The sequence below is a fragment of the Cupressus sempervirens genome, chromosome 2 (genome assembly GCF_028749045.1).
Source record: "Cupressus sempervirens isolate cs-2001-9-10 chromosome 2, ASM2874904v1, whole genome shotgun sequence".
Lineage (NCBI taxonomy): Eukaryota > Viridiplantae > Streptophyta > Pinopsida > Cupressales > Cupressaceae > Cupressus > Cupressus sempervirens.
The window spans coordinates 534,166,582-534,310,760 of NC_143119.1; the positions used below are offsets into that span (position 1 = coordinate 534,166,582).

A 144,179-nucleotide genomic window follows, 5' to 3' on the forward strand; every position below is an offset into this window, starting at 1 on the left:
CAGTTGCTCATTGTTACCTAGTTCTATTTTATGTGCAGTGAATTCTATTGTCCATGTGTTGTGACCAGTTAGAAGTGTTTGTTCACTTATTATGAAAGGTAGGTGCAACGTCAGTTTCTCTTAGTAGTAGTTCTTATGATCAATATGGGGATTGTATCTAACATAGTGTATGATCTGTGGCTTCTGTCTTTTTTTGATATTTGTTCCATTGTTATAGTAAAATGCACAATACTTAGCTAGAGATAGTTTTTCCAATTCATTTGGTTGTTGTATGTATTTGTCTATTATAGAAGCACACATTATGTTTTCTAAGTTTTCCTCTTCCTGTGCTAATAGCTTTGGGCTTTTCAACACGAAGACTTTACTCTCAAACAGGGCAGTGTTAATGAAGACAATTTTATGTGAGGACTTGCGTAGGGGCAATGACAAAGCAATTTGGACAGCTTGTTTGCTAGACACCTGTTGGTAGTTGAGCAATGCATTTCCAAGTTTTCATATAAATTGAATCTGTTTGTCATATGAAAATGCAATGGACATTGTCTTGTCTTATTTCGTCATGTATGAACAACATTAAGATGCAACAACATATGCATCTAGTATGAATTGGGTGTCCATGGCATACCATAGAGGTGGCACAAGTTTTGCAAATGAATTTGTCCAAATGTCTTTTGGCTCTCTTTTTAGCAGCACAGTTCTCTTTGTTAGTGTAGATTGAAGCATTGTAATGTACTCATGTTCATTGAAGTTGAAGTGACGTAAGAAGTTGTCGAATGTAGTTTCTTTTGCAAAGTGCATATTTTCTAAATCTTTGCAAAAGCTTTTCACTTTCTCCTTCATTGCAATGTCGATTATCTTCAAAGGTTCGAGGACTATTTTTGTTCTCATCAGGGGGAAGCAGGAAATTGAAGCAATAACTTGAGGTTCAATATGTTTTGCAACTCCTTTTGTGATGATGAGTTTGCATTTTTAGCAAGTTCTCATGAAGCAGTGAGGAATAAGATGAAATGTACGTGTCTATAAACTATTCAATGTCATTGTTTTTGCAAGTTCCATATATTGGAGCATCTTTTATCCACAACATGGAGTGAACATGTTCATTTCCATAGTTCTGGAATTTAGTTACAAAATAGTAGTCTTGCACTTTTCCAAATAGCTTGTCATTTGCTAGTATCATTTTGTGAAAAACATTGATTCTATGGTTGAAGTAGCAACTACAAACAATAGGGTTTTGCCTAATTTTGAAATCTATGTCCTTATCTTCAATTGCTTCATTGTGTTTGCTTTGTTATGCAATATATATATGGTCTAATGCTTTGCATATTGGTTGTCAATAGTGTTCAACACTAGTCAATGTAGCAAAGAATGTTGGAGGTCCCAGTTGTTGTATCATTGCAAATATATCCTTTCTAGTGTTTTCCAAGTAGTTGGGGGATGTACGAATGCTTTTGAGTGATCTTAATCCCAAGGGTGATCGTACTATCTTCTCCAAATTCATTGGGCCATGTACATCCTTTGCCATAAGTTTTCTGCCTTTGAGTTTTGCTTTCCTTAGGCAAACCCAAGCTAGGGATGATATTTGTTGTATCATGATCTTGATAGGCTTAAAGAAGATGTTAGTGATATGTGTTGCAAAGTAATTATCCCGATGCATTAGCTCCCATTTTGCAATTTTTTGGTAGGATAATTTGTTAGATATGTCACTTGGACAAGGATGTCCAAAGAATGAAGTTGGGAAGTTCATCTCTTCTAAGTATGTGTCTTGGAAAATACCAAGAGGTTTGATCCCTTCAGAAGGTACAATTTTAGTAACAGTTGTCTCAAGGTCTTTAATTGAATGTGAGTCATTAAACCAATGTATAAGTGATTCAGCTATTGGATCTTCATCAGTGTTTGATGTGGCATTGTCCATGTTTTCTTTGGTTTGAATGTCTAAGTTCATTTCGTGGGCCTTGGCTACAAGCAACATGTCCCATTTATTATTTATGACAACTTACTCCTTTGCACGTATAGTGGGGTGGTTGCTAAACTTGCAAGTGCATTCATTATAGAAGCAGGTCAAACATTTCTTTGAGCATATGTGTTGTCGTATTTTAGCTTTCTCTTTAGTTTCACTGCTATGATTTTTGTTTCAATAATTTCTCAAGGCAATGTTGCTTGTACTTTGTCAAAATCTATAGGTACATTGATGATTGTTCCATTTAGCCCATATTGTGATCTCTTAAAGCCTAATTGCCTTATTTGTGGAAAAGCTATCCGTAAAGACACAAGTCTTTCTTCCAACAAATTTAGCATTTTGACTACATTTATGCAAGGATTCTGTCTTTTGTTCCAATGCACAACAAAGTAAGGCACTTTGCCAAATGATATTGTTGTGAGACATTGCTTGCAAATCAATTGTCCTAGTTCAATTTTCTTTACATTGGTAGCAATGGGTAGCATGAAAAAATAGTTCATGACATCTTGGTCAATGTGACAGATGCTCTTGCCAAAGTGTAGCATTTCGTAGATGGTACATGCTTGTGTTGGTGTGTCATTTATTGTGCCATGCTACGCATAAATTAATTCTTTGGCTCTATTTTTGTTAGTGCGTATTCATTTGGCTTTTCGGTGTTGGTATTGTTTTGTTGGAATGTTACTTTTGTCACATATTACAGCTTTCATAGAACGCAAAGAGCAATGGATTTTTGGGTTTGTAGTCATTGTAGTAGATGTTGCAGTATCTAATGATTCTATGACAACTAGACTTGTTGTTTGCATTTGCTAGAGCAGTGTAACTAGAATTCAAGTTTTCTTGACTACACTCATTGACTTGGGAGGTTGACATTGTGTCCATGCAGTTTGTGTGTGGACTGTCAAGTTTAAGGTACTCGTTGGTTAACTATTTCAAACTTAACTAACTCGAGATTTAGTTTTGCAATAAGGCATGTACGTGTCAACTTGTAAAAGTGTACCAAAAATTGAAATAGTAATGTTGAGTTTTAGCGCTTCAATACCATAAATGTAATTACTACGCTTCACAAATTAGATGTAGTGGTCAATAACTTACCATGTATCATGAAAAAGTAATAGCTTTGCTACCTCTTTCATTTGATCTTCACGCTGTGTCATCCTAATTTGGTAACCATATATTGTGACAATGAAAAGAAATTAGATAATTGAAATTGTAGAACTCGAACATAGAAGAATCAACCAGAAATGGCTTATGTACTTGACAAGACTAAATGATAATAACAATCAATAACATAGTATATGTCATACCTTAAAGTGACTATCTTTTTTTTTAAAGTATAAATATTTAAAATATAATTATGTGTCATAAGTAAAAAGAACTTCTATGTAAAGTCTTTAGTATTTTGTAGATACAATTTCTATTAAAAATTAAGAATATCTAAATTATTTAATCAAAGAGTCGTGTGCAAAGAGGATGATATCAGAGTCAATGAATGAATCATATTTGATCATAATTAGAAAAAAATAGCTTTGAAAGAAAACCACAATTGAAGATCACCAGGCAAATGAAGTTTCATAATTTTTGACGATCAAAGCATTTTCATAATACAAATTATTAGACTTTAAAGTATTGAAAGAAGTGGTTGTATATCAGTAAACTTTATTGATTTGGGGTCAGACCTAGAGGCCTTCAATTTACAGGAGACTATAACAAGCATACATGTTCAAAACTTTTCATATATCTAGGACCAATGATAATCAAGGGAAGCTTGTGCAACAACAATCAGATTTACATTGTTTCTATGACAAACAATAATATCAAGGCAACATAGTAGTATGCTATTGATACAAAATGTTTTATATTTTCTGCCTGTTAGTTCTATATGTGCTCAGCTAGATTTTGAAAGGAGTAAAACATACATTGAATGATTATATCTATAGTGGATAGATACAGTAACAATTTAGAGACATAAAATCTATCTGAGTTGTGATCTGTATTCGAAAAAGTATAGACAAGGTTTGTTGGCCGAATATTTTAGTGTAGGTTTACTACTGTTTAACTTTGCAATTGTTGTATGCTAGTGCAAAATTTTGGACATGCACAGTATCCCCAACTGATAACCCTTCAACCCTCCATCTCTTTGGCAACATTATGAAATTTGATGTGTGGAGTGAAATCAAGAAATCGTGAATGAATGTTGTCACTGTTTCAAAAGCTAGTGTTGGTAGAAGATAATGAAGTGGTCGATGTTTCTTTTCTCAAAAGGACAATGATATTATAAATAGTGACATTTGTAACATGAAGGACATTATGCAAAAAATGCGTAATACTAAACACAAGGATAGTGTTAAGTATTGAATGTGAAGTCTTGCTAAAAGGTGCCTTGCATTATCCTTTTGCACTTCCAACAGCTTTTCAAAGCTTTTAAAGTATGACATAAAGACTAATAGAATACTTGACACCATAGAATAACTTAGAAAATCCAATTCAAGCTCACGCCTAATAGCCTTAAAAAATTTGAAGGAAACTTGATCTGGCTAGCAAGTTAGCACTGGTTCTTAGTCGGAGTTGTTGCAATTGTAACATTTATGTTGTTTTCAACCTTGTCAAACTTACTTGTAGTGTAGGTGTGGCCTAATTCATAGAATTCAAAGACAGATCACAAACTTCGCCCTCTTGCAAATGATCTCACCCATGTACCCTCTATTCAAAGACAAACTCATAGACTTTTATCCACTTGCAAATGATTCCATTCCATTCCACCGAGGATATGTAAGGAGTTCCACTTCCCTTTTAATCAGAGGGATAGTTTAGCTTTGAGAATTTTTAAGTGTTCATAAGTTTGAGATAATAATCAATTAGGTAGGCTAAATTCCCCACAAGGGGAAATAGATTATTGGTTTCTATATGTACAATTAAGTTCGATGTCAATGAGGGGAAAGAGGAACTTTAAGTTATTAACTAGTAGATGTTTTTCTCAAATCCAAACATAGGGTAATTGTGGGCTTTAGGCCTCACCAACTTACAAATTTAAAACAATATTTTTTATATGGAATTTTTGGTATAGATTATGGGGCCACAGATGATCTTGTTATTTAAAACAAATATCACAGCCAAACAAAATCTCAACTACTTAGAATAGGTTTTATAATTTTAGTATATAAATGTTCCCTATTAGCGTAGGCTAGGAATTTTATACAGAAAACTAAAACTGAGAAACAATTATAATAATGTAGTTTGTTTTAGGCCATCAAGTCAAACTTTCCAATTAGAGAAATAACAACTCTACTATGGAGAAACAATAGCAAAGTGTCTTTGAGGAGTTCTAATTTTGTTTGGCCAGCACCACCATGCACTGGGATGGAGGAGCTGTGAGAGGTAAACTACAGTGACTAAATCTTCTGTTGTCTTCATATAAGAAATATCTTAAAGAGAAGGATGATGCTAGGAGACCTACTTGGCAAAGACCAATAATACTATAGGCCTTTATGTATGTAGGCCCTAATGAAACATAAGGGCTTCCCCAAGCTTTTTTGTGCATTTATAGGAAAAGAGATATTAATTGGAAGAGTACAAAATGTATTTGTATGGGTGAAATCAAATCTTATGGAGTCTCAGTCAAACTTTGTATCATAATTTGCCCTCTTGCTCTTTGCGCTTGGAAATACAAAGTTGTTTTGATGAAGTGTAAATAGATAAAAAGAGGGAAAACAAATTTTACAATAAATGGGCTCCTTATCCCATGGAGAACTTCATAATCAATAATAACCCCACTCCATTATAGCTATACCTAGCTCTATCATAATGTCATTTCACCACGTACCCAACCATCCTAAATGGTCTGCATAAGAAAGTTATGAATTCCATTGTAGTATAAATGGGCACCATAATGAGTTTTCAAAATGTAACTAATCCTCTTATCTTTCCTTACCACTTTGATTGTTGGAGACACACGTCTCAAAATCTATCGGAATCGATAATCGATTTAACATCGATGGCTCCCAAATGAGAGGAAAAAGCTAAAATCAATGATCGATGGAGACAATGTTCCCAACACATAGATGGGATGTGACGAATGGTTAAGTAGAGCACACGACCCCTGCTTCTTTCTAGAAGCCAACGAATATCCTACTCACTTGTATACGCCCCTTCCTATCCTTCTTCAAAACCCCCAATTCGATTTCCATCTCTATATATATGCTCTAAATTGTTTATTCTCACCGCTGCAAAGCTACCATGTACATATTCACCTTTGAATGATTCTAATAAACAACTAAATAGGTGCATAGGTGAGTGCTGGTGAGAAGGGGATGACAGTTGTTTCACTTGTACCCAACGCACTAGGGTTGTAGGACAATAGTGTCATGGTTCAGATTTACCAATAACAGAGCAAGAGATTCATTTGTAGGGCACATGTACTTGCAAAGGAATTGAAGGAACAGTGCAAATAAACAATTGTAGATGATCTACAACTGGCAAAGAAGAAATGTAATTGATATCCTTTTTAGAAATTAGGGCAAGATTTCCAACTCACATCTGTCTTTGTCTTCGTCTCGAAGCGTCGCTCTCTCCACTTGTCCCTTTCGCTGAAAATAATTCTGAAACCCTCCTCATCAATGTCTGAAAAACTTTCGTGTCATAGAATAATTATGAAAATTCGATGTCAATCTAATGCAATAAATTCATCATCACAGCCTTGTGACAACTATAGTGGATAATAAATGCAAACAAATGAAAACTTATCACCTTCTTAATTTTGTACCTTTTTTCACAAATTTTTAAAATATTACCCCTACCAAAAATCCATCTGACCAATAAGAAATTAGAATTTTAATGAAAAAAAATAAATTATTTAATATTTGCATATTGAAAAAAATTAGATCCTTAACTTTGGTCTCAATATTAGATCCTTAACTTTGGTCTAATTTGAAGTTAAAGTGTGCCATCACTGGAAACATTAGTTCACTGTGTTGCATACGGCGAAGGCAGGGACTAATAAAAATCCGTTATTATTATTATTATTATTATTTTGTGCCGACCTTTTTAAAGACTCTGTCGTTAATTGAGACGTCACTACATCCTTTCTTTCGCAACTATCGGTGCAGCCGATACCTCCAATATTTTTCCGGAGGGCTTTCTTTTTGAACCCTGGCTCTGCCCGTGCCAAGGATTAGGCAGATTCGGCTTTTGATTTTTCCTCTCTCGGATTAGGGAATAGTATTGAAGGTTTGGAACTTGTTTTTTAGATTTTTTATTCATTTATTTGTTTGTTTTTAAATTTTTTATTGTATGTTCGATACTCTGCAACGGGGAAGGGTAGAATGAAATCGGGAATTTATCCGGGTGGATGGCGATTAAGAGCGTGCGAGGTAGGGAGATTAATTTTGAATTGCAGATTTTTTTTTTTTTTTTTTTGTTAAGCTAGACAAGATGAAAATGTTCTGGAAAAAGAGGTTTAAGAAAACTGGCTTGACGGGAAATGGATGTTTTGGAGCATGTTTGCTTTAAAGTAGATGTGATTAAGCGTCCAATAGTTTGAATATTAGAACATCTTTGTTGAAAGAGTTTGTAAGCGAGGCTTTGAAATTAGAGATCTTATGATATGGCGATATTGGTTTTTGAATTAAAGGACGTTTTCTGATGCTGTGAGTTTACTTATTTATGTTTTCTTTTAAACTGACTGTAGTTGTTTTCTAAGAGAACAGTGAATACAAATTATTGGGGATTATTGGGGATAATTTCACGCCAGGTTAATTTTCTTTAAGAACTTTAAGCTTGCACGGTTTGTAATTTGTGCAAAGGAAGATTTTTTTTGGATGCAAACTCTGTAAAATATTGGAATCTCTCTTTTCACAGCAAGTTATGGTTTAATTTTATTTTGTATGCAGTGATTGGAATTATCAGCTCATTGAATTCACCTTTTATGAAACTTAACACAAAATCTGCTATACTGTTATATGTCAACTATGACTGAATGATGAAGCTTAAAATCTTTGTAAATTTTTGTTATGTGTTTACAAACCTTCTTGTAGATCTTAAGTATATATTTTAGTGTCAAATTGGTGGATGTTTGGAATATTTGTCCAGCCTAGCTACTTCCCATTGTTCATTTATTCTAGTGAACTTGTAGCCGAGTCTATTTTATTAATTAGTTCATTAAATGGTTTGATACCAAGGTGGAGAAATGTTGAAGTTTCATAGGTTTGTGGACTGGTGCCTTGGGGAAGGCTTCTGCTGGCATGTAAACTCTGCAGTATTTTAAGTTTTAAGCTTCTTTTAATCTAATAATATAAGACAAATCTTTTTGTTAGATTTTGTACTAGAATTTGTCAAATTCAAAATTTACTAAAATGCAGCACAAATAAACAAGAAACACAAGAGACTTATACTACAATAATAGATAGTTTCTACCATCTCTATTTAGTATCTAATAGGTATCTATTGTAATCTTTTGTAAATATTAGAATGTTTCTTATATTTAGTTTTTTGTTTCTAGAATAGAATGTTTCTATTCTTTACGATTGTTTCTTAAGGAAACATCGTTTAGTCTCTTGTATAAATTGATCTCTTGATCACTGTAAATAACAAACACATATTTTCCAATTACTTTGTAGTATGGTATCAGAGCCAATACTCTAATTGTTTTTGAAAATAATTGTATTTTCTTGGTTGAAATTATGTGCCTTTTATTTTTGAAATTATTTACATGCATATTTGCTTCCAACTCTCTCTATAATCTGACTAGGGTTTCTATTTTGAGAGATTTGAATCCGCTGACTTCTAGTTCGGTTGTGCAACCCATTTTTGTCCAGATCCATCTGTTTTTCTACACATTTCCACCAAATTTTGTGGTTTTTTTGCAGCAGGGCCATTTTTGTTCAAAACCCTAATTTTCTGTACCGGGTCAATTTTTTAAACATATTTTTGGTGGTCTTTTTGAGATCTCAACCGGGTGGTTAGTTATTTTTGGGTGCCTCGATTTTTGTGCCTCAATTTTTGAGTCAACCGATCCAAAAACTAACAACATAATTTTTTGGGTCTCTGCTTTTTAAGGGTTGCATGTGCTTGCATGTGCTGCTATACCATGCAAAGTCTTCTGTTTTGCCTCCCTTAAAAATTGTAGTGGGTTTTCATAATTGTTTTTCTCTATAAAAAAAAATTCTGATGGGTTTTATTGTTTTTCCCTAATTTTTTTTTTCTTATGGGTTTTTTCTAAATTTTCCCTAAAAAGTTTCTGATTCTGTAATTTGCAAAGTTGTGTGGGATTCCTTTGGTGGGTTTGTAATTTTTTCCTCAAAAATTATTTGTTCGGTTTTACCATTGTTCCTAAAAAAAGTGAAACTTTGTATTGTCAGGTTTTGATTATGTTTTCACCTCAAAAATCCTGTTGGGTTTTGATTGATTTTTCACCTCAAAAATCATATTGGGTTTTGATTGATTTTTCACCCCAAAACTTGTGTTCATTTTTTTGGTTCTCCTAAAAATCATGGCTTTTTGCGGTTTGTTTTAGAGCATTATGCTCATTTGCAAAGTTTTGGAGCGTTATCCAAAGTATCATCAACAATCCTCTCAACACACATCCTTTGCTCCAGATTCGAAAGGCTCTTGGAAAAAGAACATTAAATGCAATTATTGCCACAAGTTTGGTCTCATGATTGGTTGAATTTTGGAAGCACTTACCTGCCCTATCTAAGTAATCATGCAACCCACAATGAACAATGCGAAACCCCTTTGAGCAGATAGAATTTCCCTTCTACTTTTTGATAGCTTCATGCTCTGGATAGATTAACCATTGATGGAGGGTATTACGATAATAGATAGTTCTATTATCTCTGTTTAGTATCTAATGGTTATCTATTGTAATCTTTTATAAATATTAGAATGTTTCTAATATTTAGTTTTCTGTTTTTAGAATAGAATGTTTCTATTCTTTATGATTGTTTCTTAAGGAAACATCGTTCAATCTCTTGCATAAATTGATCTCTCGATCATTGTTAATATCACACAAATATTTCCCAATTACTTCATAATAACTTATCCTAGGAAAGCCCTCCTATTTGAGGGAAAAGCTTAGCCATGCCAGAAGATAGAGCCCTTATTTAGATTTGCATAGACAGTTACTAGAGACTACTTGTAATGTCCCCTTTTCAGGTCGGTCAAGATTGATACTTATAATGTTCACAATACTCATATCAATAATCACATGATATTATTTTGTCGTGAATTCTGGATGAAGGATATCGATGTTATCCAAGTTGCCTAGACACAATCAATGGACTCCCTTAAAGTTTACAGGTCCAAGACTGCTTCATGAAGATTTACGGAATGCTGACCCCTACCCTCTATTGAGATAAGATCCATTAGATTGGATTTATACAAGCCTCTCCTTGGTAACATTATACGCTTTGATCAAAAAGAAAAATAATAGTAATCTTGGGAATTAAATTATTAATCTTCGTTTTACTAATTATAATACCATTAGAAATCAACGTTATTAATAACCAATATATACATCTTTTATGTGTAAATATGATTTATATTTCATAAATGATCATAACTTGACTCTTTATTTTATATATTCAATAATAACAATATAATTATTCACCTTTATATGAAATAACCATAGTTATACCACCCTAGGGGACTAGGGGATGGGGAACGAGAGACAAGTTTCTAGGATGGGGGGCCTTAATTGGGGGATGACAGGGGGACGACGATAGGGGACTAGGGGGGTTGTATATACTATACATATGGTACTTAAAATGCTAGTTATAACAAGATGTATTACAATACAAGATATGAAGATGTAAAAGAATTAATACTTGAACATTGCATTGAATTGGAAAATGAAACATTGAATATAAATAGTCAACCCGACAAATAGTTAACATTGGGACATCCCCCCATCCTCGGTGGAGGTGGGGGAATTAGGTGGTTCCGCTGGGGATGGGGGAATGGAGTCCCCAAGCCCTTGATGCGTGGGGCAAAAAGGGAGGGAATGCGTTCCCGTGTTACTATGGAAATAATAGAATACTTAATTTAATATAGAAATACAATAACAAAATACATCCATACCTTGGTTTTTACCTATTATTTCTTCATTTTATCTTCCTTTTTTTTTTAAATGTATGGCTGACTTTTATATTCACAAGAGCATTGATCCTTTATGGATTCTCCAAAAAACATTTTTAATGCCTTTCTTCCATATAAATTCCCACGTGGCTATCTTCATCAGCCTTTACATGTCTTTTATTCCTACCTCTTTGATCTCCTTTAATATGAGGCAGGAATATAGTTTGAAACCTAAGTTACCAATTCAAATGTGGATCTGGAAGTGGATACGAGATGTGGGAAATTTTTATATTTTTTGGGTACAATATGCATTTGGAAATGTGTGTATATATATACATACATATATATTTTAGAAACTTATAAATACAAGAACTAAGAGTTAGAAACTTAGAAATATACAAACATGCATCATTTGATAGTATCATAATACATATGATACTTCACAATTGGTCAAGATTCAAGATATTTCATATGTCAATTAAATAGTTTAAACTTCTAATGAAAACTTCATAGGCACAAATATTCATGTTCTAGACTACATGTTTAGACTACAAAATAAAAAATTGAGTTCATGATTCAATGTCATTGTTCACTAATCAAAATCATGAGGATTCTCCGAAAAATCTAGATCCTCCTAATCTTCATCCACCGCAACGTTAATATAACTTAAATCGAGAAAGGTTCCACTTGTGCTATAATACATATGATACTTCACCATTGGTCAAGATTCAAGATATTTCATATGTCAATTAAATAGTTTAAACTTCTAATGAAAACTTCCTAGGCACAAATATTCATGTTCTAGACTCCATGTTTAGACTACAAAATAAAAAATTGAGTTCATGATTCAATGTCATTGTTCACTAATCAGAATCATGAGGATTCTCTGAAAAATCTGGATCCTCCTAATCTCCATCCATCGCAAGGTTAATATAACTTGAACCGAGAAAGGTTCCACTTGTGCTAGATGCAAACAAAATGAGAACATAAAACCAACTGCAAACAAAATGGAAATTAAATGATGGTTGAAAGGCCTCTATTAGGGACATTTTAGGGTTTGTGTAACATACCATTTTTACTATGCTGAAAACAAAGAACATAACCTAAAACTATAACCAAATATCATAACGGAATGACACAAGTAATTTAGAAACAAAACATGAAAATTACATTAAATAACGACTACATCTGTTTCATATGAAAAGCAATTGAATTAATTTCCATAACTGAATTCTACGGTTGTAATTAATTTAACTATATTTACATCTATACATTTCAAAGTAAAAATAAAGGTATACGTAAGTAAAAGATTTAGAATTCATACATGAACCCATATAATGTCGACAAGTTATTCAAGCCTTGGCATCTGGTGAAGAGGAGAAACATTGACATAGGATTAACCTCCCAACTGCGGAGCTTAACATATCCCCACACAATCTTTTAGGAGAAAGGCCCTTCCTACCCCAGGTTAGGCTTGGGGTTGTTGGTAATATGGCTAAGTTGGACAAGTTGATGTAATGATTAGGTTGTCATTTGTGGCAACATATATCTCAGCAAAAGAAGGCACAATGTACAGATAAGTATTTCTCAGTTAGACATAGAAAATTGTCTAAGTATCAGACAGTTTCATTGACAGCACAGGATCGATTTTGATGTGTGCAATCAATAGAGGTAATATTAGCACATGCACAGTTAGGTACAAACAGTATAGAGCTTGAGGATTACATGTTTAAGCTCGCAAGTCAGTATGAGCAATACAAAGCGAGATATGAGGTAATTATTAGACAAACAATGTACAAGAAAGAATAGAGCATATCAGTAAATGGCGAATTACAGGTTAAGGAATTATTTTGGTTACAAAATAATTGCTTAACTAATTAAGGGATGACATCCTAGATGCTAACCCTAAGGCAACAAGAATTAGTTTCGTGTTTTACCAAGCGTGTGGAAGCTTGAATGCTAATTGGGCAAGTTTTTATGAAATGTAAAGATATAAAGGAAAGATCGTATTATGTGAAGTGTGTGCAAGTTGTACATGATATGCAAACTATATGATGTGAATTCTAATGTATGATCAAAGGTATGTGAAGAGCAGCGAAAGTAAGATAAGATATTGAAGATATCGACTGTATAATTGCATGTTTGGGCAGTGGGCTCATCTTGCATGCATTGTAATTGTTATACCAACTCTTAATAGGGTTGAGGCTTTTAACAAGGCCTAGTCCTCTACCAAGGACTGAGACACTATGTGTATTTAATAGACTCCTAATAGGGTCAACATCCTTAATAGGATATTTTTGTTTAGTGAATCATTTTGTGGGTACCATCACCACTGGGGTTTTCCCTTGGCCAAGGTTTCCTTAGTTAACAAAATATGGTGTTATGAGTTCTATTTGTGTATGGTTATTATTACTGTTCAACATTATTAGTTTACTTTCATATGCATGTTATAAAGTAATTAACAATATTTAGTTGTGGACAAAAGTTCATAAAATATTGATTCATTCCCCCCTTAGTATTACCTATTTCTAACAGGGGCACCATAGTCTTGCCATCCTAAGCATATCGGTGTGAGTGTCGGCTAAGCAGCATACAAGGCTGAGGAATTCCTCTGTCAACATTCCCTCTGTTAGCATGCACTTCTAACCTCTAGTGATCATATGTGACAAGCATGCCTTTAACCTTCCTTTACCGAGGATTTAGATGGGCATTAATCAACTTGATCACCACCACTTGACAACCGATTATATTCTGGACAATTATGAGCTTACTTCATCTTAAGCAATTTCTTTCTTGTTATGTTCATATGATAAAAGATATTGATTAATATTTTTTGTTTCTTGCAATATATCTTTCCTCTTCACCCATTTATACTTGGCTCTATCGCCTTGGGTGCATCCTTGGAGATTGCTGGTATGTATCAAGCTTCATAGAAATTAGAAAGAATACGTAAGGTTGTTATAGCCGGCCTCATACAGAGAAAGAATATTATGCATTATCAATTATTGAGAATTTCTTCCTCAAGGGATTATAGCAGTTCCATTTGTACAGGAAATACTCGAAATGCATAGATGTGAACTTATCATTTATAAAGAAAGAGTAGGACCGATGCTTCTTAGATATAAAATCGAGCATATGAACCTAATGCTATGTCAAACATATAGAAAAGAGCAGAACCAATGCTTCTCAAATATGAAGTCGAGCATGTGAACATGAGACTGTGTCATTTGTAAGTGACATGAAATAAGAAGGGAGTTTTTGCAATGTAAAAAGGCATAGCATAAAATGAGAGTAGCATGCGAAATGTTCATGACCTGAGAATGGTTAACAAATGCAATTGCTAAAGTGATCCTACTGTGCACGCTTATGACTTCTGTGTGTTTGGCATAACACTACAGAGTGTTGTGGTACTACGCTTCAAGTCTTAGGCGGAATAATGAGAAAAATACTTGATTTGGAGAAAAATGACTGAACAAGAATGAGAGAAGATCATGCGATCGAATGATCCTTCAATTGCGGGGAAGGGAGATATAGTCTCTTGCTTGGTTACAAAAAGAAGCTCGATATTGGTTACAAGAACTCCAATATCAATTTAAAAAAGCATGTGTTGATAGGAAAGGTGGCAACACTCACCGTTTGGAGTCATATTAAAACATAAAGATTATATTTTACCATGATTTAAATCAAATGTATTTACATATATTTATATAGGTTCATATATAAATATAGTGTCATCATGTTATTGAATTCTATCTATATTTGTACCTACATATATACATATATCTATATGCGTGTGTAATTTTTGAGAGTATGCATAACTATCATTATATTCTCTCTAGATATGCACACACATATGTATACATACATACATACATATACATAGGTGCGATTCTTGGATATAACTAGAGTATCATGGTGGTATCATATATATATATATATATGTATATGTATATACATATATGTAAAATTTATAATGTCGATCACTTCCAGTCTCAAAATAAGAGAGAGAGGTAATAGTTCTTTTCATGATATTAAATGTTTAATATTCTCCTTGCCCTTTTTGCAAAAGTTGACCAAATAGCTCATGAATTGTCCAAGGTATACTCGGTTGCCTAGTCGAGAAATCCTCCATCAAGATAGTTAGAGTCCATACCTAAGGGTTTGACGATGGACTAAATTTGGTGCCTCATTCCTTGAATCCCGTTTAGCAATGCTTTCCCCCCTTCATCTGCTCTTGCAACCAAAAATGCATATTCCACAATAATAACATGTTTCTCCATTTAAATTAAGATATCAAGAAAACAAAATAATTGATAACTGTCACAACGACTAACCACCAATAAGCTTTATACTAAAATATAGGCATTCATTTTTAGTTGAAATAACAGTTATCAACTCACAAGTTATCTATACATTAATCAAATCAGTTAATTAGAACTTTCATTTCACAAGATCATGATATCCAAGAGTTTCTAACTAACCATTACGGCTATAATATTATTTTTTAAAAAAGATAAAAAAATTTGGGATGTAACATTTTGGTACAAAAAATATAATAAAATGTTCAAATAAGCATATCTTAAATGGTTTTTAAGTGAAATTTGCATTTTTTTGACCTTTTCTGTACGGATGTTGATAGAAGCTCCCAGGTGCCTTGTGGGTGTCACCATGATGCCACTCACAGGCACTTGGATGCTTGAAACAACCATCTTCTCGCATTTGGGTTCCTATGAGTGGTATTCGGGTGGCACCCACAAGGTTTCTGTCTATATCCATGCTTTCGTACGTATCTGCTTCCAGCTCCAGAGATTTCCAACAAGTATCGGTATATAAGTTTAAAACTAATATTTTATAATGCCCTTTTTTATTATTTCTTTTATATTTTCACTCCTTATTTATCCATTTATTACCCTTCAACAAAATAGTGTTCGTACCCCTTTAAGGGGTTGGCCTTTGGCCATGTCAATCAACGAGGCTGTTGGGAGACTTATATTTTATTTTTTGTTAAAATGTTTTAGGGTTTAGTTTTAGTTAACTAATATTTAGTTATCAACCGATTTGTATTTAGTTATTAATTAATTATTTTATATTTAGTTATTTGATTAGTTGATATGAATTAATATCTTTTATATAATTATTTGATTTATTATTAATGTTTAATTATGATTGACACACACACACACACAAATATATTTCCTTTATATGTTTTAATCAATTAGTTTTAAATGCTTATTATAATTAGGGCCATCACAATCTCTTGGTCGATCAGTTAGTTATATATTGTGTCTTACAAGTTCTATTATATAATATATTCATGAATAGATTGACGGGGTGCATATTCCCATTACTATGATTTAATATTAAATTTCATTATTAGAGGGGGTATTTCATTGCTTCTTATGATGTCTTCAATATAGAGTGATCACTCAATGATCAATATCAAACAATCAACAGAGTGTTGTTGTAAGCCTGCATGGGTAGATGAGTTGGCTTGACGTTGTGGGTAGTCCCCCACCCCATGGTCTCAGGTTAAATTCTCTCTCAGATTTAATATGTGAGAAATCTTGTTGTCGGCTGATCTCACCCACGCGGGAGTAGTCTTAGCCTAGCTCGCACTGATTGTTGGCTGTCATTGGGCTAGGTCGTAGGGAGACCCCCTTGTAAAAAAACAAACACAAAAAAATAGCTCGCACTGACTGTTGGCTGTCATTGGGCTAGGTCGTAGGGAGATCCCCTTGTAAAAAAACAAACACGAAAAAATAGAGTGTTGCTGTAAGAATCACGATACATAGATATGAATAATCAAGTCACAATTGCTAATACACAGCATAAAATACTTCATACAGCTGTTCTTAACTCATGATGCAATAGACAGTTAATGATTATGCACAAATTTCATACACAAAACTGAATATAGTTCACATAGTTAACATGTGGTGTCAATGTCAACAATTAACAACAACCTCGTACACTGTTTTTAATGAATATATATTAACTTTGATTGTTGTTGAAGAAGAAATCAATTAAACATCCGGGAGAGGCAAAACATAGAGCTTTTGATGTTACAAACTTTCATCATCGCCAGAATTTGACTCGACATCAAGAAGAGTAATGAGCTTTTAAACGACAGTGAAGTCCAAAACAAAATGTCACATGAAAATCGTTTTGAGCAGCAAAAACATTAAGCAAAATCAAATCGTTGTGGCTAGAGTGTGTGGCATAATATAGTCAGCACAATCATAAGTGGCATACAAAGAAGAAATTACCATGAAGAGAGGCCGGAGGTCAAGAAGTCTTCAAACGAAAAAGAGCTGAAGTAACACAACAAATAGAACTCTGCAAACTGGAAATGAACGAACCTAGGAAGAACAGAATGTTTTACTTGCTCAAAGGGTCTTTGCAACTTCATAGCCAAAACAAGGAATAAAGGAATCACACAAAGATTTTGAGATACTCGACTAGGCACACTTAGGTTCTTGCAGCTATATACTTTAACACTCCTCCTTAGCAAGAGAGAGCTCTTCAATTTTTCATCTCATGGCAAGTGCACGTAGTTGCAAACAAAATCTCATCATAGTTTTCCTCAATAAAATTGTTATATTAGGATAACAGTATTCACCATAGCTACTCTTAGAGGGTGAAATAAAAACAACAAATTAAGTCATGGAGTCACACGCATGACTTCTATCATGGCTACTCCAAGAGGGTGGATCCACCATAGCTTCTCTTAGAGGATGGAACAAAGGGTTTCACCTCAAACTTTCTTGCAAGGAAGAACTCATAATAAGGCATTGCACAACAAACTTCTCTTGTAGAGAAGATCTCATGAACAAAGGATTGATCTCAAACTTCTCTCATAGAGAGGAACTCATTACCGACGGATTGTACCATGAGCTTTTCTCATAGAGGAGAACTCATTAATATATGAAAATAACCATGAAGCTGAGACTCTTCCAGCAAGAGCATAATTCTCCACTACCTAAGTTATCTTGGTAGTAACAAAACTTCATGCTTGGTAGCGGTTTGGTGAGAATGTCTGCAACCTGCTACTCTGTAATAATGTACTTGAGCTCAATCGCTTCCCTTTAAACGAAGTCCCTTAAATAATGGTATTTAATTTCCATATGTTTGGTTATGTCATAAAAAGTTGGATTAACCAAAAGCTTCACATAACTTTGGTTATCACACGTAATCACTATAGGTTTGAAAGGCTACCCAAACAATCCTGCAAGCACTTTTTGAAGGCCAAATAACCCAACAAACAATTTTCAAAGCGACACAACTTCTCTTGCAGCCACACACGCTGCAACATATTTTGCTTCAGCTGTACTTTGAGCAAAGCAAGATTGTTTATTGTTGCAGCAGGAAATCATAGTTGAACCTAGGCTGAAATAACATCCTGAAGGACCCTTCTTGTCAGGCACACACCCTACCCAACCTGACTCAGAGAACCCGTGCAAGTTCTGCACTACACTTGAAAAATATTTTAAGCCATATCCTACTGTACCACGGCCATATCTCAAAATGTGTTTGGCTGCCACAAGATGAATTTGCCTTGGTTCACCCATAAACTAACTCAAGGTATTAATTGCATAACATACGTTAGGCCTTGTGTTAACCAAATACTTTAAAGAGCCAATTAACTGCCTGCACATAGTAGGATCAACTAAATTTGAAAAAGGTTGCATCGTCATTTAGATTTGCTTCCATAGGAGTCACCTTAGATTTACACTTTTAACATGCTAAATCTCTTCAAAATATCAATTGGTTATTTTCGTGGACTCTAAATAATTTCATTTGATTTTTGCCATACTTCAAACCCAAGGAAATAATGCAACAAACCAAGATCTTTTATTGTAAATTTTGAAGCTAATCATTTACCTTAGACAATGAGATCGTCATTACCACCAGGAAACAAATCATCAACATAAAGCACAAGAATCAACACTTTGTCATCATTTAACATGAAGTATAAGTTTTTCATTCTTTTGAAAACTCAAACTTAGATGATAGTGATCAATTCTGTCATACCAAGAACAAGGAGCTTGCTCAAGGCCATATGGCGTCCTTTTCAACTTACATACAAGACCCTATATCATGAATCACAAAGCCTTTTGGCCGCTAGGTGTACACTTTCTCTTCAGTTACTCCATTTAAAAAGGCAATTTTTACATACACTTGATGAAGTTTCCATCCCTTTACTCCTGCAATAGCTATGATGGTTTTGATGGAAGTGTCACAGGCCATAGTTACAGAAATCTCTTCATAGTCTATGCCTTCCTTTTGTGAAAAACCTTTAGCTACAAATTTGGCTTTATATTTTTCAATGCTTACATCAGTTGCATGATAATCATTTAGATGAAACAATTGATTTACCATTTGGTCTTGGAACAATGTCCCACACATCATTTTTAATGATGAATTGATACTCCATCTTGACATCCTTCCACGCTTATTGATTTGAAGTTTCTTCAACACTGGAAAGCTGAGAGGCTATAATATAGCTCATCAAAGCTACACAACCAACAAACTTATGAGGCATTTTACTCTCCCTTAAAGTGCCACGAGGGGCTGCATATTGTTCAGCTTCTTTCATAATATTCCTAGCCCATACAGGCCTTTTCTTGTTGGCTGAAGTATCACTGGGACCTGTTGAAGAATCTATAGCTGTTGATCCTCGAAACTTGTATTCTCCCTTTGAATTTCTAAAGGTGGATTCAGATCAGCCATATCTAAATCTTGAGGATGCTCTAGTGTTCTCTGTCAGATTCCATTTTAAATTCTTTGGATTTCTTACAAGCTACATCTTCATCAAAAGAAACATCCTGCTGATTTTAATTTGCTTTTGACCTGGAATGTAGATTAATATGCTTTTGAAGATTCACTGTAACCAACAAAGATACCTCTCTTTCTTGGTGGTTCTTACTTTGTTCTTTTCTCCTTAGGAACACAAATATAAATAGGGCATCCAAAGATTCTAAAATAACTAATATCATGTTTGATACTTGTAAAGGCTTCTTCTGGAATCATGTTGTTAAGAATCTGGCGAGGACTACGACTTTAAATGTGAACTGCTTGTCTTGTAAGCCTCTACTCATAGAATAGTTTGAAGACCTTGATCATTAATCATAGCCTTTGCTGTCTAAATTGCTGTCCTATTCATTCTTTCAGCTACACCATTTTGTTGAGAATAGTAAGGGACACACAACTCCCTCTTAATCCAAACTTCAACACAAAAGTTATGAAAGATGCCGGAGACATATGCTCTGCCATTAAAAGACATTAGTATCTTGATCTTTTTGTTAGATAAATTTTCAACAAGTGCTTTAAATTCTTTGAAACGAAACAAGACTTCATCAGATTCTTAAGAAAGTAAATCTGACATGAAGGTAACATAACACCAAAAACCACTAAGAGTAGCAACTGACATAGGACCACATAAATCAGAATGTATTAGCTCTAGGATTTCTTTTTCTCTACTTTTACTACCATGAACAGTATTCTTAATGTTCTCACCTAGAGCGCATCCCTTGCAAACTCCTTAATGGTTTTGGTTCAACTTCGGAAGACTAACCACAACCTTCTCCATAGAAAATAGGGCTATAAAATTCAAATGACCAAATCTGTTGTGCCAAAGTTCACTTGAATTTGAAGTGTCCTGAGCTAAAGCTTGAATAGGCCAAGCTGAAAGCTTGTAAAGATTGTCATGACGAACTTCAACCTCACAAGCTGATTGAATGTTGTTCTTCCATGCAAGAACTTGTCCATCAGCAAAGGCAACATGATAGCATTTGTCTTCTAATGGTGATATAGAAATCAGATTCCTCTTAATGCCAGGAACACACAGGATATCATGCAAGTGTAGAGGACTTCTAGAATCCATTTGGAAAGATGTAGAAACTAGCACCCTTTACAAAATAATTTGCATCATCACCAATTGTGACTTGAAGATGTGAATTCTTTTCTTTCAAGTTGAAGAGGTGCTCTCGGTAACCTGTAATATGACGAGATGCTCTACTGTCAATCAACCATGTATCACTGTTTGTAGGAATATTGCCAGAGAGTGTAGAAATAAATAAGAATTCTTCAAAGTCTTCACTTGACTCACTTTGACGAGAAGAATTTTCTATATTTGCAGCAGCTACTTGAGGCTTTGGTCTAGAGGTGCAATCTCTGGCAAAGTGTCCATATTTGTCGCATCTGAAGCATGGGATCCTAAAATGATCTCTTTTTTTTTCCAGAGTTTTTCTTGGAATCAAGAGCTGGCGCAGAGTTCCTTTGTCTGAATCTTTTAAAATTTCCCTTCTTCTCTTTTCCTTTTGAGGCGTGAGCTGCAAGTACACAATCATCTTCATGATGACTTTATGTCCATTTCCTCTAGCTTCTAATCTGCATTCTTCTTGAATGTAATCAGTCCTTAGCCTGTCAAATATTGGAATCTCATCTTTCTCATTGACACTTTGAATGAAGGATTCTCAAGAGTCGGGAAGTCCATTCATGGCAAGCATAACTAAATCTTTATCTGCAAAAGATTCTCCAATTGCACTGAGCTGTTTCTGAACTCTATAATCTTCATAAAATTCAACTCTAGCCATTTTCACATGCAACAGTTGTCATCTCAGGGCTAGAGGTCTACTGGTATTCCTGAATTTATACAGGTGCTTGAGAGTCTGAAACATTGCATTGGCTGATTCTAGTTTTGAGATAACGGAAACCAAATGATCCTTAACTGTATCGATCATAATCTTCATAGCTATGATCTTATTATTTTTTCCATTGCGTTCTTTTAGCTTCTTCAGATGGCTCCGTAGTATTAGAATTAACACAGTCTAGGTTATTCTCTTCAAGTGGAATCAGAATCCTAGGCTTCCATGAAGGGAAATTCGAAGAGCCATCTGATCAATCTTCAACTTTTGAACCATTCACCATTGTCATACGCTGAAAAATGAACGACTGAAAGAGAATCAAATAACACATATAACTTATACTTTTGGCTCTGGATCGAATTTCTTAGACCTGCTTTGTTACCATGTTAGATTTTGTACCAGAATGTATCAAGGTCAAAATTTAGTAAATGCAGCACACAAATAAACATGAAACACGAGATTTATCCTGGGAAAGCCCTCCTACTCTAGGGAAAAACTGAGCTAAGCCAAAAGATAGAGCCTTTATTCAGATTTGCACAAAGAGTTACAAAAGAGTATGCTCCTTATGATGTCTTCAATATGGATTGATCATTTAATGATCAATATCAAACAATCAACAGAGTGTTTCTGTAAAAACCTTGATACATAGACAGGAATAAACAAGTTGCAACTGTTGATACACAGAGCATAGAAGACTTCATACAGCTTCTCATACATGGAGCACACAAAAACAAACGATGCAATAGAGACCTGATGATTACACACAAAATTCATACACAGCTGAATAGAGTTCACATGGTTACCGTATGGAGCCAATAATAATTAATGGCAACCTCCATTTACCATTTCTAATTAATATATATCAACTCCGTCCACTGCTGAAGAAGCAAAAACATGGCATCCGAGAAAGAGAAAACATAGCACCCGAAAAGGCTTCGATGTTACAAACTTTCATCACTGCCAAGAATTTGAAGTGACATCAAGAGAAGTGATGAGACTTCATTTAACAACGGTGAAGTCCAAAATAAAACAGCACACGTGAAGACCATTCGAGCAGCAGGAACATTAAACAGAGTCAAATCATCCGGCTAGAGTGCTTGGCATAGCATTGTCAGCACAGCGAGAAGCCACATAGGAAGATGGCATCACAATGAAGAGGGGTCCAACGTCAAAAAGTGTTTGAACATAAAAGAGCTGAAACAGCATGACAAACAGAACTCTACAAACTGGAAATGAACGGACCAAGGAAGAAGAAATGTTTTACAAGCTCAGAGTGTCTCTGCAACTCGATAGCCAAAACAAAGAATAACAGAATCACAAAGATTTCTGAGATGTTCGATCAGGTATGCTCAGGTAGTAAAGATCTTTCTCACAGCTATATCAATTAGATATTGGCCATTTTTTTGTGGATTGATATGAATGCCACCTTTTTTGGATCAATAAGGGGCCAGAGCATAGAAGAGTTTCAAAAAAGCCAAATAGCGGCTGTCATATCAATCCATAGAAATATCACCAACATGTGTTTGACATAAGATTGTCTTATATGATGTTAAAACACAGCTTAAAATATATAAGTAAGATATACAGAAAAAGCAAAAAAGGATTAGGGCAATATCATCCTGGGATAAATCCATTTTCCCCTCTCAAAATTAGTTCGCTTTCAGCAAAATTGCTAGTAAACTACCTACAATCACCAGTTTTTCTGTTTGCATAACATTAACATAAACTGGTTATATATTATCCTGCTAATGTCTTTTAAATCACTATACAAAATATACAGATTACCAAATTTTCAAAATCAATGGGAATCAGAAGATACTCTTGCTCCGTCAATGTCCATGTCTGGTAGGGTTCTTGCCTCTTGCAATCCTTGAGCTGCCCCAGTAGTTGATGATGCTTGCTTCAGCATGGTATTGTTGGTAACCTCCACCAATTGAGGATATAGATTCAATTCTCCTGCCAGTTTCTTCATGGTCTTTGTCTCCCTTTTCCTCTGTCTCGAAGGAGCTATCACTTCCAGTACCCTCAAGCTTCTCATCATGCTTGAACTTCAACACCCAATCCTTTGTTTCAATTAAACTGTCACCAATTATCTCCGCTATCTTCCCAAGAAACTCCATTGTGTTCATCACTTTTTTAAGGAAATCTAAACTTCATTGGATGACAATCCCTCAAAATCTGGTCCTTGTATTCCCAATGAGAGAGTATATGACAACTTATGCTGTGGCATTCACGGGTTGGAGGGGATATGGAGGATCAACCACAAGATATCACATGTTCTATTTGTTTGGGATCTCATGTTAGAGATATAGTGTGGAGTGGCTTCTTCTATATGGAGTATTGCATGGTATTGTCCTAGCTTAAGAGTTATACTTAAGAGTATAATGCATATTAGAGCATCCTAGCCCTCAATAGTTTGTGTTTTGTTTGCAATCCAACCTCTTTGGGACATTCAACAATCAATTTTTTGATTTGAGCTTTAGATGTGCAATGAAAAATGAGAATCACGGTGAGGTCAGTATATGTGGTTTGTGTGTCTTGTGCTTGAAACGAGTTATAGGTTTTTCAAGATGACTTCAAACTTGAGGGCTAAAAACCTATCAGAATAAAGAAGTTCAAAAAAACCTCAGAAACCCTATGGAATTATGCAACATATATTCTAGAAATACCTAGGTATGTCCATATGTGTGTACATGGATGTACCTGGGAAAATCTGGGATTAATAAACCATTCCCTGTCCAGTTCTGCAGGCTATTGTTTTTGATTTTGGCTGGGTATTTAAGGGATTAACTGGACATACTTTGCCAATTAAATGATTAAAAAAGTACTCTTTATGATTTCCATTCCAGCTCTGTGATGTTTTGTACCAAATTCTAGGGGCTTTAGGTTGCAATTTGGTATGGTAATGTTTTTATTGTATAGCATATTTCTGTTATTATACGTTTGGCTTCTAAGAAACAAGCATGACCATTAATTGAAGAACACAAGAGACACTGATATGTTGAGGTGGTAGTCGTCCTAAGCTACCTGCTATAGGAGAATAAATTTATTTAAGTTGGATGAATAATGAGCTATTCACCCCTCGTATGTAAGTAGAGATGTACTACACCCAACCGATTACTTAATATATGTTGGCCTTAAGAAATGCAAGATCTCCTTCCATGATACTATACTTTCATGAGGTAATATGGAACAGATATAAATAATCCTAAATTGCAAGGAAGAGGTGAAAACATTATATTTCTAACAGTAGCACCCATCTCACATAGGAAGTTAATAGATTGAAGCAGTTATCAAGACTGAAATCTTGTGCTGCAACGAGTTCCGAACTTTGTTTACTGCGATCATCTTGCAGTGATGTTTTAGTTTTATTGTAGATTGTCTGTAACTGGTCTGTGTGTTTATGTCTATTTTGCCGGTTTGGATTCGGGTTTGAAGGACCGGTTCATCAGCACTGCAGAATTTCAAAATGGGATTTGGGTTCATTTGTGTTCATTAGTACAAAAACATGTAAAAATTACAAATATATATATATATATATATATATATATATATATATATATATATATATATATATATATATATATATATATATATATATATATATATATATATATATATATATATAATCTACAGCCTAGAAGCATGGAGTAAGATTACAATGTCACATAGTATCACGTAAACAACAAAAAGACCATAAACTTGTAATCATACAACATATCAACATTCAAAACATAAAATAAAATTATTGAGTTCAAGTATCAGTCTCAACTTTCAGCAATTGAAACTTTATACAAATATTCAATCATCGAATGAATTATCTAAATCTTCTTGTTCATCATCAATGGCATTAATTGATTCACTAACAGTACCAATGCCAATGGGATCAATTGCATCAATAATGTTCCTGATTCCCAGTTTTCCTGTTAGCAAGGGTTAGCGACAAATCATTTTACCAGTTCTGTTTGTTTTTTGCCATCTGAATTGTGTTAAAGTCTTGTAATGAATTGAAAGTCAGGTCCAATTTAATTTGTGTTCACTGTATTTTTAATAATTTGTTTAAGATCTTCATACGTTGTGGTTGGTGGTTATAATTTGTCCATGAACACTGCCTCCAATCAAACTTATTCATTCCATTACAAAATTTATATGGTGGTTTGGTAAATTTTTATAGAAGAGAAAAAGTAAAAATTAGACCAGCCTATACAAAGGAATGGGCTAGGGGGCCTAATGGTAGAGTGATGAGATATTGTTCGACGGGCTAAGTATATTTAATTTAACATAATCCCAACGGGCTAATTATATGGCAAATGTAATGAGATATAGTTTGATGGTATTATGAAACAATTGAATTACAATAAATAAGGTGAGACTGCTGCTTTATTTTGTTTGGTTTGGTCTTGGTGCACCTGGTTCTGCCTGGGTTTGACTTGGGTTTGACCTTGGTTCGGCCTGGATGAATCAGCCTGCCTGGGGATGGACCCTGTCCAAACACACAGATGAACCGTTCAAGCTGAACCAATACCCAGGCCCTGGACCTGCAAATCCTGCAGTGGGGATGGACCCTGACCAAACACACAGACGAACCGTTCGAACTGAACCAATACCCAGGACCTGGACCTGCAAACCCTCAAGCATAGGTTTATATAGCTCAGTACAAAGCTGTATGTAGCCAAATCTACATTGCTAGGTTATGCCCTTTTTTATGACTATATGATAGATCAGATCCATTTACAACTGTAAATATTTGATGATGCCTTTCCAGAGAAACTGTGAAATATGAATTAACCTATAGATGCAAGTCATTCTGTAGAACTACCAAACCAACACCTAAATATTTCATCAAATCCAAAATTAAAAAATGGTTGCGAAACTGGATGTCATTTGTGTCAAAATAGTGAGGTGTCCATAATTTTTTGAGGACCTAAAGCACAAACTTCTGATAGTTTATTATAGCTCAACATAATTGGGAACTACTCTTTGATGTAATTTTAAGCGTTCAAATATGCAACAAATTTCTTCTATTATTGTTTCATAAGTTTATAGGGAAAATAGCAATTGAGAAATTATTGCAGACGTGTTTTGTAGGAAACACATAAAATTTATAAATTTTGACTTAGTTATTTCTCTCTACAACAGATTGGAATTCGAGTTGTCATCTTCTAAGACAAGGATCGGACAAGCATGTGTCATTCTCTATCCCTATGGTGGACCAAAGACTCTCATGCCCTCTTCTTATAAAAAATAATAAATTGAAAGGTTCCGTAAAACACCCAAAGCAGATACTTAACAATGGCTCAAGCCAGGATCTTAAAGATTGCTTTACAGAATTTCCAACAGAATTACCATTAATGGATTCAATTTCGAATTGTTCATATCGGCCTCTTCCATCTGTACATTGTAATGGGGTTAGCAACGTGGCCAGTAATTTGGGTGGAAACATGTCTGCGTCAACTCCTTTTTGTGATAGAAGAGACAGGCAATTTGAACATTTTGAAGGTTTTTCTCTGCTGGAAAGTGCTAATTCATGGCCAGAGTCCAGGTACATGGATGCTTTGGATGGCTGTATTTACAATGATGTTTTACTATATTCAAGATCAAAAGGCTCCTCTGATATGATCCACAAAAGCCATTTCTCATCCCACTTACAAATTGAGGCCATCAATCAAGCGTTAGAGGTGAGACTTATTTTTATAGAGTTCACATTTAATGTTTTATGATTTATCTTCTCTGCTTTGTTTTGCTTCAATTCTTTAATGAAATCTGCAGTGCTGTCTTTGATTTTCTGTGTGTTCAGTAAACTATTTTAGTATATTTATTACTAATGATATTTTTCACATACATGCATGTGTAGAAAGGAGAAGCTTTTCAGGCTGTTTTTCGTGTTAATATGCACAATCGCCTTGAGGTATTGTATTTTCATTTCTTTCACAAAACATTGCTATTCTATAACAGAACTTTTTTTTTGATCGGTAACCAGGTAATTTTTATTAATAAGAAATGGAATACATTGGTTATGTTGTAATTTCTTCAAATAACCACTAGAAGCTCGCTTCATAAAAAAGGCAAAGTGTAACAACTGGTTTTTCCACTAACTAAATTTATCAGTTATCTATCAGATTTAACTTCCTATTCTCAAGACATGGAAATCAAGAAAAACTGCTTGAAAATCTGAGAGTTAATTCTAACAAGTTTAACAATGTCAATTTAATTAATATAATTAACTGAAAATAAATCTAAATTAATGAAAATAAACATCTAACTAGATTTTTCAGATAATATTTTTCCTTTAAGTAAAATAAACTTACAATTTTGAAATGAAAATTACTATACTTTCAGATGAGAAGAAACTTACTTTTTAGTTGAAAATCTATCTGATTGGTTGTTCAAGCTCTGACTTTGGTGAGAGGAGAAGCATTATGATAGGCTTAATCTCCCAACCGCGTACCTTTTTACTTATCCCCACAAGTTCTAAGTTAATAGAACGGCCCTCCCTACTCCGAGGTCGGGCACGAGACGTTCATTGATCCAGCCATTGGAGTATTCAGGTGGGTTGAGGTCCCAATAGCTATTCAGAAGAATAACTGAAGCATTAGGACAACAACACGATCAATTTGCTGTGGCAAGTATGCCTTTTAATCACCCTGGCCAAGGATTTCATGATGTGGGTTTTTAACCCGATCTCCACCACTCAAGCTTGACAACTAACTTCGAAAGTGGATTTTGCATGAGCTAAAGTTATTAGATTATTTGAAATTGCTTAGTTACCGATTCTTTTTATACTTGTTTTCTTAAACAGGTTCATCTACACCTCCTCACCATTAACAGGCCATCAGGCCGGTGCATCTTTGGTGCCTGAACCATTCACAAGATTCTAGCTTTGCAGCCTATAGGTTTCTTCTATATTTGGAATTTGACTTATCTCAGATTTGGGATCATTAATCTATAAATCAGAAGAATACTTTTTAGGAAAAATCTACAGAGTTTTTAATGTATATATGGTGATGGAATAATCTTACTTTCAAGAGATTCTACATTATGGCAGTTAGTTAATCTTGATAAGTTTATATTAAACCAGTACATCATTCAAAGTCAGCTATTTCTTATGAATTAGACATAAGTACAGATACAAGTGTATATACATTTCAACTCGTTTTGTTAATGATTGGAGAACATATTGATTATCTGCTGACTCAGCTTAATAAAATAAGGAAAATGTAAAGATGTTTCCTTACGTGATTCAATGCTTACAGAATTGTGGACATGATTATTTGCTTCCAAACGACTAGTATTTCAAGGATAAGTCTGAGGAAATACGACTCTACTTACAAGTTCACAAAATGGAAAGAAAATAAGCAATTTTTTTGAAAGGAAACAGTATCTCCTTACGTGACTTTCTGCCCTGCGGATAAGTTATTAATACTTGCTAACGCCTCTTGCTGCTTCCACGGGAACAATGACTTGCGAGTCAAAGATGTATAGCTCAGGAAACAAGGCGGATAAACTTCCTCTGATGTATGAACTCGGGTTGTAGAATCATAAGAGTTCTGAGACTATGGCAGAGCAAGGAACAGACGAAAATCTTTTGGTGTGTGTTCGAAAACGACAAGGCAAACATATTAAAAGATATTGAAATGGCTTTTCAGCTTCTGCCATTACAAGACTCATGCGTGTTGAATTCCATCGATTGGAAAAATGAAACGTTGGAAGAAAGGTGAAAAAGTTTTATTAATATTATTTAATGTTATACTATTGTCTTGGTTAGATTATAATTAAGTATTTACAGGGTGACATTATTGTATTATAAATCTTAATATAATAGTGCCACTTTGCAAATATTTATTTGTGATTTTAATCAAGAAAGTGATATAATATTAAATGATATTATTATTTAATAAATAGAGGTAAGAATTTTATTTTATTTTAATAATTGTATTGTTTTTAAAAATATTTTAGCTCATGCAATTTTCCACTTAGAAATTTATTGTCAAGCCCTAACAATCTTGCCATGGCGACTTTTTAGATCAAACCTGATATTCCTGATAACTAGGTCATATGATTATCCCATTTTCGGATGACCTCGTTTCGTAATGCTTCCCCTCCTTCGATCTTTATCCTGTAACCATTTTCAACAATATTCTTGCCTAAATATCAATTCAAGATTCATAGTTTGTTAAGCAAAATCATCAAATGATCATTAGGAAATCTCATTACATAACGGTTAAAATTAGCTAATTCTATTTCACATGAACACAACGTATAGATTTAACTGACTAGTTTCATTTAATAATCAAATCAATGCAACAACTATAACTAACTAATTCAATTTCACATGAACATGATCAAACTGATACAACGGCCAAAATTAATTGATTCAATTTCACATGAACATGAAAACTAAATAACGTCTGGAACTAACATGATATATCAACGGCTATAAACAACTTAAAATTTTAGGGCAAAAATTTGGGATGTAGCATACCCACCCCCTTAGGTTTTTCATCGTCCACGATGAAATAATATCAGAAAATTAAAATAAAGGAATGAAATATTCAGTTTCCAGTTTCTGTAAATAGGTAGGGGTATTTTTGAAAAATATCATGATAATCTTCCCATGTAGCATTATCTTCTGAATACTGGTCCCACTGGACCTTGCACTATGTTACCTCTCAATTCCGTAAGCGCAGCTTATGTACCTCGAGTATTCTGAGCGGTTTTGCCTCTACCACCCCTGGCTCTCGTACCTGCAACAATTTCCAATCAATCATGTGCTCATGATGACTAACAAACTTTTTAAGGTAAGACACATGGAAAACGTTATGCATCCTGGCAAAGGCAGGAGGTAAAGCAATCCTGTAGGCCACTGGGTTAACAACCTCCAGAACTTCAAAAGGTCCTACGTATCTGGGGGCCAACTTAGCATTCCTCCCAAACTTAATTGTACTCTTCTGAGGCTTGACTCTCAATAACACTTTGTCTCCTATTGAAAATTCTTTGGGTAACCTTTTTGCATCAACATAACTTTTTTGCCTATTGTTTGCTACTTTCAATTTTTGGCGGATCTAAAATACTTATTCTTCCATCTCTTGTAGCATTTTTGGCCTAACAATGACCTTTTCCTCTAATCGATTCTAGCTTATTGGGGTTCTGCATTTACGACCATACAAGGCTTCAAAGGGAGCTATTTTGATCGAAGATTGGTATGATTTATTATATGCAAATTCAACCAAAGGTAAGTATGTTTCCCATTGATACTGTTGATCCATGCAATAAACCCTTAGAAGGTCCTCTAGTACTTGATTCACTCATTCTGTCTGATCATTTGTCTCAGGATGATAAGCTGAACTTATATTCAATTTAGTACCCATGGCTGAAAATAGTGTTTGCCAAAATCTAGAAGTTATCCTTGTGTCTCGATCTGAAATGGTTTTCTCTGGAACCCCATGTAATCTAAATATTTCTTTTATGAATTTATGGGCTATCTTAGGTGCTCCATTGGATAAATTCCCTGGAATAAAATGTGCAACCTTGGTTAATCTATCAACCACGACCAAAATAGTGTTATGTCGATTCTTAGTCATAGGCAATCCCTGTAAAAAATCCATAGATATTACTTGCCATTTCCATTTAGGTACCTCATTTGGGTGCAACAATCCTGTTGGGTGTCTATGTTTCGCCTTTACTCTTCGACATTCTAAACAACTTGCTACAAATTCAATTATGTCTCTTTTCATTCTCTTCCAAAAGTATAAAGGTTTTATGTCAGATAACATTTTTGTTACCCTTGGATGTCCTGAATATGGAGCTGAATGATACTCTCCTAAAATCAATCTTTGCAACTCAGGTTGAATTGCTATGTAAATTTTGTGGTGATATCTTAACAGTCCATCATCTTCTAAATTAAAATCTGAATATTTGGGGTCTTGCAAATCTCTAATAAGGGCCATGCTGACTTCTTCATAAAATTCATCACGCTCTAAATGTTGTAAGATTTGATCCCTCAATTGAAATTTTATTATAGTTATTGCTGAAATATGTCTTCTTCAGCTTAAAGCATCAGCCACCTTATTCTCTTTCCCTTTAATGTAGCTTATGTCAAACTCATAATCTGCCAGAAATTCTAACCATCTCCGCTCCCTTGCATTCAAATTTTGTTGAGTAAAAATATATTTTAAGCTTTGATGATTGGATCGGAGCTCAAAGGGTTTTCCAAATAGGTAATGTGTCCACATTTGTAAAGCATGTACTATGGCTGCTAATTCCAAGTCATGAAATGCATAATTTTGCTCGTAATTTTTCAACTTCCTAGATTCATAGGCAATGACTTGTTCTTCTTTCATTAACACGCCCCCTAATCCTTCACCTAAAGCATCAGTGATTACTACAAATGGTTTTTGTGGATCAAGTACCCTTAAAATAGGTGCAGTATTCAATTTTTCTTTCAGAAACTCAAAAGTTGATTGACATTTTTCTGTCCAAACAAATTTCTTCCCCTTTCTCTGAAGTGATGTGATTGGATAGGCTATTTTTGAGAAGTTCCTGACAAATTTCCTGTAAAATCCAGCTAACCCCATGAAACTCTTGACTTAAGATACATTTCTAAGTATGGGCCAGTCCTTAATTGCTTTAATCTTAGATGGATCTACTGCTATGCCTTGCGCTGAAATTATATGCCCTAAATACTGTATTTCTTTCTGGTAAAAAGGCACACTTCGATAATTTTCCATATAACTTATGTTCTCTAAGTCTTTGTTATACTATCTCTAAATGTCTTTGATGTTTTTTTTCATTTTTAGAGTATATTAGAATATCATCTATAAATACTAACACAAATTTGTCCAAACAATTGTGAAATATATTGTTCATTAGGTTCATGAAGGCTACTGGGGCATTAGTTAACCCAAATGGTAACACTGTGAACTCATAATGTCCATAAATAGTTCTGAAAGCGGTTTTGTGTATATCTTCTTCCTTAATTCGCAGTTGGTGATAACCTGATCTTAAGTCAATTTTTGAAAACACAGTTGCACCCTTCATTTGATCAAAGAGATCATCTATCCTAGGTAATGGGTATCGATTTTTGATAGTGACTTTATTAAGCATTCTGTAGTCTATGCACAGTCTCATGGTTCCATCCTTCTTTCTTACAAATAACACAGGGGCTCCCCATGGTGAGACGTTAGTGTTGATGCGAGTTTTGTGTCACTACATAACATATTAGTAATTGGATGCTTGATACAGAATATCAAATGCACAATTCCTCTCTTGAAAAGTTATCTCTCATGGGACATGAGTATAACTCCAATGTTCCTTACACCGTTGGATACTCGCTCAGTTTTATCAATGTGATTTGCTGGTAATCACATAGGCGGCCTTACGTTTTCTTGTTTGAGAAAAATTTGGATCTTGGTGAGAAAATGGAGATGGTGGTTCGGTGTGAATGCTAGATGATGTTGATGGTGCGATGATGGCAATGTAGGGTGAATGGCGATGGAAGGTGAGAATGCCGATGTTTTGGTTTACTTCTCTAACTAACCTCTTCTAAGCATGAAATTTGGCTGCTCAACTACTCCTACTCCTAAGAATGGAAGGTTAGCAGATGGACGGGGATCGAATCTAATGAAGGCTAACCAGCGGCCCTACCTCCATAGATGCAACGCTTCAAAGGAAAGTAAACTAGATCACCACACAAAGCCTCCCAACCAGCCGCTAGGATGCTAGTGGCCTAGTGTTGACCCCTATCAAACATCTACCAAAGCTACCATGCAACAATCCATTTTATTTTACTCTTACTCTAACAACTTGAAATGAAATTGCTTCAACTTGAAAAGAAAATTTAACTATGTGGAAGTAGAAAACATGCAATAACACCCAATGTTCTTAGTCAACATGCAATGAAAAAGAGAGCACTTTGGTATTATTTTCGCAACAATTTCTCCAACCCCCCCCCCCCTTTTACAAATGAGAGCCAATGGCCTTATATAGAGGTCCAAAATACAATGGACGGTAGAGATCAAAACAAGATCGACGATCCAGATTGGATCCCAAAACTCTAATTAGGGTTGCCACCCCATCGGCCAATGAGAAGATGCCACCTCATCAATGGACCAATGAAAAAAGTGCAAAAGTGGCAACCAATGAGAAGGCACCAAAATGGTGGCCAATCAGAAACAAACACTTGTCCTATTCTAGAAGAAAGAGAAAGTTGCCACTTGGGCTTACATAAGATGATCTTCTAATATAATTCTTCCTTTTTCTTTTGTTCTTTTAGCTAAGGCAATGAACTTAGCTAGCCTTTCGTTAACTTCTTCCATAGGAGGACAAGGTGTGTGCTTCGCTCGGAGTTCTGCTGACTTTGCTACGCTGTTTGCTGCTTGTAGTATCCTTTCGTGATCCTTCTCATATTCCTTTGCAAACCCAATAAAAGCATTGAGTGAGGAAAGGGTGTTCAGATGTTTCCTTTTGACGGCAGCCTTTCCTAACTCATCCAATCTCGATCCAAATCCTGTCTCACTGACATCCTCCTCTCTAATACCCTCAAAATCAAGCGCCACCCCAACGTCGCTCATCATGGTCGAAATGGAAGTGTCGACGCTTGGGCCGTGTTGTGCAATCTCATCATGAATTTCTTCAAGTGTTCTGAATCTGGTAGTCAATGCGACATACCAAGATTCAACTATGCTCAATCCTCTCTCATCAACCAACCGGGCTCTTTCCAAATATGCCTCCGGTAGCCTAATGAACGCCTGCAGCCTAGGAATAACCAAATCCTTGATGGGAAGAAAATTCTTCCATTCCTCTTCAAATAATCTGAATTTGTTTCTAATAGTCACCAATGACTGGAATGTTGAGATGAAGGAGGGCAAGAAATTTCGCCCATCTTGGATTGTATCATAGATCCAACCCCTTACTTCATGTAACTGAGCTGATACCTCTTCTGAATTGCTCCCGCTGTCTTGAGGAAGGGCTGCCTGATGCAGCTGTTGGATTGGCTGGCAATCTCTCCAATATTTGTTTTCGGCCTCCAACTTTACTATCCTTTCGTTTGCCTTCCTCAATCTTTCTCTGATTGATGCTATGCCTTCCTGAACCTCCTCACATTCCATGTCATCTGTATTTCTTCCCAAATTATGTTCTACTATTTCGTACTCCTGGGCTGCAATCTCATCCACTGCCTTATTGACTGTTGGTATAGCAATCTGAACCCTTCGGTGACCATCACTGTCGCTTCTGATTACCCTTGCCACCGTATTTGCCATCTGTTTTTGGTTCTCGCTATCATCCTTTTCTATTAGTCCTTGGATATCATCAACTGCGTGAGCCATTACCACCTCGCCTCTCGGCATAAGCATTTGCCTTAACCATAGTGGTGCAGTGCATCTCCCCAAATCCGGATTCGGTTCGACCAACAAAGCATCACCAACGGCCTTAGACGCCTGACTTATCTCTTCAATATCAATCGGCACATCTTCTTCTCTACTAGTTTCTGCCATATTTCCTTGCTGGTTCTCCGAGAGAGGGGAGTACTCCGTACTTTCACTGTAGCCACTTGATTCCGAATCAGAGCTCACCTCCACTGTGGCCCCTTTATCACTCGAATTGACCTCTTGGCTTCTAGCCTTAGTTATACTCTCCCTTGACGGCGCTGCCCGCTGTCTCTTGGCTGGAGGTTCCGAACGTTCTTGGCTTTTCTCTACCTCCAAAGCCCTCTTCTTGCTATTTCTAACTGCCTCCGATTGCCGGCCACTTCTTTTACCCTTCTGTCCGATTGATTCTACTAGACCTTCCTTCGGTTTCATCATCTCATAAGTAAGGAGAACCTTTTGTCTTTGTAGCTTTCTCAACTTGGCATTATACCACGACTCGGTATGCAAATCTATTGTCCTTGTGACTGCCTCCAAGGAAGGATCCTGATGATCGTCCCAATCCACTGGATTCAACTCTGTTCCAACTACTGTCTCATAGTCTTCTCTCAACACACTACGATCATCCTCCAATTGATCGGGAATATCAAGGCCTCTCCATCTGATATCTCTCATCATGTTCACCGACAATCTCGAGAAAGCTAGCTTTCTCACGTGAAAATCATCCTTTGCATTGGCCCAAAAGTCCTCTATAGTGGGAACATGCTTAAATTCGCTTCCATGAGATGCCTTGATAAGACCAACAGGGTCGAATCCTTGCCTTGCTCTGTACCATCCTAGATGATACCACTCCAATTCCTTTTCCGCAGCCTCAAAGGCGGCCCGATTTGGGCAACTATCATTGCCAATTATAATTGAGAAGGAAACGCCTATTTTCCCCTCATTCCTCATTACTCTATCATAGTGCTCAAGCTGCCTAGCCAATTCCATCAAAACTACCTTGTCGGGCGGGTATCTTGGAAGCCTCTTGGGACAAACTGTACTTCCTGCCACTCTAATGTATGTGAATTGCGGGAATTGGATGAACCAACTCCCAAACTTCTTAATCCTTGCTTCTGCTTCCGATGAAAGTCTCTTAGCAGGCGCCCCTTGTAATACCCTTACTGTCTTCATGGCGAATGCATCGCAAAACATCTTGTAATCCTTGTTATTGTGCAAATGAAGCTGCGGATAGCATTCATGCACCAAATATTGCCCCGGCCCATTACCAATCTCTCCTAAGGCCCTAAGTCCCAGACTCTCATACAATCTAGCAATTAAGTAAAACAGATAGGATCCCATGTAGAATTGCCTTTGGTTTTGAACTGTTCTAAGTTGCAACTCTAAATTTTCACTTATGATCCTAGCCCAATCAAATTTTCCTTTTCCCTTTTCAATTTCATCAATGAAGAAGTACATCCAGTTTTCGAATTGCATAGCTTGAGCTAGGCCCATGATCCGGCTGAGAAGAACAATGAGATCGCCATATTCCGGCTTGAAATCTGCCACTGTAAGCCTCGTTGATTTGTTAACTCCTTTCCTTCCTTCGTGTATCCAATTCCGCTTTAGATGTGAGAAGTAGGCCTCTTGGTTACCTTGAAATGATTTGGCCGCCTGATCCACCATTACAACTGTCATGCCCTTGCTCTGGGGAATATTAAATGTCTCTTCAATTGCTTGTTCGCCAATGTTGGCCAACACTCTCTTCCCTTCGCCAAAAATGATGGATTTACTGTCTAGATCAAATCTGGATGCACACTCCATAATCAATTCCGGACAAGGCAAAGTAGGAGGAAAAGCTGCTGCATGTACAATTCCGCTCTTGTATATCCTCTTTGCCAAGGGGGATTGTCCTTCCTTTAGTCTGTCCCTCATCCGTATCATGTCCACTGTAGCGATATTAGTATCGGTTATTTTCTTCATTTTCGAGAAGAAGGAAGTTTTGGGCGTCATATCCTCTTTGTCTTTCTTAGCGTTTGCCCGCTTGGGATTCTTACTTGCACTATCATCCTCCATGCTCGTCGCCCTATTACGGGATGGTAGAGTGGTGGACCAAAAGGCAAGAAGAACCAAGTAGTGCAATTCTTAGAAAAGAGCGAAAGAATGGATGTCAGCTTAAGCACTCCTTGCAACTCTAGATGATGACTTTCACCTTAACTAATAATCTTACAGCAACTTTTCGGAACCCGGGATATGACATCAAAGAATTACAAATCCCTTTGCAAATTAGAAGACAAAGCCTCTAAGCTTATCCAACACTTGCCTTCTATGCAAAAATCAAACTTTCATATGTATCTCTTCTCCCAACAAAATTGCCCAAATCTGATATAAAAAATTGCAGCCCCTCTAGAAAATCAGAATTTTGTCTTCCACAAAATTCGGCCCCCACAAAATTCGGCTAAGCATGAAAAAAAATCTGCCCTTCCACAAAATTCGCCCAAGCAAAGAAGGAGCAAAATCTGTAAAATCTGCCACCTAGGGCACAAATCGCAGCCCACAAAGTGGAGCAAAAATCCCCAAAAACGCAAAAAATCTGGCCCTTAGACAAATCGCCCAACAATGGCAATGGAGAAATTGCCCAAAAATCGCCAAAAAACTGCCTTCCACCAATTTCGGCCAAGTCTGGAAATCTGCCCTTGCTTCAAATTCGCCCAAGCATGAGGAGCAAATGAATTGATGAAAATGAAATGGGAGGGGACTCCCTTTATAGCAGCTTTCACCTTCCTCCCAGGCTGGCCGACTTGGTCCTATAGAGGAAAAAAAAACCAAAATTAAAGCTAAGTTAGTGGCCCACTTTAAATACTTTGCCAAAATTTTAATTTTCTAAAATGAAAACTGCACTTTTAATTTACTAATTAACCACAAATTGCAAAACGAAATTGAATGGTGCCTTGGGGATGCTAAAAATTTCTATTTAATGATGGTTTGCTAATTAATACATCCTTGAAGTTGAATTTTGGCTAACCAAAAGCCATTTCTTAATATTAATTTACCAATTTCATTAAATACCAAAAGCTTTCAAGGCAAATTTAATCTATTAAAGCCAATTTTTGCAATTTTCCTCTAAATCGATTTTGCTAAATAATTAAAATTTTATGACAAAAAAATAAAATTGCCTCTAGAGTAAAAATCGATTTTGCAATTTAACTTCATCTTACAAAATTAAATTCTATTTCACCAAAAAAAATAAGATTTTCCAAGAACCTAAGTCTAACGAAAAATTTCCTTATTTGAAAATCATTCAAATTTACAATTAAATCCAAAATTTCAAAAGAAATCGTCTAAGTACAAAATTCACAATCTTATCCTGCCAAGTTGAAATCAATTTTGAACTTATTTGGCCTAAGGATAGAACTGATAGCTCTGGAAAATCAAGTTGAAACCGGGTGAAAAATACATCTAACCTTCTCCACTGGCCCTAAAGGCGATTAAAAAGGGGGTCCCCAAGATTTTGGGGCGATGTGTGAAAACCTCACAACAGTTAGGTCGAATCATCTTCTTATCTGACATGTCCTGCAATTGAATCTGCAATTCCATTAACTCTGTGGTGGTCATCCTATAAGGGGCTTTGGATATAGGTTCTGCTCCCGGTATTAAGTCTATGGTAAAATCAAATTTCCGAGAAGGGGGTAAACCAGGAAGTTCCTTAGGAAATACATCTTGATAGTTCTTCAAGTAAGGATATTTTTCTTCGAATGATCCTTTTAATTTATGCTTGATTTCCCCATCTTCGTAAATATAATCATCCCCATAAGTGGTTTCTCTTGTATCCTCAACCTTTATTGCGAATATTTCACAGCCTTTCCTTCCGTGTTTCTTAAGTTGCATTGCTGAAATCTGTTGGACTCTAATTTCATGTTTGATTCCTGATATACTTGTGGGTCTATCTTTGTCATTCACACAATTGACGATTTTGGCAAGGCAATCTACTTTAGCCTTATGTTGACTAAGCCAGTTTATTCCAATGATAATATCATGGGACCCCAATGGAGCTACATTTAAATTCAATTCTGTAGAGAAGTTTGGGAAATCAACCTGGGCTTCAAACAGGCATTGCCCTACCTTGGCCCTTGATTGATTTGCATATTCAACCATCCATGGGTTTGCTATAAAATCAGTTCTTTTTGGAAATCTACTTAACAGTCTAGGTGATATAAAGCATTCAGTTGCTCCGGTATCGATGAGTATAGTTATAGGGTTTCCATAAGTCTTATCCGGTGTCTCGATGGGACCTAACTGTTGCTGCGCCTGTTTGTTATCCAAGGTTGCGTGTATTCTTTGCTGAAATACTTGCTGTTGTTGTGGCAGAGGTGTGCGTTGTGATTGATTGAGATTAGGACACTGTCTTCTATAGTGGTTCCCTTTGCAAATATAACAACCCCCGGTGGTCCTCTTCCTTCATTATTTTTGTCACTTTTGACCACATGAAAATTTCCTTGAATGTTTTTGTTTCCGCTGCTTTTGTTTTCAGATATATTATTCTTAAAATCCCTAAATTGTTTTCTTGGTGGTCTAGATTCAGTACCCTCGTAATTCCAATTGGTCTTTCTCTTACTGTCTCGAATAGAATCATCCTTTTTAATCTTATGCTCTTGTCGAACAACTTTTTCCAAGGCTTCTTCCATGGTTCGTGGTGCAAGGACATCTACGGCTCCCCCTATCTTGTTATTCAATCCTATAATAAACTTTCTTACTTTTAGGTTGATGTCTTGTTGATAGGGTGGTACGTATTTAAGTAGCTTGGTAAATTTCTTCCAGTACCTATGAACTGACAAATCCCCTTGTTTCAAATTCTGAAATTCCATGAGTTTTTGATTAAAGAAAGTTTGAGGCAGCCATTGTGTTCTAAATATGTCTACAAATTTTTCCCATGTAATGTCAGTGGATTTAATATTCAGCTTCACCTTGGTGTTTCCCCACCAAGCTGCTGCTTCTCTAGTGAATTGATATATACCCCAAACTGCCTTTGAGGTTTCTGAAAAGTTTCGGATCTCGAAGTATTGTTCCATCTCTGTCAGCCATGCCTCGGCGTCTTCTCCTGACTCAGTACCGGAGAACTTAGGGGGATTAATTTTTTTAATATCTGTTGCTAAGTCAGCCACAATTTCCTTTTTCGTTTGCTTATCATCTTGTATTGGGGAGGAAGTTTTATCATGACTTGAGACTTCTGTCTCGGCGTTGGGTATGTCTTGCATTTCCTCACGATGTTGCCCCATTTGGGCTGCCATCTCACTCATTCTTTTCTCCATAGTTTCCAGTTTTAGTTGTGTTTCTTGTAGAATTTGAAGTAGTAATTCATTAGAAGATTGATGATTCTCATGCACTATCTCTCGATTTTCTGCATTCTCATTGTTACTCATGTATTTTAGGTTTTCACCTGTTGGTTTACACAATTAAAATTTATAGTTTTAGTTTTTCATTGCTCAAAGAAAATTTTTCATTTCTAAAATTTCCCATTATTTGCCAATAGCAAGATTTACAACTAAGCAAATTTTGATTCACAAAAGTTATATCCATTGCTCAGTGTTCAACAAAGCAATCTTTTATTACAAGGATAGATTCATTGCTCGACAAAGCAAAATTTTCGTTTCCATTGCTCAACAAAGCAAAATTTTCATTTCCATTGCTCATCAAAGCAAATTTTTTTCTTTATTTACAAAATTCCCCTATTGAGGTAGTTTTACATCCATAGAATATATATATATATATATATATATATATATATATATATATATATATATATATATATATATATATATATATATATATATATATATATATATATATATATATATATATATGTTTTATTTTATTTTTGCTTTTCAGCTTCTGGTTCTGCCTGGTACATGTCTCGTACTATCCACGATCTATGAAAATGGAGGAAGGAATTGTTCTGCTGAGCGTTCCACTCTAAAATTAGTGTATTCTTGTATGCTGCCTTCTTGGCAGTGGTCCAACAAATTCTTTCCTTCTTCATACGTTGAATGACTTGACTCAGTGTTTCATCATCTTGAGGCTCGGAACAGCATGAATAATTGTACTTAGTCATGTTCTTGATGAGGTAAGGAAAAATAGGATGACGTGTTATCTTGCGAGGTTTTCTTCGTATTAGCATCCTGTATTATATATTTTTCAGTTTTTAGTAAATTTTAGGAAGGTGATGTGCCCTAGGTTCAGTGTTGAACCCAACGCTCTGATACCATATGTAACAACTGGTTTTTCCACTAACTAAATTCATCAGATATCTATCAGATTTAACTTCCTATTCTCAAGACATGAAAAATCAAGAAAAACTGTTTGAAAATCTGAGAGTTAATTCTAACAAGTTTAACAATGTCAATTTAATTAATATAATTAACTGAAAATAAATCTAAATTAATGAAAATAAACATCTAACTAGATTTTTCAGATAATATTTTTCCTTTAAGTGAAATAAACTTACAATTTTGAAATGAAAATTACTATACTTTTAGATGAGAAGAAACTTACTTTTTAGTTGAAAATCTTTCTGATTGGTTGTTCATGCTTTGACTTTGGTGAGAGGAGAAGCATTAGCATAGGCTTAACCTCCCAGCCGTGGACCTTTTTAGTTATCCTCACAAGTTCTAAGTTAATAGAAAGGCCCTCCCTACGGTCGGGCACGGGATGTTCATTGATTCAGCCATTAGAGTATTCAGGTGGGTTGAGGTCCCAACAACTATTCAGAAGAATAACTGAAGCATCAGGACAACAACACGATCAATTTACTATGACAAGTATGCCTTTTAATCACCCTGGCCAAGGATTTCATGATGTGGGTTTTTAACCCAATCTCCACCACTCAAGCTTAACAACTAACTTTGAAAGTGGATTTTGCATGAGCTAAAGTTATTAGATTATTTGAAATTGCTTAGTTACCGATTCTTTTTATACTTGTTTTCTTAAATAGGTTCATCTACACCTTACCATTAACAGGTCATCAGGCCGGTGCATCTTTGGTGCCTGAACCATTAATTTCAACATGCATGTACTCATAAGATTCTAGCTTTGCAGCCTATAGGTTTCTTCTATATTTGGAATTTGACTTATCTCAGATTTGGGATCATTAATCTATAAATCAGAAGAATACTTTTTAGGAAAAATCTACAGAGTTTTTAATGTATATATGGTGATGGAATAATCTTACTTTCAAGAGATTCTACATTATGGCAATTAGTTAATCCTGATAAGTTTATATTAAACTAGTACATCATTCAAAGTCAGCTATTTCTTATGAATTAGACATAAGTACAGATACAAGTGTATATACATTTCAACTCGTTTTGTTAATGATTGGAGAACATATTGATTATCTGCCGACTCAGCTTACTAAAATAAGGAAAATGTAAAAATGTTTTCTTACGTGATTCAATGCTCATAGAATCGTGAACATGATTACTTGCTTCCAAACGACTAGTATTTCAAGGATAAGTCTAAGGAAATACGACTCTACTTACAAGTTCACAAAATGGAAAGAAAATAAGCAATTTTTTTGAAAGGAAACAATATCTCCTTACGTGACTTTCAGCCTTGCGGATAAGTTATTAATATTGGCTAATGCCTCTTGTTGCTTCCACGGGAACAATGACTTGCGAGTTAGAGATTTATGGCTCAGGAAACAAGGTGGATAAACTTCCTCTGATGTATGAACTCGGGTTGCAAAATCATAAGAGTTTTGAGACTATGGCAGAGCAAGGAACAGACGGAAATCTTTTGGTGTGTGTCTGAAAACGACAAGGCAAACATATTAAAAGATATTGAAATGGCTTTTCAGCTTTTGCCGTTACAAGACTCATGCGTTTTGAATTCCATCGATTGGAAAAATGAAACGTTGGAACAAAGGTGAAAAAGTTTTATTAATATTATTTAATGTTATACTATTGTCTTGGTTAGATTATAATTAAGTATTTATAAGGTGGCATTATTGTATTATAAATGTGATTTTAATCAAGAGAGTGATATAATATTAAATGATATTATTATTTAATAAATAGAGGTAAGAATTTTATTTTATTTTAGTAATTGTATTGTTTTTTTAAAAATTTTTAGCTCATGCAATTTTCCACTTAGAAATTTATTGTCAAGCCCTAACAATCTTGCCATGGCGACTTTTTAGATCAAACTTGATATTCCTGATAACTAGGTCATATGATTATCCCATTTTCGGACCTTGTTTCGTAATGCTTCCCCTCCTTCTCCGGTCTTTATCTTGTAACCATTTTCAACAATATTCTTGCCAAAATATCAATTCAAGATTCATAATTTGTTAAGCAAAATCATCAAATGATCGTTAGGAAATCTCATTACATAACGGTTAAAATTAACTAATTCCATTTCACATGAACACAACGTATAGATTTAATTGACTAGTTTCATTTAATAATCAAATCGATGCAATGGCTATAATTACCTGAACATGATCAAACTGATACAACGGCTAAAATTAACTGATTCAATTTCACATGAACATGAAAACTAAATAACGTCTGGAACTAACATGATATATCAACGGCTATAAACAACTTAAAATTTTAGGGCAAAAATTTGGGATGTAACACAAAGGCATAACATAAAAGAATCTAAATTCTTTTTTTCCCCAGGGGCATAGATCCCTAATCCCACCTCTTCTACCCATTTTTTTTCCACATTTGACACCTTGTGCGCTAAGTTACCAATTCAAATTCAAGTTCAAGGAACTGGTTCGCTGGTACGACAAAATCTTGAAATGGGATGTGTGGGGGTTTGTTAGTACAAAAATAGGTTATATATATATATATGCAGCCTAGAAAAATGAATTAAGATTACAATGCTAACATTGTATCATAGAAACAACAAAAACACAATAAACTGGTAATCTTACCATCATATCCATTATCAACACCAAACTATTAAAATAATATTGAGTTCAAGTATCATTGTATAGACTTTCAACAATTAGAAGTTTATGCTAAGTTTCAATCATCTAATGGATTATCTAAAATTTCCTTTTCTTCTTCATCAAAGGCATTAGTTGGTTTACAAACATTGTCAATGTTATTGGGATGAATTGCACTAATAATATTATTGTTTTCCAAGTTGTACAACACTTATTACTTTTTCATTGTACAAAGAGCTCGTGTGTTTGTAATTAACATCCTACTTGTAAAATGTTATAAAAGTAGCTTGCAACTTCCTTCACCTATCGAAGATGTTATTTAACGTTTCAAATATGATTCATTACTATATAGAGCTTCCAAATATTCGAACAGGGGTCATTGTCAACAATTGGATATAAAAATTCCACTGGAAGAAATCTTGAGGGCTAGTTTAATTTGATGTATTGTACATGGTTTGCACTCGATCTACCTAGGTCTGCCTTGGTTTGACCTAGGTTCGACTTGGAGGAACCAACCTACTTGGGTTTTGTTGGTTAACAGTTTGTCCTCCTATTAGATTTTATAAACTGACTCTTTGATACCCAATGTTTTGGAGAGACAAAAGGATGTTTACCAACAAATGGGTCAATGTATGTATTCTATCATTGCCTTTTGAATTATTAGGTACAACTCCCTATGATTTGCAATGATATGCAATGAATATGTTTTTTTATGAGATTAGAAGTTTTGACATTATAAGCTCTTAACCTAAGAGCAGTTAAGGATAACCAAATTGCTTATAAGCACAAACAATTCAGACAAGATGGATTTGAATAACCTATCACATCCAATGGAATGACTGTAGTAGGTTATCTTGAGATTTCTAACTCTTCTATTCTAAAAGTAGATTAACCATCTAAATTCAGAAAAGGAATGAAGAGATATGCACATGAGGGTAAATGGAATTGCTTTCACTATCAGCCTTGAATGAAATGGAATCCAACCAATAACTAATAGATTCATACACATTTATCTTTCATTTTCCAATGAAACTATCTAATATGTTATGAAATCAGCAAGAATAGAAGCAGAACCATACATGAAAAGAGTAAATGGAATCACCTATATTGTAAACATCAAAGTGAAATGGAATCCACCTGATTATCACAGGATCACATATAATTGTCCTTCAACTCTTAATGTAGAACTAATCTATGCATGGGCAACAAAACATGACAAGCAAATAGGGTAAATGGAATTACAAACCAATTCACCATCAAGTTTGCCGACCTTTGTATTGTCAAATCAGGTTACATTTATGGTTTGCTGTTATCCTTCAGTCTAATAGAGCAACAGTCACAAAATAGAAAAGGAAATAAAATATGAAATTATTCAGTGATATAAACACGTGGTATCTTCTCAATCAATAGTTCTAAATCCATGGTGTTCTTGAAAACACGCGATGACTATTCAACTTCATGCAATCTCATAAAATCTTGTAGAAAATCGTTAATTCTTCATATTTTGCTATTTTGCGCCAAACCTATGTATTTCATATTCCAATGGTTATGGTTTTTTTGAACTCTAGCTATCGATCTTAAAATAAATGAACGCGATTAAAACATTATAGCCTTCCTTTATAACTTCTTCCGCAGGTCCCTCCCTGTACACGTGTCTTTCTGTCGTTATGTCTCTACAATTATTTTCCTTGCAACTTTTTATAGCGACATAACAATGAGTGTTGTTCTCCCTTTTGATCCTACGACGACAATAAAAGATATTAAGTCTCTGTTTTCTTTACGATGTGGGTCCACTTTCCAACTAGGTATACCGTGGCGAACAGTTGGCACTACTTTATTACTTGGAGGATTTGACATTAACCTAGTTTTTCTTCGTGAAATGTGATGGCCCATAGGACACATGTTTTTCCGTCGTTATGTCGCTACGATTATAACATGTTCATCTTTCCATAATGATATAGCGACGACCGTAGATGTTCTTTTGATCTGACGGTGAACGAGATGCATCATCAATACTCATATTTCCATCATTAAAACATCATCCGTTGATCTGGCCTTTATCGATGATGTGGATTTGGTTTTCTAAACCATTTGACTTGTCAACTGACCAATGGCAAGCATTCTTTCGTTCATTTGACTTTTCTCTACCACGTAGCTTATTATGATCGCATTTGAACTGTTCATGTACTGAATTGACGACGCATATTTGCTTAACTTCATATTTTGACTTTAGGAGGGTTTTGAATGTTTTCTTCTACATGAATTGCTTCTTCTGCTCATCGATCTTAATCATCTGTAATGTCTTCTATGGAAACCACAGCATAACATCGAATCTTTGTCTTCATCATGGTTAGGAACAAATCAATAGAAGATCCAAACCTTCTTCTCATCGGGATGATGCATATCAAGCCCTCCAAACCCTAATCACCTAGCTTTGGATTGATGCATTGCTCACATGATTTCCTGCATTAGGTTAGCTCAAAGGAATGATGAGAAGAAAGGCCATCCTATAGGTAGTCTAGACTAAAACTCAAGACATTGACGCTTGACTTGACTCAAAACCCTAGAGCAAAAGATATGAACAGGGTTGAATCCAAGTGGAGCCCAAAAGGGAACTAGGACCAGGATCAAGAATTGGTTTGAAATTCGCCTGGTTTGAAGGGCCAAGGGGAGAATTGGGTAACTAAGCTTGTGCAACCTATTATTGCACCACCTCAAACCTACTAGGATTTCCACTTCCAAACCCCCACTTGTAAGTGGGATCTTTTGTCATACAATGACTATGATTACATTGAGGGGCTCTGGGAGTGGAGAACAAAATTGAGAACTTAGACAACTAATTCTATCACTGTTATAATAATCATTGATCAATGATAAAGTATAATGCTACCAGTATCCAAATTCGAATTTGAGTGTTCGAAATTTGGAACCTCTTCCAAAGTTTTAACTTGAACAGGGAAGAGGAAGATGTAATATGCAATTTATGAGTAATATTGAACCATGATGATGTTCAAAGGATCATAAATTCATCATAGTTGTCAGATAAGTATTAGTTTAGGATTCCACATGGGAATGCAACTTTGTACTCATTTATGGATTCATTGCATACATCTTGTCATTGAATTTTCCAAAAAATGTTCAAATCAAATTTAAGCAATTTTTTAAGCTGTGAAGTTTTTGTCAGGCCACTTTTGGGCTTGCAGAGTTTTTTGGAGCCTGAGTTTTGAACTGTGATAACCTTTTCTTATTGTATTGAGAAGGCTTCATTGCCATCCAAACCCAAATCTTCTATTGCTTGGATTTGGTTTCTAGGTAGTGCTTTCCACTTCATAAACCTGGAAACAGTGCTAAAAAAGCCAGTGGAACAATTATCTCTTATATTAATGTATATGTAATTGTGTTAGATTTTACAATCAGAATTTTGAACACAAATTATAATGGGAAAGATCTTGCTTATTTGCACCAAGGAATGGTTTTTTATGCCTCATAAATTAAACAACATATATTCATTTTTCAAGTATAAACTTGAGTAAGAATTACCATAAAGAAAGATTATTTTTAACCCCATTAATGACATAGGACTGTCCCAGAGGAAATCCAAGCTGACGCAACAGATCCAGTCTCTAATTTGAATGCTTTCTATTGCTCTAAAATGGATTCAGAAATGTATTCTGGAGGATTTGCTGGAGTTGTTTCTTGATTCATTTGTGTGGTAGTTTTTGCATTAACATTTCTGGTCATGCTCAGTGATCCATTATCAGGATGAATGACTGCTATTCATCAATGATTTATCATGCTCTATATATTCATCCTAATCATGGATCATCGAGCATGATTTAAAATGTTTATGCAAAAATAACCACACAATCAAATCCAGTAACAGCTCTAACAAATCTATTGGATTGTGGAAACATTATGTCTTCAATATCTTGGAGGATTTCAAGTTTGAATAAAAAAAGGTATCCTCAATACAAAATCATAGTTGCCAATTCGGGTTTGGGTTTAGATATGGGTTTGAAGAATCAGTTTTGCAGTACAACAAAATTTTGAAATGGGATTTGGGTTTGTTAGTACAAAAATATGTAAAAATTATATACATAGTCCCCCAATAGATTAAAATTAAAATTATATTATTAAATAATATAGAGAAGGTTTTATTTATTAAAATTAAATATGCAATGTTTAATTTAAAATTTATATATATGTATATACACACACACACACACATTTATTTAAATGAAAAGATATTAAATTGGTAAATTTAAAACAATATTAAAAGCATTATAATTGTGCTTTTATCATCATCTGAAATCCTTATTTCTCTTATAAATTATTATAGATAAATTTAAAACAATTGTAATAGGCTTAATATCATATGATATTATGACCTTTTACCAATATGGTGATAAATAAATCCATTATAACATTCATATAATATTATGACATTTATGAATATGGCAGTGAATAAAGTCCAACGACCGAGGTGATTAATCCTCAATGGCAATTAATGACGATAACTCCTTGGGAGGGATTGCCCATTTTGCAATAAGTGAGGTGATTGCCCAGTGCAGGAGAAGGAACATTTTTCACAGGTGTACATACACAAAATTTTTCATAGGCATTGGGTGAGATGTAGAAGGTGTAGTAAAGCTGTGGGTGGCTGATTAGCATGTGGCCATGATAGTAGGGGGTAGCCATCTGTATGGATGAAGAATTGGATACCCAAATCCTAATTCTCTCCCTGCAAGGCCAATCATCAGAAAAGTGGTATACTATGAATCAAACCAACAGGGTACCCAGACTTGGTTGACCCAACCCTGGTCTGATAATAAACTGCTGAACCGGTAAAATCCGGTAACATAGCTTGAGTATATTAATTTTTAAGATATCATTGTACAAACTCCAACGTTTTCGTGCCAGCCTCTTCCTTCTTATTATGTTGACTAATTAACAATGAAGGAAGAAATGAAATATCAGGTATCCTAAGAGTCAAATACATAGAAGTTTCTAATGATTTGCACTCCTATGATGCCTATATTCCAAGATATTGTTCAGAGGCTTTAGATGCTATTGTAAAGATATCTTCCTTAACCCTGGTAATTCTAGATTAAAGCACTTCCACGGATGATCCTCAAAAGGGTTTCCTACTCTCATAATTTACACAAGAGATGCTTAGTTCACGAGTCAATGTATTTTGATTCAGGCAATCAAAACTTTAGTTAAATATGGGTTAGCAGAATGCTCTGTGTTATGCAAGAAGATTCTAATAATATTACATAAGGCAATAACAATGGGATCCAATAGGCTTCAGAAGTCTATAATGCAAAGTGGCTATTTAGATGTAAACAGTAATACATTATTTCAATATTTTTTACATGAAATTAATTATAGATCTTTCATTATAATAATTAGTAATCACAAGCTGGTAGTTGAGTATATAGGTGCTTCTCTCCCACTGTTTCATATTTTGCATGGGTGCTTATTTTCCTCAACCTATCAAAGGTTTCAGTTAATTGTCCTGATGCATTTTGAGGAAGAGTACCATACCATTTACACAGTTTAAGGAGTTTTAATGGGGGCACACATCTGCCTAGTTCTTTTGTGCTTTAACTGCTTGTTTACCATTTGCTGGTGGCTTCTTCTCACTATTGGCAAAGCAAAACCAATGCGAACTTGTCAAATCTTCATGAAATGTTGTGGACAGGTCATATCTTTCTAGGTCAAGTCTAATGCTTGTATATCAGGTTTCTTTGTCTCAAATTTACATGCTTAAAGTTAAGCACTACTTCCGTACCTGTAGGTGTGTAGTGCAGATCTAATATTACCTATTGCAGCATCCAGTTCTCATCTGTGGGGTGTGTAGTGATATTTTCATTTCCAGTATAGTACTATTGGATGAGTTTCATTTCTTTTACTGCATTGGAATTTTGGCTGCCTAAAAAATGTGAGAAATTTTGTGTATCTGTTGTACAGCAATATGCATGGCTCTTTTTTACAAGTAGAGTAGAGGGTTATCTCCTCTTTGCTGAACAACAATCCTGTTGAATACAGACATGTCCATCAAGTTGTTGAACCTGTAACTTTAGATGCAGAATACTTCATTGTTTAATGCCTTTGTTTTAATTTCTCCGCATCCAATAAATTGTCATTAATTCAATTTACTCTGACTTTTTGGTGCCATTTAATACTCATAGAATGCTAAGTTGTTGGTGGTTATGATTTAGGTTGGTTTCCTGAAATATTTGTTTTGAGGTTTCACAATTGGGTTCAAATCATTTTTTGATATTTATGTATAATAGTTTAGCAGTTTCATCTTACACTTTGTCCGTTTGCAGGGCTATTGCACTTTAAAAGGTGTGTCAACTGATGTTCTCATTAGTGGACTAGGTGCACAAAATAGAGCTGTAAGTTCTCGTCAGTTTTTCAATAATGGCATTACATTCTTTTTCTGGCATTTTGCTTGTAATTCTTGGTTGATAAATTGACAGAACATGCAACAGTACCTGTACTTTTAGTTGCTCTTTTTAAATTCCTTTACTTCTATTTTCCTATGTTGCCGTACACTTTCCGAAGCACAGAGCAGCTGTTAGATAAATGCAACTATTCATCAGACATCTCTTTTATAATGACTATAATACCTCAAATAATAGCAGAACTTCTAAGGATTAAATTGGCAAACCAAAAGATATGGGCTTTTTAAAATTAATCCCAACCTGATTTTTACCTGTGTTAGCAAAACGATTGATAGGGATAAATTAGCAAACCCAAAGATTTTTTATGTTCAAATAATATGAATGTGATTTTCACCACTATTAACAAAACTCTTTCCTTGAAATACCTAACCTGTTTTTTGTCTGTAGAAAGATAAAGAACATTTTGTTGATCATCTTCCTATTCCTGTGGGTTCACTTTATTTATTAACATGTTATCATTTTGTCGCATCCTTTGAAAATCTTAAAGAAAGCTTTCAATAATAGAATCTAGTGGGCATACTACATTTTTTCCAAGAATCTTTCTGATCTACAAATGATTCTCAAAATACAAAAATCGACTTCTGATGAAAAAAACCTGAAATGACAAATTAAGGATCAGTCATTCTTTCTTATTTCCAAAACAATATAAGTTTAGACCTCCATATTCTTGGTTAGGTTGATAGAAGCCAATGTGAACAAACCTTTCTGACAAGAGTTTTGAATAAATAACCTCATAACAATCAAATATAATTGCAAGAGTATCCTGGAAAACTGCTTGAATTTGGCTATACATAAAGGTTTATACAGTTTTTCTAAAATTCACTTGCATGCTTGTAACATTGTGTACAACTTCAAATGCTAATCAAGTATGAACTTGAGGTTACAACAGGTCAATTTATTTATTTTCACAGTCAATTACAGATTGGAAAGATGCTTCCTAGAAGGAATAGTATGCCAATTTGGTTTTACATTGAGAGCCTTATTTTTGCATCTGTATGCCACAAACTGAGGGAGTAGGACACATTTCTTAGGCAACTACAGTCACCAGCTATGGAAAGGATTATATTTTTCTACTTCTGATAGATAAATTGTATTTTTCATCCATGTGCTGTGCGGTGTGACACTTCCATTGTGGCTTTTGTTTTCCTTGGTAATCCTGGGTGACCCAGAGACTCAACCTCTGGCCCCTCTGGAGTGAGTTAAATCAAGACTAGTCCCTGTGGGCAATGGATACAGGCTAACAGACCATAAGCACCTGCCACCAGGTCAACTGAGGTCATAAATTAAACACAAGACATTGCATACCTAGAACAGATGCCTTACATCCCTCTTGGGCTAAACTTTCATATATGTTTGGTTAATTTTATCATGCATACTTAGGCTCCCTACATTACGAATTCTGTGAGGCACTAATTAAGCTGAGAGGCCTTCTACAGTGACATCAGAATTGGTTGTAAACAAATTGCTTTTTGGAAAAAAATTGATGTGCATATAGCCTACATCGGTAACAATTGCATGCCATTACAGTCGCATGTTGCAACACGTGTTGTCCACGCACCCGTAGATACATTTGGGAATGATAGTGAAATCTAAGATAACCAAAATAAAGAATCTTTTATATTTTGAAAGGTGAGTTGACAAATGTTGCATTTGCATTGCTAGAGCGACGGAAGTGGATGAGCAGCATCTTGAAGAAACGGAAACTGGAATGTGTACTCTGCCTCTTCTTGCACTTTTTTGTACAATCCGGTCAGACCTTAATCAAGCAATCGTATAAATCCTCTCCATATTTGCACCATAATAGTCTTCAACGTTTTTCCTTCTCCTACTCTTTCCTCCATGCGACATTTCTTCACTGGGTAGTGCTAATTTTTATAGTCAAACAAAAGAAACAAAGCATAGAAAAAGAGGCAGCCATTTTAATTTTGAAAACAATTTCTTTGTGGTCATTTCTTCTACTCATTTCTCTCATTCCAGGCAATTGCAAAATCCCAATTGAATTTACAGGTTACATGCATTGATTGCTTCTCTGCCCATTAATACACACTTCTTCCACTTAAATTTGGGGTCTTTAGATTCATCAAATCATAAGGGAGTGGTTTCCTTGGTGGAGAAAAGAATTGCCATGATTTTTCTTTTCCTTTCGTTTGTGCTTTTTCATTTTTGTATGTTTGGAGAATGACATCATTTATGGGAAATGTAGAAATCTAGACAACCATGAATGTGAACAAGATGCAACATTTGTACTGGTCTCAGAACTTTAATATTGGAAGTGCTTGGATGCCCTCTATAATGTGAAGAAATATAATGATCGCAAACCTTTGTAGTTTGAATGTGTGGCCAGGCTAATGGTTTTACTGAGAAAGATGCGTGTACATGAATTATACAAGGGTTTTACATTCTTTTATTAGAATTACATATTTTTCAGATATAGAAAAGCCTACATAGTCTAATAATAATGTGTGCATCAATCTCAATCATTATGATTTCATGACATGCCAATTATAAAAAAGTTAAATCCCATCGAATCATATAAAGAAAGTTATTGTAAATTAAAAGAATATTCAGTGATATGGTTTGATGCAAGACAAGGAGTTTCCATCGAAATTCATTGTAGTAGGAATTTATCTAGTTCTAGGCTATGTTTAGTTAGATAGCTTTTTAAATTCTTTCCTAAATTAAAAATAATTATTTGATGAATTAGAAATCAAGTATTCACTGAACTGAAAGATTTTCACTGGAGTGATTTGACAACAGTTAAAAATAAATTTTTTCTTTCATGATCATTCTTATGTTTGTCATTTATATATTTATTAGTTCCTGCCAAGGCAGGAATACTTATGCATTCATGTCAATCTAAATATGACATTAACAATAACCAGTCAAATCCAAGAATTTAAAAGATTATATGAGATTTCAAATGTTAATGTCTTTTTCTAATTTTTTATTATTTTATAAATCATATTTTTCATCCATTTTATTGGTCTAGACTATTTTTGGTGGGGGAGAAAATCAATTTTCTTCAACAAAAAAATACAAATATTTTCTAGTAACTTCATCTTGCATTAATGAATGCATTAATTATAACTTTATCTTTTTCACATTTGTGACAAGTTGATAAGATTATATTTTTTCAATCATTTTATCTTCCACCTCACACAACACGTCTAATCAATATCAATTATCACAATCTATTAAATATTTTTAATTTCTTATTTTAAATATATTTATTATTAATTTTACATTGATGTTTATTTTTGACTATTTGATATAACTTGTTCCTAAAACTTCATGTAATGCATAAGTTCAAATTATACTTCTATATATATATAACTAATAAATATGTCTTTTTAATATAATTTCAATATGTTATATCTTTATATTTGAATTTCTAATTTTTTAAAAACTTTGTTTTTTTAATAAAAGTAGTTAAATTATTACTATTATTTTACTTTTATGAAAATAAATTGAACAATATTATTTTTTAATTATATTTTATAATAGTGTTTGTAATATGTATAATTGATAAGTGTTACAATTTTTAAATTATATTATTTATTATTATTAATATTTTTTATTTAAACAATTTATCATTTAGTTTAAATACATTTAAAACTTAAATATATATTTTAATATTAAATTAATAATTATATTTTATATAAAAAAAACATACTAAAGAAATAACCACAAAAATATAAATTATTATTACGTTTTTATAAACTATGTATTAAAATTAAATAGTTATATTTAGTTTCTTATTTATTACATCACATTTATTCATCAACATCAAATTTATATGTATTACATCTATTTATTATTTACAAATGTACATATTAAATTATATAGAATATTATTTCATAATTAAAAATTACTTAATTTTATGAAAATTTTGGAAATACAAAACATTAAATAGTAAACCTTCTCTAATTGTGTAAAATTAAACAATCAGTTTTACTTATTAAATATTTTTATATTTCAATACATATCATTTTTTCTTATAGAAATGTGAGTTTTAATATAAAAATTAAATTCTTAGTTTCATTAATTAAAATATAATATATTTTAATTCTTTATTATAACCATGATTTTATTTTGATTATTTATTTTATTAAAAAAAAATTATATTTAATTCTCTCTCTCACACACACAACTTATGTTGGTATCACTCTATTTTACTATTTTATCTCTCTTCCTCTTCCTCTATATTATCTCTCTTTTTTTCCTCTACATATATGTTTATGTTGTTATTGTTGTATACTGCTATTTATCTCTATTTATATCCTTATCCTAGTTTTTGTCTAGTGCTAATGATTAAAAATAGTGTGAGTTCCATTTGATAATCAAAATGAGAATAATACATAGTTGGGGGAGTTATTCCAACTACTTATGGTTGTCTAGTAGCATGCTTGGTATGCTTAAACATATAATGTGATACTCCAAATGCTTCATCACTTCTTCAAGTTCTATAATTCAAATATTGGTATGGATATCTTTCCTCATTGCACATAATTTAAGTTGTCGATGTAGAAGGTGCAAATTTGTCTAAAGCATATGTATTGATCGTAGTATGATATTAAGTACTTAGTGCCATATTGGGGACTTTGGCCTCTTATTCTTGAGCTTAAATGCCCAAAAATATAATAATATAGCACGAGAACTTAACAACAAAATATGAGCCATCCTATCAGATCACAAGCGCATTTCTAAGACGAGAATTTAACAACAAAATATGAGCAATCCTATCAAATCACAAGTACATTTCTAGGCAAAAATTAATGCATTCATAATGTTACTTTAGATTCTCACTCATCTACACCTCTACAACCATTATGCATTAGGCAGGAACTATGACGCATTGTGTCTCTTGTTAAATTTTATATTTGTGATATTGTTTGGTTTGAAAATAATTTGATTATTTGTCTTTTCTGTAATATTTTCTATTTTCTACAAAATTTGATGAATTATTTATATTTATGAATGTTGGCTATTTTAAAATTTGATTGTCTTAACTTATGTTACATGATATTTTATTTAAAATATATCCAAGGCAAGAGGCTTTCTACAATGACATCAAACTTCAATATAAACATTTATCTTTTTTGAAAAATTATGACTTACATTTAGATATTTTAAAACATTTAACTAGGAGGAGTCTGCAAAAAGGAGAATGTGAAAGGCCAAGCAAATTATCTTGACTGTAACATACATGCGGATAAGCTAGAGATATCTTTTTGGAAAAACCTATTAGACAAGGATATCTCTCGGCTTATTTCATATCTATAAAAATAAAATATAAGCTATTTGTAATATATTTTGATATGTTTGTAGCCAGTCATGATGTAAACATCTGTAAAACTAAGCACAGTTCTTATTTGTTTTGGCAAACTACTATGCTGCACAGCATGTTGCCCTTATTTTGTATTGACTTTAAAATATGAGCATAATTTCATGCAATTTACATCTGTGAAAATAATTCTGCTGATTTCTTGCTCATATACTTTGTTGGAATATTTGAACTGCTCTTAACCAGACCAAATACCATCCTTAGACATCAATTTTTTTTTGGCAATTTGGTAATTGTATAGTGGTGCAATGATGGAGATGAACTTGAGGAAAATATATTTTATTAAGTGAAATAATTCTCTTACATTTTTCTTTTCTGTCTCAGGTGGAAGGTGATGTGGTGGCCATTGTATTGGATCCAGTATCTTCCTGGCCAAAACTGAAAGGTGCTCAAATTAAGCAACAAATGAGGAACTCAGATACTAAGGATGATAACATAATCACAGCAGAAAGTGAAGGTACTTCAAAAGCTCAATGCATGCCGGAACATTTGTGTAAAAATAATTGCAATGGTCAGGCTTCCAATATCAATTCACTAGGAGATTTTCTTAATAGTTTGGATCTTGAGGATAATGGGTTTTCTGTTGATAAAACAACAAACAATTTTTTTGGTAATGGTATTTCATGTCACATTGGCGAGCAGCATTTGACAAACTGTGATTTATCTGAAAATGGGTTTTGGGACGAACATAATCATGAGATGACAAAGGCCTTAACAAATGTTGCTATGATTGTGAATTCACTTCCTGGTAGGCGACCGACAGGCAGGGTGATAGGAATAATAGAAAAATCACTCCGTCGTGATGCAGTTATTAGTTTTCTTGAAGTAAAACAGTGTATTGCATATAAGGAAGGACAGAAGTGGAGCTGTTCCAGGGATGAGCAAAACCAACAAAAGAATGGGAAAGGATTGGCTTCACATACTGAGGAAGGATATATCAAGCTATTACCAACAGATGCCCGATTCCCAAAAATGACTGTCCAATTGAGTAGTTTGCCAGATAATCTGAAGAGGAGGTTGCATGAAGGTGACCTTACACTTGAAAGTGAGCTTGTTGCTGCTTCTATAGATTTATGGAGAGCAGATTGTTTCCTTCCACAAGCTGTTGTTAAACATAGTTTGGGCCAAAGTGGAGAAATAGAAGCACAAACTGCAGCAATACTATTTGAATACGACATTCACACTTCTAATTTCCCTCCGGAGTCTCTCTCCTGTCTACCAAAGGTTCCATGGAAAATACCTAAACAGGAGTTCCAAGTTAGGAGAGACTTGAGAAATCTCTGTATATTTTCAATTGATCCCCCCAATTCAAGAGATATTGATGATGCCTTGTCAATTGAAGATATAGGCAATGATATAAAGAGAGTTGGAGTTCACATTGCAGATGTTTCCTATTTTATCCATCCAGATACAATGTTGGACAGAGAAGCACAAGGTCGTTCTACAAGTGTCTATCTCACCCAGTGTTGTTTTCCGATGCTGCCTCAGTTACTTCGTGAAGATCTATGTTCATTGAATCCAGGAACTGATAGGCTTGCTTTTTCAGTTATGTGGGACATGGATTCCTCAGGTGAAGTTCTGGATCACTGGATTGGGCGCACAGTAATTCGGTCATGCTGCAAGTTGTCATATCAACATGCACAGGAGATTATAGAAGGCATATTTCAATGCCAGCATACAACTAGCAATGTAACAGGCCTCCCGGAGGTGCATTATGAGTTTGATTGGCAGGATATTATTGCAAATATGCAAAATCTGCATAGAATAGCAAAGCAGAGGAGGGAAAGCAGGTTCAGGAAAGGAGCTTTGAGATTAGATAACTGTAAGCTTATATTTATTTTAGATGAGGATGGTAAGCCATGCGATAGTATGTTGAATGAACAGAAGGATTCAAACATTCTTGTGGAGGAGTTCATGCTTTTGGCGAATATGACAGTTGCAAAGATTATTTGCAGAGCTTTTCCTGAATGCTCTTTGCTACGAAAGCATCCAGAACCCAACTTACGTAAATTGAAAGACTTGGAAGCATTTTGCAAAAAGTTTGGTTTTGACCTTGATGTCTCCTCTGCAGGAGCACTGCATCAATCCTTAGAAAAATTGAGGAACAATTTGAAAGATGACCCTGAATTGTTCAACATTATTGTTCTTTATGCTACAAAGCCAATGCAACTGGCTGCATACTTCTGTACAGGAGAATTGAGGGAAAAGAAGACAGAATGGGCTCATTATGCACTAGCTACCCCACTGTACACACATTTTACTTCACCAATTCGGAGATATGCTGATATTGTAGTGCATCGTATTTTGGCAGCAACTCTTGAAGCTGAATGTTTATATCAGAAACAATTCAAGGATACATTAAACCTGGCAAATAAGAATAATATAACACTATCCGACTGGAGAGCTCAAGCTAGGTGCTTTACGGGCCCCATTATTGATAAAGAAGCAATGGAATCTCCATTTGGCAGGAAAGCACTGATGACTGCCTCTCTGAAGCATAAGGTTCCTAGAACTGCTGAACTTGCACTAATTGCAGCACATTGCAATGAGAGAAAATTAGCTAGCAAAAATGTTCAAGAAGCCAGTAATAAGCTTTATCTCTGGGCATTTCTAAAGAAGCAGGTGAGTACCAGTTTTGCTAAAGAACAAATATGTCTATTGTCCACATGTGAACTAGATGTGTTTATTTTACTGTTCAGCATTCAAAAGTCAGAATTATCATGAATTCGCACCTGAAATTCTTATTAACCCATCATCGTAGAATCAAAAAGACTTAACTAGTGGGTTGTTTCTTGATAACTATTATGTCAATTTTCATTTAATAACTTTCTCGTCTTTCTCACTTGCAGAAATTAATTTCAGATGCAAGAGTGTTAGCACTGGGACCAAAGTTCATGTCTCTCTATATTTACAAGTTAGCTGTAAGTGGTTTATCATTACAAAATCAAAGTTTTAAAAATTGAAACTTAGTAAATCAAGGTTTGCTTGTTTAATCATTCCTTGTGAGCTTTGCAGGCGGAGCATCGCATATACTTTGATGAAACTGAAGGACTCAATGCTGAATGGCTTGAATCTACAAGGACATTAGTGCTGGACATTTCACTACAGAAATCTTCTGACAAAATGAACAATAAAGTGAAGAATAGAATGCCTGAAAATATTGCCATGATTGTAAATCCTGCAAGTCCAGTTGACTTTGGCCAGAAGCAAGAAAGTTACGAGGATGATGTCCTTGAAATTGAAAATGGCTTGAAGGGAGACCTTTTAAGTCTAACTCAATTGGATTTTGACAAAACAAATCGTTCCAAGTACAAGAATCCTGAACCTGCTGTTTTACCGTTGACCTTGAGGGTTCTATCGACTATTCCTGTATCAATTCATGCCATTGGAGGAGATAATAGTCCCCCAGATATTTCTGTACGGTTCTTTCTGAGTTCGTACATTAGTTCATTGCACAAAAGATGCAATGTTATGGTTTGACCTTGTTCAGAATTCATTTGACTAATCAAACCAAGCCCTCTCATCTCTAGGAAATAAGGTCTTATTATAAACTTCAGGTTTTCATTTCGTATCGATAGTAGGCCCATAATTTCTTGGGCTCATGACTCAAAGCTGCTTGTTTGGCTTCCTTGACCTTGAATAAACTTTTGCGATGCTTGAAAGCAAGCACATTGTCTGTACTTTTATTGGCACAAACAAACACGCAAAAAAATCAGGACAGCTGTATCTGCAGGTTGCCAATTCAGTCAAAGATTAATCTTAGGATACCTTGAGTATGAACGCATCTCTAGGGTTTCTAACAAGGAACGGCCTTTTTTTGTGTGCTGCTTCCAGACAATTGTATCCTGCTCATTTGCAGCAGTGTTGGGATCTTTGCCTTAATTTTTTGTGGGTAGTCTCCGACAGAGAAGGTTTAGTAGAATTCAATTTTTTTAAAATCAAAGTATCAGGTAATTAAGAAATTGAGAGTGAATCTGCTTATTCCATTTCACTTCAGCCGTTGTAAACTATGTATATTCAATCACCATTGGTTCTCATGCTAAGCAAGGGTGGCTATAGCTTCCACATTGATTTTATATTTGATCCAACATGTTCCGTGGTTAAAAAACTTGTATTGTTTCTAATCATAAATGAAATTGCTTCATGACTGCTACTAAATTTTGCCCTGCTATATAATGGAAATGTGAATGACATGGGCACTATACATAATGAACACAGTGGACATGGACTTATATTAAAAGCAAATACTTGATGTAGGTTAGAATGCGTAAAATGTTATGATTGGTCAAGTATATGGAGGACGCAAAGAACAATGCCCTTCATCTGTCATAAGCATAAGGCTTACATTTTCAATGTCAAGATGGTCAATGGTTACGCAACTGCCATTATCAATCATAAGAAAGTACATCATTATTCTTTCGAGATTCGTGACAAAGATTAAGATAGCAAGTTGGATTTGGCGTACAACCAAAATATTAGTTTGACAATGGTCTACATTTATCGCCTTTTAAGAGTCGGTTTATCATTCGACATCGATTACAACAAAAAGGAGCTTAACTTAGCAGAAAGCAGTGTTAATATTAAGCCCAGAATTAATGATAAACAATAGTAAAGAAGACCAAAAACTACATTTATCCAAGGAAAACCCTTTACCTTGATGGGAAAAATTCCACACACCACAAAAATCTCTTTTATTGATAATAAATGTACAAGTACAATGCTTTTTGCATAATACAATGCGCAAAGCAATTATGTAATAATCATGAAATTGAGCTTAACATAAGAGAGAGGAGGAAGACCCATAGATAGGTCACACCTCAAATTTTCACTAGAAAGGAGGGAAATCAATGAGGATGTGTTAGATTGTACCTTAAATTCACCTAGGAAAGAGATGGTAATTGAGATAATTGTGTGGAAAGCGCAAGTGGCGCAAGTGTATGATGCAAACACGCCAAAGAGGAGTTGAGACAATTCATAAGTGGAAGTTCTTACAGATTAGGATGATACATTTAGGCCCCATTTTAGTGGTATGTATACTTGCATCCCACAAAACCATGTCAATGATAATAATAAATCACCTAGAGATTACTACGTGAATGTAAGACCCCTTCTCAAACAGTGTTATGATAAAATGTTGTTCTTGCTAGAAACCATTTAGAGGACATCATGATAAATTATGACTATCTTATATGCAATAATTATGATGATGAATATGAATTAATGTTTTATGGTTTAGGTGTCCTAATGGAAATTGAGATTAGTTGATACATTCATGTTTTGATACTCTGTGACTCGAGACTTACAACATTGTTTAACTATTTAAGCATTGATTTGTACTAATGATGATATGAGGTGTTTCACTTTATGATGATGTTAATTATGGTACCTTGATGATTATGATATATGCATTTAGATAGTTTAGTATGCTCTATTGACGATGTTTATGATGTTTTGGGTATATGTATGCATTATGATGATTATTGCAGTATTTTAATTTGAATTGATGAATATGTTATCATGATTCAATTAAGAGATTAGTGATGATTAAAAAAATGCAGAAATTGTTTTGGGCAAAGTTGGAGGTTTTCTTCTCCGTTCTTTCCTACCAGTGCCCCTTTGAACGGAGTAAAGCTATTGCAATTTTTTCTTTTAATTAATAAAATTTATCAAGGCTTTGGTTGTTTATCGATCAAAAAATAAAATAAAATGTGAAAAAATGAGAAAGGTGATTCAAAGCGCTAATGTTTTAATCAATATGATTATGTAAATTTGATTTAAATATATGAATGTGATTTTATTGAACTATTGAATTAACAATGAAATTAATTAGAGAATTGGTAATTGACTTTATGTACAAACCGTAAGACTAAGGTTGAATCCAATAAAGTGATTCGAACCTTGTTGTCTAGTGTTTAATTTGTATCATAATATGAATGTATGTGTATCATTTTGTATTGTGTGACATGTTGAATGTTATGTAAAAGTAAATTTTATGATTTCACTTGACACTTGTTATATGCATGTGTGTCGACATGTCAATTTAGGGTTAGCAGAGTAACATGTTACTTTAACATTGATTAGTTAGCAACTTAAATTAGTTTCTCTTAATTAGGGTTTAGTGGAAAGATTACATCATTAAGGTTTTTGAAGATCAAATGTTTCAAGCGACTTGTAAAGATCATAAATTGATCCTAGAAGCCAAATTAATGTAATTCAAGTGCCCAAGTGGTATGTGTATGGATTATGAATTTTTTCCACCCTTCTAAAACTTCATAGCAACATTTATAACCCCTAAAATATCACAAATTCCCTTTGTTGCGAAAATGGATCATCACTACAAGGTTACTCGAGTTTTCACTCCTTCCTAAAATGTTGTCTTTATGATAGGGGCAAGTGGGAAGGCTCTATGAGGCGTAAAGTCAAGTTTGGAGTTATTGCTATTTTGGGAAGATAAGTTTGGAAGCTATTTAGAGCCTCTTTGAAGAGTTGAAGGTTGTCCACCCATTCTTTATATTTAGAGAAGTCAAGTTTGGAGTTGTAAGGAGAGGATTTAGCTCATCACAAATTTTATTGCCATAACCTTTGTGAAGGTAGTTTTTACATTGCCATGGTTATGTTCTTGTTCATTGCTTATATGTGTTAAACTCTTGCATATTGCAGCATGTATGTGTTTGTATCATGTGAGGGATGAGTATTGTGATATTTTACTTGCTTTGTTTCATGTTTCTTCTCTTTGTTTTGTTGGAAAATTGTGAAGGGTGTGTTGACATTACTCACTCTTGGATAGGGCAGAAGTGACCATGTATGAGAGAAGGGCTTAATTGGACTCCAGAGTAGTGTAGTCTCTTTTCATGATGAAAAGATGTAAGAAGAAAGGTGTTATGGGTCCTTGCTTGTCAATGCAAAATTGAGTTTGTTTTGAGAAAATAAGGAGAAAAAAATGAAAGTTTATGTGATTTGGTAGCCTTGGAAGAGGCATATGATTTGTGTTCTTGATTGACATCTCCTATTTGGAAAAATCCATCCTCTCTAGTCATAGGTTCATGATGAAACCTGTTGTGCATACTTTGGATGAGAATTATATGTGGAGTTATGTCATTGTGTTTGGATTCTGAGTGTCACCCGGTTGGTTACTGGTTCTCATAGCTCAGTGGGTGGCCTTTTGGGGCCTAGGATGAGAGGTGAGCTCTCCATGGTAGCTTGTGTGTGTTTGTAGTTTTCAGATGGATTTGAATAGGGGAGCAATCTTGGAATGAATTCTTGGTGCAAATCTTGAGTCACCCCTTTGTTGGAGACTTCTCCTTGTGTTAAATTCTTATTGCATCTTGCATCGTTGTATTGAAAAGGGAATTGTATTTAAGTGTTGAAGGAAAGAATTCATAACTTCTTTATGACATATTGACAGGTATTCCATGTTGTAGGCTTCATTTTCAATAAGGAGAAATTTTGTTATCTTATGAACAAATTGTATAGTATGATGATAAAGTTTTCAAATATGATTTCACTTCTATTGGTGCTTTTAAATGCATTAGAATAACATAGTGCTAGAAGCTAGGTTACCTCTTAATCCAACATCTTGTAACCTTGGATTCAATCACGAATTTCGATATATTTGGTTATGGTAAAGCCATGGTATCGCATGAAGAAACCTAAGTGAAACATGTATATACTTCCATAATTAAGTTCAAAGTTGAGAAAAAATGATATATATTTCTTATAATTGCATCATCAAATTGCTCAATAGATATATTGGTAAATCATTAGATTTAAATATAAGTTGGAATACATTCTTCTTACCTCACAATTCACCCCTAAAACATTGATTTACTCCTAACAATACCACTATAAAAAAAGATTCCCTACAACCCATTCAGACAATTATAAATTTTCACAAAAAAATATTTCCCCCAAGAGCCCCTGTATAACTCTGGAAAATATATGGGATATAATTAAATCAATCCCATACAATTTCCCAACTTTATACAGTGAATATAGTATAGGATATAATACCACTTGACTATTCCTCTTGTTATAGTCAACATTCTAGCAAAGTGCCTTTATGGCAGCTTAGCAATTTAAAAAAAAAATCAGCTTAGAAGGGAGATGGGACACCCCGTGGTCCCCACCCCCTCTTCACACTTCATCCTTCAAATTTTGGCACAAGTTCTAGAGGAATGGATGCATATTTTAATACAAACATCATCTTACCCTTTTCAGAGTCCTTGCATTTATCTTCACCCACCTCCTTGTCCTCACCACTCTCAACTTCATTTGCCAAGTGTACATACCGAGGGAAGCCTCATGTTGGGGCAATGACTACCCAGGCAAGAGGATTGACTGCTTGGGTATGCCCCATCCGCTCATGCCATGCCATACGCCCATCATAACCCGTTCCATCGTACCATCGCTGCAGTTCAAATTTGACTATTTTATGAACGCATGTGGCCTTTACTACTCCATTCAATGGAGAAGTAGGCTATGTTTTAAAATTTTAAAAGTAGATAAGTTAGAATCCTTTATTGTACACATTATTTTAGTTTTTATTTTTTATTTTTTATTATTTGAAACATATAATCTACGGTTCAAAATATATAATAAGTTAAATATATAAGATTATTTAATAAGTTAAATATATAATTTTATATTATATGTTATATTTTTAGTTTCTTAATTGAAAGATGGATTAAAATAAAATATTTTTGAAAAAGAATGATAGTATCAAAAAAATCATTGCATAAAAGATTAATCTGATAAAAGTGTTAGTTTAAAATAGTATAAAAGATCAAATACTAAATCAATAAATCAATAATGAATCTATTTTATTAAATGATAAATATATAATTTTAAAAAAAGATTACAAATTTGATATAATTTAAATATATAATATATCATATATTATTAACATTGTAAATGTATATTTAACTTTTACTATATTTATTTTTGATCAAGTATTGGATCAATTACAATTTATTAAATTATCTCCATCATTTGATTGAACCATAAATATTATTATTAGTAAAATTTAAAAATAAAAAAAATGAAAATTTTAATTTTAAAAATAATTGTTTAAGGTTAGTCAAACTAACTACCTTTTTGATAAATATCTAATTTCACTATTAAAGCATTGCTTAGGGATGAATGATGAAAAAAGAGTCCAAGAAGGCAAAGTCAAGTAATAAAGATATTTTCCTTCTCCAAGAAAATTAACTCATTGACAACTTCTTTGTTGCCCTTAATGTATTATGTTATGATACTAATATCCTTTTTATAATTTACCTAATTAATTTATGTATTGGTATGTGAAAACCTTATTATTGAATGTCAAGTATAAGAATTTTATTCCTCTAATATTATGAAAATTGTTTAGATAACTTCCTCATACAATCAAATATTTTATGTGATTGACATTAAAATATTTTATAATCATTAAAATATAGTTTAGTAATACTATATTTTAATGATTTAATGTTATTATATTAACTATAATTAAAATGTTTTACAATCATTGAAATGTTATTATTTTAACTAAAATAATAACATTAAAATATTTTACAATTAACAATAAAATAATAAAATAATAAAATGTTGATAAATATTTTCATCAATCATCTAATTGTAATTCAACTATTGTCAATTCAATATTTTTAGTATTTATATTCTTACTTCACTTATATTTTTAGTATGAGGAAGTTATCTAAACAATTTTCATAATATTAGAGGAATAAAATTCTTATACTTGACATTCAATAATAAGGTTTTGACATACCAATACATAAATTAATTAGGTAAATTATAAAAAGGATATTAGTATCATAAAATAATACATTAAGGGTAACAAAGAAGTTGTTAATGAGAATAAACAGTAAATAGGAGGTTATTATTAATTTTCTTGGAGAAACAAAGTATCTTTATTACTTGGCTTTGCCTTCTTGGACTCTTTTTTCACCATTCATCCCTAAGAAATGCCTTAATAGTGAAATTAGATATTTATCAAAAAGGTAGTTAGTTTGACTAACCTTAAACAATTATTTTTAAAATTAAAATTTTCATTTTTTGATTTTTAAAATTTTACTAATAATAATATTTATGATTCAATCAAATGATGGAGATAATTTAATAAATTGTAATTGATTCAATACTTGATAAAAAACACATAACATTAAAGTTAAATATACATTTACAATGTTAATAATATATGATATATTATATATTTAAATTATATCAAATTTGTAATTTTTTAAAAAAATTATATATTTATCATTTAATAAAATAGATTCATTATTGATTTATTGATTTAGTATTGAGCTTTTATACTATTTTAAACTAACACTTTTAACAGATTAATCTTTTATGCAATGATTTTTTTGATACTATCATTCTTTTCCAAAAATATTTTATTTTAATCCATCTTTCAATTAAGAAATTAAAAATATAACATATAATATAAAATTATATATTTAACTTATTAAATAATCTTATGTATTTAACTTATTATATATTTTGAATCGTAGATTATATGTTTAAAATAATAATAAAAATAAAATAAAAACTAAAATAATGCATACAGTAAAGGATTCTAACTTATCTATTTTTAAAATTTTAAAACATAGCCTACTTCTCCATTGAACGAAGTAGTAAAGGCCACATCCGTGCATAAAATAGTCAAATATGAACTGTAGCGATGGTACGGTGGAATGGGTTATGATGGGCGTATGGCATGGCATGAGCGGATGGGGCATACCCAGGCGTGCCTATCCAGGCAGTCGATCCTCTTGCCTAGATAGCCGTTGCCTCATTTTGGCCCTTGGATTATCTTGCAATTAAGTTGGTTATGAATTCAACCCCTTTTATGTCCTTACCTTTGCTTGGTGATTGGGTGAGCTTTCCACATCACCCATCACCATTCCCTATGCATACGTACACCAAGGAAAAAGTACGTTGGTCTAAGTACCCAAGTCAGACCTATAGCTTGGGAAGCGCCCAAGCCCACTTGGGTCACGTACATCTGCCTTGGAAAGTGTAGGAGGGTTAGGTGGAGGGCCCACTTGACAAGTGGTATTCAATTAGGTGTTAGTAAGGGGTAGGGGTATGTTTAGTTAGAGGTTAGGTTAGTATTAGTTAAATGTTTATTTTTGTTTAGAAGTTTAATAAAATGGTTAGTATCCTTTAATTATGATTAGTAATTATTATAAATTTAATTGGGACTTAGCATTAGTTGGTATTGTTAGTGATTACAATTGTAGATGATGGTAGGGGTTGTTAGGAGGCAGTGGAAGAGTTGCTAAACATGTTTAGTATTATATATATATATATGTGTGTGTGTGTGTGTGTGTGTGTGTTCTAATAATATTTGTGTATTAGAATTTTAAATTAGTTTAAATATGAATTTACTTTAGTTGATTTTGGTTTTAGCTGGTGGTTAAGTACAACGATTAAAAGTATATAGTTAGGGAATCATTAGAATATATATATATATATATATATATATATATATATATATATATATATATATATATATATATATATATATATATATATATATATATATATATATATATATATATATATATATATATGTATATATATGTATGTATATATCTATATATATATATATATGTATATATAATACTAAACATGTTTAGTAACACTAACATAGTGTACTTATCTTCCACTGCCTCCTAACAATCCCTACCATCATCGACAAATGTATCACTAACAATACCAAGTAATGCTAAGTCCCAATTATTTATAATAATTGCTAATCATAATTAAAGGATACTAACCTTTTTATTAAACTTCTAAACAAAAATAAACATTTAACTAATACTAACTTAAACTCTAACATGTTTAGTATATATATATATATGTTATAATAATATTTGTGTATTAGAATTTTAAATTAGTTTAAATATGAATTTACTTTAGTTGATTTTGGTTTTAGTTGGTGGTTAAGTATAAGGAAAGAGTATATAATTAGGGAATTATTAGAATATTATTAGAAATATATATATTATTTTATTAGGGGATTAATTTTTTTTTTTCATAATAATATTATGTATTTAATTATGGATTTTAATTAATTCAATATTGCTAATGTTGCTAATGTTAAGGATCAAAAGTGTTATAGAAAGGATTGCATAGACAACTTGATAGTTCTTTGCATTATGTCAGAGGATAAAATTTAAATATCAAAATGACTTTAATGATAAGTAATTAATACTTTATTTATTCCCTAAGGGCCCATTTAGTTGCTGGAATTAATCCAGAATAAGGAAATGGGAATAGGAAAATTGGAATAAATTTATTCCAATTTTGGTCCAATGCAAGAATAAATCTAGTTCCTAAAAAAACCTGGAATTAGATTTATTCTCATTTTGGGCCAAAATTGGAATAAATTTATTCCAATTTTCCTATTCTCGTTTCCTTATTCTAGGTTAATTCCAGGAACCAAATGGGCCCTAAAGGAGTAGTGATAATCGAAATCAAATTTGACCAATATAATGACCTTTTAAATGTTGAATTAGTTTGTCTAGTGGATTGACTTAGTAAAGTGTGATAGGGCATAGTATCAAATTTTTACCTAATGTAACTTATGTAATATGACATATCTAATGTTGTGAAATGTAATACAAGTAAGGATGACTCACCCATTAAATATGTTAAAATCCCAAATGTGCCAATAATGTGGCATTCTTCCAAAAACATGTCAGAAAGTGGAACATATGAATCAAACCTTACCAAAACTAAACCTTGTGACTCGAAGACTATCATTACCATGTTATAATCTTTCCATAACATATTCAAATATAATCATCTAATTCTTATAACCTGACCTAGATGTTCCTATAGTACTAGAACCTAGGGTTTCAAACCCATGCAGTAGGATGGGATACTGATCCTGCATTCTTATGTGATATAATCTGAAACATAACTTTGTACCTAGACCCTGTAAATCTAAATTGATTGTACCATGTTATCACCCTTCTACATTGTACTCAATGATGGTATGCATTTAAAGTGAGTATGTGTGCTAACATAGTTGTTATTACCCTTTAAAAAAAATTGTTGATGTGTTTTTGCCCCAATTTTTTGGCATGACAGGGAAGACTTATGAAGTTCATAGGTAAGCTATATGCCTGCCTTTAACATCAATGAATTGTGATTCAAAGTGATGAAAAAAAACCTTCCAAAATATTTTAGATGAACTCAAAACATTTCAAAAGACATTAGAAGAGTTTGGTCACTAAACCACAGTTCTAATGCTTTTGGCAATGTGCATGTTGGAGCTACCCAACATAAGATATGAGGAAATGAATGATCATTGAACCAAAATTTGAACATTTTTGATAGTGTGCAAATTGAAGCCATCTAACTCAAGTTATGAGGAAATGAATGATTATGATTGTTTGTGCATGAAAAGTTTCTATGGATGCCAAAAGGTAACATTATTTAAAGTATATAAAGAATAATTTCATTTAAAAAACTCATTTGCAAACCTTATGCCAAAAGGTAACCTAATTTAAAGTATGCAAAGAATACTTTCATTTAAAAAACTCATTTGCAAACCTTTTACCTATTGAGTTAGTGTTGGAGGAGAGGATGATCCAACCATTAACCATGTTGGATGTCCTACAGAGCATCGCTAAGCAAGGTGTTCCTCGATCTTTGTGCTCATGTCAATATTTCTCAACATTTTTGTGGTTTCAATAGTATATTGTAGATATCATTTTAGGAGTCTACATGCACTTGAAACTAGGGAAGTCATCCTAGACCCACCATGTTGACTTGGACTAGGAACATTGACTTGGACCCTAGAAGTCAATTTGGAGCTAGGAAGTCAACATGGACCCCTTAAGTCAACCTAGACTAGGGAAGTTGACATGGTCTAGGAATCTCGACCTATACCCAATATTTGTGAAATGTATTCTTTTAGTTTTGATTGACCATTTTGAGATGAATGAATGATGAAAGATGCACTTGGTGTGTGATTGCAGAACCTATTGGTATTATAGGAGCATTATATGACTAGGGATATGATCTGCATCTGGGAATAGTATACTACACTCCATCCACCAAAGGTCTAGTCAATGAGAGATGTAGGGATGAATTGGATATTCCAATGACCACATCTTAGATTCCACAGAGTGATGCCACTTGTATCAATGAAGAGATGGGATGAGGATACATGAACCTTCTAGATTCTATCATGGAAAATGACATTGGCATTAGAGGATGTCTACTGGATCTTGCAGCTACTAATCCATGGACTGAAAGTGAGACGACATGTAGGCAGGAGTGTAGAGGAGGTTGATGAGGACCATATATATTGTACTAGTCATGGAAAACATGCCAGTTCATAGAGAGATCATATGGATCTCACAAATATTTTGTATGGCTAGGTTTCCCTTGTTAGGAAGATCATATTGTGCATGATTGCTAGTGTGGTGAGCCTTCACCCAAGGGGCACAATTTTCTCTGTACCATTGACACATGCAATCCAAAGGATGGAGGAGGAGAGAAGTATTCTTAGGGGGTTGGAGCACACTATCCTACCTATACCTAGAGATGAACAAATATGTAATGGAGAGCTTGACAGTGTGTACACTCTTATTATTGTGGATTCTTAAGAAAATCATGTCTATGAGAACTATGAGATATCCAATCAAGACAAATGAAGTGGCATTAAGAGCTTATACTCATCCATTAGAAGATTTGTGAAAGTTTGGAGACACATTTTGTTGGAGGATCACTCTCAATCATCTACAAAACAGAGAGGTGATATGGAGGCCATACACATATATGCCAATGTGGAGAGGGTCAAATGTATAATTAGCATGATTGCTGAGGAGGAGATTCCTCATTATACAAGGTGGTCCCTTATAATTTTGAGAGTACTATGACATTTTGGACGGTATCAGGGTGTACCCCCAAAGGTTTCCCTATACTCCTATGTGTAGATACATATAGAGAGACCCAAGACCATAGCATGACCTAAAGTAGATGGCATAAAAGAGGTAGACATAGAGGGAGAAGTGGACATATGGGTTCCCTCTTCAATAGAGGATGCATGTGTCTTGAGAGACTACCTCAAATATATCAACATCTATGGAGTGAGACCTATCTTTCCCACAAACTACCACTAGAGATCCTATACCATTTTGTAAAGCACAGGGAGGAGTCTACAAGGAGGAGGGTGGTGAAGAAGATGATGATATAGGAATGAGTGGGGATCAATGAGGAGATGCTAATGACACACCACCAGCTATGGAGGCCATGCAAGAGGATGAACATCTAGAAGAGAGAGGAGGCAGATATGATAAATGACCTAGTGAGGAAGGAAGTACCCCCATAGATGTTTTTATGGAGGAGCCTCCAACAAGAGAGGAGATAACACCCACATGGTTACAACTATCGATGCATTAGATAGATGCACCACCTCCTAGATCTCCAAGATTGCACACAAAGACACCACCCTAACCATTGAGGTATTTAAGAGAACAAAGAGACCAGCCACTCAATGCCCCTAACACCATCATGGGGAAAAGATCCCATGTCCCATGGTGCCACCAATCCTAACTAACAAGAGGGAGATCCATGTATGAATAAGATAAAAAGTAGATTTTTTTTGATATGATTTGAATTTGCATTATATGATACATGAATATAATGATGTAGTGGAGGTCGAGGGACATAGAAACTTTGTGAGAGATGTCCATAAGGACATCACCATAACATCAAGAGTACCATCAAAATCACAACATATATATTAGGGACAACAAGATCCCTGTAGGCACCAATATATCTTTTCTTTTGTCACCTTAGAGCTAGAGACGAGGAGAGAGAATGAGGAACACTTGGAGGCATGAGTGGTAGAGCTAGATCATCACAAAGTGAGGTTGTGAGAGAGACTAGAAGGCCAATACCATAGGATTTCCTTAAGGATCTACTCATGTTCCATAATAGTGCACAAACTAGCCAACTCACACCATAGACCTAAGAGATTAAGGAGTCACCACCTTGAGGATGAGAATTGATAGGAGGTTGTTACATTGTATTTAAATACATAGGGCACATTTTATAGTGCCTTTGATGTACCCAAAACTTTGACATATATATATAATGATGACATTTACATGTTTATTGCATTTTGTAATTTATCTATATTTATTTTTAAAAAGATTACAATGATAAACATGAAAATGAATTGATAAGAATATGTGCATGTACTTCTTAGATAATATCATAGTTATAAGAATTAAAATATTACACATAATATTGAAGAAAAAGATGCAACTTGTATTTTTTTTCCCTAAAAAATGTAGAAAAGCATGGAAAAACATATAATGTTAATAACAAAGAAACATAGGGACATAAAAAGAATAGAGAGAAGAAAGGAAAGAAAGAAGAGAAAATTAGGCATAATAGCGATGCATGTGCATAACACTTGTGGGGTCCTTAAATGGTCATATCCATAATTTTATGTGCACCTGATTCATACACTTCTTTGACAATGTAAGGTCCAAGGAAATTAGGACTGGACTTTCCTTTTTCTCTAGGTTCAAAAAAGCCAGACACCACACACTAGGAGACACCACGCTAGTAGATGAAGAAATTGAGAGGGTGGTTTCAAGGTTTGAAAAATTCAAATCTGAGTCTATTTTTGAAAGGGTACCTATAAGTGGTTTGTTACAAGTTGAGGTTTTCCAGAAGCCATTCCTTGTATCGAGTTGGTCCTTGCATGTAGGGAAAAGTATGATGCCACAAAAAATGTACGAGAAGCCACAATGACGAGGTCCTAGTATATGTGAACCATGTTACAATCATGGGCTCTTTGAGAATCCCACCTTAAGAGGTATATGAAGATTGGACTATTAACCTATCATACTCCCAGTTCACTACAAATACCAAGGATTTCTATAGTATTACTGCCCAGAATTGACTATTAAAACCAAAAAGGGGTGGCTCTCCCCTACCTCAACCCTTGACCTAAGAGCATATGATTCTAGACATAAGAGATTCATCATTCTCTTAAATACAATGAAGGGGAATCAACATGCCTTCCTTTGGGAAAATTGGATGTATTTATTTATACAAGCCATTCTGGATGAGGGCAAATACATTGTTTGGACATAAATTATAGTGGACAAATTGCATGAAGAACTTTCACAGTTGTCTAGATTTGCTAGTTTTTACGTCATCCTACCTATTGTATATTCTAGCTTGTTTAAGGGAATGGTAAGGTTTTCTTCACCAAGTCTGGGCTAATAGTATGATCATTTATAACCATTACCCTCTACTGCAAAGAAAGATAAACCCTGAAGACTTTTAAAGGGTTAAGGATACATTTTTAGTCAAACTAGATTTTGAGCTACAAGGGGAAGAAAATAGGAGATTTTTAGAGGAACCACTTCATTTGATCACAATATATGGCTATTTCTTCGTCAATTCCCTAAGTTCACATATTTGAGGATTGGTGGGTACCAGGGTAAACCTCTAAAATTGCCTAGACATTGTTTAGACTAGTATGTGCTAATTGAAGTATACTGACAAGTTCCAGATGTAAATACAAGTTGTAAAGCTAGAAGAGGCTTTGGATTTACCATTACTATTGAGATGGGTCACTATCATTTCAAAAGAATTCATTATTCTTTTAAGTTGGAGTTTGAACTGAAAACTATGAACTTGAATCTCTATTTAGCTCAATCTCAATTTAACAAAAAGGGTTTTGCACAATGTCAGTTTTAATTACATCCCTAAATTTCCCATGTACCTCAAGTCCAATATTATTAGGCCAATGTGAAGATGATTTTGAGGTAAGAAAAAGGTGGTGGTCAAGGTTCACCTTAAAGAAAACTATAAATGGATGTTAAAAGTATTGAAGAGGATGATAATAAAGTAATAGTTGACCCAAAACTCATTAAGCAAGTTGAGGCCTTTCCTATACCTCAATTAGATTGGAGAAAACCAAAAGAAGATGATATCCATGCAAGAACCCTCCCTATCATTAATAGAATTGAAGAGTGTCTTGAGGGAAAGAGGAAGTCAAAAGTGGGACAAGATCAATATGACCCATAAATAGGCTTGATTAGCTCTAGCTATTCATTTCCTCCCTTACATACCGATTAACTTGTCCCATGTTATTTTGTAGGTGAGCAAGAACATGAACCTAAGTCTAAACCCATGGTCGAAAGATGGTTCAACCTTCACCCAAGGTCACTCATTCACGTAGCTAGAGAAAAAAAGTGCAATACCAGGGTAGTGAACAAGAAATTGATGGTGCTAATTCTTTGAGTTCACTAGATATTGGGGATCCTTCAAATTTTTAGATGCCTTAGCCTAAGGCTAGTTCCTCATAATTGGGTTGATTCCTCCATTAGCAAAAAGAGAAGAATAGTTCCTATGACTGTCCCAATTGAGGATATGGTGAGAAAACGTTTAGGTAAAATGCCCAAGAGAGAAATGGCCAAGATTGAATCTATGTTGGAGCCAGATGATAAAATAGGGCGCTGGGTTGTTGATGCTTAGAAATCCTCTGGTGAAAAATGTTGTGATGAGATCATGCCACATGACTATACCGTCGAGAGGACTGACCTTTGACTTGTGACCAAAGCTGCAAACATGAAGATCTTTAATGCAAGCAATCAAAACATTGATTTTTTTTGTTGGAAGGACTGGAAGGACAAGTGATGCAAGGAGGGATTTGAATAGCTAGGGCTAGAGGCTTACCTAACTATCAAACCACCTCCCTGAGTAAACACAATAGAAAAAAAAACATACAAAACAACACCAAAGAAAGAGATAACACCAAATACTTTATTTGATCATCCAATTATCAACATACATGCCCAACTGTAACACCTTTTGGGTTAAGGTCAAATACAAAATACAACTTCAAAAATCCATGATCCAATTTTAAACTTGTTCCACTAAGAACATATTCTCTAAAATCTCTAAGTCCTCCCTAACCTAAACCTAAACACCCCTATTTATACTTTCCAAAATGACCTACAAAAGATTCTAGATCATTACATAATAGAATGACTAGCCTCAAAATGGTCTAAACACATCCCAAACAAGATCCTAACATTAAATTCACAATCCAAATTAAATACATAAGTAAGATCAAACTAAGAACCAATCATAGAAAAACTTGGTCAAAGAAGGAACCAAGCATCAATGAATATCAAGATCGACACATGAAGGACCACTCAACCAACATTAGACAACTTGACACATACTGGAACTCGACAGTAACTAGCACTTGACAATAGATGACACTCGGTAGTAACTGGCACTTGATAGTAACTGGTAGAATGGACAAAAAAAAAAGTAGGATTACAAGGAAACTTAGGATGCTCCTACATTGGACAATTGGGGTTGAAAGAAATGATTCTCTTGAATCATTGAGATGTCACAACTTGAGTTGAATCCAACTCAAATTGAGAAATCCATGTAGCATCTCCAATTGGTCTATTCTCCCACTTTACTAAATATTCATAGTAACCTTTTCCTCTTGTGCTTTTACCAACTCTCTGATCCAATATTTTTTTAACCTCTTCAATGTTCTTCTTAGGATAATAATTTGGTACATCTTCTTCATCATCTAACTCATAATACTTATGTAAATCAACAATATTGAATATAGAAGATATATCCATGTCATCAGATAACTCAACTTCATAAGTATTACCACTATCAAACTTCCTCAAGATCTTACAAGGTCCAAAATTCATTTTCAGCTTACTGTATGTTCCAATAGGAAATATGCCTTTCTTCAAATGAATCATCACCTCATCACCAACTTCAAAAACATGATGTCTCCTACACTTATCAACATTCTCCTTATACTTCTGATTACTTTGTTCCAACCTCAACTTCATTTCCTCATGCAAAGAATTCATAAAACCAACAAATTCTTTCCCTTCAAAAATTATCTTCTCTTCACCAACAACATCCATCAAATTAGATACTCCTATAGGCTGCATTCTAGTATTAATCTCAAAAGGTGATTTTTCTATACTCCTATTCACAAAATTATAATATGCAAACTCAACTTGTGCCAATACCATATCCCAATTACTCGTCTTATCTCCAACTAAATATCTCAAAAAATTACCCAAGCTTCTATTCACAACCTCTATCTATCTATTTGTCTGTGGATGGAATGTAGAACTAAACTTCAACTCAGTATTCATCTTCTTCCGCAAAGTCCTCTAGAAATAATCAAAAAACTTACTGTCGATAAGTAGGAGATAATTTTCATAGCAAGTCAAATTGTGATATTGCTATCATGATTTAATTGTGTGATTTTTGAGTCAAACTCATTGACCCATGTTTCATGAGTAGTGATTTGACATGAATCCATCTCTCATGAGAATAAATGGAACACTTAGAACTCATTGGATCTAGGTGACATTCATAGGGTTGAAGCATCGAGACTTCCCAGAAGGTCACCCATCCCAATACTACTCCAACTTGAGCACACTTAACTACAAAGTTTCCTCCATTGTTTAACCCAAAGCTTGCAACCCCATTTTAAAAACCTTCACCAAGTGTCATGCCTTATGAATCATTGATTAGAAATCCCCTTAAGCTTATCAATTGATAAGTAGGAGATAATTTCCACAACAAGTCAAATTGTGATATTGCTATCAGGATTTAATTGTGTGATTTTTGAGTCAAACTCATTGACCCATGTTTCATGAGTAGTGATTCAACATTAATCCATATCTCATGAGAATAAATGGAACACTTGGAACTCATTGGATCTAGGTGATGCTCATGGGGGTGAAGCACCAAGACTTCCCATGAGGTCACCCATCCCAGTACTACTCCAAGGGTGAAGCACAGAGACTTCTCAGGAGGTCACCCATCCCTGCACTACTCTAGCCTGAGCATGCTTAACTACAAACCTTCCTCCATTGTTAAACCCAAAGCTTGTAACCCCATTTGAAAAACCTTCAACAAGTGTTGTACCTTATGAACCATTCATTAGGAAGCCCCTTAAGCTCACCAATTAATAAGTAGGAGATAATTTCCAAAACAAGTCAAATTGTGATATTGCTATCAGGATTTAACTATGTGGTTTTTGAGTCAAACTCATTGACCCATGTTTCATGAGTAATGATTCAACATGAATCTATCTCTCATGAGAATAAATGGAACACTTAGCACTCATTGGATGTAGGTGATGCTCACAAGGGTGAAGCACCGAGACTTCCCGGGAGGTCACCCATCCTAGTACTACTCCAGCCTGAGCACACTTAACTACAGAGTTTCCTCCATTGTAAAACCCAAAGCTTGAAACCCCATTTGCAAAACCTTCACCAAATTTTGTGCCTTATGAATCATTAATTAGGAAGCCCCTTAAGCTCATCAATTGATAAGTAGGAGATAATTTCAATAGCAAGTCAAATTGTGATATTGCTATCAAGATTTAACTGTGTGATTTTTGAGTCAAATTCTTTGACCCATGTTTCATGAGTAGTGATTCAACATGAATCCATCTCTCATGAGAATAAATTGAAAACTTGACACTCATTCGATCTAGGTGATGCTCACAGGGGTGAAGGATGAGACTTCCTGGGAGGTCACCCATCCCAGTACTACTCTAGCCTAAGCAAACTTAACTACAAAGTTTCCTCCATTGTTAAACCCAAAGCTTGCAACCCTATTTGCAAAACCTTCACCAAGTGTTGTACCTTATGAACCATTCATTAGAAGGCCCCTTATTCTCATCAATTGATAAGTAGGAGATAATTTCCATATCAAGTCAAATTGTGATATTGTTATCAGGATTTAACTATGTGATTTTTGAGTCAAACTCATTGACCCATGTTTCATGAGTAGTGATTTAACATGAATCCATATCTCATGAGAATAAATGGAACACTTGACACTCATTGGATCTAGGTGATGCTCATGCCCTTCACAATTTGACTTACTGAGGAAATTATCTCCTACTTATCAATTGATGAGCTTAAGGGGCTTTCTAATGAATGGTTCATAAGGCATAACACTTGGTGAAGGTTTTTAAAATGGGGTTGCAATCTTTGGGTTTAAAAATGGAGGAAACTCCATAGTTAAGTGCACTTAGGCTGGAGTAGTTCTGGGATGGGTGGCCTCCTGAGAAGTCTCGTTGCTTCACCCCTATGAGCATCACCTAGATCCAATGAGTGCCAAGTGTTCCATTTATTCTCATGAGAGATGGATTCATTTTGAATCACTACTCATGAAACATGGGTCAATGAGTTTGACTAAAAAATCATACAGTTAAATCTTGATAGCAATATCACAATTTGACTTGTTGTGGAAATTATCTCCTACTTATCAATTAATGAGCTTAAGGGGCTTTCTAATGAATATTTCATAAGGAAAAAAATTGATGAGCTTAAGGGGCTTTCTAATGAATGGTTCATAAGGCACAACACTTGGTGAAGGTTTTGCAAATGGGGTTACAAGCTTTGGGTTTAACAATGGAGGAAACTCTGTAGTTAAGTGCACTCAAGTTGGAGTAGTACTGGGATGGCTGACCTCTTGGGAAGTCCCACTGCTTCACCCCTGTGAGCCTCACCTAGATCCAATTAGTTCCAAGTGTTCCATTTATTTGCATGAGAGATGGATTCATGTTGAATCACTACTCATGAAACATGGGTCAATGAGTTTGACTCCAAAATCACATAGTTAAATCCTGATAGCAATATCACAATTTGACTTGCTATGGAAATTATCTCCTACTCATCAATTGATGAGCTTAAGAGGATTTCTAATGAATGGTTCATAAGGCACAACACTTGAAGGTTTTTCAAATGGGGTTGCAAGCTTTGGGTTTAACAATGGAGGAAACTCCGTAGTTAAGCATGCTTAGGTTGGAGTAGTATTGGGATGGGTAACCTCTTGGGAAGTCCCATTGCTTCACCCCTGTGAGCCTCACCTATATCCAATGAGTTCCAAGTGTTCCATTTATTCTCATGAGATATGGATTCATTTTGAATCACTACTCATGAAACATGGATCAATGAATTTGATTGAAAAATCACCCAGTTAAATCCTGATAGCAATATCACAATTTCACTTGCTATGGAAAGTATCTCCTACTTATCAATTGATGAACTTAAGAGGCTTTCTAATGAATGGTTCATAATTCACAACACTTGGTGAAGGTTTTGAAAATGGGGTTGCAAGCTTTGGGTTTAACAATGGAGGAAGCTCCGTAGTTAAGCACGCTTAGGCTGGAGTAGTACTGGGATGGATGACCTCCTCGCAAGTCCTAGTGCTTCACCCTTGTGAGAATCACCTAGATCTAATGAGTGCTAAGTGTTCCATTTATTCTCATGAGAGATGGATTCATTTTGAATCTCTACTCATGAAACATGGGTCAATGAGTTTGACTCAAAAATTACATAGTTAAACTCTGATAGCAATATCACAAAACTTACCATCTCTGTTAGAAATAATACTTCTCAGCAATCCATGCAATTCAAAAATCTCTTTCAAGAAAACCTCAGCAACATGCACAACATTTGATGTCTTCTTACATGGTATAAAATGTGCCATTTTAAAAAATCTATCCACAACAAAAAACATGAAATCACACCCTCTTGCTATCTTAAGTAATCCAAGAATAAAGTCCATACTTATGTCATTGCAAGGTTTCTTAGGAACATAAATAAGCATATACAATCTAGTATTCTATCTTATTTTGCACCATGACAAATTCCTCAACTCCTTACAAACCTTTGAACATCCTTATACACATGTGGCCAATAGTAATTTTCCTTAAGAAAACTCAATGTCTTATCAATTCCAAAATTTCTGGTCAATTATCCATAATATTTTTCCTTAATCAAATTTAATCTCATAGAACTTCCTGGTATACACAGCTGAATTCCTTTGAACAACATACCTTCTTGAATGAAATACTATCAAACTTAGTTGACTTGATAGATTTGGTGCTTTGTACTCTATCCATGCCTTAGAAAATTCAGGGTTAGTATCACACAAATCCTTCATTTCATAAAATACAAGAACTTTAACCTTCATCTCAATAAAAAAAGAGCATTTTTTGCTCAATGCATCTACTATTCGGTTAGTAACTCCACTCTTATGCTTGATCACACATGTGAAACTTTGTAAATACTCAACCCACTTCATATGTCTCTTATTCAATTTATGTTGACTTCCCAAATACTATAAAACTTTAATAATTTGTGTACAACACAAACTCCTTAGAAATCAAATAATGTCTCCATTTCTTCAAGGCTTGAATAATAATATAAAACTCTTGATCATACAGAGAATGCTTCCTTATAGCATCATTGAACTTATTTCTCACTAAAGAAAGCAACTAGTTTACCTTCTTTACTCAACACAAATCCTATTGCATTGCCACTTGCATCACATTCAACTTGAAATACCTTATTGAAATTAGATAAATCTAGTACAGGTAAATCTACAACCTTTTGTTTCAAAGTCTCAAAACTCTTGTCAGCTCTATGTGTCCACTTAAAATCCTTTTTATCTCTTCTCATTGTCTTAGTCATAGCATTACAAACAAAACTGAAATTCTTTATAAAGTTTCTATAGAAACTAGGAAAACCATGAAATGATCTTACATCACCCACATTCTCAAGTGTAGGCCATTTCTAAATTTCTTTAACCTTTTCAAGATCCATTCTCAAACCATTAGCTGAAATTTAAAATCCCAAATACACAACCTCCTCTTGCATAAAGGAACACTTCTTCAAATTAATCAGTAGCTTCTCCTCTTTCAATCTTTGTAATAATTTCCTAACATGCTAAAGATGTTCTTACTTAGTCTTACTGAATATCAGAATATCATCCAAGTAAACAATCACAAACTTACCCAAGAATTTCTCAAGAACTTCATTCATCAACCTCATGAACGTACTTGGTGCATTAGTCAAACCAAAATGCATAATGAACCATTCATACAAACCATATTTTATCTTGAAAGAAGTCTTCCATTCATCGCCTTTTCTGATTCTGATCTGGTGATAACCACTTTTGAAATCAATCTTGCTAAAATACTTTGCTCCACTCAAACAATCCATTATGTCATCCATCCTCGGCATAGGAAATCTATATTTCACTGTGATCTTGTCAATAGCTCTGAAATCATTAAACATTCTCCTTTCTCCAATCTTCTTAGGTGCCAATACAACAGGTACCACACATGGACTCAATATTTCTTTGATCAAACCTTTCTGCAACAACTATTGCACTTGTCTGTTTAGTTCTTCATTCTTTATAGGTATCAACCTGAATGGTGCTTTATTCAGAAAACTAGCTCCAGGAATCAGGTCCATATAATAAATTATAATTTTTAGTGGAGGTAAACCATTATGTAAATATTTAGAAACAATCTCCCTATACTCGTTTAGTAAGTTTTCTATTCTGCTATCACTCAACCTCTACTATTTTTTGTTGCTTGGTCATTACTAGACTCTGTCACTCGAGCATTACTACCATAACTCGACCCTTTAGGAATTATAGAAAAACAAAATTGGTTCTTCTTTATTTCCTTCTCAAATTGCTTTCCACTAACCATGCAAAGTCTTACACTAGTGCAATTGATCTCATCATGAAGCTTAATTAAATGCATCAATGTATCCATAACTTCTTTTGTCCAAATGCTATATTGATTCAATCTTCCATTATAGACAACATGTTTATCATATTCGCAAGGTCTACCTGACAAAATATGACAACAATCCATAGGCACAATATCACACATAACTATTAGAATGAACGCTGATGGTATTCCTTTGGGTCAGTATTGTAAGCATTGGAGAGCATGTAGCATTATTGATGTGTGGCATTCATGACTGCATTTGTCATTAATGACACCATAGTATTGTTTCTGCAAAGAATGACATAATAGAAAATAGAGATCGTGGTCATACAAGTAGAGGTTTGATATTCAGGTAACACATGGTTCAATATGTGTTCTATACTATTTCCTAATGATGAGGTTTAGTACACATCAAGTAAGTCAAAGATAGGAAGAAGATATATGCTTGACTTATAGAGAGAAGTACAAAGACAAAGTATGTGGTAATAAATTTCTAATGATTGGATTGCATCTCTTAATAGAGATATAATTGTGACATGCAAAGTTATACAATACCATAAGTAAGTTTGATGATGTGTCAGTGAGTGTGCACAGTCTGGAGTCACACGGATGAGAAGTTACACAAACTATGAGCCAAAAGTGTTATGTGATTACAAAATAATTAATTATCTTAATGTGGTCCTATTATAATTAATATGGAAAGCCTCAAGGCTAACTTAAGGAATTATTTTGAGGACATGGTATAAAGGAAAGATATTTTCCTTGTTTTGTCGAGCAAGAGAAGAGTTTTTGGTAAATGTAACTAAGAAATCCAAGGGATTATTTGATGCAAAGTTGGTGATCTAGTATCAAGATTAGAAGAAGCAAAGTAGTTTAGTTAACATAATAGAGGAAGAGGAAGTACAAGTATAGTTCAATTCTATTATGCTAAAAGGAATAATACATAGATCATTCGGATAGTGGGTTCAATGGTCTTTCCCCTAAAGCTGTTTGGATAGTGGGCCTATCTGCCTCCTACAACTCCTAATAGGGATTCAAAGTCTCATAACAAGGACTAATATGTACTAAATGTATTTCATAGTCTCCTAACAGGGTCCATCCTCTAACAAGGAATATTTATATTAGTACATCATTTTGTGGGTACCATCCCCACTAGGATTTCTCTATAATCAAGGGTTTTTCTAGTTAACATATCTGGTGTTATTGTATATGAGTATCTTATTATGGTTGCTGATTATATTGCTCATATGGTTAAGGATTATTAAGGTTAATAATTATGATAATATTTGGACAACTGATTCACCCCCCCTCTCAGTTATATTGGTAGACTTTATATTCTAACAATTGGTATCAGAGCTTTACATACTTGAAGAGAAAGCTTAACAACTTTGGGAGATCAATGGCTAGTCACTTTAGAAAAGATAATCCTAAGTTTGATGGGGTTAATTATGACAACTAGAAGGAAAATATTAAGACTCATTTTCTATGTATCGGTCTAGGATATTAGTTTTTGACAAAGGACAACAAAAGAATTGTTGAAGAAGGCAAGCTTGGGGAATGCAATGAAGCAGAGAGAGATATGTTTATGTGTAATATGCGAGCCAGAGAAGTCTTATTGACAACTCTTTCTAAAAATGCATATAGTCAGGTAAAATCATTAGAAACATCTCATAAGATTTGGAAAGCTTTAGAATCTACTTTTTAAAGAGATAAATATACAAAAAGAGTAAGATTACAAAATTGGATATGCTTGTTTCAAGATGCTAAAATGTTGGAAGATGAATATGTGAGAAGTTATGTTGGTAGGATATATGAGATTATTGTAGGAATCAACTCATGTGGCAGATCCAAGGAAGAAAATGAGATTGTATGGAAGATTTTGAAAACTTTGACACCACCTTTCAAGCAAGTGGCACAGAGGATGGAGCTTTTATACCCTATGCTGAGAAATTTTTTGAGGAAACTTTGCTTGGAAGATTGGAAGTAGCTGAAGAAATTTTGAAACAATCTAGAGAATTGACAAGAGTGGAGACAAATTTTAGTACTATAAGTGTTCGTCCATGCTTATCTAGAATTGCAAGTACCCATAGAGATTATGCTACTAGCAACATAACTAGATTTGAAGAGGACAAAAAGATTGAAGAAGGTATAACCCTTCTTGCAAGAAGAGAACCAGATGGTAAGAAAATCTTTAAATATTGGACTTGTAATGAATTTGGTCATTATGCATCTAAGTAATTGAAAATAGAGAAAAACTATAAGAGAATCTTTAAGCCTAGAAGACCTAGAGATTGTTTGTATGCAAATAAAGATGATGAATATGAGGAAAGAGTTTAGAGTGAAAGTAATGATGAGAGAGGATTTTTAGCCATAAAAGAAGATGAGCTTGATAAAGAAATTAGAGAAGAGAAGGCTTTAGTTTACCAAGTTGAAAAGAAATCTGATTGGATAATAGATATTGGATGTTCACATTATATGACTAGTGATATGGATAAGTTTGTTAAATTTAGAAATCATGATGGAGGTATTGTTAGAGTTGGTAATAATGTGGCTTGTCACATCACATAGATAGGATCTATTACTCTTGATGGAAAGACTAACACTGATGATGCTTATTTTGTTGATGGTTTAAAGCACAACTTTTTGAGTGTTGGACAACTAGTTGATAAAGGTTACCAATTTTAGTTTATAGAAAAAACTTATATTATCAAAGACAAGGATGGTAAGTTGATCAAAATTGGTACAAGATCCAGAGGTAATGTATTTGAATTGAATCCTACTAAGATGACATGTTTTGTTGCAAAAGTGGACAATATTTGGTTATATAATAGAAGGTTCTTTCATATAAACTTTGATAAGATTGTGAAGGTTAGTAATACATCTATAGTAAGAGATTTGCCTAAGATCATGAAGCCTACTAATGTTGTTTGCAAAGAATGTATCATGGCTAACCAGAAGAAGGTATCATTTCCCAACACAAAGTTTACTACTACAAAGAAGCTAGAGATTCTTCATACAAATTTGAGTGGCCCTAGTAGAACAAAAGGATTGTATGCAGAAAGATACTTTATGATTTTTTGTTGATGATTTCACTAGAATGATGTGGGTAGAGTTTTTCAAAGAGAAATATAAAGTATTTGAAAAGTTAAAAATATTCAAGAATCGAGTTGAGAATGAATATGATGTTAAGATTAAATGTTTGAGATCAGATAGAGGTGGAGAATTTACTTCTAGAGAGTTTAACATGTTTTGTGAAGAAAATGGAATTAAGAGATAGTTATCATAACCCAAGACCTCTGAGTAGAATGTGATAGCATAAAGGAGAAACATATTAGTATTATAGGTAGCAAGAGAAATGATGTTTGAGAATGATGTATCCAAGATTTTTTGGAGAGAAGCAGTTAATACATCCATATACACCATGAAAAAAGTACAAATCAGAAAAGGTACAAATAAGACTCCTTATGAATTATGGTTTGGTAATACACCTTCACTAAAGTATTTCAATTTTTTTAGAAGTAAGTGTTACATAAAGAGAGATGATGATGTTGGTAAGTTTGATCCAAGAAGTGATGAAGATATGTTCCTTGGTTATTCATTGAAAATAAAAGATTACATATGTTTTAATCATAGAACTAAGATAATCGTTGAATGTGAAAATGTAGAAGTTTATGAAAAGTTTGGAGTTAAAGAGAGGATGATGAATTATAACTCTGATGAGGAAGAAGAAAATTCTAGAACTCTTAGAGAAAATGTGGAGGTTTTCTTTGAGACTAATAATTGTAATACCCCAAAATTGGCTCATTGCCATGATAACAATTCTGGTCTATTTGTGACCAATCCTAAAGTCCTTTTCCATTAGGCAAATTCTTATTCGGCTACTCGCTACTTGACTTAATTTTCAGATGCAGAAAACCCTAATCTGCATTCATCATGCTTATTATTTAATTCCTATAGTATTTACTCATATTAGTCACATTAAACCTATTGATTAATATTTAATTTAATTACTAAGTATTTATACTTTAATTAAATTAAATTATATCCTAAGGCTAATGTACTAAGGAATTAAATTTATTTAATTTAATAAATGTGCCTATTTTAATTAATTAAACAAAATTATTTAATTAAATGGAGAACTTACTTCTAATTAATTAAATGAAGTTATTTAATTAAATGGGAAGTCATTCCTTATTAATTAAATGAAGTTATTTAATAAGAAAAGTGTCTCTAATTAATTAAATAGAATTATTTAATTAAATAGAAAAGGTAATTATGAGAGCATATCTCATTTTATTAAATTAAATATCTCACCAAAATCTCTCTTTAGTTCAAAAAGGGAAATTCCCAGTTCACTATTGATAAAAAAGGAATTAAATCAGTTGACTCCTTATTCTACTCAAATTAAATTAGTTAACTCCCTTTAATTTGGGAATCTTTCTTTATGATAGAACTTCACCTTTAATCCTGACCGTTGATTGAAATCGATCTCAACCGTTGATGGATTCCAGGAAAGTCTATTTAAGAGACCCTCATCTCTTCATTTTGGGAGAGGATGAATTTGGAATTTGCATCAAATTTCTGCTGGAATTCATACTCACATTTGCTCACATTTGCCATTTGCTCATATTTTACATACGTTTGCATCCTTAGCTTAATTTCATTTAGCATAATATGCATATGATTAATCTAGTTTCCTTTACTTGTTCTTAGATTTGAATGCATTTCTCATTCTAGATTAATTTGCATAATCATATAGATTAATTTCATTTCTTAAATCCTTCGTTCTTAGAGGGTCTGGTTTCTTAACACCTCAAATCTGAGGATATCTAACAAGCAATTCCCTTTAGATAGAAGGCAACAGGTCACCTTGTCGGCTGATTTTCGGATGAACAATCCAATGTTCATTTTGGGATGAATCCACAAATAAGGACCATGTTGAAGTGTGTGTGTTAGCATAGGCCACATATTCACGCATACATTTTTGGCGCCCACCGTAGGGCTGAGAAAATCAAATTTTCAGGCCTCTTTCTGCATTTTTAAAAATCATTTTTTGTTCTCTGTCCGTACTGTTCCGTATAGATTCAAGAATCTTCGTGCGATACTATTCATTTTTGCACGAGGATCTAGAATCTTCGCGTGAAGATTCTTTCCATATCGCGCAAGAACGTTCCTAGGCACACGAAACTTTGTGTGACACCTATTTCTTTGCGTGAGCCGTAATATAATTTCATGCGGGTCGTAAAACTTCTTCGCACAGACTGTCAGGAATTTCGCGCGAGACTCTGCTGACAGAGGTTATTTTTGCATTGATTTTTGTGTTTTCTGATTTTTTTGCTAACTGCTCACTATTTCTAGTTTTCCTGTGTTTTCTAATTTTTTTTGGAACAACATAACAGTGGTTTGCGGGACAATTGGAAAAGCGTGATAAAGTTGCTAAAAATAGGTAAAACATCTACTAAGCACATTGCAAGGATTACTAGGTAATTCTCTTTGACTGATAACCCTTCATTTGGAGCTAAAATGAACATCTCTTGTTTCAAGCTTGTGCGTATTTCCTTCCATGTTCTCATTTTACAACACATGCATAATTTGATACTAGGTTGTGATCTCTATTAGTTTCATCTAGCAGGCTTAGTTACTAGTGATAGATCTAATTAGCTATCTTGGGTTATTGGACTCGCTAATCCACCAGCCCCTCATTCCACCCTATGGTTACAAGATCAACACCATGTTAAAGGGGAGGGGTCTACAGGAAAGAAGTGTTAAATGCTTCACGAGGCAACCCTTTTGTGCTTTCTAGAACTCACTAGTATCTGAGTTGTGGACTCATTTTGGCTTGTGTGAGGGGTTAAATGTTCCACATCTTTGGACTCACCTCACAATAGTTAAAGTGTTAAGTGTACCACCTTGTGCTTTTTGATTGCTTTTGGATAGATTTTCTTTTGGAAATTAAATCTGTACACACATAGTAATTAGGCCCCCATGAACACTATTCATGGATCTTGAGGGAGTGGGTTCCTAGTGAAACTCCTCTCTAAGATAGATTTCTTGTAGGTGGGGAGGATACTTTGAGCATCTCGCAGATAGATGAATCTTCAACTTGTTGATTGAGGCATCCTTTCTTCGGAGAGGTTGATAGATCACTGAGAGTTGATATGATAGATCTTTAAGAGATACTCTTAGTTTAGCATGTCGGATTAATTGTTTGCTTTGATTGGGCTAAAAGTGAAAAGGTGTCAAAACCTTGAATCTGGAAGCTAAGTCCCCTTGTGGTACACTATTGTGAGTCGGTCACCTTTAGAGAGAGTTAACTATAGTAGATAATCCCTCTACAGGGAAAACTGTGTTGACGGAACCTCGAGCGATAACAACCATTTTTGACATGGTAGTGACAATCGCTATATAAATGTCCTTGTGGGAGAAATCTCCACAGGTGTGGTTCATTGGGGTTGTTAGATCTCCCCAATAGCTCTTGAAGATTAAGTTCTCGGACTGTGTTAAAACCTCGGTGCACTAGGATTGGAGGTCACCCCTATGAGTCATAAAAGTTGCAGAGTCAAAACATTACTAAAAACCTTAGAGAGGCCAAACTTTTCATTTTCTAGGAATGTGTGCAATGATTGCAAAACTTTTTGAAAACATACACAAATAGCTCTCCTAGGGATTAGCACAAACTAAGTCACTTGATTGTTCATGCGCAAGGTTGCTTCTGCCCTTGCTCATTGTTTTCAGACATGCTTGAAATCACCTACTTGTTCTACGTGCTTGTTTATCTGCTTGGTTATTGAAACGATCAAAATTTGTCAAAATTAGTTGCTGTAGTAAAAATGGTCTGCCTTCTCGCACGAAATCATTTTGGTCTCATGCGAAATCATTTTGTTTTCGTGTGAAATTAAATTGCTGTTATGAGTCTTCGCGTGACCCTGTGAAATTTTTTGCACGAAATTAAATTACTGTCACTGACTTTCACACGAGCCAGAAAACTTCTTCGTGCGGCCTGTAGAGGTTTTTCGCGCAAGATCTTGTGTCAGCATTACCAATTTGGGTCTGTTTTAGCTATCTGCGACCTGCACGCTATCCTTTTCTGCATCTGTTTATCGCTCTCTGTTTGCAAACAGTCTTGAAACAACGACACTTCTCTTAGCTGAAGACTTGTGTCTTACACCTTGACTAGTCTCGTCTCATAAATAATTTTTTTGGTCTTTGTCTTATTGCTTGTCATACTTTGTGTCGCATTGGTCATAATCTCTGGCTATTCTAGCCTTTAAATCAGACCGCTTGTGCCTTAGTGGATAACATTCTTACTATTATCTTGTCCTTTTTGAGACTCAGTCTTAGTGTAGTCCTTGTCCAATGTCTAGCTTATTGTCCTTGTCTATGACTGTCACAACTAGAAGCGGCAATGTGTTTTATCTCGATAAAATTAGTCGTGGTTGTGCTAGGGGTTGTAATCATGGCAGAGGTTGCTTACCTTTTGTTACACAATCTGTATCCAGTTTGGCTAGTGAGGCATCTTCACGATCTCCCTCACCTGGCAGGTCATCTCGAGTTCAACAACCATTTTCCAATTTGCAACAAATTAGGAATCCTTTTTACCAAGAGGATACTGAGATAGGTAGAGGTCCTGCATTCCCAAACACGATGTATGATCCTTTCTCCAGAGACCCTTTTGAAACACAAAATACAAAAAATGAACACGTTCCTATAATGACCAATCGTGAACCTGAACATGGTAGTCATAGTCGATATCAAGAACCACCTAGGGATGACAAAGAAAAAGAGAAAGAATATGACACTGATGAGGAGTAGGAAGAGGTGGAAATCCTCCTTGAACACATAGAAAAATTTTGAAGAGACAAAAACTTTTAGAAGGTCATGGGAATCCTAATCAATGAAGAGAAAGAAAAATAATTTCTCAAACTTGCCCAAGAGGGAGCAAAGTTACCTTCTCATTTCAATGTAGAAACTATTGTCAAAACTAAAGAAGAAACTAAGACCTCCAAACTCCAAAAAAAATTGAAAATTATGCAAGACCAAATGGCTCAGATGATGAAAGAGAAAGAGAAACCCACAAAGACATACAAATTGGACGCTCTTTGTTCATTTCCATTTGACAAAAGTATAAACATGCTGCCTTTCCCACGAGGCGTAGAACTACCCAAATATGACAAGTACTTTGGTACTACTGATGCCCAAGATCACTTATGGGAATTTGGTGCTTTGTCTATGGAGTTTATACACAATCAAATGTACCTCATGCATTTATTCTCTAGAAGCCTAGGTGGTTAGACTTTGGAGTGGTTCTCACATTTACTGCCTAGTATCAAGACGTTTAACAAAATTGCCAATTCACTTGTTTAGCAATATTCTCATAACATTCAGCATCTTGTAAATATTCAAGATCTATGCAACCTTAAATAGAAGGTTGGTGAAACTTTTCTCACTTTCCTTCAATGGTGGAGACAACTATACACTAAGTATTCCCATAAAATCCTAGAAATGGAGAAGCTTGACATTTTCACTGATAACCTCTTACCCAATTTTGGGTATAGAGTCCAACTAAAAGGTCCATGTACCTTTGAAGACATGATTACACAGGCTATCCGTATCGAAGAATTTATGGTCAAGAAAGGTGAGCTCACTCTTTAGAGAGACACAAAACAAGGTTCCACTTCCAATAGGGATAAAACCAAACATGTCAACAAGAACTGAGAAATTGTACATGATGGGGTTTTTGACAATGTCACACCCAAACCTGCTAAAATGACATTTAATCTCACAGACTGCCTCAAAGCGGCCAAAAATGCTAAGAAGCCTCCCCCTAACAATAAGACATCTGGGAACAAACTGAGAAACTCATGGACAACACGACCCAAGTGAGAGTATACGCCTTTGGGAGAACCTTTGGATGTGGTTTACAAAACATTGCTACAACACAAGCTTATCTCACCAATGGATAACCCTCATCCCTATGATCCACAACCACGTCCACCATGGTGGAATGAGACCTCATTTTGTGAGTATCACCAAAAAAAGGGACACAAAACCAACAACTGTATAAATTTGCATCATAAAGTCCAGGATATGATTGATGCTAGTGATCTTGTGGTAGATGGACATAACAAAAACTCAGACCACAAGGCATTGAAAGAGCCTTTCCCAGCTTATGAAAAAGGAGAGACTTCAAAACCAGAACCCTACAATAAGGTCAACTATACATTTTCCAATGATGAAAATGTCATTCACATGGTTGAACCTGTAGATTCTGAATACTGCGATGTTATTACCATAAAGGGCAAGCAAGATAACGACAAACCCAAGACACCATTTGTCTTGAGAGGCCCTACTTCCAATAAGATGGATAATGCATCTTCACAACACTGTGCTAATGCTGTTAGTCACTCTCATGCAAAGTTGGTGCTCAAAGGCCTTGCACCTCCCACTTCAAATCTTGAACAGCACAAAGACAAAGCCCTTGCTGGTCTGTCTAGTAAAGGTGCAAAACACACAACGAACTTGACTGCAACTAGTTATAGTGTTCTTGATCAGTTGAAACAAACTAATGCTAAGATTTCCATCTTTGAGCTGCTTAAAATCTTGCCTACTTACAGGTAAATTCTAGACAAAGCCCTCGTTGAGGCAAACATTCCTCAAGATCTTGATCTTGAGCGATTTCAATCCATGGTAGGTCACCTGACCTCACCTTATCTTATGACCTTCTCCGAGGAGGATGATAACTTGCTGAATCATCCACACAATCAGCCTCTACACATTGAGGTTATGATCCACCAGACACGTGTTCATCGGGTACTCATTGACAATGGCACTAGCCTAAATATTGTCTCTGCTGCTCTACTTAGACAATTGGATTATTCTGAGGACTCTGTTGATCCTCGATGAAAGATCACTATTAAAGCATACGATGAATTGGAATGAAAGTCACTATGTCTTGTGATTTTACCAATTCGCGTCGGTCCTGTCGAAAGGGATGTCACTTGTCAGGTGCTTGACATTCCCTTAGCCTACAACATTTTGTTGGATGGCCATGGATACATGAGATGCGCGCTGTGCCATCCACATACCACCAATGCATTAAATTCCCATTTCATGGTTTCAAAGTTATTATTCCTGCCACTACTAGCTACACCTACAATATGCGCAAACTTACTAAAACTTTCCTCCTTGCTAACTGTGAGTCTACTGATTATCACGGAAATAAGTTGAAATAAATTGAGTAGTCATTTAAACTGAAAGAAATTGGTATGGCAGAGTACGACATGGAACTAGTGCTATCATTAACGTCTCTCCCAAAGTCCCCTTGACATTTTGGGAGACCCTCAGAGGTAAAGAAGCTGTTCGTGCTAACACCTACGATCAAGTATAATGACACTTTCATTAAAGCTACAGTTCCCTTAGAAGATGAAAATGAAAATAGAGCCATTGCTACATGGCTTTACAAAGAAGAGGCTCCAGTGGACCTAACAGAACAAGCTCGAGAAATCACTCCTAAGAAATATGGACCTAGTCTTAGGCTTATGAAGCGTTTTGGTTATAAGGGAACTGGCCCTATTGGGTGCAATAACAATGGCCTAATAGATCCTATCAAAGCAAAAGCTTGAAGCAACAGTAACACAATTGACCTAGGGTTTAAGAAGGTCCTTTTCCATTTGGGATCCAATAAATTCATTCCCAAACTCGAGAGTTCATCTGAAAATGAGTCACAATCTAAGTCAGGTACTCGAGAGGAAGAATCTGATGATGAGGATTCCTACCCTCATCCTATTCCTTATGATCTCGCTAAATTATTTACTGAGCCAGATGACTTTGTGCCACGTGTTAGCATTGTGGATGATACTAGTGATTCTTCTGAGGACAATACTAAGCAACTCAAATATCATTTAGAAAAGGGAGAATCTAATTAGTCATGCCATATTGAGTATTTGTGTCAGAATCCAGAGGCCGAAGGAGAGTATGTCCCTATCACTATTGGGGAGTTCTATAGTCTCTCACCATGTAGCACTGATTCTCGTGAATATGAGTTTGATTCTCTTTCAGAAGCTACTACTAATAAAGACATTGACCAAGTGCATGTCTATGAAAATCAAATTGAAGTGGGTGAAACGTCTAGGGTTAGGTCACGAGGATCTAATCCAACTAGTGTCCTAGAGTCATCAATTCTTGACATTAGTATTCCAAGGCATTTGAATACACCTATGGATGAGGTTTCCGTAGGTCTCGAATTGCTGGTCCATGCACTTAATGACTATATTGTGAATGCAATTGAACTAGCCATTACTCTCTCACTCGCACATCTTGAGCTTATACACTAAAACCCCAATGCATCTAACAAAGTCCCCACATTCTAGAATGACTATGCTCTTGCCTGTTACCTAAACACTATTGGACTTGTAATGTCTTCCACCAATGAGCAGAGTATCAACATGATTGAGGCCAACATCAAATATCTTAGTCACATAATTAAAAATAAAAAATGCAAGAGGTCTGATGGTGAAAACCACATTGTGGTAGTTTCGGATCCCAAAAAAGTAAAAACAAAAGATGTATCCAATGGTGAAAACCTCTTTGAGGCGCCCGCGGATGAGATATTTGATGTCCTTCCCAGTCACTTTCAAGAGAGATCATCTGTGTTAGTAGAGCCGATGTAGCCAATTAACCTAGGCACAAAAGAACATCCTCATGTGATACATCTGGCGCAGTCACTGTCACTTGAAGAGGAGGAACAATTCATTGCCTTTTTCAAGGAAAAGAAAATAAATTTTTCCTAGACATATTTTGACATGCCAGGATTAGATCCTGATCTTATCATGCATTATTTTTCCATAGCACTAGGCATCAAACCAGTTAAATAGAAGCTTCAAAAAATGCACCCTCACGTTGCATTGCTCATCAAAGCAGAATTGGAGAAACTCCTAAAGGCTGGTTTCATTTGTGCAATTGATTATGCTGAATGGATATCCAATATTGTTCTTATTTCCAAGTATGATAAATCTATAAGAGTTTGTACAGACTTTCGTGATCTTAACTTGGCATGTCCTACAGATGACATTTTCCTCCCTAATATTGATATGATTGTGGACATGACGGTTGGCTATGAGATGTACTCACTTATGGATGGTTTTTCTAGATACAATCAGATAAAAATTATGCTAAAAGATTAGGAGAAAATGGCTTTTACATGTGCATGGGGAACCTTTTGTTGGAATGTGATGCCATTTGGTTTAAAGAATGCTGGTGCTACATATCAGCAGGCTGTTACTACAATTTTCCATGACATGATGCATAGAACCATGGAGGATTACGTTGATGATACCTTGGTCAAAAGTGCCAAATGCAATATTCATTTAGAATATTTGGGACCCATCCTAGATCATATGGAAAAATTCAGTCTTCCGCTCAATCCTAAGAAATGCGCATTTAGTGTCACATCAGGAAAATTGTTGGGATATATTGTTTCTGCAAAAGGAATTGAAGTAGATCCAGAGAAAGTACAAGTGATAAAGGACATGCCACCACCTCAGAACATCAGTCAAATGAGAGGACTATAGGGAAGGCTTCAATCCATTCGTAGGTTTATTTCACAATTGGTAGATAGATCAGAACCCTTCACGAAGACCTTACATAAGGGTGTGAAATTCAATTGGAGCCAGGATTGTGAGCAAAGCTTAACATAGATCAAATAATATCTTGTCAATCCACCAATCCTGATGCCTCCTATACATGGTAAGCCTTTGCTTTTATACATCTAATCCACTGAAACATCTTTGAGAATCCTATTGGCTCAGGAAGACAATGACAAAAAAGAAAGAGCTATTTATTACTTGAGCCAAACACTGGTTTCTTATGAGAAGAACTATAACATTATCAAGAAAGCTTGCTTGGCAGTTGTCTTTTCTTCCCAGAAGTTGAGACACTACATGCTTGCTCACACTACACGGCTTGTGGCTAAAATAGGTCCATTAAAGTACTTGCTCAGTAAGGTAGCTCTTATAGGAAGATTGGCTAAATGGGTCATGATACTCAGTGAGTTTGACATCCAATATGTTGAACGCAAGGCTATAAAGGGACAGGCAATTGCAGACCAGCTGGCCAAGGCACCCATACAAAGTCTTCTACCAATGAATATTGATTTCCCAGATGAGTCAATTCTGACACTCACACGCCATACATGGGTTATGTTCTTCGATGGGTCCTTCACACAACAAAGATCAGGTGCTGGATTACTGTTCATTACACCACAGAGATACTCATTGCCCAAAGCGTACAAGATTCTATTTTCTTGTACAAATAACATTGCTGAATATGAAGCTTTGATCAATGGTATGAAAATTGCAGCTGAATGGAGAGTAGATCAGTTGGACATCTTCGATGACTCTCAGCTTGTTATCAACTAAGTAAATGATGTGTATCAAACAAAGGATGAGAAACTAATTCCTTACAAACACATGGTTGATGACTTGACAAAGTATTTTTCACACATCACCTTCCAACAAGTTCCACGTGCAGATAATAAAGCGGCTGATGCCATGGCCACTCTGGCCTCCCTACTACAAATGTTAGAAAATGATCTTCGACATGAGTTCTTGGTGGAAGCGTTACACTACCCAGCCTATGACACACCTGATTCCAAGATGATCTATTCTATTATAGGAAAAGAATCATCCTGCTACCATCACATCTATTCCTACCTTTGTAATCAAACCATTCCAGAAGGTCTGACCCGGAATGAGAAATGTTACCTAATCTGTAATGCTTCACATTATGTCATTATTGCTGACGATTTGTATAGGAGAGGTCTCAATGGAAAACTCCTTAGGTATTTAGAACCCAACGAGTCCAAACATGCACTAATTGACGTTCACGAAGGCATTTGTGGATCTCATTCCAATGGCCTGACTCTAGCTCGCAAACTCCTTTGTGCTGGTTACTACTGGCCTAAACTAGAGCAAGAAGCTATTAAGTATGCTAGGTCCTACAAGTAGTGTTAGGTACACGAGAATCTCATTCACACTCCAGCCAGAGAGCTGATTCCATCTACTACAACATGGCCATTTCAACAATGGGCCTTCGACTTGGTGGGGCAGATTCACCCAATCTCTTCCAATGGTCATAAGTTCATTATCACGGCTACAGATTATTTCACGAAATAGGTAGAGGCATTCCCTCTCACAGTTGTTGATGGCAAAACTATAGTGCTTTTCCTCACAAACTACATCATCTGTGGATATGGTGTACCATCCTTAATCATTACTGACAATGGAGGACAGTTCAAGAATAAAGACCTCAAGGAACTGTGCAAGAAATTCAAGATCACACAACATTGGTCTTCCATTTATTACCCCCAGGGTAATGGCCAAGCTGAGGCATCCAATAGGGAAATCCTCAAATTCTTCATCACACAATCAGTAAGTCAAGGAGAGATTGGCATCTCTAGGTCAATATGGCTCTGTGGGCATATAGGACAAGCATTAGAACTCTAACGGGCAAAACTCCTTTTGCGTTGGTTTATGGGGCGGATGCTGTGCTTCTAATAGAGGTCGAGATTCCTACCTTGAGAATCTCTATGAAAGGCCTTATAACTGATGATGATTACAGGATAGCTTGACTTCAAGAGCTTGTGTTACTAGATGAACGACAACAAGTGGCATGTGATCATCTGTGAGCATATCAACAAAGAATGACCAGAAGTTACAATCGGAGGGTCAGGCCATGTGACTTCCAGCTGGGTGACCTCGTCCTGAGAGAGAACCCTAAGAATCAACAACAACAAATGCAAAAGGGAAAGTTTGAACCAAACTGGCTAGGTTCGTACATCATTACTGTAGTATATGGATCTGGCACCTATTAGCTTTTCGTAACCGAAGGAGAAGTGCTTAAAGAACCTATCAACACTCTCCACCTGAAGCAGTTTTATAGTTGATTTAATCTTAGTAAGCTCTTTGTACATATCTATATGTCCTGAAAAAAATTTAAAAATCTAAAAAAGTCCTAAAAAAATTGTTACCCTGGTGAAAACCTAGCAATAGGCACCTTCGTAACACCAAAAAAAGTGAAAAATCTCAAAAAATCAAACAAAAAAAATTCAAAAAGAGAAAAATACAAAAAAAAAAAAAAAAAAAAAATTCAAAAAGAGAAAAATACAAAAAGAAAAATTGAAAAACAAAAAAAAGTGCCATTGGTGAAAACCTAGAAATAGGCATCATGGTAGCAAAAAAAGAGAATCTTGCCAAGAAGGTAAAAACCTGGTAAACAGGCACCTCTTGTTCCCAATGCTCCATCTTGTAGCGCATCTTCTAGCTACTCTGTATAGTCACTTTCATGCTTTTGCTTTTCTACTTTTCCTGCTCTCTGCTCATGTATCGATGGATTGAGTCTTGTTATAGCTCAAGGGAATTCCCCTTTAGTGTCACTATTTTTGAGATTCTCCTCATAGAATCTCCTTCACAACAGTCACCAATGGTTCTCACTACGTTTGCCTACTATCACTAGTGTCACTATTTTTGAGATTCTCCTCATAGAATCTCCTTCGTGACAGTCACCAGTGGCTCTCATTGTGTCTGCCTACTATCGCTAGTGTCACTCTCTTCAAGATTCTCCTCATAGAATCTCTTTCGCAATAGTCACCAGTTGTTTTAGCCATGTCTGCTTACTGTTGCTAAGGTCGTGTCTCCAGATTCCTTTATGGAAGATCTCTCTTGCATCAGTCACCAGTCATCTTGACTGTGTCTGTCTACTGTTGCTCAGTCCTTCTTAGGTTCTTCATCGTGAAGATTCCTCTTTGACCTCAGTCACTAGTCATTCTGATTGCGTCTTCCAACTGTTGTCACCTTACTGAAGAGATTTCTTTCAAACATGTTCTAGACACTAATACTTGACATCAATCCAAAAAATGAACTCAAAAATTATATACTTGTTTGTGATATGCTGATCTTTTTCTTTGTTTGCTTTGTTTTTGCTTTATCATATCTCCTCGAACAACTTGATGATGTCATCTTCAACTAGAGAAGTAATGACTGGGGGCATGATCTTTTCTTTGCTTTCTATTTGTGGTTTAGTTCCAATTAGTTGATATATTCCTATAAGAGGGGTGTCCACTATAAGAGCCTCCATCTCGTATTGGATGGCCATGTGTACCTCGACTCCTTTTATATGAATACATCAATAATGTTGGTTCTTCTCCTTATTTGTTGGAGTGAAATCTTCATGCTACAGTAAATACTAATCCTCGCCCAACTAAGTGAACGTATGAGTCACTATGAGTATATCTAGTACACTTCTGTCTTAGGTTACGAATGCAAGGGTCGTTGCAAACAGAATAAATACTGAATACTCAAGCATAAGATGGATCTTCCATATGTTTGGTGTGCCTGTCATGCAAGAAACATTCTAGTCATTCTAGCATTTATGCTTTGATGCTTATGTTAACTTGCTACATTAAAAGGGACAAATGTTCTGGTCATTCTGGCTTCTTGTGCCTTGAATGCTTACATTTAATCCTGAAAAACCAATAATGTATGTTATATTCATATTTCCATGATTGCAATGTTAGTGGGAATTGTATGACCTATGAGCTTTGTTCTATATCTGGTGATGATTAAATATCGAAGCTCGATAACCAGACCTAGGGTTGCATTTAACATAGTCTTGCATTGCATACTTCACTTGCATAAGCATGCGATTCAATTGCAAATTTACTTTCACCTTCTCTGACGAGGGATTGCTGATCTCTTCAAAGTATCATGTTCTTTCATGAACTGCACAAATGATTGATTAATCACCCTCTTGGCTACTTTGGTTGCTCTAAACCCATTTTTTGGGATCGAATTCAAAATTTGACACACTTAAGTGGCTCAAAAATGCATTTTAAATTTTTTTGTGCAATCCAAATCTTTCTGATACTTTGCAATTCTTGGAATCTTTTCAACTCAAACTTGGTCTTTTGGATCTTGAAATCACTTTGGATCAAAATCCAAATTTCTTTTGGTCATTCTAATCTCTTCATATTTCTTTAGATCATTCTGATCTCTTTATATTTCTTCAGATCGTTCTGATCTCTTTATATTTCTTCAGATCATTCTGATCTCTTCATATTTCTTCAGATCATTCTGATCTCTCTAAATTTCTTCAGATCGTTCTGATCTCTTCATATTTTTTCAAGATCATTCTAATCTCTTCTATATTCTACTAAACCTTGGATTTCTTCTGTATCTTTCATTACTCTCCTTACATCATACTTTTGGTGTGTCATCTTTTGATTTCGCTCTTGAGGGGGCAGGATGATTACATCATTGAACTAAATTTCAACTCATTTTGAGTCTCATTGCTTGGGGCATCTGGTTCCCATTTTATGTCCTTCTCACTTGGGGCATCTCATTACTTGGGGCATCTTGTCCTCCTCTATCTGGCATCTTTGCCATCTATCTTATCTTTTCATCAATTGATTAACCTTATAAAAACTCTTCTCAAAGTTCGATGGACAGGTATTGGGACAGTCTAAACCCTGACTCCTGAGAATCAATCCTCGTTCTAGGGATGATTCTATGACTCCTGTTGGACCTTGTTATCTTGTATCAATCTTAGGTATCTAGGTGTTCTATCTGGATCCTTAAAGGTTAAGCTCCATTCTAGAGATAGTCTTCTAAATGTTTTCAATCTTAGGTATCTAGGTGTTCTATTTGGATCCTTGAAGATTAAACTCCATTTTGGAGAAAATCTTCTAAATGCTATCAATTTCAGGTATCTATATGTTTTTTCTGGATCCTTAAAGATTACACTCCATTCTGGAGAGTCTTTTAAATGCTATCAATCTTAGGTATCTAAGTGCTCTACTTGGATCCTTTAGGATTAAGCTCTATTCTAGAGATAGTCCTTAAAAGCTTATCAATTCATCTCCGTGTCATCACCTTCATAACCAATCTTGTCTTCGCATTATGCTTTTTGATTATCTTTGAATTGAATGTGCTGCTCGTACATTCATTCAAAGAGGGGCAAAATGTAATACCCCAAAATTGGCTCATTGCCATAATACCAATTCTGATCTATTTCTGACCAATCCTAAAGTCCTATTGCATTAGGCAAATTCTTATTCGGCTACTCGCTACTTGACTTAATTGTCAGATGCAGAAAACCCTAATTTGCATTCATCATGCTTGTTATTTAATTCCCATAGTATTTACTCATATTAGTCACATTAAACCTATTGATTAATATTTAATTTAATTACTAAGTATTTATACTTTAATTAAATTAAATTATATCCTAAGGTTAATGTACTAAGGAATTAAATTTATTTAATTTAATAAATGTGCCTATTTTAATTAATTAAACAATTTTTTTTAAAATTAAATGGAGAACTTACTTCTAATTAATTAAATGAAGTTATTTAATTAAATGGGAAGCCATTCCTAATTAATTAAATGAATTTATTTAATAAGAAAAGTGTCTCTAATTAATTAAATAGAAAAGGTAATCATGAGAGCATATCTCATTTTATTAAATTAAATATCTCACCAAAATCTCTCTTTAGTTCAAAAAGGGAAATTCCTAGTTCACTATTGATCAAAAAGGAATTAAATTAGTTAACTCCCTTTAATTTGGGAATCTTCCTTTATGACTGAACTTCACCTTTAATCCTGACCGTTGATTGAAATCAATCTCAACTATTGATGGATTCCAGGAAAGTCTATTTAAGAGACCCTCATCTCTTCATTTTGGGAGAGGATGAATTTGGAATTTGCATCAAATTGCTGCTAGAATTCATACTCACATTTGCTCACATTTTTTCATATTTTACATACATTTGCATCCTTAGCTTAATTTCATTTAGCATAATATGCATATGATTAATCTAGTTTCCTTTAATTGTTCTTAGATTTGAATGCATTTCTCATTCTAGATTAATCTGCATAATCATATAGATTAATTTCATTTCTTAAATCCTTCATTCTTAGAGGGTCTGGTTGCTTAACACCTCAAATCTGAGGATATCTAACAAGCAATTTCCTTTAGATAGAAGGCAATAGGTCGCCTTGCCGACTAATTTTTGGATGAACAATCTAATGTTCATTTCGGGATGAATCCGCAAATAAGGACCATGTTGAAGTGTGTGTGTTAGCATAGGCTGCATATTCACACATACAATAATGACTTGCAAAATGATGTACAAATTATTGAGAAAAGAGGAGAAAAGAGATTTGAACTAAGAGAATAGATAAGAGTTAAAATAGAAATACCACACCTAACAAGAATTTGGTAAAGAATCACTCTACAGAGCAGATACTTGGAAGGAAATACAAAGGAGTAATGACAAGAAATAGAGTCAATGAGGATTCATAAATTATTGATGAGATTTCCACATATGTGGAGGATTACTCTTCTACTCTTGCTATTTTTCATTTTTAGGGTTTTTGGTCCTCTCTTTCAAATTTGCATGGTTGAATTTCCAAATACTAGGAACCAATCATTTCAGATTTAGTTTAGATTTACCTTGTGGCAAGGAGTTTTTTAATTGTGAAATTTGCAAATGTTGAAGATAGAAATTCCATCTCGTGCTATGGTTTCTCTTGGTAGGAGAGTTTCCCCTTAATGGCAAAACCTTGGTATCAGGATTTTGATCTGACTACTAATTCCTTCACTAAGATTCCTCTTTGGGTAAGGCTTCTGAATCTTGCCCTTCACTTTTGGATGGATTGAGTCTTGGAGATGGTGGGGGATGCTCTTGGGGACTTCTTGTTGGTTGATTTAGTTTCTTCCAATATCTATATGATGACATATGCTCACATCCTTATGGAGATTGATGTCTCTAAGGGGCTCCCAAAAAAGATTAATTTGGCTTCTCCAAATGGTTCTTGGATTTAGCTTCTTGATTATGAGGGTATTCCCTTCAGATGTAGGAAATGTCATAAGATCAGCCATCTCACTACATGATGCTCCTTTGACAAGGTTAGATCAAAGAAATTACCTTCTTGGTGGTTGGGGGTTTTAGATGATTACTATATGGTTCATAAAGTATCTACTGATGTGGATGTGTTAGATAGCTCTCCTCATATTGATCTTTCTTTGGCTAAGGATTTTTTTGCTATCTATGATGATTTGAATGTTGTCCATATGATGGTTTTGAATCAAAATTTTGTTGCTCTTCCTTCTTCTACTGCTGAATCTGATGACTCAAATGCTGTCCCTTTGGTGGCTTCGATTCAAAATGCTACTGTTGTCCCTTCTTCTACTACTGACTCTATCCAGAACACTATTTCTATTGTTAATTCAACTATTTTATCTCCTACTTTGAGGGTTTTAGAGGTTAGTAGTGGTGCTACACTTTGCCTTGGGGATTGGAAGAAGGCTAATGGGAAGGTGGAGGATGGTTGGACATTAGTTAAAAGAAAAAAAGTCAAATCCTCTAAAGCTTCATTTGATATGTCTTTACATTCTCAAAAGACTAGGCCAAAATGTAAATCTTGATGATTTGTGGATTTTTGGGCTATTTGCCCTCTTCTTGAGAAATTTGGTGTGTCCCTCTAGTTTCTTGGGTGGTGTTCCATAGTTGTTTTAAGATCCTTCATTGTTATATCTTTCTTGTCATTTTGTACAAGGCTTTGGGTCCTTTCAAATCCTATTTTTACTTAATCAAAATAGAGTCAATGAGGAGTTATGTCTAATTTCTCAAGTTGAACCTAAGAGTGCATATGCGGCATACAAAGATGATCATTTTTTTAAGCAATGAAGGAAGAATTATATTAGATTGTCAAGAATGAAACATGGGAATGGTTCCTAGACCAAAAGATAAAAATGTTATAGGTACTAAATGAGAATTCATAAACAAGATGAATAAATAAGGTGAAGTTGTGAGAAACAAAGCTAGAATAATATGCAAAGGTTATTCACATTAAGAAGGGCTAGATAATGAGAAAACATATGCCCCTGTAGCCAAAATGGAAGCAATAAGAATGTTTTTAGCTTATGCAACAAGTAAGAATCTCAAAGTATATCAAATGGATGTCAAATCATCCTTTTTGAATGGAGAACTTGAAGAAGTTAACATTGAACAACTTGAAGGATTTCCCTTGATAGATGACAAGGATATGGTATGAAGATTGAAGAAAGCACTGTGTGGTCTAAACAAAACACCTAGAATCTAGTATGTAAGGTTGGACAAGTATTTGACAAAACTTGAATTTTCTAAAGGTACAACAAATAGTAACTTGTATTTGAAAGAAATTGAGGATGGTTTATTGATCATTGTGATATTTTTTGATGACATAATCTTTGGAGGTAATGATGAAGCAAGTGATAAGTTTTCTAAAGAGATGAATAATGAATTTGAGATGGGCATGATTGGTGAGATGAAGTTTTTGTTAGGTTTAAAATTTGTGCAAAACAATGATGGTATTTTCATTTCTCAAGCTAAGTATTTGAAAGACTTGTTGAAATGTAAGCCTATTGGTGCACCAATGATAACTAGTTACAAGTTATCTAGAAAATATGAGACACCTACAGTTGAGTAGAAGAAGTAAATGTTAGTTATTGGAGGTTTGTAGTATTTGACTCACAACAGACCAGCTATAGAAAATGCAATTGGCATTGTAGCTAGATTTCAGATTGATCCTAAGGAGTATCATTATGCAAGAAGTGAAAATAATATTTAGATATTTGAAGGGTACACCTAATTATGGTTTTTGGTATGATAGATCAAGTGATTCCACTTATATTCTTATATTGATGCAGATTGGGCAAGTAGTATGGATGACATAAAAAGCACCAATGATGGAGCATTTTTCTTAGGAGGAAGAATGGTTTCTTGGATGAGAAAGAAAAAAGATTGTATTTCACAAAGTACAACTAAAGTACAATATGTAGCATCAAAAAATAATTGTAATCCAATCATGTGGATGAAGCAGATGCTAAAGGACATTGTGATATAATTTTTAGATCCTGTTATCATACATTGGTGATAACACAAGTATAGTGGGTATATCTAAGAATCCTGTATTGCATTCTAAGACAAAGTATATATCTATTAAGTATCATGTTTTGAGAGAAAAAGTTGGAGAAAAAGAAATCATATTGGAGTATGTCAGTACTAAATATTAGATTACATATATCTTTATGAAGCCCTTGCCTAAAGAGACATTTAAGTACTTGAGAGGTATGCTTGGGGTTATGCCTTTTCCTACTTTTGAGTAGATGATGTAGAGATTGCATCAATCTAGTGGTACATAGCACTATTGTTTGACTAGAATGAATGTTGATACTTTTTGTATGGGGGAGTATTTGAGATGAGTAGAGCCATCTTGGACTCTTGGTAGTTAGTTTTGAATAGTGTCTTTGGACACTTAAGCTGGTTAAAGACTTGGAGTAGATGATTGACATATTGAAGCCTTTTTCATTGATGTCAACAGGGGAGAGAAGTGTGTATGAAAAATCTCTTAATTATGTGTTGGGACTCAAAATTGAAACCCTAATTTTGAGTACCATTCTGAAAACCAAGTAAAATTGAGCCCCTATAAGCACTTTTCATGCATGTGTACCCAACTATTATTTTGAGACCTATGAAGTGTTTCATGTTTCTAACACCTTTGATTTCGTATATGCATGCATCCCATGTTGATAAATTTCCATTCCAAATCATTCTATGAAGCATCATTTTGAGCATTGTTCAAATCTACATTTTTGCTTAAGTGTTAAATAGTGATAGGAAGCCTAGTTTGCAATTGAATATCTTGCACATGGTTAAGTTTCATCAGTCTTTGATTTTGGAGTGTTTAGCATGCATATAAAAGAACCTATGTTTCAAATTTCAAGTTATTTTGATATGTTTTGACTAGGTTTTGAATCTCTCAAAGATGGTTGTTTATTGTTGTCATGCTAATGCATATTGTTTAGAATTTTGGGAAGCCCTATTTGAGTAGTTATAACTTTGAATTATTTGACCAAAATGAAAAGATTCTTTTTTCATTGCATTCTAGGGGTCAGATACATGATATATTCCATATTTGAGCATATGATAAATCCATTTGACTAGTTTTGAAACATAATTCCAAATGCAATTTATGAAGTTTCACTAGTATCCAAGAGTGCAGATTGATCGGTAGCCCTATTCACGATGTCATAACTCTGATTTCATAATAGATGAGACTAAATAGATTATACAACTATGTTCTACTCTAAAAATAATTTAAGTATACAAATTCTCAAGTCTTGATAAATCTGTCTGCACACTTTTCAGGTCCATTTTGTTTGGAAAAATCATTGTTCTACTAGTGTTCCCAGTTCTACAATTTTGAGTGCCCTGTTTGAATGCTTACCAAATTTTCATGGTTATTCATCATAAGCCAAAATAATAGATTCATACTCTCCACATGACAGTTGACTATTGCCCAATTTTTGTGCTCCCAAGTGTTCATTTGACTTATTTTCAAAGCCAAAACCAAACATGTTATTGTTTTTTGACATGTTTGTTTTTAGGCAGCTTCAAGTGAGCAACTTTGGTGGTCAATATATTTTGACCTAGATGTTGTCATAAGGTGAAATATGATAGGGTAAAAGAATGTGAGCAAGAGAATAAATATGTTAGATCTTAGGGCCCAGTTGTTTGATTCAATTAGTTTTTAAAGCTAGTTTTAGAGGCTTCCTAATAGAGAATTACAACTTGCAAAAAGAGTAAAAAGAGTTCTTAAAAATTGAACCAGTGGCTCATTTTGAATCCATTAAGTTCAAGGAGTTCGATAAATAGATTTTTAGGATTAGGTGTTTTAGTTGCAATTTTGTTTTAACTAGACCTACTCCAAGGCCCAACTGACTACATTAAACTGGTAAACATTGGGGGATCCTAGTTATAAAGAGTTACAATGGCGATGATTGTTAAAAGCATTTGAAAATTGAAAATATCATTAATTGAAATCAAATGATGTGTCCTTATACATAATGAATAAGAAAAGAGAAAGTTGAACATACTAGAAGGGGTTTGAAAGTTTACAAAGATAAGGGTGTGTCCAGAGATAGGTTTTCCATGTTGGAAATACAATAGGAAAGTAAACTTTGAGAGGGGGGTGTGAATCAACACTTAAAACTTTCAACCTCAAAATTATTCACCACACATCCATCTCACAATCTACGCATATAAACTGAAATACCAAATTAAGTATATACATCCATAATATAAAAGTAAAACATTCAACACATGTATGACACAAGATATTTAGTTACCCAGAAACCATCCAAGGAGAAGGTAAAACTAGGGTGGGGATGACACCCACAAATCTCCACTACTAGAGTAATAAAGTGTATCTAATGAAAGTTAAAATGTTTTGATAATGAAACATGATCTATCCTGTTAAAGGCTAACAAGATTGTTAGATGTTACCTTGTTAAAGGATTTCAACACCTTGTTAAAAGTGTGCCTGGTAAAAGGACTTTAACTTACAATGAAGTAAGCACCCTGTTAAAGGATTTACAATGGCCTGTCAAGACTACTCTGTTAAGATATTTAACTAATTCTCCCATTAGAATATTTCAACAATGATCGTTCAGTTAGCACTCTGTTGCTTGATGTTAGATCACCTCTTTACTGATATGTACTTGATAGTTTTTGATCAGATGTATCTCTGTTATCTTGTAATTCCTTTCCTCTATTCTCCTCTAACTAATTCTAAATATAACTCAAATTATAACTCCTTAGTCAACATGAATGCCCTGTTTGTGCATGCAAACTTCTCTCCTTTCTCCTTACAAATTCATAAAAAGCTTAGGGTTTGTCCTCCTTAAGAAGACCTAGTTAATTTAGGGTTAGGTATGAATCAACGATAGTGATTCACCCCTATTGATGCTTAATCCTTCCCTTTTTCTAATTGTATGCCATTCTTATAGACATAGCATCATTTTTAATTAGCTCCAACTGATAAGCCAACTTAAGAGCAAGAAACTCAAATGAAATAGGAAATCTAGCTTCTCTACCATATACCAATATGTAAGGAGAATTTCCTATGGCTCAAGCCCACAATGCTATTTTGAAATTTTGCTACCAACGCCTTTGATTATCCTCAATAGTCATCTTAATGATCTTGATCAAATTTTTGTTAAAGGACTCAACCAAACCATTACCTTGAGGGTAGTAATTAGAAGATGTGATCAAATAAATACCACGATCAATTGTCCATGCATAAATATGAGCTCTAAAAAAGATTTTTCATTATCTAAAATAATGGTTGAAGGGGCACTGACAATTCCATCAAGGAATTCAAAAACTAAAGATTCTATGGCATCCTTCAATGTAATCACCTCTGTCCATTTGGTAAAGTAATCTGTAGTAGCTAGAATCCATTTGTGACTAGAGCTAGAAGGTGGATTGATAGGGCCTATGAAATCCAATCCCCATTGAGAAAAAGGTTGCTTAACTTGAATGGGATGAAGAGGAAGAACTACCATCTTTTCTTACTAGAAAAGAAAACACATTTTTAACACTTTCTCACATACCTATGACAATCATGGAACAAGGATGGCTAGTAGTAACCAGCCCTTGTGATCTTCATCGCAGTTGTCCTTGTTGAAAAGTGGCCACCATCAGGACCATCATGAAGCTCTTTGATCATTCTTTTAGCTTGATCTATATCAAAACATCTTAGCAAAGCTCCAGTGGAGTCTCTCCTAAATAGGATACCATCAACTATAGCATAGGGGATTAACTGCAATATGAAATGTCTCCTTTTATCCTTATCCAACCCTTGAGGATATCCATTTCTTGCTAAGAAGGTCTTAATTTCATCTATCCAACTCCTTGGATTATCATTTCTTGCTTCTTGTTGTTCTATCAATACCATAGCAACTTCCTCATCTGATTCCTAAGATTAGATCATCTATTTGCACAATCCTTTTCCTCTTACCAAATTGGAGATCTAAATGTCCACATCATATTTCATCACCTTAGTGACCCATCCAGCTCTCTTCTCACTAATTTCTTTGCTCAAAAGAAAGTCCTCCACACTTGCATGAGGTACTAGCAAATGGATCTTGTTGTGTGATAGAAGGTGCCTAAACTTCTTCAAAGATCTCATGACTGCAAGGGCCTGCTTCTGTACATAACTATACTTGTCTTCATATTCCTTAAGCCCTTTGCTAAAGAAGGCTATGGGATGTTCTTCATTCTTATCATTGTACTTATGAATTCTATAATTTTGCATTTGCGGTGTAAATAAGAAGTCCATATTTTCTCACAGTTTCTGTTGTTTCTATGTTTCTATTATGAGTTTATTGTATTAAAGGTAGCTCCCTCCATCAATTTCTCTATTGTTGACTTTTGTCACAAACTCAGACTATAGATATGCTGCGTGAGCCTCCCAATTGTCCATATCCTATGATCATTGGCATAAAATAGTTAGAAGCTTTTCCAAGAAAAGGTCTTGTGATTATCCATGAAACATGACTTTACAACTAAAAAGATGACTAAAAAACCTTTAAAGCACAAGATTAGAATATAAACAAGCCTATCAAAAAGTTTTATAAGGAAAAGAGGTAAAACAAAGCACTTAGGAGATGAAAAATAAAATAAGATAAGTGAATTTCCTAAGCACAATTCCCAAATTCAAAACCAAAAATAAAATTTCACTGATATTTTACCTTTTTCAAAAATAAGGCTAATAGTATGGTCTCTATGAATACTGGTAGAGTTATAGAAAATATCATGGTCATATGGATAAAGTTATGATGTTTAGGTGACACACGGTTAAGGGCATGTTCCACTCTATGTCTTGATAATGAGGCTAAGTGGTCTTAAGGGATCATAGGATACCCAAATCCATTATAAGACCCATTATTAACCCTTGCAACTCCTTACCATAATAATGCATGTTTAGGGGACATTAAGGGTCTTTGATTATATTAATGTATTCTATGACACCTTAAAACCCCTTAGCACCCATTAGGTATCTCTCTCTCTCTCTCTCTCTCTCTCTCTCTCTCTCAAACCGTAAACCCTAAGTACTTTATGCCTTTTCCCTCTCTCTTTCTCTCTTTTCATTCTCTCCTTATGTCCCCCTCTTTCCTCTAAACCCTAATATTTTATTATGGAGCCTAATCAAAGTCAGAATTTAACTTTTTAAGACTTGTATCAATACAATTTTTATAAAATTTATGAATGAGGATTCAGGGGAAGTTCCTTCAGTAGGGTCAAGGTGCAACACCCCTTATGCGAGATTGGGGGAACTTTAGAAGGGTCAAGGTGAAATGCCCCTTTTAAGGTTTAGGATAATTGCCCCTCACGGTGTCTAGAGAACATATGTTTGCAAGAATTCCCTACAAGGATTTAGACAACATTCACAAATCAAAAGAGGCCAAGCCAACAAGAACACATGGATATACTAGGAGGAGACTAATTTCCTTGCAATTGATATTCATTTTAAGCTTAAAGAAATACTAGGAGGATTCTAATTTCCATGCAATTGATAGTCATTTTAAGCTCAAAGTAAATGTTTCTAACATGGTTAAATGTACATGTTAAGCACCAAACCAACCATATCATAAACGAGCACTTGCACCTAAGGTGGTTCAATAGATAAGTCGATAGAAAGCTATAATTAAAATTTAAATGTAAGAAATACAAAATAGTTTTTTCTATTAAAATATATATTTTATAATAGTTGAAATATTAAAAAACTAATTTATAATTAAATTAATTCTAATATCAATATTGGCTTTGATCCATCACCCATTAAAGTAATTAATTCTAATATTTTTTTATATTTATCATTTCTTAAAAATAACTACAGGCCATGCACAAAATAGATTTAATGAAATGAAATAAAATAAAATTAGTTATCTTCAATAATTGTAAGACACTTGAAAAATATTATTTAGAGCATAAGCATTGGTCAAGATAGAAGAGGTTTGATGGTTTATAGATATTGCAACTCTGAAACCTAGATAGATATTCATGCAAAATGTGTAAACATCAAATAGAGTGCATGAATAATATGATTTAATTGATTTCTATTTCATGGAATGCAATGATTTAGTAGTTGAAAATTTATAATTTATTAGAAAGGATTTACCAAACTTCAACTTGAATTAGAAACATTCAACCAAATGCAATATTTGTAAACTTGAAAATAAAGAGGAAGCATGCAATTAAGCATGTAACCATGGTTTATAGCCTATGAGGTGACAATTTTAAGACCATGCCTCTAATTAAATCTGACATGTAAGAATTAATTTTTTTCCTCAAAATTTGGAGGGTATAGAGAGAAAGTAAGACTGGTTGAATTCATGTCTTTGTTTATGGACCAATATAGAAATGTGAGCCATCTACAACAATCTTCCTTACTATTCTTCCATTTTCCTAGCAAATTAAAAAGAGATCTTCAAAATTATGGAAATTTGTCAATAAAGGGTATATGTTTGTGTATGTGTTATAATTCTTTTAGAATAATTGAGACCAGGGGGTGGTGAATCAGTTATTCAAGGTCCAGATGTACAAAATAAAACTTTTTACAATTCAGCGAACCCATATAACATCCTTAACCATGCATGCATATATTGTGTGTTAACAAAAACTAATATATTATTGTTAGATCAACATCCAGGAATGTAAAACATAGAACACAATGTATCCATCAGTACACTTGACACAATGATTTAATGTGGAAACCCAATTTGCGAAAAACTACCAATAGCATGCTACTCCTTTTTCACTCTTCTAAAGTGATGCCCTATTAAAGGTTACAACATACACTATTAAATGTGACCCAGTTTGATGCAGGAGCATCCAGAGGTGTACGGGCAATCCTGTGTCACCCAAAAAAAAAAAACTTATACACAGTTTCTATTTCATGTTTTTTCATTTCTGGATACCCATTTGGGTCAAATAAAGGTTCCAACTCTCACAGTTCCACTATTAGTGTTCTGGGTTAGAGTTTTTAAGCACCTTGGGATACATGTAAATGCTAGAAAAATAGGACTATGTAATTGAACCATAATTATGGTGAATTAGAAGGTGTAAATTGGAGGGATGATTAAAATTGTAATTTAGAACATTCTAAAAAAAGAATCAGGTCAAAAGGCTACACGGTTTGAAAGTTATCGCAATTTTTTGATTTCTAGAGACCTCCTAAGAATGCTTCAAAGTCAGGTTTGAAGTACTAAAAGAACTTGTACGAGCCTAAAAAATGGGGGATGAGTGAAGCTGGTCCATAGGGCTATAGGGCATTCTAAGAGCTTTTAGAAAATGTAAACAGTTCGTCAATCAAAGCTATAGATCAAAAGTTATGCCTTCCAAAAGTTTGGCTACCGTTTCTGGATTCTTCTAATTTTGCACTGACTTCTAAAGTGACTTCTGGGGCCTTCCATTTTGGCAGTGGATGCCAAATAGAACTTTCTATAATTTATTCCTAATCCTTAACCCTTTGGGGTCTATTTAGGAACATTTTTAGCATTGTAAAAGGTAGTTCAGAGTGGAGTTTGAGAGAAGGTATTGGGAGAAGATATTATCTCTAGATTTATACTATTGTAAGGTCATAGGCCATGTTTTGGAGTCTGTTTACTTTGCACTAAGTGTATTGGCATATTTTCATAGTTAATAATGTTTTCCCTTTCCTATTGTGTCCATTCTGTACTTGAGTTGTGTCTCCATCAGTGGTATCAGAGTAGGTTTTCCTAAGTGTGTAGATAGAGTGCTAACTAAGAGGCAATTTGCACCAAGACTATGTGGTTGTGGGTTTGAGTTAAGAAGATGCCTCCACAAAGAGAGCGACGTGGAAGGGCCAGAGCTATTAATCCTAAGGAGGTTAGAGCCCTCCAATGGCAAGTTCAAACATTGCAGGAGGAGCTCCGAAGAGGAACAAATGCTGCTGTAGGTGATGAAAGTGAGGACAACAATGAAGAAGAAGAAATTGGACTGGAAGGGGAAGTTGAAGGGTAAGTTCTGAATTAGGTAGAGGAGAGGCTTTTTGGGGCCATTACTAAGTTTGGGAAAAGACCTACAATTGATGTGGGCATATTTTTAGGAAAATTGAAACCAGATGAGTTGATCGACTAGATCAATGAACTGGAGGAGTACTTTGAGTATGAGGATATCAAGGATCTAGATAGGGTTAAGTTTGCAAAGGCCAAATTGAAAGGCCATGCCAAAATTTGGTGGCAAGAGGTTCAATTGGAAAGAAATAGAAGAGGAAACAAAAAGATCACAAGGTGGGATCGCATGGTGGAAAAACTAAAGAAGCAGTTCATTCCTGTTGACTACAAGCTTGATTTGTTTAAGAAGATACATGGGTTAAAGCAAGTAGGAAAATTAGTCCAGGAATATACGGAGGAGTTTTACTGACTTCTAATTAGAGTAGGGCATGTAAAAGCAAATAAGGAGAAGGTTGCTCATTATATTAGTGGGTTGCAACCTAGCATCCAGGAGGAATTAATTCTGATAAGAATGACTAGTGTTGAAGAGGCATACCGGTTTTCTTTGTGAGTTGAAGATAAGCTAAATAAAAGGTTTGAAGGGAGACAAAGAGGGCACGGTCAAGGAGGAAGGGGCAGTGGTAGGTCATCTAGAAATCAAAATGAGACCCAAAAGAAAAATGAAGATGTGGGTACTAGCAGGAACTAGAGGAACGAGGATTTCAACCGCTCCCGTGATCAAAACTTTGGAGATTAGAGAGGAAGAGGTAGAGGATGTGGACAAGGTTTAGGAAAAGGAGGCTTCTGTGGAACCTATTTCCATTGAAATGAACAAGGTCATCATGCCTTTGAATGTCCTCAATGACAAGGAAAGACAAATAGGAGAGTTGAGGGCCAAGCTAGGATTTCTCATGTGGATGAGGATGCACGGTCATCACATTTAGAGGATGCAGAAAGAGGAGAGACTTTAGTAAATGAAAGGGTCATACTAAGTGGTGAAGATTGAACTAGGACAAAGGAGGAGTCTATTTTGTACTAGGTGCAAGTGTGAGGATAAATGTTGTGATGTGATCATTGATGGTGGTAGCACTGAAAACTTGGTGTCAGAGGAGATGGTTTCTAAGCTAAAGCTCAAGAGGGAAAAACACCCCCAACCCTATCAAATCACTTGGGTGAAGGGTGATCATAAGGTCTTGGTAAGTGAACAATGTTTAGTGAAGTTCAAAATTGGGAGTTACCATGATGAAGTTCTCTGTGATATTATTCCAATGGATGTCTACCATCTATTGTTGGGAAGACTATGGTAGTTTGATAGGCATGCAGTACATGATGGTCATGCAAACATATTATACTCTCTGAAAAAGGATGGAGTTCACCACAAATTGAAGCCCATGATAAAGGAAGGCAAACAGGTATGCAACAGTGCTAGGATTTGTCTTGTTGATGGAAGACAGTTTTTGGATGGCATGAAGCATCAGCATATGTGTTATGATTTAATTTTTAGAAAAGATAAGGAAGGTAGTAGTGAAATACCACTTGAAGTTTCAAATTTATTAAGTGAGTTTAGAGATATCATCTCTAATAATGTTCCAGAAAGATTTCCACCAGTAAGGCAAATCAGTCATCAGATAGATTTAATTCCTAGAGCTAGTTTTCCTAACAAGGCTGCTCATAGGATGACTCCTACTGAAACTGAAGAGCTAAATAGATAAGTTTAGGAGCTATTGAGGAAGGGTTTGATTCAAGAGAGCCTGAGTCCATGTGTAGTACCTGCAGTACTAGCACCAAAGAAGGATGGAGAGTGGAGAATGTGTACAAACTCTCGAGCTATAAATAGGATAACCATCAAGTATCGATTTTCTTTTCCAAGAATGGATGATCTTATGGACTGCTTGAGTGGAGCTCAGTACTTTACAAAGATAGATCTCAAGAGTGGCTATCACCAGATATGGATACAAGAAGGAGATGAGTGGAAAACTACCTTCAAGACCAAGGAGGGTCTTTATGAGTGGCTAGTCATGCCCTTTGGATTGATGAATGCCCCAAGCATCTTCATGCAACTTATGAATGAGGTACTTAAGAAGTTCTTGGGAAAATTTTTTATTGTCTATTTGGATGATATTTTCATTCTTAGCAAGACCTTGGAAGAACATTTATTGCATATTTGTAGTGTCCTTGAAAGGTTGAGGGAAGAGAAACTGTTAATTAATCTAAAGTGTAGCTTTGCTAAAAAAGAGTTAGTCTACTTGGGGTTTGTTGTATCACCTGAAGGTCTTAAAATGGATCCAAAGAAGGTAAACGCCATCTTGGAATGGCCTACTCCAAGGTTTGCTACTAAGATAAGATCATTTCATGGTCTGGTTAGTTTTTACATGAAGTTTATTAAAAATTTTAGTGGCTTATGTGCACCCCTGACTAACACAATAAGAGGGGATAGAAAAGAGTTCAAATGGACAACGACAGCTGCGAGAAATTTTGAATTGCTAAAGAAGAAGGTGATAGAACAACCTATGTTGGCACTTCCTAATTTTAGTAAGGTGTTCTAGGTGGATTGTGATGCTAGTGGCAGTGCTATTGGGGTTGTATTGAGCCAAGAAGGTAAGTCTATTACATATTTTAGTGAAAAATTGAATGATACAAAGAAGAAATATTATGTTTATGATCAAGAGTTCTATTCAATAGTTCAAGCCTTAAAGAAATGGAGGAATTATTTATTGCCAAAGGAATTTGTTTTATATATTGATCACTAGGCATTACAGTACCTAAATAGTCAAGGTAAATTGAACTAGAGGCATATGAAGTGGGTAGAGTTCTTGCAGAGCTATACATTTGTGTTGAAGCATAGAAGTGGAAAGTCTAATAGGGTTGCAGATGCATTGAGTAGGAGGCAGTTGTTGCTTACAGTAATGCAAGCTGAAGTAGTTGGGTTTGATGAACTCAAGAATATGTACCCTGAGGATCCTGATTTTGCTGAAGCATGGAAAGCTTGTAAAGAACTTGTTGCTATAGACAAAACCAAGTGGCTAGACTATTTGATTCAGGATCATATGTTGTTTAAAGATAGTCAACTGTGCATTCCAAGGAGTTCCATGAGGGAAAATCTAATTAAGGAGAAACACAGTGGAGGGATGATAGGGAATTTTGGTCAAGATAAGACCATTGCCATACTTAGAGAACATTATTTTTGGCCTCAAATATCACAAGATGTGAAGAAGTTTGTAAAGAGTTGTTAGGTTTGTCAAGAAGCCAAGAGATTTAGTCACAATATTGGACTATATCAGCCATTTCCTATTCCATGAAAGCCATGGGAGGACATAAGTATGGATTTTGTTCTTGGATTGTCAAGGACACAAAGGGGTAATGACTCAGTATTTGTGGTGGTTGATAGGTTTTCCAAAATGGCACATTTCATTCCATGCTACAAAACTCATGATGCCGTCCATATTGCAGACTTGTTTTTTAGAGAGGTGGTGAGACTACATGGTCTCCCAAGGAGTATAGTTTCTGACATAGATACTAAATTTGTGGGGTATTTCTAGAGGACATTGTGGAAGAAGTTGAGAACGGACTTGAAATTCAGTTTCACACATCACCCGTAGAATGATGGCCATACAGAAGTGGTAAATAGAAGTCTGGGCAATTTGTTGAGATGTTTAGTTGGGGATAAGCCTAAGGGATGGGATTTGATTCTACCACAAGAAAAATTTTCTTACAAGAACTTTATAAATAGGAGTACTGGTAGATCACCATTCCAAATTGTATATGGAAGTACCCTAAGAACTGCACCAGAATTGAGGAAGATGGAGCAAGGAGAGAGGACAAGTGCTAAAGTAGAAGAATTTGCTGAACATATCAAGCATCTACATGAGGAGGTCCAGGCACACATTACAAAGATGAATCAACAGTATAAAGCTAGGGCTGATCAAAGGAGAAGACATAAGGAGTTCCAAGTAGGGGATCTAATCATGGTACACTTAAGAAAGGAAAGGTTTCCAGTAGGTACTTACAACAAGCTGAAGATGAAGAAATTTGGCCCCTACAAAATTTTGAAGAAACATGACTCAGGAAATGCATATGAGGTGGAGTTGCCAAATGGAATTCACATTTCTCCTATCTTCAACATTGTAGACTTAATAAAATATCATGATGATGGTGCAGATGAGGGGTTGATGCTGGAGCCATGTCTAATTCCTACGTCTAAGGAGGAGATAGAAGAGATTTTGGATAGTTGTGTGGGCAGGAGTACCAGAAATAGGAAGTATGAAGAGTATCTAGTTAAGTGGAAAGGATGGCCAATAGAGGACTCAACTTGGATATCATCAGCTGAGGTTTCCCATTTGGGATTTCCTCTACCATCCATAAAGTGGCAGGGTCACTTTTCAATCTACCTTGGGTGTCTGATGCAGGAGCATCCAGAGGTGTAAGGGCAATCCTATGTCACCCAAAAAAAAAACCTATACATAGTTTCTATTTCATGTGTTTTCATTTTTGGATACCCATTTGGGTCAAATACAGGTTCCAACTCTCATAGTTCCACTATCAGTGTTCTGGGTTAGAGTTTTTAAGCACCTTGGGATACATGTAAATGTCAAAAAAATAGGACTATGTAATTAAACCATAATTATGGTGAGTTAGAAGGTTTAAAGTGGAGGGATGATTAAAATTATAATTTAGAACATTCTAGAAAAAGAATCAGGTCGAAAGGCTACATGGTTTGAAAGTTATCATAGTTTTTCAATTTCTGGAGAACTCCTAAGAATGCTTCAAAGTCAAGTTCAAGGTACTAAATGACCTCATACAATCTTAAAAAATGGGGGACAAGAAAAGCTGATCCAAAGGGCTATAGAGCACTCTGAGAGCTTTTCAGAAATGTAAATGGTTTGTCAATCGAAGCTACAGTTCAAAAGTTATGCCTCTCAAAAGTTTGGCTACCATTTTTGGTTTCTTCTAATTTTGCACCAACTTCTAAAGCGACTTCTGGGGCCTTCCATTTTGGTGGTGGATGCCAACTAGCATTTTCTAGAATGTATTCCTAATCCTTAACCCTTTGGGGTCTATTTAAGAACATTTTTGGCATTGTAAAAGGCAATTCAGAGTGGAGTTTGAGAGAAGGTACTGGGAGAAGAAATTATCTCTAGATTTATACTATTGTAAGCCCATAGGGCATGTTTTGGAGTTTGTTTACTCTGCACTAAGTGTATTGGCATATTTTCATAGTTAATAAAGTTTTCCCTTTCCTGTTGTGTCCATTTTGTAGTTGGGTTGTGTCTCCATCACAGTTAAGGGATTTCAATCACCTTGTTAAAAGTGAGCCTTGTTAGAGGACTTTAGGTCATTCACTTGGAATGCCACCCTGTTAAAGGATTTTCAAATGATTGTTAAGTCAACCTTTCTCCAAAGGATTTACCCTAATTTGATACAATTGTTAGAGAGTAATAGTGGAGTTTTGATTTGATACAACTTACAACCTTACTTGCAGATTACAGATCACTATTCAGTCCTCAACTCTGCTTGGCTTCCTATCTTTGCAGTTTTGATAGCTTGTTCACCCTTCAAGCATTCATTCTCTTCTAGCCTTCTTGCTTAGCTTGCCATTGCAGACTTCTTCACTTGGATCACTTGATGAAGCAAACCCTCTTCCTTCCCCTTGTCAGATTTTCCCATCCAAAAACTCTCTGACCTCCAACCAACTTTTCTTCATGACCAGACATCCCTACATATAGGGAATTATAATTATTTTTCCTGCTCATTATCCATCTCAAAAATTAAGGTTTTTGATGGATTAGGTAAGATACAATGTATCTACCCCATATCTTGTCTTGTCTAGAAACTTCTCCTAGAATCCATTTGAATTCACCTTCAGAACAATTTACATAAGATTCTACACCTCTAGCTCATTAATCTTATCTTCATCCTGATTTACAAGTTCCAAGAAAACAAACTTGTCAGCTTTTATTCGGTGAATCTTTGATCTTTATCATAATGTAGTAGCTCGACATTATCAATTTACTGATACTCAACACATACTGTGTTACTCGACATCTATAAAATCATTCGATATCAACTGGATTTTATTGGTGCTTGGAATCAACTGAAAATCACTCGGCATCGACTAATTTGCTCATCACCTATTAGTTTGCTTGACATCTTCTAGAAATTGCTTTCACTTAGCTCTAATTGAATTTTTGCTCGGATTGCACTAATTTTTCTTGACACCTTCTATCAACTTGGTCAAGCTTAGCAAATGAACTTTGTCCAACCTTTTTCTTCTAAACTTTCCAAGTGTAGCCAACCATTTTGTAACCTTAAGTAGATCATCAATACATTATGTTATCACTGTCTTAATTGATTCGTGCACTTCAATACATAATCATAACTCAACCGTTCCTCTAGGTACTTTTGTTACATCTTGTTGATCAAATCCTCCTCATCAATCAACTAAGTGATAGTGCTTGAAATATATAAGTAATTGTCTTACCAACATGTAGCAGGTTTGACATTAGTGACAAAATAATGATTGAAAACACACAATCTTCTTTCAACATTTTCTTACTCAAGTGATCTTTTCACTCATATATCAACAATATGTATATATGTATGTATACACACACACATTTTTAATCAATACAAAATCATCACAATCTTATCTCATTGCTAGAAATATCAAAATTCAGGCTTTTGTAAAGTATGGTCTATGGAAATCATGATATTTACTTGCCAAACAATCATACCTAGTGTTGGCATGATCAATGAGAGATTTTGAGTTCCATTTTGTGATTTTACGAGGATAACTAGTTTGTGCTTGAGCTAGACTCACTCCAAATGTTAAAGAAATGTGACTATGCAGGGCTCGACAGGTTGGTTAAAAAGATATGGGTATTGATTTCATTATAGAATTCTTCACACTAGTAATTTTGTGGTTGTGATAATATTCTTCATGAACATGCACATGGGATTTCAATCACTTTTTTAGTTTGAGTTTGAGTTGGAGACCAAAGATAAAAAATTTGCACACATCTAATGGATTATAAATATATAATCACAACATGTGATTTTTAATGATTTGGGCTATGAAATAGGATTTTCTTCATTGCTTATTTCTCTAAGGAGCCCTTGAATAAGGTATTTTAACATCTACACACACACACACACACACACACACACACACACACACACACACACACACACACACACACACACACACACACACACACACACACACACACACACACACACACACACACACACACACACACACACACACACACACACACACACACACACACACACACAGAATTGTCAGTTTTGCCAAGAAAAAATATTGAAAAAAATTATTAATAATTTTCAATTAATATTTATCTTTTCTTTTAATTTAATATTTTTTGGGACGTTAAAATATATAAAATATTCCAATAAAATAAAATAATTTGAAAAGATATTCTTAGAAAAAGAGGTAACAAAATATAGAATTTCCCTTTTATGCATATTCTTTTTTCTTTGTAATACTATGTAAATATACATATTTTTAATTTTTCTTATAGAATTATAAATTATTACAATTATTATTCTTATTGATAAAATTTGTACACTACCAATAAAGTAGATCAATGTATAGCTTTGTCATAAATAGGTTTGTCAACTATCGTTTGCTAAAACTTATTTTATTTTTTTGTAGGTAGTTTTATAATGTGAGACACATTTTTTGAGATAAAAGTATAAGGACATGCCAACAATGAAAAGTCTCTCGACTAATAATACAATGAGCAGCGTGATCCTCAAATGACCATATACAAGTCAATGGCTCAAGGTTAGAATCAATAGTCCACTAGGAATCATGTTGAAAACAATATGTTGATTCTTGAAATTTGGCTAAGTCTAAAATTTCCTAAAATCCTTCAAACTCCAAAATATTTATCTTAACTCCTATGAAACTAAAACCATTCTCAAACATCTTGAAAGTATATACATAAAATGTAACTTAATATAACATATGCTAGAATGTTAAGTTTTATGTGTGGTTGTGCTGAAATTGATCTGTAAGGAATTGTTGAATTTTTGTTGTCACATTTAGAAGGTTTTTAGTGACAAATAGGGCACACACCAAAAATGTCAAACCACGTGGCATACACCCTATACTAAGTGTACATTTTATTTCTTTTGAGTGATAAAATTTTGCACTTATATAAATTATTTTGTTTTATATAAATTCTTATGTTTATTTTTATTTGAAGAATTTTTACATTTATATTTGGTTTTAATTTTATATACAGTATATACAATTCTATAATAAAATAATTATTTCATAAATAAATATTTCAAAATAATATATATTAACATTTTAAAATAGATATATTAAATATAAATTTTATTAATGTTGGTAAATAGATTTGTCACTTGAAAAGTAGGTGATTTGGCCCAATGGAATGTGTGGCAAATAAATTTATCCAACAGTTGGATGGGCTCATGGTATACGACCTTCCTTTGAGTTTTAAAGGGGCAACTCCCTTGTAAGATGTAATTTTTGAATTCTAAATAAAAATGTATTCAAATTCTAAAAGACAAAAAGAAAGCTATTGAAGACAAATGCACCAAATGATTTCTAAGCCTTTCTAAATCAACTTCAATTACCAACAAGAACGATCAATAACTATACTTGAAGGCTAGCATTAGCTCAGTTATAATTTGATGGTTCACTAACATTTGCACAATACTGTGAGAACATTAATTACAACAAGGATCAACATGCAAAAAAGTTCAGATTTTGTAGGAAAGAGAATGCAAAATGCACTTCCTTTTATTTCTTTGCACCAAGAACATAAGAAATTTTTTTGATTACAAGATCAATAATTGTGTGCACTTTCCAAAAATTGCCTTGCTATCAAAACTTCAACATAACTATCCTATCTTTCCAAAATCAAAAAAGTTGCTCATTACATTGACAAAGCCTTGTATTTGTAGGCTTCTTTGGAATAACTAAACTCTCAAGTTAGTAACTAACCCGAAAGTTAGAGTTTGGGAATTCGGAATATATTTCATAACTAATCCAAACTTTTACAAATTTCAACTTGCCTAACTCCAACCAAGGGAAAGTTGGGGATGAGACTAAAGCTCAAAATTAGTCTTATGACATTTTAATCACAAGAGGTGGCATAAATCAAATTACATAAGAATAATTTGAAATCTTTTAACTTTGAAGAAACAAAAATATGTCCATATTATTGATATGAAAATCATTTTACCTTTAAATGAATAGATCACAAACATCATCCGCACTAGTTTTCCCCTTAATTCAATATGCTAACTTCAAACTCTGTCTTGTAAGCCACTTGCATTTGTCCAAAATTTCTATATCCATTGAGGCGGTCTTTCCTCAAAGTGAGTTTCTGTGATCACATAAATAGATGTGGTCTTAAAGATAGTGAACAAATGTTTATATCTAGATGTCACCTTTCCATATTATCTCTACCATCTTCTGAAGGAATATTCCAACTCTAACATATAGCTTTCTTTTTCCACATATTCTATCGCAGTTCTTCTTTTCAGTACATATCTAGATGATGTTATTCAATGTCATGGATTTTAAATTTATAGTTTCCAACTGCATCAAATTCAATGTTTCTTAAGGATTTTTGGACAAATCCATTTTGTGCCTATCTTGTAATCATATTATCCCATGTAATGACATCTCAATGAGGCATTCTTTCAAACATGTTGTGGATCCTCTACATTCCACATTTCCAATAGTGACAACACCCAAAATATCACATTTTTGTGTTGGCTTGCAAGGAATTTGAACAATATTATTTATGTAAAAATTTCAAAAATCTACAAACTATAGAAGTAGTCGAGCCACTCGACAAGCTAAGGAGTTGAGAGATATGTAGTTTCAAGTTCTTCAGCAAGGTAAAGTGTTGAGTCATAGGTAGTGCCAAGTTGTTCAAAACCTGTAGAAACCAAGTTGCTTAGTTGCCAAAGGGAGCTTGGCAAAAGGGGACTCGACAGAGAAGGCTGAGTTGCTCAGTCAATGGAAGCAAATTTATTCGGCTCAAATAGAAGTCACATGTCATAGGGAGAAAGAATAGTGTTCTAGAAAATGCATAAAAGGGTTAATAATTTCTTCTCTATCTTCCCAATACTTACTAACATGCACAATGGAATGTATCAAAGGAGGTGAGATCTAAAATACAATAGATTGAAGATGGCAAGTATGCTTGCTTGCTTTCTATTAACTAAATCAAACTTATACAAATCTGGAGAATAAACTATGAACCCTAGAAGGACAAATTATTTAACAAAAAAATCAAATTTATAGCAATGTATGGTTGCATACAATAAACCTAGATCAATCATTACTAATAGTAGAAAAAACATTAGTTTCATAATATAATCCAAAAAGTCATCCACATGTGTTGCTACTGGATTTGATAGAACTTTAAGTTTTTGTTGTTCTATTGAAATCAACTGACTCTTAGAATGTTTGCATCTAACTTATATAATGAAGGAACATTCCCCCTTTTTGTCTCTTGCTGTCAATTCAAAAATCTCCCTCTCATTTCAAAATTTTGAACTCACCTACCCATATTAATGTTTCTGATTGTTGCAATTGTTGACCATCAAACTTGGTAGGTGGATGCAAGGATCTAGGGACAACCAAAAAAATTTAATATTCCAACACTCCCCCTTTGTCCTAAGCCAAAAATACCAAGATCACTGCTGATCCAAAGCAACTATGCCAAGACTTCCTCTTAGGCGCACTAAACTTTCTATGCCTAATGGCTTAGTGAAAATATCCACTAGCTACTGCTCAAACTTGTAATTTTCTATTTTCATTTCTCCATTTTCCACTAGTTCTCTAATGAAATGATATCTAATCTTAATGTTCTTGCTTCTCCCCATTAGAAATAGATAATACTAAGAGGGGGGAGAATCATTATTCTACAAACTTTTTCCCACAACTGAATGTTGTTAATTATTTTATAACTTGCATATGAAAGTAAAACAACAATGTTAAATATTAAATGTAACTATACACATACAGAGCTCATAACACCATTATTTATTAACTAGGAAAACCCTGGCCAAGGGAAAACCCTGGTGGGATGATACTCACTAGATGATTCACTAAACAATAGGATCCTATTAAGGATATTGACCATGTTAGGAGTCTGTGAAATACATATAGTGTCTTGAGTCCTTCTAAGAGGAATAGGCCTTGTTAGAAGCCTAAACCCTATTAGGAGTTGGTAGATCAAATACAAAGTATGTAAGAAGAGCCCACTGCCATAAAATGCAATTATACAACTCAATTTTTCACAGTAATAGATGTACATATAATAATTTCACTCTATTGTATATTGTACTTACTTTTATCATACATCAGATGTAGTTCACATATCATCTAATCAAATTTACATCAATCACAAATATTGCATAGATCATACAAATGTCATACACTTATCTGTGCAAGATAAGATCTTTACTTATACCTCTCATATTCATAATTCATTGGTTAGTCAGCCTTCATGCTTTCACACGCTTGGCATAATATAAAATAAATTATGGAATAATATCCACATAGTCAGCTCATCATGACCTAGTAATTATTTTCTTAACAAAATAATTCCTTAAGTCATACAATCCAATTCACTACCATGCTCTATTCTTCTCTATTAAATACCCGTACTAGTATTTCAATCATAACTCATTCTATATTGTTTGTACACACCTACGTACTAGTACACATCATCATGACACTATCATATAGCTTTCCTCAATTACACATAAGCTAACTCTCAATGTGTCATCTGTACACATCACATATGTTCTCTATGCTGCTAGAAATTGTCTAACACTTCGACAATTTTCTAACTCTAAATACATAAATGAAATTTTTGAATACATGTTGACATAAATGAAAACTATCAAAGCATCTATCTTACCATATTACCAACAATCTCCCCCTTTGGAATTGATGGTAACATTTTGGAAAATTGACTAAGTCTAAAACTAATGTCATACATAACAAAGCAAATAAAAGTAGTTACACAAAAATTGCCTTCAAAACATAAAAAAAATTATTCATGTTTTGATGGATTAGTATATTCCTTATCACTCCTTTACATTGATACATAAGCACATAAGTGTACTCCCCCTTATATATACAATACATAAAATTTCCTTCTACATATTACTCCCCCTTTAACATTAATGACAAAAGTGTCAAAAATTGTATTATCAAAACTAGGTAGCTTGCTACTGGTCAACTTGTCATTTTGGAGAAATAATCTGCATAACAAGTTTTAGCCTGTCTACTTTCTTCTTCCAGTTCTCCTTTACTATATCAAAAGCATTGATTAGTGTGCATAGTGCATAGGATGCCATGTAATGTCCCCATCTTTTTAGCATCTCAGTGGAGTTCTTAGCCTTTACATTTTCTAAAGGGTAAGTGGAGAAATAAGGATAAATTGATTAAATTAATTTCTTATAAAGTCATTAAATAAATTAAAATTAAAAGGTGACTATATTTAATTAATTTAATTAAAAGTGACTAAATTTAAATAAATAAATTAAAAGAATCTTCTAAAAGGAGGAATTTAATATTATTAAATTTCTTCTAGAAGGAGGTCCATCTATTGGAGGACAAGAATAATTAGGGAGGGAAGTTTCATGTTGAGCATCGAATGTGTTGTCATCTACTCTTCTGGATAACTTGTGCAACGAAGGGTTTTTTCAATTGCTACATTGATCATTGGGAACAAACATTCCCATTGATTTTCATAACTAGGGTGGTGAAATATCTTTTGGAGGGTTGACAATGTTGGAGAAGAAAAAATAGTCTTTTCATTGTGCCAAATTTGTGTTCTAGAGCCAAATTTGTGGAGTAAGAAATAAGTTGGATATTGCTACAGTAACTATCCTACAGTATTGTTGCTACAGTATCACTACTATAGTGGCACACTACAATAACTTGCTATAGTATCGTTGCTACAGTAACTTTGTTTCAGTACTGCTCCTATAGTGAAATTGCTACAATGTCATTGCTATAGTGATTTGCTATAGGAAAATTCATATTTTTGGAGCAATTTTGAGTTTTTACCTACTACATTTTGTATTGTTTGAGAGTAGATATTTAGGGCATTGGTAGGGTTTTTAAATCTATTGTAATCTAATTTATATCAGAGTTTCATACTAGAATTTGTTACCCTAATGTCTTATTGATGTAGATGTATATTTTCCTATTTGTAATTACTGTTATACAAAAGCAATTGCATGTTCATTGTTAGATGTTTGGTGTGTTCTTTGTAAGTATATTTATTAAAGTTTTTCACTTAGAAAGAAATCATAATTTACATATGCAATATATCTCTTTCTTGCAAAGTGTTTGACAAAATGATAAACGAGTGAATTAGAGATGACTTTGTCTTTAATGAAGTTATAACATGTTGGGGTTATTACATTGGTAAAGGAGCTAAATCCTACCATTGTAAGGGTTTATAAATCTCATGAAGCTACATGGGGTTGGCTCTCATAGATTTTACACTCGTAGATGAGTTGTGTTTGACATGGAATAAGAATTTGACAGGAAACTAGACACCATGGCCAACAGGCAAGAGGGTAGCCCACCAAGAGTTCATAGGAATGAGGATAAAAAAATAAGGTAATTTTTCAAAGCAATGGTTACAAGACAAGTGCGGATGGCTCAGGCTTTGTAGGCACTCACCACCATGGTTAAGCACATCAATCTATAGGATAGATATAATCAAGAACAAGGGGATAACAAGAGTGTAGCGAGATCACGTAGAGCTCATAGAGCTCTTTTCAAAATAGTAGATGTAGACACCTAAAAATTGGCAAAGACATACATAATGCAATTTCAATCAAAGGATGTGAATTAAGGATTAAATTAGAGGGACACAACAGATTTTTAATCATGCATTATATCAAGTCAAAAAAATCAATCAAATTTCAAAATCAAAAGGGACCTAAATCATTTTAAAAAGAGGAAAAGCAATTAATAAATCATAAAATGAAATAAAAGAGAAAAAAAAAAAAAAGGACAAAAGTTTGAAAATAAATGGAATAATAAATAAATCAATAAATCCATTTATCCTCACAAAGTGAAAATCTTCCTTTTTCACATTTAAAAGTATTTTAAAAATCCTCTTTTATCCTCACAAACTAAGTCTGTTGGACTCTTCCTCTTGGTGCTTTACGATATTTACAATTTCACCATTATCCTCCAGTCAAAAGTGAGATCCTAATCTTTACCCCGACCCCCTCCGAAATCCTATAAATAGGAGGGAGATTCAAGAGTAGAAGGACCCAAGTTTTAGGTATCTACAATATAGGTATATTTAGAGTTGTCATTTCTAGCATATTAGCATTATTATTCTAGCAAATTTATGTCATTTTAGTCTTATTTTAGCATTGTTATATAGTTCATTAATGTCATTTAGCACTTTTTTAGTTCATTATATGCATCTATCATAGCATTCTAGGGTTAGTATTGTCATAATATCTACATTTATTCATAGATCTTCCATGCATACTCATAGATTACATTTTACACATACTCCCATTCTAGAACTATCACTGAGATGCTGGTCTAAGAGCATTCTTAGTAGTTGTAGTTAGGGAAACATGGAAAGTTCATAGAGTTTCCATTTTGACAATGATTTCTTGGGTTTAGTTTAGTTTGCTTTCACTTTATCTACACTCTATATTAAAGTCTCATAAATACGTGAATATATTGTGTACAAATTGGTGCCACCGTGGGGCATCATGTTAAAACTCCTCTATTCTTCAAGTTTTCTTGCTAATCTTTTTTTCCTTTTTCTTTTAGATCTATGTTTTTCTCTAGTTTTTGGCATAGATATGATTGGTTGCAGATTCTACAATATTTTGGAAGCTTCATAACCACAACAACAAATCCTCAAAGACTATCTTGAATGTGCAAAGGTCAAATCTACAAGCTTTCTAATGCTAGAACACTTCTGAACTCTATTTTAACGCTTTCAAATAGTCTTGAATGCATTTAAAGCTTTCTTTAGTGCATTCAAAAGATTATGTAGCCCATTTAAATCATTCTATAGTGCATTTAAAGTTTTCTATAGTGCACATGAAACTTTCTATAGCACATTTACTAGTTTATATAGCACATCTGATACATCCTATAACACAAATGCTCATTCATGTGGTACATTTAATCAAAGTCATAAATTGTTGAATCTGACTTGTAGATCTGATTATTGGTTGCTTATAGGTCTCCTCCAAGCCAACAAGAACTCCTAGATTACTGGTAGTGTGCAACAGGAATAAAGACCCTCAAAAATGTGCCTAGCCTTTGCTAGCATCAAACTAGCTAAGTGGACCTCAACCCTTTTTAATTCAAAGTGTGACATTTCTAAGTTCAAAAACCTAGTTTAATAGAAACATTTGATCTTGCTAACCTAAATAGGACTAGGTCTATGCTATCAACTCTTTTGAGTTTATCAAAATGCCTAGTCTTCTATAAAGATCAGTTACAATCAAATGAAGAAAGAACCCACACATAGCTTAATTAGGAGCCCCTTGTCTTCTGTAGTTAAGAGGCTTGTAATCAAACAACTATATCTATTATGTTTGGGAGGTCAAGACAATAGAGATATGCTCCCACTCTTCTAGAGTGATCAAATTCCCAAACCTATTTTTGATTTCCATTTTCCTACTTTCTACTAGCTAGGTTTACTCATCCACATAAAGGCTACATTCTGAGTTGCCTTAGCCAGGTTAGTGAGAGGGAACATCTTCCAATATTACAGTCCCAATCAAATGAAATCCAACCATGTTTAGAATATAGCCTTCCTCTAGTAGTCTCACAAGGTATTATGCCAAACCTCCTTAGCATTGGTGGGAAGCTTTTTGTCACAAGAGAGGTAAATTCAAATTTTTTTGGTTAAAAACTAAAACTCACTAGTCACCAGCTCTAGACAACATTGTTAGGAAGCCCTTTCTTCTCTTCTTCTAGGTGCATGTGGTTTTATATTTCAGTGTCATTTCTACTACTACTATGTTTGGATGTGGTTTTAAAACTTAATAATAAACTTCGGTTCAGATCACAGTTCTTCCAAAAACACCTAACAACAAACTAAGATGAAAAGCAAGCTCAAAACAAGAACACTGTTGAAGACCCTGAAATAGCGCATTTATTGCTTAAAATAGTGCTTTCGACCCATTATGTGATGCATCTGAACTCTATTATAGTGCATTTTATTACAAAATAACACATTTGAACATTTAAATAGTGCATTTACTCTACATTAAAGCACATTTGATTAATAAAATAACGCATCTAAACATTTAACCAACACATTTTCTCTACAGAATAGCACTTGGTGAATAATTAAATAGTGCATACACCAATTTAAATAGCACATTTGAGCAATCCTATAGTGCATCATAAAAAACCCTAAAATAGAGGCTATCTCTATACATGACATTTACAAACAAATAATAGATTCGGATACCCTTTTTCCTCATTAACATTTTTCAAGATCAAGATATTTCAAAATTGACCATACCCATTTTTGAAGCAAGAAAAGTTACAAGCTCCATTCAAAGATTCTTAATCCAATAGTCATTTTTGCTTCACCTCGCATATCAAGCTAAAAATATTCGAAGACACACATTCGTTCCCTACACGACTTCACAAAAGTGAGCTCGCCATTATCAATAGTACCTAACACCTTTTTCAAACTTATCTTGATACTCCAAATGAACCATGGTCAACAAAAAACCTCATATCATTAAAATACATAACTGTTAGAGGAATCCTATCCACATCTCATGCCATTGTGTAAAAATAGTGTAGCCATGAAACCAAAATGATCACTTATATGGGTGAGTGCTAGAATAGCCAACAAAACCATCAAACACATGAAATCTTTAGATCTTATTGAACTTGTCACACCAACAGATTGCTCATCAAATATAGTTACCCACGTGTCACCCTTGTTCAACCAAAATTTAGAACCTTTTGCCAAAATGGGTTCATCCAACATGTGGGATGAGAAGAGAAATTGAAACTAAAATTGAAGATTTTCAGCAAAATCTTGAGCTTGTAAATACCATGGACAAAATACTTGAAAACTACAAAGAACATTACATTCTAGTCTTAGCATAACAAGGTACAAAACTGCCATCTGACTTTGATGTAACCAACTTTAAATGTGCTGAAGAAGAGTCACATTTAGATATTGTCACACAAAAATTACAATACCTACAATTGGAAATGGAAAGAATGAAGCGAGGAAAAATACAACCTACAAAATTTAGCCTTGAAAAAGTGTGTCCTCTTCCATTTGATAAAAAAATTACCTTTACACATTTTTTGTAGAATGTGCAGATACCAAAATACAACAAGTATTTTGGTACATCAGATCCCCAAGATCATCTTAGATAATTTTATAATCTAAGTATGGATTTTTTTTATGACATGACTTACCTAATGCATCTATTTCCTAGAAGTCTAGAAGGGCAAGCCATGGAGTAGTTCTCAAAATTCCCCTCTAACATTAAATCCTTTGATCAATTGGCTTCTAATTTTATTGCCCAATATTCTTATAATATTGAAAGGGAAGTATTAATGATTGATTTGTGTAACACAAAACAACTTTCCAGAGAATCATTCAAGGTCTTCCTACAGTGGTGGAGACACACATTTGCCAAGTATCATAGAGACATCCCAAACAAAGAGAAGACAAACATCTTCATCAATAGTCTTTCTAAACCCATAAACTATTGACTCTAGCTCCAAGGGCCTAAAGACTTCAATACTACCTTTAAGAATGCTACTAAGGAGAGATCTTGATAAATAATGACATTATTAAGTTATCAAAAGATGGTAAGGGTTTCATAAACAACTCCTCATAGACTCACAATTCATCTGATTAGTCCACCGATAAAAAAAAGTCATGGTGGAGAAATAACAACAAAAACACAATCAATGATGGGGTGGTTAAAGCTAACCATGTTAAACCACAAACTCAACCTCATCCAAACCAATAGTATCCTACTATCAATAACACTAATGTGAAAACCAAAAAAAACCCACCCAGATAGGATGATGTTAATCCATTCTACTAACACAATCTGGGTACTCCTTCAACTTCCACACAATAAGTGGCCTATAATCAAGCTCCTCCCCCAAGAAGTTACCAATCCTCAAATATATCTAAAGAATATGCACCTATTGGGGTGTCTTATGAGAGTGCTTTGCAAATACTCTTAGTCAATGAACTCCTTGTACTATGGCCAAGCCATGTGAACCACAAGTTAAACCAAAGTGGTGGAATGACAATCACATTTGTGCCTACTACCAAAATAGGGGGCATTTAACCAACAATTGTAACGCCCTTAAAAGGGCTATACAAAAATTGATCAACGATGGAACTATTGAAGTAAATAAACTTCACAACAATGAAGACCACATGGCCTTCAAGAACCCTATTATGAGCCATGAAAATGGTGAATCCTCTAGAGCAAATCAGAATGTGTCTTCCCATGATAAGGTTAATTATGCTAATCATTACAATAATATCATCAACATGATCTCTGGATTTGATGACACTATGAATGTCATAATAATTAAAGATAAAAGTAAAAAACAATCATCAAATGTCATTACTTGAGGTCAAGCCTCTAAAGTCATACTACTAGGCTCTAAGACAGGTACCGATCATGCAACTATGAGTTCCACCTTACTCAGATACAACTTGGTCAACCAGTTACTCAAGACTCCTACCCATATCTATATTTTTGAGTTGTTGCAAATTTCCCCTAAGCATAAGGTGATCCTCACCAAAGCCTTAGTGCCAAACAACCTTGATGTTAGTAGAGTTCAAAACATGGTCAATTATCTTTTTGTCCCTCACTATGTATCCTTTTCTGCTCAAGATGACATGTTAGTCATTCATCCCCAAAACTTTTCATTGCACATTGAAGTGTTCATTCATGGAAACAGAGTTAAAAGAGCCTTGGTTGATGGTGGAATAGGACTAAACATTTACACATTGAATTTGGTAAAAGCCTTAGGGTATATAGAGGATTTTGTTAACCCCAAAAAGAAAATCACCATTAAGGCTTATGGATGAAGAAAGATCCTCCAATATCATGGTTATTCTACCAATCAGGATAGGTCCAATTGTAAAAGAAATTGTTTGTCAAGTCTTAGAATTAAAATTAACTTACAATATCCTGTTACGGAGGTTGCGAATTCACAACATGCAAGCTGTTCCTTCCACTTACCATCAATGTCTCAAATTTCCATACATGGGTCAAGAGGTGACCATATCCAAGGATCAAAACCTTGCCCAATATTATAACTCCCTTGTTCCTCATAACAAGGAAGAAATCAACACTCTGACAGATGGCATCAGCCGGTCCACATCAACAGATACTTCATGCTCCACTAGCCAAGATAATGACCACTTATCTACATCAACTAAGGGTAAAGAGAAAGTTGGTTGTTTAAGTTCTTCTCTTCCTTCACCATCATCATCAAATGACTCCAAATAGTCACATTATGAAGAAATGGATAGGCTAATGAAAGAGTTTGATAGGAAGTGAAAATTATAATGCAAAGGGGTAGGTAAGTACTTAGTCTCATTATTTGATCCCCCACTTTCTCTAAGATCTCATGAAAAACCATCATCCACCATTAGGCCTTACCACACACATTTTGTCAAAGCAAGTGGTGTACCTTGAAGCTCCATAAAAGAAATCAGTGAACAAAACATTGACATTTCCCCTCACCTATATGGAAAAGGTTCTGACTTTATGAAAAAGATGGGATATACAAGTGATGACCCTTTAGGGAAAGGGAAAGGTATCATCAAATCCCTAGTAGTATAGTTTAGGTCTAACAGATCCAAAATAGGGGTGGGATAGATTGAACAAGACAATGCATAGATCACTTTTGAGTCTCATCCTGAATAAAGTGGTTCCTCCTCTTCCACCTGGTATGGGTACCCAAAGGAAAAGATGCCAACAATAAAAAAAATAACTAACAACAAGAATGTAAATCTATCCATCCCAAATCCCAATCCTACAAGGGAACCATTCATGGAAACCTCTAATAATGAAGCCGATGATGATTCCACCAAGTGGGAATTTGAATTATTATATGAAGAGTCCATTCATGACAAAGAATGTGATGTTGATCACATTTCCACATCCAATAGTTTCATTGCATAAGGATCAACCTATTATCCAAACTTTACTTCACCAAGAGCCAACACACATCAGAAAAACTTAGAGGTTGATATAGAAAAGACATGTCACTTTACATCATATGAGGATGATGAACCTATTGAAGGGTTCTACTTTCAAACTCTATTTCGTAACTTCTTTCTAGCAAAAGTCAAAGATGATTACTATGATCCACTCACCAACTCTACTTTTTTGGACACTTTAAAGGAATCACATGTTATAGACTTAACTGATATAATGTATGAACTATCAAATGATGCCATGTCTTTAAACCCTACCAAATCCTATTCATATTATGAACCACTCTCCTTAGTACATCTCGAGTTCATCAACTAGGATACAACTGAACCTCACCATATTCCCAATTTTTACATTGACCATGGTGTCTTCATCTATCTTAACATGGTTGAACCATCTCATCCAAAAAGAATAGAAGAAATGCACACAAATGGGTCTAATATCAATTATCTTAGTCATAATAGAATAGACTAAGAACATCAAATCCCTAATGACCAACATCAAGTTGTAGCTGATCTTGAGAAAAAAATAGAAATGACAAATCCAAAGGTGAAAACCCAACTATGGTACCCATGGATGAGATGATTGATGCCTTACTCGAACACTTAGAGGAAAGATCATCTATCCTAATTAAACCTATAGAAAAAGTCAACATTGGCACATAATAGGAATCAAGGATCATCCATTTGGCATAGTCTTTAAATACAGAAGAAAAAAGTGCATTCATTCATTCAAAGAGAGGAAAATAAACTTTTCATTGTCTTACACTGACATGCTAAGGTTAGACCTAACTCTAATCCTTCATCACCTCAACATTTCTCCAGAGGCTATGTCAGTTAAGCAAAAGCTTAGGAAAATGCATCCTCACACAACATTGCTAGTCAAAATAAAATTAGAAAAATTTCTCAGGACTAACTTTATTTTTCCTTTAGCATATGCATCATGGATATCAAACATTGTACCTATATCAAAGAAAGATGCTAGTATATGCATTTGTATTGATTTCTGAGATTTAAAAAAAAGCATTTCCTAAAGATGATTTCCCCCTTCCCAACATCAACACAATTGCAGATTTAATAGTGGGTCATTCCATGTTCTCACTCATGGATGGATTTTCAAGGTACAACCAAATTAGGATAGTGCCAAAAGACCAAGAGAAAATAACCTTTACTTGGACATGGGGCATGTTTTGTTGGAATGTAATGCCTTTTGGGCTAAAGAACTCATGGGCCACCTATCAATGGGCCATGACCACTATCTTTCATTACATGATACATTTTTTTTATGGAAGATTATGTTGATGATATCCTTGCAAAATCTCATACCTGAGAACAAAATCTCCCTATTTTGGTCAAGATATTTACTTGCCTAGAAGTATTCAAAGTTAGGCTAAATCCAAAAGAATGTGCTTTTGCCATAAAATTTGGCAAGATTCTAGGGTACATTATCTCGACCAAAGGAATAGAAGTTGATCTTGAAAAAGTGCAAGCTATAATCAGCATGCAACCTCCAAAGAACTTGAGTTATCTTCTTTCTCTATAAGGAAGACTTCAATTAGTTGGTTGCTTCATCTCTCAGTTAACAAAAAAGTGTGTGCCTTTCACCCATCTCCTCCATAAAGACATAGTTTTTAAATGGGATGATTAGTGTTAGATGGCCTTTGATTTACTAAAAAGCTACTTAATGAATCCACCTGTATTTGTACCTCTAGTATTGTACAAACCATTATTTCTATATGCCCTAACAGATAAATCAATTGGAACCATCTCAGCACAAGAAAATGACCAAGTAAAAGAAAGGGCCATTTATTACATTAGTCACACCTTGGTCAACTATGAGCTCAATTACACCTTTATTGAAAAGGCTTGTTTAGCCATAGTTTTTGCTTCCCAAAAGCTACGCCATTATCTTTTGATACATAAGGTTAAGCTCATCTCCAAGATTGATCATCTCAAGTATCTTCTTAGCAAGACAACATTAACGGGTAGATTGGCTAAGTGGGTAATGATCCTAAGTGAGTTTGATATTGAGTATGTTGATAGGAAAGCAATAAAAGGATAAGAAATTGCTAACCAATTAGTAGATGTGCCCATAGAGAGCCAATAACTTGGAAGTTTTACTTTGATGGTTCTTATACACACCATGGTTTAGGTGATGCTATTTTGTTCATTATGCCTCTGGGCATTACCATCCCCAAGTCCTACAAACTAAATTTCCCCTACATGAACAACATGGCAGAATATGAAGCCTTGGTCTTAGGCCTCAAACTAGCCTTATAATGGAAATTAATAGTGCTAGAAGTTTATGGAGATTCTCAGTTGATCATTAATCAAGTCACCAACATGTATCAGACCAAGGATGAAAAGTTATTTCCTTACAAACATATGGTTGACACACTTAAGGCATATTTTGTTCATATTATTTTTGAAAAAAATCCTAGAGATAAGAATAGAGTAGCAGATTCCATGGCCACCTTAGCTTCCTTACTTCAGTTACCAGAGCAACACGAGCAGTATGAGTTCTTAGTAGAAGAGGTGGTTCAACCCGCTTCTAGTCAACCTAATTCCCTCATGATTTGTCATTTAGACACCTTTGATTCTCTCTGGTATAACTCCATCATCACCTACCTTCATGATAACACCACTCTCTTTGATCTATCATGAAACCAAAGATGTAACTTCATTTGATAGATGTCACACTACACTTTGTTGGTTGATATGCTGTATAGGAAAGGTCTTAATGGTACTTTGTTTAAATGTCTTAAAAAGGAAAAGTCAAGAGTCATTCTATAAGAAGTCCATACGGGCATCTATGGGTCACACTCGAACGGGTTTACACTAGCAAAGAATTTTTTTAGGATGGATTATTTTTGGCCAACAAAGGATTCTATCAAATATGTTAAAGCTTGCAAAAAGTGTCAAATTTATGGTGACCTTATTCATGCACCAACCCAAGAGCTCAACCCTTTAGCCACACCATGGTCTTTTTATTAGTGGGGCTTTGATTTGATTGGAGCCATTCACTCACCTTCCTTGAGTGGACATAAATGGATTACTACCACAGCAAAATATTTCACCAAGTGGGTTGAAGCAGCACCACTTTCTGACTCTAGAGGAAACTAAATCTCTTCCTTCATTCTAAACTATATCATTTTCCAGTTTGGCATACCTCATACCATTCTCATGGATAATGCCTTGTACTTTAAAAATCAAATAATTGATGAATTATGTAATAAATTTCACATTATACACCGTCAATCTATTATCCCCAAGGCAATGGCCAAACAAAGGCCATCAACAAGACCATTATCAACATTCTTAAAAGAATCGTCAATAATATTGGTAGAGATTGGAATTTACAACTAAATCCTACCCTTTGGGCTGATAGGACGAGTGTTAGGATGCCTATAGGCATCACACCCTTCTCCTTGGTTTATGGTTGTGAAGCCATTCTTCCTTTAGATATTGAGATCCCATCCTTGAGAGTTACTCTTCATGATATCCTATCAAATGAGGACTATAGAGTGGCTCATCTAGAGCAACTATAACTATTAGAAGAATATCAGTGTGCAATGCATGAGCACCTCAAAGTGTATTAGAATAGGCTATCAAGACACTACAACAAAAAGGTCAAACCTTGTATTTTTCAAGTTGGTGACCTAGTCCTTCGAGAAAACCCTAAGAATCAAGCCACTAGTGAAAACAAAGGAAAATGGGAGACCAATTGGATTGGTCCTTATATTATCACGAAATCTTCTAGGATTGGTACTTATGGAGTTTAAGATTGTGATAGAGACAACGTTGTAGAGCCCATCAACAACATTCATGTCAAAAGGTTTTATGTTTAAAGCTTTGAGGAAACACCTCATCACCAAAAATACCAAAAGAAAAAAAAACCAGAAAACCCAAAAGAAAACAACTAGTACAAAAGAGATGAGAAATACCACCTTTGGTTTAGAAGGAGTGAGAGGTAGCACCTTTGGACTTCTGTAAGAAACGCAAGACCTTCAATACCAAAAGACAACAAGGCATGACACAAACAACCCTCTCTGAGATAAATTTTACTTGTTTGTAGCCTTCTCACAGTTGATGTCATTTTACACATACCCAATTGAGAAACACTTGTGGGTTACAGTTCAATGGTTTCTAGGCATCAAATATAGTTCATAGCAGCAACAATAGTTAGCATAACAACAAAAAAGGGAAGAAAAACAAATTAGAAAAAAATATGGAGTTGGATTATATATTGAGATACCACAGACATGAATTGCAAGAAAATTAGTGCACATCTCAACTATCTGCAATGACCAATAATTTCCAACATCCATTTTAGCCTTCATTCAATCCATTTGATGTCCCAAAGTTCCTTTTGCCTTTGTTGTCTTCAATATAGCTCCTCGAGCCCACTCTTAGCCCTTTTGGCCCACTTTTTGGTCTCCTTGACTCTTTAGGTGCCTCCACACGGTCATGGTTATCTCAATATTCCAACAAATCTCACTCGCATGCTTGTTCCACACCTACCGGTTTGAAAATTGTAAAAAATTCTCAAAAACATTCAAAAATTGTCTAAAATTATCAAAAATAGTAAAAAATTGTCAAAAAATCTCAAAAACATTCAAAAATTGTGATGTTTCTATCAAGATTTAACTTTGTGAAGGTTTTGCAAATGGGGTCACAAGCTTTGGGTTTAACCATGGAGGAAACTCTATGGTTAAGTATGCTTGGGCTGGAGTAGTTCTTGGATAGGTGACCTCTCAGGAAGTCCTGTTGCTTCACCCTTGTGAGCATCACCTAGATCCAATGAGTTCTAAGTGCCCATTTATTCTCATGAGAGATGGATTCATGTTGAATCACTACTCATGAAACATGGGTCAATGATTTTGACTCAAAATCACATAGTTAAATCCTGATAGCAACAATTTGACTTGCTATGGAAATTATCTCCTACTTGTCAAAAATAATCAAAAACAATAAAAAGTTGTAAAAAATTGTCAAAAATAATAAAAAATAGTAAAAAATTATCAAAAATCTCAGAAAATTCAAGAATTGTCAAAATTATAAAAAACAGTAAAAAATTCTCAAAAATTCTGAAAAACATTCAAAATTTATCAAAATTTATCAAAAATACTCAAACATTATAAAAAATTCTCAATATATAAAAAATTATCAAAAATTCTCAAAAACATTGAAAAATTGTCCAAAATCACCAAAAACATTGCCAAAAATAGCCAAAAATCCCAAAAAATTAACAACAACCCAAAATTTTAATCAAACATGGCCCACCTCAACTCAAATAGGCTATTTAATTATGCATAAATTCTTGTATTTTTCAAACCAATGTTCCATTTTTTTCATGTTGAAATGGTGTCCATCTATAATTGCTGCTCCTTAGGGACAAGTTTGCATACCTCAACCGATTTTATATGAATCAATGGTGAGGCCTACTATATTGAAAAATATTTTAAATATTTTATGGCATGTTTTATAGCTCTATTGCCTCTAACAAAACAATAAAGAGTGCCTCAAAGGCATTAAGAAGCAATGTAGTTATGTCTTGAAACATCTTGCTGGACTTTGGAAAATTTGGCACAACATGAATAGAAAAAGAGACTCCAGTAGAGTCCCTTTTCGTCCCTCCTATCAAGAACAAAAATTCCCAATAGATTATTAGTCTTATTTATGTTATAGAGCCCACAATTAACCCAACAATTTTACAACAAATATATCAATGTTATCCCGAAAGGCCCAAATATCTGTCAGACTCTTTCATCATCCACTCATAGGGGGCATAGAATAAGTAGGGGTAAGTTTGCAAAATTGCATCAATCTTCTTGCCTTTTTCAAGGCCCTTAAATGCCTTTTTAGGCCCCATGCACCTTTTTCAAGGCCCAAGCACCCAATTTGGGCCCTCAAGTGGCTTTTTAGGCCCAAGCACCTTTTTCAAGGCCTGATTTCACTTTTTTAGGACCTTGCAATGCCTTTTTAGGCCCAAATGCCTTTTTCAAGGCCTTGTTTTTCCTTTTTAGGCCCCCAAAGTGACTTCTTAGGCTGTTAAGCACCTTTTTCACATCCTTGATGCCTTTTTCAAAGACCAAACATCCTTCTTGGACCCCCAAGCACCTTTTTCAAAGCCCCTCTTAGACCTCTTTTGGCCATCAATGCCTCCATAGGCCAAAACACCTTTTCTCAGGCCTCCAGAGCATCCATCTCAATACACACCTAAAGAAAAATCCTAACTTTGGTTTTACGCTTATCTCTAAAGACTATCAATATATACAAAATTGTGCCTTACAATTCGTGGATTATCACTTCCTACATTTTCTACCTTAAACACCATGGCTCTCCAAATGTTACATAAGTTTGTACTCATCTTTCATTGAGAGCCCACACCAACATTTAGTTTCCCACACATAAGTGAAGGTCTTTCTTCCTCTACAAATCTTATTGTTCCCACTTTTACGAAGATTGACACCATTCCAAAATATTTTCACAAATCCCAAAAACATTCAAATATTTAAAAAAATTTCAAAAATATCCACATATCCCTTAAAATCCAAAAAAAAAATCTATATATACTCCTAAAAATTTCAAAAACATCCAAATACATTCCAAAAATATAAAAAACAAAAACAACAATGTTTGTATGACACATTAACATAAACACTAATCATCTTTTTTTCTTGCCACAAAAATAAACACACTTTTATTATATTATGATGGTAACTACATTATTACATTCAAATCAATTATGGCAAATCATTTATTCTAGCCTCCCTAGGGGAGGTGGTAGGATAGGGTGTCCAATCAAAGGAATTTGTCCAAAGCCAGTTCCAAAAGAAGCCCCTAGTGTCAATCCTCTATGTACCCACACAACACTCATGGGAATAAAAAATCTACCACCACGTAATTATGCATTCAATAGCTAATGTAAATTCCCTATCCAAAAACTATGTCTCCCATTGGTTCTCATTTGGGAACGCCTAATGAAAAAGTCCCATATAATAGGTAGCTTCCCAATTCACCTTCACCATCCATTGCATATCCACAAACACATTCTCCACTAGCTTGTTTATTCCTAGTATAGTGATCACTCATTGGGCCACATCCTGCTCCTATTGCATTTGATTAGTCACCATTCACCAATGCTCCACATCAACTTTTGTCTCACCCAATCACTGCTATAACTATCTCACCTTTGACTCACTCAATACTAACCGCTCCTACAGCTACAACACAAGGGTGTTTGATTTTGCAATTGCCTCCCTAAATGAATTAGACTATGCTATAGTAACACCAACTCATTTTGTGTGCTCTCCAAACCCACTTGCACGATCTTTAGGGATTTCTATAACCTTTGAGCTTGCAACCACTTTTCTTGCATCCCTACATCATTTCCCTCCACTCGCAATTGCTACACCCACAGTTTTGCTTCTAATGATTGCATTCACACCCGTTCCATATTCACCACTACTTGGAGCTATCTTGACTCTATTTGCACTCCATCTTCATGTGCCTTCTCCATCAACCCTAACAAAAAGGTGATTTCCTATTCTACATTTTTTACTCAGACTCTCTAAGTGGCCAACATTTTTTGTAATTCTTCCATGTCACTTGAAGTTTGACCTTCACCCCTTGCCTCTAGCAATGGATCTTTTGCACTCACACTGCTAGTTTCTCCTTTCATTAACCCTTGCCTTGAAATCACGAGACTAATTAACTGACATGCTTCACTCATCACCTCACCCACACTAACATCTTTCACATCTCTTTGAGCTTTTCCTATATACTTTTCAAGAGAGTCCATCACCACCACCTCCGTTGCTTCTTCTAACATGCTCTCCACCTATATCTTTGGTTCCTCATCCAATACCACTTGCAATGCCTATTGCGTTGTCCTCTCAGACAACATTATTAATGCTAACAAGGATGTTTGTTCTACCTTGACCCCACATCCTCAGGTTGTGTTGGTGCCAGTCCTGTAGGACTTGATTCACATCACTTATGGACTGACTCTTGAAGTTAAGATTGATACACTAGTTCCCCAAAAGTTTTTTGACCTCATTTTTCTCTCTTTCCTAGCCTTACCCATCCACCCTGGCTAACATCCTCCTCCTTTTGGAACTGATCTACTAAGCCTGTCATACTTTCACTTCCACACTTCCTTGGACTTCTTAATAAATCCAATGGCCACATTATACCCTTCACTATGCTTTACTTCATCTACATTTTATTCACCTATTTATGGTCATCACTCAACATGACTCATACTTTGTTGGCCTTTCCACACATTTTCTCTTTTCATCCTGCCACACCAGTACTAGGTACACTTGTCTCTCAACTCTGACACTTAGACACCTTGATCCATGCCAACACATACCTTTTGCTGGAATCACACAATTCCATTGTCAAATTTCCACTGACACATTCCAAACTTTGTTATTAGACTAGTACAATAGTTGCTTCTAAGAAGAATTGAACAAGCTTGACACTATTGCACACACCTGTCAGCACTGTTGGTTTACAAATTATTGTTCTCCTACTATTATGAGCTTCTAGTACCTTGATGATGTACTTGACTAGAGGTACTAGGATGAAGCCATGATGTTTTATTTATCTTTGGTTTTTCACTATTTTTCTCCAGTGATTCTTTGATTTTCTACATCATTGGTGTCCACTTATAAGTGTCTCCTCTCATTTAGAAGGCCATGTGTACCTTGACCAATTTTGTATGATATCTTAGGTGAGGCTTTTTTATCTAACATGTGACTATTTGGGTGCTTATTTTTATTTACTATGGCTATAACTTTTTGTTCTTATTAGTTGCTATATCTTTCATGTACATTGTCCGTGTTTGGTGGTACTTCTTGACATGATACAATATTCATATCACCATAGCTGAGGTAGTGGTGGTTGTACTTGGTCACTTTTTATTAAACACTCCATGATGATAGTTTATTTGTATCTCTTTACAAAAAGTGACAGTTAGTTGCATTCATTTAGTTTGCATTTTCATCTTGAGTACCTTAAAAGAACATGGTTGGCAGATCAATCAGGATAACACTCACAAGTATAAACAACAACAATCAACAAAATGGTTAAAAAAATATGCGAAAAGCTATCAAACAACAACACACAAAACAACATACTCGTGCATGATTAACACTCAACTATTGTGGACTTGGTCTCATCACAACACTATCACCTTGCATCACACTTCATTATTGCATATCCTTTATTCCACCTATTGCATAATGTGACCAATGAATCTCAAACAATTATGGTCACTAATTTCTTCCTATTTCATCTGATACTTCTTTATACCATGCAATCTATTACATTGTGTGACCTTCGAATCTAAAAAAAAATTGGTCACTATTCATTACACCATTCATCATATTTTATGCATTCACTATTTCACCTAGCCTTCCTTGCATCTCAAGTTTCATTTGTGACTTTCAAATCTCAAATGATGAGTCCCATCCCTTTACATCTTTTCATCTCTAGCACAATCATTTCCTCCCATTTTTCACTTTCATTCGCATCATTTTTCCTCCTATTTGTAACTTTCAAATCTCAAATGATGAGTCCCATCCCTTTACATCTTTTCATCTCTAGCACAATCATTTCCTCCCATTTTTCACTTTCATTCACATCATTTTTCCTCCTATTTTTATCTCATTATTATCATATCATTTTCGCGTCTCCTTTACACATTTCATTCCTTTTCCTCACACTTCATTTTATTTCATCCATTACATATTAATCACATTTTATTTCATCGTATTTCCTTTCATTTACACATTTCATTTCATCACATTTCATTTTATTAAATTTCATTTCATTACATTCCATTTCACTTCATTCCATTTTATCACATTATATTTCATTTCATTTCATTTCATTATATTTCATTTCATTTCATTTTATTGCATCACATTTCATTCCTTTACATATCATCGCATCATATTTCATTTCACTTCATTCCATTTTATCACATTTCATTCCATTACATTTTATTTCATCACATTTCCTTTCATTTCCACATTTCATTTTATTACATTTCATTTCGTCACATTTCCTTTTATCACACTTCATTTCATTACATTTCATTTTATTTCATTTCATTACATCACATTTCATTTCACATTTTTATTATTATCACATTCCATTTTTCATTTCATTTTCACTGCAGTTCATTTCATCCATTACATTTCCTTTTTATCACATATCATGATTATTTTACATTTCAGGTAATCATAGTTCATTTAATCACATCGCACCATATTTAATCATATTACATCTCATGTCACCACATTTCATTTACACCTATTTTATTACATTCATACCATTACATTTTATTTCATTCATGCATCTTGCTACTTAATATTTCCTTCACATATTTCATTAACACATTCCACTCATTCATGTCATTCAACTACTTCATTCTCTATCTACATATCATGCTATTCTATATACTATATTAATCATCCACAATGCATCAATATCTACACCTATCATATCAATCAAATCACAACATCACATACATATATGATTCCATGATATAACCAATCCACAAATCTGAACATCAAAACTCTTGAATATCTCATAAATCAAAATATCAAACCATATATCAAAAGAATCGCATCAACATGAATATAAAATGAATCACATCAACATAAATATCAAAATGATCACATCAAATGAATATCAAAAGGTCACAAAGTACATCCACATGAACATCACTAGGTCTTCATCAATGATACACATGATATGTCAATAAAAGTGTGATACAATATGACACCTAGATCAATCCTATGTCTCACCATCTGCATCATCAATCTGTGGCTGCTTTGCAGGTCCCTGATTACTAGGGGCACTCCTCTCATCCTATTGAACCTTCTTGGTCATACCTATAGATGATGTGATTGATCTAGTTGTGGCCATCTAACTGGTTGTTGGCCCATCTACTCTCAGTGGTAGTGGTGGTGGTGGTGACCTCGATGTCATCACAACAATGAAAGCCTATACAGTGCTCATCAACTTGGTCATTCGTACCTCCATGGCGCTCATCTAAGTCTTTATAGATGATGACCCAACTGGCATCTCTAGTGGAGGTTGTTCCTATAGCAATACCTATTGCTCCCCCTATAGCTACAATCCCTATGCACCTGAAGTCAACACTTGTACCCATCACCTTTGTTGCCAAATAAACTGCACATCATCAGGTAACCTAGCCTTGACCTACTCTGTCAAGCTATGCCCAACATCACCTACCCAATGGTTGGATCCTACACCACTGCCTATACCTACCATCATCCTCACCCCACCTTGACCATAGATCCCTCTCTATGCCAGTCTCTACACTAGGCCCCATATGATAACCCTTGGTAGGGATAACACTACTACTCAACCTCTACCTCCATACCTCCCTCATACTCTTGCCCCACCTCTAGCTCTAGCTCTGTCTCTACCTTTGGCTTGATATCAACCCCTACCTCTCCCATGCCTACCCTCATCATCCCCATCCTCTCCTCCACTCAACTTCTCATCAATACTAGGAATAGACTCTGTTGGATCTGTCTACCTCGGGTATGGGTGCTCTCTAAACCATCATGCACAATCATCCTCCATCCCTGTGTCTACCTCTCCATTCCTTAGTGCCCATACCTATAGTGTCTTTATCATCTATAAAAATGCCTCTAGGTAGGCCTCATACTCCAAGGTTGGTCCCCATACTAGCCTCTCTAACTATACTTGAGTGTAATGCATTGATCCCTATGGCATGCTCTACCGTTGCCCAAATTGTTTCATCACCCTCCTAAAATAGATTCTCTCTATCACTAAGGGAATTTGTCCAAGAAAATATTGCGGACCAAAGAAATATACCATCTCATCATCATCCTTTGTCCATACCTCTATAAACCTATATGGCCACCATACGAACTCATCAAGATCATCCAAAACCAATACTTTGTCTTGGCTAGATAGGCTGTATGATAACAATTGAATAAGTATATATGCATGGCATGTCCTATGGTCACTATTAAACACAAATTGGCCAAGTGATGGATAGATGCTCCCATATCCATAATTGTAACAATATCACCCCTATTGATAGTGATGAGGACCTAGAATATACAACATGATGCAAATTATGATATAAATGGGCCAATATGAAACTGTCCCATGCAAATATTTTCAACTGATGTATCATGTCCTATATCAAATGACCCCATCCAACTGGAAATCCCTACCCTCATCTATCTGGTAACAAAAATCCTCCTATTAGTCTAGCCAACACTGCCAATAATGACTCATACTGTAACATCTGGAACCATGATGCACTTTCATTACCAATCCTGTCATCCCCAAACAAATCTTTGAATGCAATAACATTTGTAGTCTGATCATAGTACACTAGATCTCCCATTGTCAAGATCTGTAATAATTGATATACATCCTTAGGAGTCATGGTCATCTCACCCATGGACATGTCAAAGGTATTGTGGTTTGAGTGCAATTGCTCGACCACAGTTATTAATAGCCCTTTGTTCACTTGGAATTGGGGCATCTATAGCAAATAGGTAAAACCACATCTATCAATCACCTATAGCTTTGCTGTTGTCAATCAGCCTATAGAC

General features: G+C 34.6%; 1 protein-coding gene across 1 annotated transcript; it reads left to right on the forward strand.

The window, feature by feature from the left end:
* Positions 1-7,020: 7,020 nt before the first annotated feature.
* On the forward strand, positions 7,021-59,858 carry LOC149573307 (Ribonuclease II/R family protein). The gene is made up of 7 exons (XM_089814519.1): positions 7,021-7,177; positions 26,809-27,347; positions 27,524-27,577; positions 50,301-50,369; positions 56,107-58,404; positions 58,632-58,703; positions 58,798-59,858. The coding sequence occupies exons 2-7, from the start codon at positions 26,874-26,876 to the stop codon at positions 59,260-59,262; spliced, it is 3,432 nt and encodes a 1,143-aa protein (XP_089670645.1). The 5' UTR covers positions 7,021-7,177; positions 26,809-26,873; the 3' UTR covers positions 59,263-59,858.
* Positions 59,859-144,179: the final 84,321 nt, after the last annotated feature.

Excerpts from the sequence above, each read along its gene's own strand:
- LOC149573307 (XM_089814519.1), top strand. The coding sequence starts at position 26,874 with ATGGTGGACCAAAGACTCTCATGCCCTCTTCTTATAAAAAATAATAAA. Across the intron at positions 27,348-27,523 it reads CCATCAATCAAGCGTTAGAG|AAAGGAGAAGCTTTTCAGGC; the intron begins GTGAGACTTATT and ends ATGCATGTGTAG. Across the intron at positions 58,704-58,797 it reads TCTATATTTACAAGTTAGCT|GCGGAGCATCGCATATACTT; the intron begins GTAAGTGGTTTA and ends TGAGCTTTGCAG.